The 144,179-nt window shown below is 38.2% G+C and overlaps 4 protein-coding genes across 4 annotated transcripts; 2 read left to right on the top strand and 2 right to left on the bottom strand.

Moving 5' to 3' along the window:
- Positions 1–6,588: 6,588 nt before the first annotated feature.
- LOC135648448 (uncharacterized) lies at positions 6,589–7,683 on the bottom strand. The gene has a single exon (XM_065166155.1). The coding sequence runs from the start codon at positions 7,571–7,573 to the stop codon at positions 6,794–6,796; it is 780 nt and encodes a 259-aa protein (XP_065022227.1). The 5' UTR covers positions 7,574–7,683; the 3' UTR covers positions 6,589–6,793.
- A 38,147-nt stretch (positions 7,684–45,830) lies between these two features.
- Positions 45,831–48,222, bottom strand: LOC135650188 (protein transport protein SEC13 homolog B-like). The gene is made up of 2 exons (XM_065169390.1): positions 48,037–48,222; positions 45,831–47,069 (listed from the first exon to the last, which is right to left on the bottom strand). Exon 2 carries the CDS (start codon positions 47,001–47,003, stop codon positions 46,095–46,097), a length of 909 nt encoding a protein of 302 aa, XP_065025462.1. The 5' UTR covers positions 47,004–47,069; positions 48,037–48,222; the 3' UTR covers positions 45,831–46,094.
- A 116-nt stretch (positions 48,223–48,338) lies between these two features.
- LOC135650187 (pentatricopeptide repeat-containing protein At2g01390-like) lies at positions 48,339–53,019 on the top strand. The gene is made up of 2 exons (XM_065169389.1): positions 48,339–49,083; positions 51,356–53,019. The coding sequence occupies exons 1-2, from the start codon at positions 48,414–48,416 to the stop codon at positions 52,345–52,347; spliced, it is 1,662 nt and encodes a 553-aa protein (XP_065025461.1). The 5' UTR covers positions 48,339–48,413; the 3' UTR covers positions 52,348–53,019.
- A 31,256-nt stretch (positions 53,020–84,275) lies between these two features.
- Positions 84,276–93,201, top strand: LOC135649871 (COP9 signalosome complex subunit 4-like). The gene is made up of 14 exons (XM_065168789.1): positions 84,276–84,564; positions 84,668–84,819; positions 87,118–87,221; positions 87,305–87,365; positions 87,459–87,551; positions 87,646–87,746; positions 89,042–89,150; positions 90,806–90,850; positions 91,015–91,083; positions 91,169–91,260; positions 91,341–91,383; positions 92,178–92,237; positions 92,553–92,612; positions 92,982–93,201. Exons 1-14 carry the CDS (start codon positions 84,429–84,431, stop codon positions 93,054–93,056), a joined length of 1,200 nt encoding a protein of 399 aa, XP_065024861.1. The 5' UTR covers positions 84,276–84,428; the 3' UTR covers positions 93,057–93,201.
- Positions 93,202–144,179: the final 50,978 nt, after the last annotated feature.

Genomic DNA, 144,179 nt, shown 5'->3' with positions numbered 1-144,179 from the left:
TGCATGTCAATCTATCGTTGCTTTGATAATAAAATCTTTCAAATCGATTACTCGCCTTATCTTCTAAAAAAACCCAAAAATAACATAAAAAAATCTTCCTTTATTGAAATTACAAAGATTCTTATTTGTTCTTAAATTGCAAATGCACAAAAAATAAATAAGGGGACACATTTAACGTTTTCGACTCGAGATGGAACAAGAAAGATAAATCCAGTCGTCATTTAACTGTTGTGTCTTCGATCAAAAGGCATCAGTGATGGTGTTGGGTGCCTTGGTCCCCAAAGAGAGCAACAGATGCATCATTAATTAACTTGAAATGTCCAGCAAGCACAACACGAAAATAATGCAATGCAACAGATGTAATGTTAACGGACATATTGTTCTTGGATTTATACAATAAAAGAAAGGATTTCAGTAAGCAAAATACATTATTCAGTAAAAGAGACGCAGCATTCATCATATATTGTTAAAAAGAGGGGGCAAAGCAATACCACAGGAAAAACAGGGAGGGGATAAAAGGCCTGCGAGCCAAGAAAATTCATCATATATTGTTAAAATTTGTCTCCATTGCATCTTTCAATGAACACCTTGGTGTATTAAAGGATTGCAGTACTTTTTATCCATGAAAACAACCATTTTATATCAATTTCCATAGTCCATCAGGGACTTGCAAATCTAAGGTTAAGGAATAAGGCAAGGGCGTGGATTATAGGCAGCCACCTTTCCTTATGAATGTGTCCTATAATCATGTATCTCAGAAGCATGCATGACATAGTTGTTCCGATCGAATCAATCAATTGCATGTGTGCCAGCATCTAGCAACCTACCGATTCAAGGCGTATGAACTATTGTAGCTCCACATGCATTTTCAATCCAATTCCCATTGTGTAATGACCGAACATTAGAATCCCTTAATCAATTCTCAGTATTCTTCTATCTACAAAATATCAGCAGATGCCAAGAAAACTATGCAAAACTAGACTGACCAATTTTTGGGTGGGTAAGCCAGGATTGAATTCTGTTGCTCAAGGGTTGCACCATTCATCTGTTTAAGATGATTGAACTTGAGCCTCCATGTCAATCCTAGTTCATCTAATTGCAAAATACGAACACAGCATCTTCATCATCAAATTACATCGCTAGGAACATCTCATTCTTTCAGTATCATGTTCTCTTTTTCCATTTTTATTTCACATTGACAAATTTCACTGGATCCTAATATTATCACAAGCAATACTTCACTCTGCTAATAAGAATATAAAGCAAACAATTACATTTTAATTGTTTCTTACACCTTTGTTGCTCTCTTTGTCAATGTTCAATGTAGGAATAGGAAAAGAAAACTGAATCATGATGCAGAGAAGTTCCGACAGAAATTCACAAGTGACTTCATCTGCATTTTCTTGTACAAACTCCATTCTGAGACTTGAAAGGTTATGAAATAGGAGAACAGGTTTCTTTATCTTAGTTCCTTATAATGGTCATAGAATAGATTGGCATGATAACCAACAGTTGACTTTTTAAAAACTTTCATGTGTGTAAATTTACTCTTCTATTGATATTCTTCCAAGAATTCCTTATATTAGAGATCATTCCCTCTCAAAACAGCACCAAGGATGCTCCATTATGGTGCCCCATAGATGAAACTTTATTATGATAACCTTATTCCTTGGTAGCTAATCTGATTTGCCCTTAACAAATAGGATGATTCCACTAGCATTGCAATAGATTCTAATAATAGATTATGAGATAAGGATAACCTTATTCCTTAGTAGCTAATCTGATTTGCCCTTAACAAATAGGATGATTCCACTAGCATTGCAATAGATTCTAATAATAGATTATGAGATAAGGATAACCTTATTCCTTGGTAGCTAATCTGAATTGCCCTTAACAAAGAGGATGAATCCACTAGCATTGCAATAGGTTCTAATAATAGATTATGAGATAAAGGATAGTACACATTAGAAAGATAATTAATCTACAAACATGCGGTTAATATTCTTTTTAAAAAAAGAGAAAAATCAATGCAGGTGGCACCTTGTGATCAGTGTTAATATAACTCAAGCTGGTATGATTTAGATAAATTGCAGCTTGCATGACTAACACTTTGATAATTAATACAAAATAAGAATAGAACTAGTGGTCTGAATTTAATACTTTTGATTGATGACAGGTAATTTTATGGACTTACCCTCTATGAGCTTATGGTCATCTCTATTACAAGCCCAAAATAACAATACAAATCCTAGCAGAAGTTCCAAGAGCAAAAAAAGGAAGGATAAGCCTGTTATGATAAGATCTAAAAACCTGAACTGGATTCATTTCAGACCTGACCAAAATATATATTCAATCACTTCTTTAAGGCAGACTCATCCGTAAGACCATAACACAATTTGATACCTTCAAAACTTGTCAGAATTACAGAACAACTGATGATTGAAACCCATTGCTTTCTCTTGATCAAAGCTTTAGAAGGACAGACTATAGAGGAGTTGCTATAAAGGATTGTCTAGAGGATTTCGACCATGAAAAGGTCCCCAAATAGATCTACTGCATCATCCCAAAATCAACTACATAAATAGAAATCTTGATGGATCTTCAATAAACGATTCTTTAGAACTGGGACATCTTCTACTTCAGAAAATGCTTCAATTGAATCTGATTATGTAAAATTGTCAATAGTATTGATTGCTGTTTATTAATTGCTGTTGGTTGCATTTATTTTACCATGGTCATGCCCCAATTCCTTTCTGGTTGCTTTGCCATATGGTCAATCCTACTCATCATAACCTTCATCAGTGCTACAAATATCAATAATAAGCTTCATCCTTTGATATATGTAATTATTCATTGTTTTCTCCAAAATTTAAAACATCAACAAGCACCAGTATTAACTGATGCATCTTCAGCAGCAAAACAGTTAGCATATCAGTTAAAGGGCCAGTAGGAATCTTCTGGTAGACAATAAGGGTAAGTCTATAGTTGGGCAAATTCAAAGGGATAAAATGAATGAAGACATCAGAAAGAATAAAAGAGAAAGTTTAGGGCCAAAAAACATAAAAAATCAACATCTCTTTAATTCTAAAAAATAATTAGCCTATCTCTGCCACTTGTGTACCACATAAATGAACCAGGCACTAGCATTTTAATAATTTTCTTTCGTCATGAGAATCTATGTACAAAGACACGTGATACTTACTAAAACAAAAACACTCTTATCTTATATTGACTCAAATCTGAGACTTATCAACCACAGAACATCATGCTAACCATCAGAATGCCTCAACATAGATAACGGAGCACGTGTTATAATAGTAAAGTTTTGAATGCTCATGTTTGTTTTCTAATGGGTTTGGTGTGCAAAGTTTCACTTTATACTGTTAGTTATTTTCACAACTTGCTCCAAATTCAACGCATACAATTGCATGTGTTCTTAAAACAAAAATAATAAGTTACAGAAGAAAGATAAAAGTTAAACAATATTGAATTGCTTAGCATTATTTTTTCTGTAGTTCATTATTTGGGTTTTTAAGGTTGGCGTTCAAAGTTTCATTTCCATATTGCTAGTTATTTTTGTTGAATCCGGATTTTGATGATAAAATCAATCAATGAGTTCATAGGATTAATATATTTTTGAAATAAGTGACGCAGAAAATATTTCGATCACGGACTTTGATCACCGAAGGGCCAACTATCAAACAAGAGAGTCGGACTTTATGCTGAAAAATTATCGTGACGAAAATTAGACGTCGAGCCGAAAGATTAGTCGACGTGCTAAAGATCGAACTTTGTGCTATAAATTCAAACATCGTACCGAAAGAATCAGATATTGCGTCAGAAGATTGGATGCCATGGGAAAGTCAACATGTCGATAGAATGGGCGATATACCTAAGAAAAGAGCGATGTGTCGGAGGTTCAAACAAATTACCGAAAAATCGAACAACATGCCGAAAGAGCGTACAACGTGCCAAAAGCTTCGTAAATGTTCTATATATGTGGTTGATTTGTTAAAATCTTGATCGAGGTCATTTTAGGTCAATTTGAGTTGGTATTGAGCCAAAACAATGCCAACTTGTCAAGAAAGCCATTGGTCTTAAAGTTGGGCCGAATTAGGCCTGTTAAAAGGCCAAACTGGTGGCCTAAAGCAGGCCTGAGTGGTGATACCGCCAGGCCTAACCGATAGTACCGCTTAAGTCAACTGACAAGCACAAGGCTTTCCAACGGTGGTACCACCTATGGCGACGGTAGCAGCGCTTGGGGGGCAATAGTACCACCAAAAATTCAAATTTTGTAGTGATAGTATAGCCAAAGACCAAAAGTTGCGAGTGTTAGTAGTAACACCGCCCGTACCTCAAAATTTTGGGGAATTGAACTTTTTATCTTTATTTTTAAAGCCTTTTGAAGCTTATAAATATCCTACTCAGGCTTGGTTGATGAAGCATCTATTCTTGAGTTTGTGAAATGTAATAGCTCTCTCTTTAAGCATTGTTTTGAGTCTCTTCCTCCCTCTTGAGTTTAGTTGTGATACTAAGTTGAAAGAGGTAAGAAATCTCTTGTAAAAGAGTGAGTGTGGAGGTTCTCTCCTAGGACTGTAAAGAGTAGAAAAGCTGTAACAAGGATAGTTGATCTTCGTCCATTAGAAAGAAGATCGGTAATAAAAATCGATAGCCTTGAGAGACAAGGAATCAGGAGCGGGCGTAGGTCGGGAAGACTGAACCACTATAAATCGGTTTGTATTCCTTCTTTTGCTCGTGACTTTTGTTTGTGATGGCTTATTATTATTCACTTTACTCGAAAACCTTCCTCGTATTCAGTATTTGGTTAATCGTGTTTTCGATACGGATTTTACAATCAAACTTTAAAGTCGATTAAAAAATTTCTATAACACTAATCACCCCCCTTCTTAGCGCCATTAAGATCCTAACAATTTTGACAACTTTGCTCTAAGCTTTATTCCTGCAATCACATGTGATTTTAAAACGAATAAAATAAATTAATAGAAAAATAAGAAAATTTAGACAGAATTTGATTGTTTGACATCATTCCTTATGTCATTCAATTAATTGGGTTTATAGGATGACAGTTAGCTAGTTCATATGGACATTATCAACTAACTAAATTGAATAACAAACATCGCAAGATATGTATCATAAACTTAACTATCAAAATAACAAACCCTATGAAACATATTCATATATCATGTTAATAATAGATAAGTCAATAAAAATTGCCTCAATCTTTTACATGAACCTACTACCACAATTGTTGCACCTTTAACATGCTAAGCAAACAAGCCTCGGCGCTACAGAAGGTTTTCTCTTTGCAAAAACAATATTGGTTGACCTGGTTCAAATTTTACCGATAGATGGCACTTCTCATGTTGGATCCCACCAAGAACTGATGAAGATTTAGTGGAAACCAATGGGACTCTGCCAATTAAAAGCTAAGATTGGGATCAAATAGAAGGATTCCAAATCAAATGAAACCAAACCAACAGATTTATTTGAGATTATCGATTCCCTCACCCATGACTTCCCTAATCCTACTTCTCGGTCATGTCTACTTTCAAGACAACACTCTTGTGGGAATAAAAGGGAGAATATCCATCCATTTACACATAAGTTATATGCCTACCGGCAAAGATGAAACCAACAGGCATGCGTCCACCTCTTTAGAATGGGTCCAGTGTTCATATTTTCAAACAGTGATAAACTGGCAAAAAACAAGCTTCAGTTCTTCGCAGATGCTTCTGCATAAGGTCTTTTCCTATATTCGTGTTATCATGGATTTGATCGCTTGTTATAGCATGAGACGCTTAAGTCATCTTGAAATCTGTTTTATTAGATAAAATTTCACAAATTGTTTTAAATTGTTATAATTGACTCAATCATATTAAACTCTGAATCATTCAATCAGGTCAGGGTGAGTGACATGAGGTTTTATCAATCCAAATATTGCTAGAGCAAGTTAAATCAAATTATTCTAGGTTTGGTTCAACAAACAAAATTGATAACTTCACCCAATAAAAAAGAGGTGAGGTATCAAAGTTCACCCAAGAAAACAGAGGATAAGGCATATTTGGTATTCTTCCCACAATAAAAAAAAGGCAAAGAAACAATATATGCCACTCCATCAAGGGGTTTTAAAATTTACCTAAAATGATTCATGTTGCTTTATCAGTTGAAGACTTCATTGCTCAAGGCCCAAAGTCTTACAATATACACCACACCAGATTTCAGAAAAATGCAATATTCATTCAGTTGAATAAGGTCAGCATGTTCTACCAACAATCAACTACACCTACATGTAATTATCATACACCCTAACCCAAATGAAACGTCCTTTGAGGAAGGTGAGATTGCATAAAATCCAACAGCAAAAAAGGTCAAAAAAAAAATCTATAAACAACAAATAAAAGAGCTATATTCTTCCAAACATAATTACTTTTCAATTAAGATGAAAAGGTCGAACTTTTAGCTACAAACTAAGCCCTCCTCTTCATATGATACTAAAGGGGGAATTACAAGAATCAAAGCTTCTCATCGCAACCATTGTCGGCTGGATTACATAATACAATGCCAAAATGATTTTAATTTGCATATTATTGATAAAGAGGTACCCAAACAGAAAATATTCATCATGTTCAAAATAAATAATTCCCTTACAGAGGTATCTATTATCCCCAATATTAAGCTCGAGATCAATTGTAATCAAAACATCCGGAAGCAGAAACAGTAGGACATACCTAAATCAGCCAGTGAGCAAAAGATTAAAGGCCAGTGTCAGAGATCATCCAGATCCTTCGCCCTTCCCTTTGTTCGAACCACTTCCATCACCATCACCACCTTTTTGTCCTTCGTCAGTGTTCCCAAGCTCAGCTACAGCATCGGCAACTAGGGCCAGAGGCCGGTGCACGATGACCTCATCGACCAGTCCGAACTCCTTGGCCTCCTCAGGGGACATGAACATATCACGCTCCATGCACTGCTCGATCCGCTGAATGGGCTGGCCCGTGTGGTGGGCGTAGATGGCGTTGAGGCGCTCACGGACTTTGAGAATCTCCTTGGCGTGGATGGCGATGTCGGTGGCCTGACCGGAGGCGCCGCCGGAGGGCTGGTGGATCATGACGCGGGAGTGCGGGAGGGCGCGGCGCTCACCAGGGGCTCCGGCAGCGAGGAGGAGGGATCCCATTGAGGCGGCCTGGCCGAGGCAGAGGGTGGAGACCGGGGAGCTGATGTACTGCATCGTGTCGTAGATGGCAAGGCCAGCGGTAACGGCGCCGCCGGGGGAGTTGATGTAGAGATGGACGGGCTTGGAGGGGTTCTCGGACTCGAGAAAGAGGAGCTGGGCGACTACGACGGAAGCGGTGTCGTCGGAGATGACGCCGTTGATACACACGATGCGCTCCTTCAGGAGACGGGAGAAGATGTCGTACGCGCGTTCGCCACGGGAGGAGTGCTCAATTACCATGGGAATAAGCCCGTATTTGCGGGTAGCGGGTTCGGGGACGGCAGCGAGGCGGGAGGAGGGGAGGAGGCCCCCGGAGAGGGCCAGGCGGCGCCACCACATATTCGAGCGGCGGAGAGGTGCTGACGATGAGCGTTTAGGGTTTTAGCGACAAAGAGCCTTCTAAATGACTGGAGTTGTTTACAAATCTATCCTTCCAAAGTTCGTTCCTCCTAAATTTTTGTACTTGCTTTACATAGAACGCGATATCTAAATCTTTCGTAATTGGTCTGCGTAAATCTGACTTGCATATATATCCCTCTAAATCTTTAAATCTTTTATATATAATTTTCATTTTTACGGATCTAATAAGCTAAGATTAAATAGATTATATTTTAATACATCCCATTATATATATATATATATATATATATATATATATATATATATATATATATATATATATATATATATATATATATATATATATTCTTCCCATTACAATAAATCCAAGAAAATACTTACTTTGATCATTATCAATCATACTTATCAATGGTTATTCATTTAAGATTTAAAATTATTAGAAATATAAAATAGCTAAAATTCTTTTAAAATCCTTACCATCATAACATATTTTAATAATATTAATTATCAATTTCAATTTGAACCATAGCTATTAGTTATTAGTTTGAATTTAAAAAAGATCAAAATATGAAATACCTAAAGAAAATGCTCTTAAATATCTTTCCATCACAAGATTTCTCTTAAAATATATTAATAATATTTTAAATTTAAGACCAATATTGATTGTAAACTCACATACATATTTTTTAAATTTCATAGAAATAACATATATATATATATATATATGTTTAAATTTAAATGTAAGAGAAAATAACAAAAGAATGATGAATTTTTGGAAAAAGTTGTTTATTAACTTACAGTATATAAATTAACTCTAAAGTTTATAGATAACTTAATAGAACTCCTACTCAAAACTCCTACTTCTAACCAACTCCTAATGTTTCTCTAAGAAACAACTTCTAAACTAATCATAACCTTAACCGACCTCTTCACCTCTTTAATAGAGGTCGGCTATGTAGGTTTTACGTGAATGCCTCTTTTAATGAAACTCAATTAGGACTCTCCTAGCTAGAGTCCTAACAGACCCACTTTTTTCAAATCAGCCTTGTCCTTGAGATTGATGATCCATGAATTATAAGAATTTGATCTTCAAGTCGTTATAGTTCTCCTAAGTGGCATCTTATGTTGGTAGGTTCACCCACCATATTAGCACTTCAGTAGTGTATCGTCGTCGTCGAGTCATGATCCGTCGATCAATAAAGGCACTCGGTTGGATCTGGAGTTCTCCTTGGGTAGTCATATTTGGTAGATGGCTTTGGGTTGTCTCGTTTTGTCCTAGCTTGAGCTTTAAACACAACACATGGAAGATTGGATAGATTCGGGAGATGGCGGGTAAGTCCAATCTGCATGTTGTCGCTCCGATGCACTCCAAAATTTGGTAGGGTCCATAGAACCGAGGTGAAATCTTCATAAATACTTTGGTCTAGATTGATGTTTGCTTGTATGGTTAGAGTCATAGGAAGACCCAATCTCCTGCTGAAAATTCTCTTTCGCCTTTGTGTTGATCATATTGTTGTTTCATCCTTGCTTGAGCTGTAGTGAGATTATCTTTTAGCAACTTCAGCATTTTGTCTTTGTCCTGTAGTTCCCTGTCTACTTGTTCTACTTTAGAGGTGCCCAATATATATTTTGGGATCATAGGGGGAGGTCGGCCATACATAGCCTCATAGGGAGTACATTTTGTGAATGAATGATAAGTTGTATTATACCACTACTTGGTTAGGGAAGCCACTTTGTCCACTCTTTTGGTCGGTACTAGTGAAGCATCTGAGGTATGTCTCCAAGCACCTGTTCACCACTTCAGTCTAGCCGTCGGTTTGTGGGTGATATATCGTACTCATTTTCAATTTAGTACCCTATATCTAGAATAACTCTATCCAAAATCTGCTCGTGAAGACCCTATCACGATCACTTATAATAGATCTCGGCATCCCATGAAATTTTACAATATTCTCCATAAAGATTCGAGCAATACTAGAAGTAGTGTAGGCACTAAATTGATGCTCGGGGGAAGATATCTTCTGGGTTGATATCCAAGAAGCTTTGTGATGAGGGAAGTAGTGTAGGCACTAAAGTGCTGCTCGGGGGAAGATATCCTATGTAATTTTCCATGTGATGAGGGAAGCCCTTCGATGAAGTCCATTGATATATCATTTCATAGTGAGTCCAGGATGGGTAGAGGTTGCAGCTTTCCAGGACTTGCCATTGTCTCGCCTTTATGTCGTTGGCATACATCACATTGTGCCATAAATTTAGCAATAATATTTTTCATCCTTACCCAATAAAATTTTTTCTTAATTATCTTATAGGTTCTAAGGAACTCGGAGTGCCCGGTCGCAGTGTGGAATGCATCTTTTGAAGGATAGTCTTTATGCAAGTAGAATTTGGCACAAGCACAATGAGTCCCTTATAGCGCAATTATTTTGAGTCCCAACTATAATGAGCCACAAAGCTTGGCACTTCCTCTAATTTTTTTATGATCTTACTAGTTTCTGGATCTTCTTGTCATTCCCTCTTAATATCCTTAAGGAAGTCGCTGGTCGGAAGTGAAATAGTTGAAAATTCAGCTTGCTTGGGTAGCCACGAAAGCGCATCTACAGCAACATTCTCTTTCATCTTTTTGTAAGTTATTTCATAATCATATCTAAGAAGCTTTGTTATCTATTTTTGCTGCTTGGGGAAAGATATCTTTTGCTCCAAGAAATATTTTAGGCTTTTATAGTAGATCTTGATTCGAAAGCGTCGTCCGATCAAGTACGGTCTCCATTTAGTCACCGCATGAACAATCATGAGCATCTCCTTATCGTAAATAGTGATCTTGAGATGGGAAGGGGATAATGCCTTATTGGTATAAGCGAGGGGGCAACCATCTTGAATAGGACAACACCAATTTTGACTCCGGAGGCATCGGCTTCAATAACAAAAGTCTTACTAAAGTCGGGTAGTGCTAGTACAAGCGTTACAGTCATTGGCATCTTTAAGTACGTCGAAGGCGGTGGTGGCTTTGTCTAGCCATTGGAAAGCATCTTTTTTCAGTAAGGAAGTAAGGGGTGCACTGATCTTTCCATAGTTTTTCACGAACTTGCGGTAGTAGCCTGTTAAATCGAGAAAGTCGCGTAGTAATTTTATGTTTCTTGGGGTCGGCCAGTTCTACATTGCTTCATTTTTGGAGGGGTCCACCGCCACACCTTCTTCTGATATGATATGCCCAAGATATTCCACCTTCTATTGAAGAAAGTTGCACTTCAGTTTTTTGACAAAAAGAAGATGTTCTCGCAAAATCGTCAAAACAAGTCGTAAGTGCTAAAAATGACTTTCAAGAGAAGGGCTGTAAATAAGGATATTGTCGAAGAAAACTAGCAGAAAGTTACTAAGATAATTCTAGAAAATATCATTCATAAGGCTCTAGAAGGTGGAGGAAGCATTGGTTTGACCAAAGGGCATTACCAAAAATTTGTAGTGGTCGTTGTGTGTTTGAAATGTAGTTTTCGGTATGTCTTCTTCGCACACTCATATTTGATGATACCTGGATCGAACGTCCAGCTTTATGAAGACTCGTGCTCCCTTTAATTCATCAAGTAATTCATCTACTACTTGAATAGGGTATTTGTCCTTGACGGTTATATTGTTGAGAGCTCGGTAATCAACGCACATTCATCATGTTCCATCCTTCTTTTGTACAAGGAGTACCGATGAAGAGTAGGGGTTGTAACTTGGCCGAATAACTCCTGTTTCAAGTATCTCTTTTATAATCATTTATATTTCATCCTTCTAGAGATGTAGATACTGATATGGCTGAGTATTTGCTAGAGGTTTGCCCGGAAGAATCGGTATACAATGATTATGCCGACGGGTAGGAGGTAGGTTGCGCGGTTTGTCAAATATATATAAAAATTCAGCAAGCAAATGAAGTGTTAAGAATAGAGTCGGCACTAAGAGGGGGGGTGAATTAGTGCAGCGGTAAAATAACGTCGGTTTAAAACTTCGTTTCGATTAAATCCGTTTCCTATAAAAAATCATTTTATAAAGATAATAACTTTGAAAGCGTACGTAAGATAGTAGTGGATGTAAAGAGCAAGTAAGGAGGTTTACAGTTAAAGTAAATTGTTCAAAGAAATGCAAACCAGATTTTAGAGTGGTTAGGTCGTTGTGACCTACATCCACTTAGTCGATTCCTCTTCCGTCGAGGCCACCGACATCCACTATCGATCTTCCTTTAATAGGCGAAGATCAACCTCCTTCTTACACCCCTCTTCTCCTTTTACCGAGTTTCGGAAATAACCCTTACAAGCACTCACTCCTCCTAAATAGAATTCTAAACTTAGACTTCGAGGAGGGGATTTCTCAAGTAATTGCAACAGCGTTTCTTCACTTTTAAACTCTAGTTGATTCAAACTTGGAACCTAAAAATATCTCATCTCGGGTTTCCTGGGTCCGAGCGGTACCACCACCTGTGCTGGGTGGTACCATCGCCAGTGTCAGTCTGGCGATACCACCGCTTGGCTCCCTGTCATTGGGCGGTACCACCACCTAGCACCCTGCTAAGGGCGGTTCCACTGCCCAGACTAGCGGTACCACCACCTGACACATTCTAAAAAATTACGCCACGACGGTGCTACTTCTTGGGTCACTGTTTTCATTGGGCTCAACACAGTCCTTACATGGGTCCAACTGGCCCATAATTGGGTTGGCCCAAATCCAATCCCAATTACATGCTAACTACGAAATCTAAGTAAGGCATACTTAAGTTAAACAAATCCCTAGGTCTTGGTTTCTTCCGGCGAGCTTCCGATGATCTTCCGACGAACTTCCGACGATCTCTCGATAATATTCTAGCGGACTCCCGACAAGCTCCTGGACTTCACGACGATCTTCTTGGCGAGTTCCGATGAGCTTCTCTGGCAAGCTCCGAGACTTCTCGGCTGGTTCCTATAGAACTTCCGACGAATGTCTGGACTTCCGACGAACTCTCAAACTCCCAACGAAATCGCGTCCTTGACTCCGGGACTTCATTTTGCTTCATGCCTTGCTATCATAGTTAATCCTGCACATGTAAAACACATTTCGATCTAGACAATTAATACTAAGCATGAATCATGTTGTCCGGCATGTCATTGGTCCCTCGACGCTTCGTCCAATTCTTCGGTGCATCGTCCTCTCTTGCCCAATCAGCCAGTTGACTCTGCAACTTTGATATCCTTGGTGTAATATCCGCTCTTCTTGGTCCGATTCCCAAATCCATGGCCCGAAGCCTTCTGTCGATATGTCGATCGATCCTCTGGCTCGACGTCCAATCATCTGACATGTTCCACCGGCCCAACATGATTCTTCCTGCTTTAATTGTTTCATCTTGATCGAAGAATCCTACATTACTCAAAACACAGATTAAATCATAAACGCTCATCAATTGGTTTCATTATCAAAATCCGAGATTCAACAATCTCTCCCTTTTTGATAATGACAACCAATTGATGACAGAGATAACTAAACTCCCGGAGTTTAAACAAACTCCCCCTATCAATATGCCATATTGATAGAAACTCTTGGATTCAAAAATCCAAGCAACGTATTATCATAAACTTATGCATAACATCATACTTCTCCTCCTTTGTTATCAATAAAAAGGAGAAGTACCACTATCAAGTGTTTAAACATACAAGTTCAAATTGTTGCATAATAAACATCATCTTCAGTTTTATCATCATGCAAGCTAGCAATAATTTTACAACATTTTAAAACATGCAAGCTAGCAATTTTGAAATGTTCAAGATAGCAAGTTCTACATCATGCAAGCTAGCAGTAATTAGAGATGTGCAAATTTAGCATGTTTGCTTTTCTTTTGTAATGTGCAAGTTGTAAGTTTTTTCCCTTACAATTTATGAGCTAGCAAATTTTACGCATATGAAAGTTGGCAAAGTTTTGCATCTTTCAAGATAAGCAAGCATTTTGCTTCTCTTTATAATGTGCAAACTAGCAATTGTTGCTTTTCTTTGCGATGCGTAAGTTAGCAAATTTTCAAATTTGCTTCATTCTTGAATTGTGCAAGCTAGCATCTTTCTTTTTGAGATGTGCACATTAGCAACTCTTTCTCCACCTTTGTCATTGGCAAAAAGAGGGGAAGAATACAATTGTGTAGTTCTTTTCCCTTTACATCAATTTTCATATTATGAGAACAATAAATTTGCATTATAAACATAATCTCATATTTATCATTCAAGCTAGCATATAATTTTTTGTTCTCTTTTGCAATGTGCAAGCCAACAATCTCTTTTTTCTTTTACAATAATGATTCAATCATATCATACGATATACAAATCATAAATATTTCAAATCATGATGGTATCAAAAAGTCAAATTACATTACATCCTACCATGATCATAACTTCACATTTGTATGCATCAAAATAATATCAAGAGTATTTCATGCATAATTTTATATCATCACATGAAAAATATCAAGAGAATTTTAGTGATGAGATGCATAAATAATGAAGATAAATTGTGAATATCAAGAGACATATTATGATTCTTTTTTAATAACTCAAATAGTGAAAAGAAAGAATCATAGTAGATAATCTTAATTTATAAAAAGAATTTTCAAGTTATAATTTTGAGAAATCAAGATAAAAATTATGGTTAGATGAAACTCATTCAAATCATCAAAATCACTTTCAAGAGATTCAAAATGACATAAACAACTTTATCAATCTCTTAGTGAAAAATTGATAAGATAGAGAAAAAAAAAATTTCAAGAAAAATATTTTTATCTTTTTAGTTGTTTCAATTCATGTGATTTATTTCATAGAAGCATGCCTTTGTCTCTTTTTTTTATACCAAATGAAAATATATATATCATTGTTTAAAACGAAAGTGTAAGATTTATTACGACAAAGATCAATAAGCCACTTTCATTATAGTAAAAAATCGATAATCCATAAATCGTAAGATTAATCATGCATAATTTCGAATTATAAAACCATTAAACATGACTTCAAATCAATATGCTCAAGTTTTTGTATGAAAACAATCCATCTTGTTTAAAACTGAAAAAGCAACATTTCATCATGAATAACTTCAACGTCTCATGCATAATTTAAATATAAAATTATCAAGCAAAATATTTACATTATTTCATTTAAGCATGTCTTTTTCATTTATGCCAAATCAAAACATGCATCATTTTTAAAATCGAAAAAGTAACTTTCATTACGGTAAAAATCACAAAGATCATCATGCATCATTTCTAAATATAAACTCAATAAGCATGATATCAAATCATCATTATATTATTTCATCAAGCATGATTTTATAAGGTATTTTTAATCAAAATCATTTTGTTTTTTTATCATAAAACATGTAATTTTTAAAATCACTAGAAAGGTAAGCATGATCTAATTTTATTTTTGCATTTTCATTAAACATGCAATTTTCAAGAAAAAGAATTAACCTAAATTAAAAATAACTCTTAAAAAGATATTATGTAATTTCAAAATAAATTAAGGGTATTTTGATTACCTCATCGTCGAAAATCGTTAAGGCGTAATTTGCCACCTCGCCTTTGTTGATTTTCTACCCGTCTTTAGAGGAGCTCGATTCATCCCAAAGTTCTTCCCTCTTCTTGCGTTCATAGCAAGTAGTTGCATTATTTTTGTTCTTTAATTTTTGTTTCATGAACTTTTTAAATTTCATAGTGATGAGTTCAAGTTCACCATCATTTGAGCTTATGCTCGAGTGGTTTTCTTTTGTTCGATGTATGAAATCCTTCCTATTCTTTGGAAAGTGGTTCTCAAGTTCTTCACGTGCATTACACGTCATTTTATAGGTCATTAGAGACCCGATAAGTTCTTCGATCAAAAAAGTATTTAAATTTTTTTATTCTTATATAGCCGTTATTTTCAAATCTCAATTCTTAGAAAACGATCGTAAAATTTTGTTAACAAGTTCAAAATTCGAAAAATATTTGCCAAGAGCTTTTAAACCATTGACAACATCCATAAAATGGGTGTACATGTCAATAATGGTTTTGCTAGGCTTCATTCGAAAAAGTTCAAAAATCATGCAATAAGAGATTGACTTTAGACTCTTTAACTCTATTCGTGCCTTCATGTGTGATTTTGAGAATGTGCCAAATATCGAAAGCCGTTTCGCACAAAGAAACCCGATTGAATTCGTTTTGTCTAAGGCACAAAATAGAACATTCATAGCTTTAGCATTTAGAGAAAACGTCTTCTTCTCCAAATCATTCAAATGGTTCATTGGAAGAGAAGACCTTTGAAAACCAAATTTGACTATGTGCCATAAATCGAGATTCAATGAAAGCAAGAAAACTCTCATTCAATTTTTTCAATAAGTATAGTCTGTCCCATTGAAAAAGGGAGGATGAATGAGATAGTGAGCCTCTTGAAAGCCGAAAAGAGTCATTTCTCTTTAGGTGTTAAACCAAATAAGAAAACAAGGCTCTGATACCAATTGTTAGGAACAGAGTCAACACTAAGAGGGGGTGAATTAGTGCAGTGGTAAAATAACATTGGTTTAAAACTTCGTTTCAATTAAATCTGTTTCCGACGAAAAATCGTTTCGTAAAAATAATAACTTTGAAAGCATACGTAAGAGAGTAGTCGATGTAAAGAGCAAGTAAGGAGGTTTACAGTTAAAGTAAATTGCTCAAAGAAATGCAAACCAGATTTTAGAGTAGTTCGGTCGTCGTGACCTACATCCACTTCACTGATTCCTCTTCCGTCGAGGCCACCAGCATCCACTATCAATCTTCTTTTAATAGGCGAAGATCAACCTCCTTCTTACACCCCTCTTCTCCTTTTACCGGGTTTAGGAGACAACCCTTACAAGCACTCACTCCTCCTAAATAGAATTCTAAACTTAGACTTAGAGGAGGAGATTTCTCAAGTGATTGCAACAGCATTTCTTCACTTTTAAATTCTCTATGCTTGTATATTTTAATCAGGGATGAGAGGAATATTTATAGGCCTCAAGTTAATTCAAACTTGGAGCCTAAATACATCTTATCCCAGGTTTCCTAGGTCCGGGCGGTACCACCACCTGTGCTGGGCAGTACCATCGCCAGTGTCAGTCTGACATTGACACTGCACTTAAGCGGTACCACCTGGCTCCCTGCCATTGAGCGGTACCACCGCCCAGACTAGCGGTACCACCACCTGACATAGTCTTGAAGATTGTGCCACGACGGTGCCACTTCTTGGGTCACTGTTTGAACCTTTCATTGGGCCCAACACAGTCCTTACATGGACCGAACTAGCCCATAATTGGGTTGGCCCAAATCCAATCCCAATTACATGCTAACTACGAAATCTAAGGCATACTTAAGCTAAACAAGTCCATAGGTCTTGGTTTCTTCCGACGAGCTTCCGGCGTTCTTCCGGCGAACTTCCGACGATCTCTCGGCAATGTTCTAGCGGACTCCCGATAAGCTCTTGGACTTCACGACGATCTTCTTGGTGAGTTCCAATGAGATTCTCTGGCAAGCTTCGAGACTTCTCGGCTGGTTCCTACAGAACTTCCGACGAACGTTTGGAATTCTAACGAACTCTCGAACTCCAAACGAAATCGCGTCCTTGACTCCGGGACTTCATTTTGCTTCATGCCTTGCTATCGTAGTTAATCCTACATGTGTAAAATACACTTTAACCTAGACAATTAATACTAAGCATGAATCATGTTATCCGGCATGTCATTGGTCCCTCGATGCTTCGTCCGATTCTTCGGCGCATCGTCCTCTCTTGCAGCCTAATTGCCCAATCGGCCAATTGTCTTCGTAACTCCGATATCCTTGGTGCAATATATGCTCTTCTTGATCCGATGCCCGAATCCATGGCTTGAAGCCTTCTATCGATACATCGACCGATCCGCTACATGCTTCTTCCTGCTTTAATTGTCTCATCCTAATCGAAGCATCCCGCGTCACTCAAAATGCAGATTAAATCATAAACACTCATCAATTGGTTTCATCATCAAAATCCAAGATTCAATAGGAAGTAGGTTTGGATCTTCAAATTCTATTGGCTCTCTCTTAGTTTGCTGCTCAAGTTGTACAAAAAAGCCACTACATGCTTTATGTAAAACCTTCTCCATTCGTTGTGTGCAAATTGTTGTTACGTCGCCCCCACATTTCCCGTGCAGTATTATTTGTTTCCTCTTACTGTAAAATTTCATAATTAGTTTCATAAAAATTCAAGAAATATCACCTAATGTCATCAGCCATTTGATGTTGAGCACAGCCTCATAATCATCAAGAGGGAGGAGGAAGAAATATGTAATTATCTCTTGGTCCTGTAGCAACAGTTTCACTTGCGGGCACCTATGATCACACTTCAAAATTCGTCCGTCGGTGACCTTAACATCAAACCTGCTAGAATTCTCACTAGATAAGGCCATCCAGACAGCAGCCTTGTTGTTCATAAAATTATTAGTGCTCCAAGTGTCAAAAAGAATAGTGATAGGTTGTTGCTTTAGAAGTCCTCCCACTTTCATCGTTTGCGGGTTCACGTAACCGGCAAGGGCATACATCGTAATATTAATCGGCTACTATTCTTCATCCGCAACCTCTTCCTCATACTCCTGGGCTTCCTCCTCCATGTCTTCTAGAGGTTCAATCAGTAGGAGGCGACCCCTTTTGCTGCAATGATCGCGGTTCCACGGCTCATCGCAATGCCAACAAAGACCCTTTGCTGATCGATCACGTAGTTCTTCTCTTGTCAATTTTTTTAGCAGCAAAGGATGGCTGGGAGCAGAAGGAGGTTTATATGTCATGGTCCTAGGAGAGGTTTTCATCCTCCGAGCATCTTGGTTGAGCCATTCTTCTTGTATTCAGGCGAAAGAAATCACAGCTGTCACAGTACGTGGCTGCCACACCTTAACCTCCCCTTTTATCTCTGGCTTGAGTCCTTCGATGAATGTTCCTAACAATTAACAGTTAGTCCAATCACAAGCAAGGTAGGATAGCTTCTCAAATTTGGTTTGGTACGCTTGAATCGTAGAGGTTTGTTGAATCTTTGCAAGTTGGCCATCGATATTTTCATACTCCGTAGGTCCGAAATGATTCAGCACTGTGTTCTTAAATTGATTCTATGTCGGAGCCCCATGATTATATTCTAGCTAATTGTACCATTGAATAGAATCTCCTTCAAGGTGGATGACAGCAATTTCCACCATAGCACCATCCGACATTTGGTAGTAGCTAAAGTAATGTTCGGCGCGTAAAATCCACCCCGTCGGGTGTCCTTCTTCCCATCGCGGGAAGTCCACCCTCATGCATGGCTAAAGCATGTCCGAGGGCTGTCCCTACTTCTCTAGAGGCCTCTTTGAACTCTCTCCTTACTGAAATTTGGTTGGACTCGACGGTTGTCCAATTCTGAATTCTGCAAGCAAAGCGCACAATTTGTCCTCCTAGCGTGATTCAAGCCACAATTCAATCCGAGATTCCAATGCTTCAAATTTGGCATCAATTGGATCTTTAGAAGCCATAGCATATGCCTGTAGATAAGAGATGTCCCTGTCTTTTTTTTATTGATGGGTTAATGGCATGGGGTGGTGGAAGGTTTGGAAAAATTAAGGATCACGGAAAGGTACTACAGTAGATTTTTACGTCTAAAGTGTAGCAGTTTGGATGTGAAAGGTCAGTAGTTTATATTGAGAATTTTTTAACGAAACTAAAGGAAAATCAATTGTTAGGAAGTGTCAAAGCTATCGTAAAAATTTTGTAGAGATTTGGACAGAAAAAATGCAGTAGCAAGATCAAACAATCTATGCTATGCAGTTGGAATTCTACAGTGCATCTTTCATCGTAGAGATAAAAACTTTACAACAAAAAGTTTATGCAGCAATATAGAAACATTTTTTTTGGATTTTTGATTAAGGATAACTAAATTACAGCAGTAGTAATGTAAACTAGAACCTATTGCAATTCACGGGGAGATCAAAGAATGATCCGCGCTGGTGGAGATGACGGCGGAATTCGGTGATGATCTTTTAAGCAATTGTGGGAACTACTTTAGGTAGCTATGGAGGGATGATGGATGGCTATAGAAGGGTAGTGAGACGCCAAGAATGCTGCTCTGATACCAAGTGATAGAACCCTAGCGAATTCTAAGCTTGGGATTGATATCTTTAGGGGATCGACCTCCTTAGAACTCTATAGGGGTTCCTTCCTCCAAGTTACTGCTCAAAGGCTGCTAAAAAGATTCATCTATTCCTTGAGAAAAAAGGATGAATCCATGACTATTTATAGGGCTTCTAAACCTCAACTCGTAATAGGACTCATCAACAAGGGTAAAATCATTGGCAAAGGAACCATAGGTAACAAATCCAACTTCTTTATTGAAGATGTTTTGTTAGTTGATGGTTTAAAACGTAACCTCTTGAGCATTAGTCAATTATGTGATAAAGAATATATTGTCAGATTTGAATCTAATGCTTGCATCATTGAAAAACCACACAAAAACATATCTATGATTACATTGAAACAAAATAACGTATACACTATTGACATCAATGATTTGTGTAATGAAATGTGTTTTTCTGTTTTGAATGAGGATGCTTGGATATGGCATAGAAGATTAGGTCATGCGAGCATGAAACTAATCACTCAAATATCATCTAAAGAACTTGTCAGAGGAATTTCTCATATCAAGTTCATCAAAGATAATGTATGCGATGCTTGCCAATTAGGTAAACAAATTAAGGGTAGTTTCAAATCTAAGAATCAAATAAGCACCTCTAGGCCCTTACAATTGATCCATATGGACTTGTTCGAACCAATCTCTACATCAAGCCTAGGAGGTAGCAAATACGCCTTCGTCATTGTGGATGACTATAGCAGATACAAATGGACTTACTTCTTAAAACAGAAAAGTGAATGCCTTAGATATTTTACCAAGTTTTGTAAACTTGTTTAGAATGAGAAAGGTTCTATGATTTCGTCAATTAGAAGTGATCATGGTGGTGAATTTCAAAACCATGATTTCTAGGAATTTTGTGAACTCAATAGATACAACCATAATTTCTCTACTCCTAGAAATCCTCAACAAAATGGAGTAGTAGAAAGAAAAAATCGAAATTTACAAGAAATGACAATAACCATGTTGAATGAACACAACCTACCCAAATATTTTTGGGCCGAAGCCGTAAATACTGCATGCTATATTTTGAATAGAGTTCTAGTAAGACCCCTACTCACCAAAACCCCCTATGAGTTATGAAACAATAAAAAACCCAATGTTTCATATTTTAAAGTCTTTGGGTGTAAGTGTTTTATCTTGAATGAAAAGGATAACTTAGGAAAATTTAATGCTAAATCCGATGAAGGAATCTTTCTTGGTTATTCTTCGGTTTCTAAAGCCTTTCGTATCTTCAATAAAAGAACTTTAATTATCGAAGAATCCATTCATGTTGTTTTCAATGAGATTTCCGAAATCAGGAAAAATGATTTTGATGATGATGTTAATTTTGATTCCTTGAATTTAAATGAAACCCCTTCTCCAACTAGCAACCTGGATGCATCCACTTCCGAAACATCCTTACCCAAGGATTGGAAGTATGTAGATGCTCATCCCAAGGAGCTAATCTTAGGAGACACATCAAAGGGGGTTCAAACATGATCTTCTCTTAAAAATTTTTGTTCGAACGCCGCCTTTCTCTCCCAAATTGAACCCAAATGTGTTGACGAAGCCATGAAAGATGATTCATGGATTATCGCAATGCAAGATGAATTGGATCAATTTGAGAGAAATGAGGTATGGAAGCTTATTCCTAGGCCAAATGACCATTTAGTTATTGGTACTAAATGGGTCTTTAGAAACAAGCAAGATGAAAATGGTATCGTGGTTAGAAACAAGACTAGATTAGTGGCCAAAGGTTTCAACCAAGAAGAAGGTATCGATTACGAAGAAACCTTCGCTCCTGTGGCTCGATTGGAAGCCATAAGGATGCTCCTTGCCTACGCTAGTAGTAATAATTTTAAGTTGTTTCAAATGGATGTTAAAAGCGCTTTTCTTAATGGCTTCATTTCCGAAGAAGTTTATATTGAATAATCTCTTGGATTTGAAAATAATAGTCTCCCTAATCATGTGTTTAGATTAACCAAAGCTCTCTATGGTTGAAAACAAGCCCCAAGGGCTTGGTATGAGAGACTTAGTTCTTTTCTTATCGAAAATAATTTCACAAAAGGCAAGGTTGATACTATATTGTTCATCAAGAATTTTGAAAATAATTTTCTCATTGTTCAGATTTATGTAGATGATATTATCTTTGGCTCTACGAATGAATCTCTTTGTGAATCTTTTGCTAAAACTATGAGTCTTGAATTCAAAATGAGCTTAATGGGAGAATTAACATTCTTCTTAGGCTTACAAATCAAACAACTAAGCAATGACATCTTTATTAGTCAATCTAAATATGCTATGAATTTATTAAAAAAATTTAATACGAATAACTCAAAGGCTATTAACACTCCTATGAGCACCTCCACTAAGTTAGAAATTGATGAAAGTGGAGAAAGCTTCGATAAAAAAACTTATAGGGGTATGATAGGAAGTTTACTTTACCTCACTACAACCAGACCAGACATCATGTTCAGTGTAGGACTTTGTGCTAGATTTCAATCAAACCGTAAGATATCTCATCTCAAAGCAGTTAAAAGAATACTTAGATATCTTAATGGTGCCACAAATCTAGGATTATGGTACCCAAAATCAGAGAATTTTGAGTTAATTACTTATGCTGATGCGGACTTTGCTGGCTGTAGACTAGATAGAAAAAGCACATCAGGATCATGTCAATTTTTAGGACATGCCCTTGTTTCCTGGTCATTTAAGAAACAAAACTCGGTTGCACTATCAACAACCGAAGCTGAATATATTGCAGAAAGTGCATGCTGTGCACAAGTTGTATGGATGAAAAACACCTTAGAAGATTACAAAGTTAATCTTAAAAATATTCCCATTAAATGTGATAACACAAGTGCAATATGCTTAACTAAGAATCCTATACAACACAAAAGAACAAAACATATTGAAGAACAATTTGTGCATTGATACTAAAAATCAACTAGCTGATATTTTTATAAAACCTCTAAGTGAAGAACAATTTGATTTCATAAGAAGAGAATTAGGAATGTTGATGTGTCCGAATAGATAAACTAGTTAAAATTATTTTTCGGACTTTATTGAATGATCAAATCACTTGATTGCCATTACATAACATGTGTTGAAATGTTTTGTCTTCATGATTGTATTTGAAAATCTGTAGCATAGTCTTGTCCGAATGCATGAAAGAGTTCATTTCATTTTCGGATTCGCTTAACAGTTGGAATGCTAAAAATCGGATTTTTTCATACACTCTTATGAAAAATATTTTTTTGAAATGGATTTGATGAAATGATTCCTGCTTATGAATTCCATCTTGAAATATGGATGATAGTATTTTTACTTGCAAAAAGCTGTTTCACACACATATCTTGACTCAAAGTAAACTCATAAATAGGATTATAAGAAAAAGAGGAAGAAGTATTCAACGCAATCTATGTATCATGCCTTCCTTTATATGCTTGATAATTTGTTGGTATCACAACTACCATGCTTTTTGTTGATGACAAAGGGAGAGAAATATATGAATTGATGCTATAAACGCTATGATTATGCCATGCTTACATCACCAAGAGTTGATATCTTACCATGTGAAGAAATGCAACACTTGCTAAAATATTTGAAATGTGTACATCATGTAATGATATCAAAATCTTACTTCACAGCTTTACATGTTGATATCTTACAATATGATGAATTGCTACAATTACCGTCATTCAAAATTGTTATGTAAAATTTGAAAATGAATATCAAGCCTTGACATCATTTTCAGAGAGATACATCATAATGGGAATCATGATGGGAGTATTGATAAGTTCAAATGATTTAACTTATCAATATGTTGCTTGAATTCTTAGGTTTTGAATTCAAGAATGACTTATCTCAAGTATGGCATATAGACAGGGGGAGTTAAGGTTAACTCCATTATCAATTGATTGTTATCATCAAAAAGGGAGAGATTGTTAAATCTCGGATTTTGATGATGAAGTCAATTGTCATTTGTTATCTAATCTATATGTTGAGATAAGTGTGCAGGATTAACTACGATGAAAGTGAGACATGCAGCAGGAGTTGCGCCGGAGTCAAGACAATGATCACGTTGGGAGTTCGAGAGTTTGACGGAAGTTCGGACAGTCGTCGAAGGTTCTACGGGAACAAATCCGAGAAGTCCATAAGCTTGCCAAAGAAGCTCGTCGGAACTCACCAAGTGAATCGTCGCAAGTCCAGGAGTTTGCCGGAAGTCCGCAGGAGCATCACCGAGGGTTCATCGGATGATCGACGGAAGTTTGCCGGAAGCTCGCCGGAAGAAGCGATTGACGCACCGGAGCAAGCTGCAGTAAATGTCTTAGGAAAAATCGTAGTTAGCACATTAATTAAGTTGGAAATGGGAGGTGATCCCATTAACTTAATCTTGGGGCAATTGAGCCCCTGAAAAACCCAAATTGGGCCGAATAGATCAACCCATTCGGACCCTGAATTCTGCCAAGCGGTTGAACCGCCCAAGGCAGGAGGTTGCACCGCTTGGTCTCGGTCTCCGAGCGAGACTTGGAGGTGCAACCGCTCCAGCCAGGCAGTGGCACCGCCTAGGGCTCAGTCTCCGAGCAAGACTGGGCGGTGCAACCTCCCCTGACAGGAGGTAGCACCGCTTGAGCTCAGTCTTCGAGCTCTGCCAGGCGGTGCAACCGCCTCAGTCAGGAGGTGCAACCACCTGAGCTTGGTCTTCAAGCTCTGTCAAGAGGTGCAACCGCCCCTGACAGGAGGTAGCACCGCCCAGAGGCTCAGTCTTCGAGCTCTGCCAGGCGGTGCAACCGCTCCAATCAGGAGGTGCAACCGCCTGATCCCGGAATTTCGGGAATTGACAGTTTTGAGCTCCAAATTTGAACTGGGTTGGGGCCTATAAATACCCCACCCATTCAGCACTGAAAGGTAGTGAACTAACACCGAAATCTTGATCCTTTTCTGTGATTCTTAGAGCTTAAAATTATTGTAAAGGCCAAAAGTTTTTCTCCCTCTGTTCTTCCAAGTTCTAAGTTGTAAAGAGAGGAGAGAAAATTTCTGTAAGGGTTGTCTCCTAAGCCCGTCAAAAGAAGTGAAACTGTAAAAGGGTGGTTGGCCTTCGCCTATTGAAGGAAGGCCTCTAGTTGACGTCGGTGACCTCGTCGGTGGAGGAAGCCAAAAGTGGAGTAGGTCAAGATTGACCGAACCACTCTAAATCTCGGTTTGTATTTACTTTGAGCATATTATCTTTATTGCAAACCTCCTCTGAAGCTTACTACTTTCTGCGCATATACGATCGGGTTTCAAGCTTTGCACTTTCCGAATCAACGTTTAGACGTAAATCTGCTTTTTCGTACGATCATCATATTTCAGATTATGTTTATGTCTTGATTTCTACCATAACTGCAAACTGCCTTTATACCCTTATTTAAACTGCATCTCGCCTAATCAAGTGATTTACGAATCAGCATTTAGACGTAAATCAGTTTCTTCGTACGAACGTCGTATTTCAGTTTGCGCTTATATTCTGGTTTTCATCATAACTGCAAACAGCCTTCATAGATTGACTTTAACATCATCTTGCTTGATCTTAAGTTAAAGTAATCTTAGAATCGGCTTTCAAACAGAAATCGTTTTTATCGTTCGAACGCAGTTTCGTTTTAATCGTAGAAAGTTTTCCGCTGCACTAATTCACCCCCCCCTCTTAGTGCTCTTGATCCTAACAATTGGTATCAGAGCGGGGTTAACTCTCTAACGGATTAAAACCCAAGAGAGATGGCATACGTCGGAAACCAAGAGGGCCATTCTATTACACGTCCACCCATGTTCAGTGGGATGGAATACACCTATTGGAAGACCCGAATGAGGATATTTCTTATTTCTATGGATTTTGAACTTTGGAATCTTGTCGAAAATAGATTTTCGAAGTCTTCTCTTCCAACGATCGATTGGAATGAATTGGAGAAGGCTTTTGCTCTTAATGCAAAGGCTATGAATGCCTTATTTTGTGCACTTGATAAAAACGAGTTTAACCGTGTTTCAACTTGTGAAATCGTATTTGATATTTGGCACACACTCGAAGTGACTCACGAAGGCACAAGTAGAGTGAAAGAGTAAAAAATCAATCTTCTGTTACATTCTTTTGAACTTTTCTTGATGAAACCGAGTGAAACCATTGGCGACATGTTTACCCGTTTCACGGATGTCGTCAACGGTCTAAAAGGACTCGGAAAAAGTTTATCGGATTTTGAGCTCGTAAATAAGATTCTAAGATCCCTTCCTAAGAGTTGGGATCCTAAAGTCACTGCTATTCAAGAGGCAAAAGATCTAAGTAACTTCCCTCTTAAAGAACTAATCGGGTCATTAATGACCTACGAGATGACTTGTAAAGCTCATGAAGAGTAAGAAGACATCCTTCCAAAGAACAGGAAGGATATGGCACTTAAAACTTCAGAAGGCCACTTGAGAGAAAACTCAAGTGATGAGGACTGTGATGATGACTTGGCACTTCTAACAAGAAAATTTTAAAAATTTATTAAAAGAAACAAGTTTAAGAATGACGCAAAAAATAAACTTGAACCCAAGAAGGACCAAGTTATTTGCTATGAATGCAAAAAGCCGGGACACTACAAGAGTGATTGTCCCCAAGCCAAAAAGAGAACATCAAAGAAGAAGGCGCTCAAAGCAACGTGGGATGACTCGAGCGCGTTCGAAGAAGAGGAGTCCAACACCAAGCAAGTTGTTCATTACGCCTTAATGGCCATTGGAGATGAGGTAACAAATTTAATAGATGCAGATTTATTATTTGATGAATTATTAAATACCTTCCATGACTTATTTGATGAATGCAAGATTATTAATAGAAAATATAAATTGCTAAAAAAGGAGCATGATAGTCTTACTTGTAATTTTGATAAGTTAAAAACTGAATATCATGATAGTTTAAGTTCATGCATCAAATGCCATGATCTAGAAACTCTCCAAAAGGAAAACTTGCTACTTAAGGACACCTTGAAGAAATTCGAGGTTGGTAGCAAGTCATTGAACATGATCCTTGCAAACAAAGGTCACGTTCCCAAAAGAAGTGGAATTAGATTTGTGAGAAGTCCTCACCAAAATCCAACCACCTTCATTAAAGGCCCTATCTTACATGTTCAACACCAAAACAAATGCAACTTTTGTTGCAAATTTGGACACAAGATGCATTATTGTCCATTCAAGAAAATTAATCCAAACAAATTGATCTGGGTTCCTAAAGGAACCATGATAAATTCTATACAACATGATAGACAATGTAGATCTATTTGTGAGGCACCCAAAAGCAAATGGGTACCTAAAAATCATCCTTTCTTATAGAAAACTAAATCATCGCAAGCTAGGAGCAAGAGATGGTACCTTGATAGTGGATGCTCAAGGCATATGACCGGAGATCCATCTCAATTCTCTAAGCTCACTAGCATAGATGAAGGCTATATCACCTTCGGAGACAACAACAAGGGTAAAATCATTGGCAAAGGAACCATAGGTAACAAATCCAACTTCTTTATTGAAGATGTTTTGTTAGTTGATGGTTTAAAACATAACCTCTTGAGCATTAGTCAATTATGTGATAAAGAATATATTGTCAGATTTGAATCTAATGCTTGCATCATTGAAAAACCACACAAAAACATATCTATGATTACATTGAAACAAAATAACGTATACACTATTGACATCAATGATTTGTGTAATGAAATGTGTTTTTCTGTTTTGAATGAGGATGCTTGGATATGGCATAGAAGATTAGGTCATGCTAGCATGAAACTAATCACTCAAATATCATCTAAAGAACTTGTCAAAGGAATTCCTCATATCAAGTTCATCAAAGATAATGTATGCGACGCTTGCCAATTAGGTAAACAAATTAAGCGTAGTTTCAAATCTAAGAATCAAATAAGCACCTCTAGGCCCTTACAATTGATCCATATGCGCTTATATTCTGGTTTTCATCATAACTGCAAACAGCCTTCATAGATTGACTTTAACATCATCTTGCTTGATCTTAAGTTAAAGTAATCTTAGAATCGGCTTTCAAACAGAAATCGTTTTTATCGTTCGAACGCAGTTTCGTTTTAATCGTAGAAAGTTTTCCGCTGCACTAATTCACCCCCCCCTCTTAGTGCTCTTGATCCTAACAATTGGTATCAGAGCAGGGTTAACTCTTTAACGGATTAAAACCCAAGAGAGATGGCATACGTCGGAAACCAAGAGGGCCATTCTATTACACGTCCACCCATGTTCAGTGGGACGGAATACACCTATTGGAAGACCCGAATGAGGATATTTCTTATTTCTATGGATTTTGAACTTTGGAATCTTGTCGAAAACAGATTTTCGAAGTCTTCTCTTCCAATGATCGATTGGAATGAATTGGAGAAGGCTTTCGCTCTTAATGCAAAGGCTATGAATGCCTTATTTTGTGCACTTGATAAAAACGAGTTTAACCGTGTTTCAACTTGTGAAATCGTATTTGATATTTGGCACACACTCGAAGTGACTCACGAAGGCACAAGTAGAGTGAAAGAGTCAAAAATCAATCTTCTGTTACATTCTTTTGAACTTTTCTGGATGAAACCGAGGGAAACCATTGGCGACATGTTTACCCGTTTCACGGATGTCGTCAACGGTCTAAAAGGACTCGGAAAAAGTTTTTCGGATTTTGAGCTCGTAAATAAGATTCTAAGATCCCTTCCTAAGAGTTGGGATCCTAAAGTCACTGCTATTCAAGAGGCAAAAGATCTAAGTAACTTCCCTCTTAAAGAACTAATCGGGTCATTAATGACCTACGAGATGACTTGTAAAGCTCATGAAGAGCAAGAAGACATCCTTCCAAAGAACAGGAAGGATATGACACTTAAAACTTCAGAAGGCCACTTGAGAGAAAACTCAAGTGATGAGGACTGTGATGATGACTTGGCACTTCTAACAAGAAAATTTAAAAATTTATTAAAAGAAACAAGTTTAAGAATGACGCAAAAAATAAACTTGAACCCAAGAAGGACCAAGTTATTTGCTATGAATGCAAAAAGCCGGGACACTACAAGAGTGATTGTCCCCAAGCCAAAAAGAGAACATCAAAGAAGAAGGCGCTCAAAGCAACGTGGGATGACTCGAGCGCGTCCGAAGAAGAGGAGTCCAACACCAAGCAAGTTGCTCATTACGCCTTAATGGCCATTGGAGATGAGGTAACAAATTTAATAGATGCAGATTTATTATTTGATGAATTATTAAATACCTTCCATGACTTATTTGATGAATGCAAGATTATTAATAGAAAATACAAATTGCTAAAAAAGGAGCATGATAGTCTTACTTGTAATTTTGATAAGTTAAAAACTGAATATCATGATAGTTTAAGTTCATGCATCAAATGTCATGATCTAGAAACTCTCCAAAAGGAAAACTTGCTCCTTAAGGACACCTTGAATAAATTCGAGGTTGGTAGCAAGTCATTGAACATGATCCTTGCAAACAAAGGTCACGTTCCCAAAAGAAGTGGAATTAGATTTGTGAGAAGTCCTCACCAAAATCCAACCACCTTCATTAAAGGCCCTATCTTACATGTTCAACACCAAAACAAATGCAACTTTTGTTGCAAATTTGGACAAAAGACGCATTATTGTCCATTCAAGAAAATTAATCCAAACAAATTGATCTGGGTTCCTAAAGGAACCATGATAAATTCTATACAACATGATAGACAATGTAGATCTATTTGTGAGGCACCCAAAAGCAAATGGGTACCTAAAAATCATCCTTTCTTATAGAAAACTAAACCATCGCAAGCTAGGAGCAAGAGATGGTACCTTGATAGTGGATGCTTAAGGCATATGACCGGAGATCCATCTCAATTCTCTAAGCTCACTAGCATAGACGAAGGCTATGTCACCTTCGGAGACAACAACAAGGGTAAAATCATTGGTAAAGGAACCATAGGTAACAAATCCAACTTCTTTATTGAAGATGTTTTGTTAGTTGATGGTTTAAAACATAACCTCTTGAGCATTAGTCAATTATGTGATAAAGAATATATTGTCAGATTTGAATCTAATGCTTGCATCATTGAAAAACCACACAAAAACATATCTATGATTACATTGAAACAAAATAACGTATACACTATTGACATCAATGATTTGTGTAATGAAATATGTTTTTCTGTTTTGAATGAGGATGCTTGGATATGGCATAGAAGATTAGGTCATGCTAACATGAAACTAATCACTCAAATATCATCTAAAGAACTTGTCAAAGGAATTCCTCATATCAAGTTCATCATAGATAATGTATACGATGCTTGCCAATTATGTAAACAAATTAAGGGTAGTTTCAAATCTAAGAATCAAATAAGCACCTCTAGGCCCTTACAATTGATCCATATGGACTTGTTCGGACCAATCTCTACATCAAGCCTAGGAGGTAGCAAATACGCCTTCGTCATTGTGGATGACTATAGCAGATACACATGAACTTACTTCTTAAAACAGAAAAGTGAATGCCTTAGATATTTTACCAAGTTTTGTAAACTTGTTCAGAATGCGAAAGGTTATATGATTTCGTCAATTAGAAGTGATCATGGTGGTGAATTTCAAAACCATGATTTCCAGGAATTTTATGAACTCAATGGATAAAACCATAATTTCTCTACTCCTAGAAATCCTCAACAAAATGGAGTAGTAGAAAGAAAAAATCGAAATTTACAAGAAATGGTAATAACCATGTTGAATGAACACAACCTACCCAAATATTTTTGGGCCGAAGCCGTAAATACTGCATGCTATATTTTGAATAGAGTTCTAGTAAGACCCCTACTCACCAAAACTCCCTATGAGTTATGGAACAACAAAAAACCCAATGTTTCATATTTTAAAGTCTTTGGGTGTAAGTGTTTTATCTTGAATGAAAAGGATAACTTAGGAAAATTTGATGCTAAATCCGATGAAGGAATCTTTCTTGGTTATTCTTCTGTTTCTAAAGCCTTTCGTATCTTCAATAAAAGAACTTTAATTATCAAAGAATCCATCCATGTTGTTTTCAATGAGATTTCCGAAATCAGGAAAAATGATTTTGATGATGATGTTAATTTTGATTCCTTGAATTTAAATGAAACCCCTTCTCCAACTAGCAACTTGGATGCATCCACTTCCGAAACATCCTTACCCAAGGATTGGAAGTATGTAGATGCTCATCCCAAGGAGCTAATCTTAGGAGACACGTCAAAGGGGGTTCAAACACGATCTTCTCTTAAAAATTTTTGTGCGAACGTCGCCTTTCTCTCCCAAATTGAACCCAAATGTGTTGACGAAGCCATGAAAGATGATTCATGGATTATCGCAATGCAAGATGAATTGAATCAATTTGAGAGAAAAGAGGTGTGGAAGCTTGTTCCTAGGCCAAATGACCATTTAGTTATTGGTACTAAATGGGTCTTTAGAAACAAGCAAGATGAAAATGGTATCGTGGTTAGAAACAAGGCTAGATTAGTGGCTAAAGGTTTCAACTAAGAAGAAGGTATCGATTACGAAGAAACCTTCGCTCCTGTGGCTCGATTGGAAGCCATAAGGATGCTCCTTGCCTACGCTAGTATTAATAATTTTAAGTTGTTTCAAATGGATGTTAAAAGTGCTTTTCTTAATGGCTTCATTTCCGAAGAAGTTTATATTGAACAACCTCTTGGATTTGAAAATAATAGCCTCCCTAATCATGTGTTTAGATTAACCAAAGCTCTCTATGGTTTAAAACAAGCCCCAAGGGCTTGGTATGAGAGACTTAGTTCTTTTCTTATCGAAAATAATTTCACAAAAGGCAAGGTTGATACTACATTGTTCATCAAGAATTTTGAAAATAATTTTCTCATTGTTCAGATTTATGTTGATGATATTATCTTTGGCTCTACGAATGAATCTCTTTGTGAATCTTTTGCTAAAACTATGAGTCTTGAATTCGAAATGAGCTTAATGGGAGAATTAACATTCTTCTTAGGCTTACAAATCAAACAACTAAACAATGACATCTTTATTAGTCAAACTAAATATGCTATGAATTTATTAAAAAAGTTTAATATGAACAACTCAAAGGCTATTAACACTCCTATGAGCACCTCCACTAAGTTAGAAATTGATGAAAGTGGAGAAAGCTTCGATCAAAAAACTTATAGGGGTATGATAGGAAGTTTACTTTACCACACTGCAACCAGACCAGATATCATGTTCAGTGTAGGACTTTGTGCTAGATTTCAATCAAACCCTAAGATATCTCATCTCAAAGCAGTTAAAAGAATACTTAGATATCTTAATGGTGTCACAAATCTAGGATTATGGTACCCAAAATCAGAGAATTTTGAGATAATTGCTTATGCTGATGCGGACTTTGCTGGCTGTAGACTAGATAGAAAAAGCACATCAGGATCATGTCAATTTTTAGGACATGCCCTTGTTTCCTTGTCATCTAAGAAACAAAACTCGGTTGCACTATCAACAACAGAAGCTGAATATATTGCAGCAAGTGCATGCTGTGCAAGTTGTATGGATGAAAAACACCTTAGAAGATTACAAAGTTAATCTTAAAAATATTCCCATTAAATGTGATAAAACAAGTGCAATATGCTTAACTAAGTTCTTATACAACACTCAAGAACAAAACATATTGATATTAGACATCGCTTTATACGAGATCATGTTACTAATCATGACGTAACCATAGAGTTCATTGATACTAAAAATCAACTAGCTGACATTTTTACAAAACCTCTAAGTGAAAAATAATTTGATTTCATAAGAAGAGAATTAGGAATTTTGATGTGTCCGAATAGATAAACTAGTTAAAATTATTTTTTGGACTTTATTGAATGATCAAATCACTTGATTGCCATTACATAACATGTGTTGAAATGTTTTGTCTTCATGATTGTATTTGAAAATCTGTAGCATAGTCTTGTCCGAATGCATGAAAGAGTTCATTTCATTTTCGGATTCGCTAAATAGTTGGAATGCTAAAAATCAAATTTTTTCATACACTCTTATGAAAAATATTTTTTTGAAATGGATTTGATGAAATGATTCCTGCTTATGAATTCCATCTTGAAATATGGATGATAGTATTTTTACTTGCAAAAAGCTGTTTCACACACATATCTTGACTCGAAGTAAACTCATAAATAAGATTATAAGAAAAAGAGGAAGAAGTATTCAACGCAATCTATGTATCATGCCTTCCTTTATATGCTTGATAATTTGCTGGTATCACAACTACCATGCTTTTTGTTGATGACAAAGGGGGAGAAATATATGAATTAATGCTCTAAACACTATGATTATGCCATGCTTGCATCACCAAGAGATATATGAACAGATGCCATAATTTGCATTATGCCTTGAGTTGATATCTTACCATGTGAAGAAATGCAACACTTGCTAAAATATTTGAAATGTGTACATCATGTAATGATATCGAAATCTTACTTCACAGCTTTACATGTTGATATCTTACAATATGATGAATTGCTACAATTACCATCATTCAAAATTGTTATGTAAAATTTAAAAATGAATGTCAAGCCTTGACATCATTTTCAGAGAGATACATCATGATGGGAATCATGATGGGAGTATTGATAAGTTCAAATGATTTAACTTATCAATATGTTGCTTGAATTCTTAGGTCTTGAATTCAAGAATGACTTATCTCAAGTATGACATATAGACAGGGGGAGTTAAGGTTAACTCCATTATCAATTGATTGTCATCATCAAAAAGGGGGAGATTGTTGAATCTCGGATTTTGATGATGAAGTCAATTGTCATTTGTTATCTAATCTATATGTTGAGATAAGTGTGCAGGATTAACTACGATGAAAGTGAGACATGCAGCAGGAGTTGCGCCGAAGTCAAGACAATGATCACGTTGGGAGTTCGAGAGTTCGACGGAAGTTCGGACAGTCGTCGGAGGTTCTACGGGAACAAATCCGAGAAGTCCATAAGCTTGCCAAAGAAGCTCGTCTCGGAACTCACCAAGTGAATCGTCGCAAGTCCAGGAGTTTGCCGGAAGTCCGCAGGAGCATCACCGAGGGTTCATCGGATGATCGACGGAAGTTCGCCGGAAGCTCGCCGGAAGAAGCGATTGACGCACCGGAGCCAACTGCAGTAAATGTCTTAGGAAAAATCGTAGTTAGCATATTGATTAAGTTAGAAATGGGAGGTGATCCCATTAACTTAATCTTGGGGCAATTGGGCCCCCGAAAAACCCAAATTGGGCCGAATGGATCAACCCATTCGGACCCTGATTTCTGCCAAGCGGTTGAACCGCCCAAGGCAGGAGTTTGCACCGCTTGGGCTCAGTCTCCGAGTGAGACTGGGAGGTGCAACCGCTCCAGCCAGGCGGTGGCACCGCTTGGGGCTCAGTCTCCAAGCGAGACTGGGCGGTGCAACCTCCCCTGACAGGAGGTAGCACCGCCTTAGCTCAGTCTTCGAGCTCTGCCAAGCGGTGCAACCGCCTGAGCTCGGTCTTCGAGCTCTGTCAAGAGGTGCAACCGCCCCTGACAGGAGGTAGCACCGCCCAGAGGCTTAGTCTTCGAGCTCTGCCAAGCGGTGCAACCGCTCCAGTCAGGAGGTGCAACCGCCTGATCCCGGAATTCCGGGAATTGACAGTTTTGAGCTCCAAATTTGAACTGGGTTGGGGCCTATAAATACCCCACCCATTCAGCACTAAAAGGTAGTGAACTAACACCGAAATCTTGATCCTTTTATGTGATTCTTATAGCTCAAAATTGTTGTAAAGGCCAAAAGTTCTTCTCCCTCTGTTCTTCCAAGTTCTAAGTTGTAAAGAGAGGAGAGAAAATTTCTTTAAGGGTTGTCTCCTAAGCCCGTCAAAAGGAGTGAAACTATAAAAGGGTGGTTGGCCTTCGCCTATTGAAGGAAGGCCTCTAGTTGACGTCGGTGACCTCGTTAGTGGAGGAAGCCAATAGTGGAGTAGGTCAAGATTGACCGAACCACTCTAAATCTCGATTTGCATTTACTTTGAGCATATTATCTTTACTGCAAACCTCCTCTGAAGCTTACTACTTTCTGCGCTTATACGATCGGGTTTCAAGCTTTGCACTTTCCGAATCAATGTTTAGACATAAATCTGCTTTTTCGTACGATCATCATATTTCAGATTACGTTTACGTCTTGATTTCTACCATAACTGCAAACTGCCTTTATACCCTTGCTTAAACTGCATCTCGCCTAATCAAGTGATTTATGAATCAGCATTTAGACATAAATCAGTTTCTTCGTACGAACGTCGTATTTCAGTTTGCGCTTATATTCTGGTTTTCATCATAACTGCAAACAGCCTTCATAGATTGACTTTAACATCATCTTGCTTGATCTTAAGTTAAAGTTATCTTAGAATCGGCTTTCAAACAGAAATCATTTTTATCGTTCGAATGCAGTTTCGTTTTAATCGCAGAAAGTTTTCCGCTGCACTAATTCACCCCCCCCCCCTCTTAGTGCTCTTGATCCTATCAGATTCAAGCTTTATAATAATTATTTAGATAGAAGTAGGTTTTAAGTTTGCAAGATTAACTATGATAGAGATCAAGGCATAAACCAAAATGAAGTCCTAGAGTCAAGAACGAGATTTCGTTGGGTGTTTGAGAGTTCGTCGGAAGTCCGGACGTTCGTCGGAAGTCCGGACTTTCATCGGATGTCCGGACTTTCATCGGAAGTCTGGACTTTCATCGGAAGTCCGGACATTCGTCGAAAGTTTTGTCAGAATTGACCGAGAAGGCTAGGAGCTTGCTAAAGAAGCTCATCGGAACTCGCCAAGAATATCGTTGTGAAGTTCAGGAGCTTACCGGGAGTCTACTAGAACATTGTTGAGAGATCGTCGAAAGTTCGTCAGAAGATCGCCGGAAGAAACCTAGACTTATCGAACTTATTTAGCTTAGTGTATGCCTTAAAATTCATAGTTAGCACATAATTGAGTTGGAGTTGGGCCAACTCAATTAGGGGCCAATTGGGCCCAAGTTTGGGTTGTGTTGGGCCAAGTGAAAAAGCCCAAAAAGTGACCCAATAGGTGAAACCATCGTGGCACAATCTCCGAGACTATGTCAAGCGGTGGTACTGCTAGTTTGAGCGGTGGTACCTCCCAGACTTAGTCTCTGAGACTATCATGTGGTGGTACCACCAGTCTAGACAGTGATACCACCCAAACACAATCTTCTAGGAGGTGGTACCGCCAGACTAGGTGATTGTACCGTCCAGTGTCAGTGCTACAGGTGGTGTTACCACCAAGACCTGAAAAACCCGAGATGAGACACTTTTATGCTCTAAGTTTGAATCTCCTTGAGGCATATAAATACCCCTCTCATCCTTGGTTAATTTACACAAGAATTGAGAGCAAAAAGAAACAAAAATACTATCGTAATCTTATAAGAACTCCTCTCTGTTGAATCTCAGATTTTGATGATGAAACCAATTGATAGTATTTATATTTTAATCTATGTTTTGAGTGACGCAGGATGCTCCGATTAGGATGAGACAATTAAAGTAGGAAAAATCATGTTGTGCCGGAAGAAAACATGTCAAAAAATTAGACGTCGGGCCGGAGGAACGGTTGACGCATCGACAGAAGGCTTCGGGCCATAGATTCGGGCATCAAACTAAGAAGAGCGGATATTGTGCCAAAGGATATCAGAGTTGCAGAGTCAACTGGTCGATTGGGCAATAGGCCACAAGAGAGAACGATACGCCGAAGAATCAGACGAAGCGTCGAGGGACCAATGACATGCCGAACAACTTGATTAATGCTTAGTATTAATTGTCTAGATCGAAGTGTGTTTTACATGTGCAGGATTAACTATGATAGCAAGGCATGAAGCAAAATGAAGTCTCGAAGTCAAGGACGCAACTTCGTTGGGAGTTCGAGAGTTCATCGGAAGTCCGGACGTTCGTCGGAAGTTTTGTCGGAACCAATCGAGAAGTCTCGGAGCTTGCCAGAGAAGCTTGTCGGAACTCGCCAAGAAGATTGTTGTGAAGTCTAGGAGTTTGCTGGGAGTCCGCTAGAACATTGCCGAGAGATCGTTGGAGGTTTGCCGGAAGCTCGCCGGAAGAATAGACTTACGGACTTGTTTAGCTCAGATTATGTCTTAGATTTCGTAGTTAACATGTAATTAGGTTTGGATTTGGGCCAACCCAATTAGGGGCCAGCTAGGCCCATATAAGGACTGTATTGGGCCTAATAAGAGGCCCAAATAGTACCCCAAGAAGTCTCACTATTATGGCATAGTCTTCGAGATTGTGTTAGGCGGTGGTACCGCCAGTCTAGGCGGTTGTACCACCCCTAGCAGGGTGCCAGGCGGTGGTACCACCAGTCTGGGTGGTGGTACCGCCCAGCACTACCACCTGGGTGATGGTACCGCCAGACCTGGGTGGTGGTACCACCCAAGATAGTGTTAGTGTCGACTGACACTAGGCGGTGGTACCGCCTAATGCAAGCGGTAGTACCGCCCGTGCCTGGGGAACTCGGGATGGGAAAGTTTTAGGCTCCACATTTGAATCAACTTGAAGCCTATAAATACCCCTCTCATCCCTGGTTAAAGCACACAAGCACAGAGAGATTAAAAGAGAGAAAACGCTGCTGTGATCATAAGTGTATTCCCTCCTCTAGCTTAAACTTAGATTTCTGTTTAGAGAGGAGAGTGAGTGCTTGTAAGGGTTATCTCTTAAACCCGGTAAAAGGAGAAGAGGGATGTAAAAGGTGATTGGCCTTCGCCTAATGAAGGAAGGCCTCTAGTGGACGCTAGTGACCTCGTCGGAGGAGGAAGCCGATAGTGGAGGTAGGTCACGTTGACCAAACCACTCTAAAACTACTGTGTTCTCTGGTTTGCATTTACTTCCTGCATTTTATCTTTACTGCAAACATCTTTAATAGCTTACTGCCTTCAATACATTTACATATGCTTTCAAGCTATCTTTACGAAATTGGTTTTATCGAAACAAAATATTTTTGAAGACGTGATTTTATCCGCTGCACTAATTCATCCTCCCTCTTAGTGTCGACCTCTTGATCCTAACACTCTCAAGCTCCAAGTGTTAGTCTTGTTTAAGAGAGGAGTGAAGGGGGTTATATAGGTTCTCTCCTGAACTTGTCGAAAGGAGAATCGAGTTGTAAGGGTAGTTGATCTTTGCCCATTGAAGGAAAATCATTAGTGGATGCCAGTGGCCTCAATGGAAGAGGAATCAACGGAGTGTATGTAGGTCACAACGACCGAATCACTATAAAACTTGGTTTGCATTTCCAATCTTGCAATTTATCTTTACTGCAAACTACCTTACCGGCTTATTGCTTTCACTTCGCTTACGAATGATATTTGAAGTTATCTCTCCGATATTGACTTAATCGAATGAAGAATTATTCAAATCGATGATTTTATCTACTATACTAATTCAACCCCCCTCTTAGTATCGCTCTTGATCCTAACATGATAATAATCATAACTTCTCCCCCTTTGTCATCAACAAAAAGAAGAAGTGCAACTAGCAAGTTTTCAAGCTTGTAGTTTAGCAAGATTTACATTACTTAAGAATATGCAAGCCAACAAGTGTTACTCCTCTTTGAAGCATGAAGGCTAGTAAGTTTTGCTTCTCTTGAGATGAGTAAACTAGTACTTCTCTTGAGATGTGTAAGATAGCAAGTTTCTATTTCTTTGAAATGTGTAACATAGCAATTTTGCTTTCTTTTGCAATGTGCAAGCTAGCAATTTTTTACTTCTTTTTGTAAGCTAGTAATTTTTCTTTCCTTAAAATGTGCAAGCTATCAATTTTTGTTTTCTTTACGATGTGCAAGCTAGCAAGACTTTCTCCCTTTTTGTTATTATCAAAAAGAAGAGAAGAATACAATAGTGTATTTTTTTCTTTTTTACATCAATGATTCAAGCATATAATGAGATGTACAAATCATAAATACAAAGCAATTATACATAATAAAATCAAAGTCATAACATCAAGAAGTCAAGTGACATATCATGGTTAATTTGAATATATCACTTCTTTAGAAAATATAAGGAAGAATTATAGGAGGACAATTAATGAAAAGTCTTTATTCATAATAAATCTCAATTCATAAATATCAGGTGAAAGAAGAAGATTCGTTTGGATGAATCTCTTCTTTAGTAAAAGGAAAAATCTTAATTCAAAGAAAACTTTCAAGTTATATTTAAAAGAACAATCATGATTCATTTGGATAATTTTCCTCTTTCGTAAATGACAAAAAGAAATATAAGAGAATAAAAGACCTTGATTCATTTAGAATAAATCTCAAGTATAATGTGAAAGATTTGGATAAATGTTATTCAAATTTAAATCATTAAAATCACTTTCATAGTTCAAGAAATTCATAAAATAACATAAATTCATCAATCTCTTATTGAAAAATCGATAAGATAGTGAGAGAGAAATCTTCTAGAAAAATGCATTACCTTTTTATGTATTTCGATTTATGTGATTTATTTTACACAAGCATGTCTTTGTCTTTTATATCAAATAAAAATATGTATTATTGTTTAAAACCGAAAAAAATAAATTTTATCATAAAAATCATCAAGATCAATAAATCATAAATCATAAAAATCATCATTACATCAAATCATTATATATAATTAAATTATTAAATTATCATGTATAATTAAATCATTAAATCATCAAGCATGATTTTATTAAACATAAACTATTTTCAATCAAAATCATTTTATTTCAGCTATTGAGCTTTGTGAAGTGTGTTGGATCTCCAACCATAAGCCTTGAGCATCCATTATCAAAATTTTATTTTTGCTCGTAGCTTTCAATTATAGAGATGTCTACAAGAAATGTGGATTTCCTTTAGGTACCCATTTGACTTCATGGTTGGATCTATCTATTTTAATTTTTGGTATTAAGACATTCATGGTTCCTTTAGGAACTTTCATATACTTTTTAAATAAATATTTAAAGCAAAATGACCACATTTACCATAAAAATTATATCTATTTTCATGGGAAACATATAATGTGGGTCCTTTAATGAAGATAGTTGGCTTTTATTGAATGTTACTCATAAAGCCAATTCATTCCTTTCTATGAACATGACTCTTATTGACAAGAACCATGTTTAAAGATTTACTATTAATTTTAAATTTATCTAACATTTGTTATAATAATAATTTTTTCTTTTTGCATGAATCTAATTCTTCACATTTAGTACAAAAGTTTAACATGCAATTATTATGCTCATTTTTTAATTTTTTAAATTCATTAGAAAAAGAAGCATGATCATTTTTTAGTAATTTATAATTTTTACCAACTAATTTAAATTTATCAGTTTGTAATATAAATAAAAAGCAGAAAGTAAATGCAAACCATATTTATAGTGGTTCGATCATCGTGACCTACATCTACTCCCGATTCCTCTTCACTCGAGACCATCAACTTCTACTATCGATATTCTTTTAACAGGTGAAGATTAACTATCCTTACAACTCTTTCTTCTTTTCACAGGCTTAGGAGATAACCTTTTACACCTCTCTTTTAGACCTTACTTCTCCCTTAGAAAACTTCTAACTTTAGGAGAAAGAGTTTATAGACCCTAAATGACTTCAAAAATAGAGCTAAAAAAGATCTCATCCCGGGTTTCTTGGGTCCTAGTGGTACCACCACCTATGCTGGGCGGTACCACCGCTTGCAGCACTTAGACTAGGTGGTATCACCACGTGACATGGTCTGGGAGACTATGTCTGGGTAATACCACTGCTTGACTTGATAGTACTACCACTTGATAGCCTAAAAAAGTGTGCTCTTGACTTTTCCAGGTCATGGGTAGTTCCACCTATCCTTGAGTCACTGAATGAATTTTTCACTAGGCCCAAAACAGTCCTAACTCAGGCCCAATGGGCCCCTAATTAAGTTAGTAGGGTTCCTTTCAAAACCAACTCAATTACAATCACAACTACTTCAATCTAGACTCAATTAGTTACAAACATAATATTATGTTGTGCGACATGTCATTGGTTTATCTAACGCTTCGTCTGATCCTTTTGGTGCATCGTCCTCTCTTGCAACGTATTGCCCAATCGACATGTTGACCTTCGCAACATCCGATCTCCTTGGCGCAATGTCCGATCCTTCTGGCCTGATGCTCGAACTCATAGCACAAAGTCTTATGCCGACACGTCGATCGATCGTTCGGCTCTACGTCCAATCTCTTGACATGTTCTGACTCAACATATGATTTCACTACTTTAATCGATTTATCTTTCTTTTGATTGAAGCTAATCCTACGTCACTCGAAGATCGTTAACTTCATCAATTGATTTCATCATCAAAATCTAAAATTCAATAAGTATGTCATTTTCACTATTATTTGATATTAAAGATGTGTCATTAACATTTACCTTCCAAGTACTCTACTATAAATTATATTGTTAAGCTTGATGGAGGGAGAGGGTGGAAAAGCTTGACATGTTGGAATATTTTTTTTAAGTCAAAAGTATAAAAAATAATGAAAAAATTATTTATCATGATAATACATTTGTTAAATTTTGTTGATGATAAAGGGTGCTCTTGACGATGTTCGTTAGATGCTTTTGTGCACAAAGAGGCCTTTGCTTACAAGGTGGAGTGGATTCTTCCTCCAAAATTATAAGAGTCGGTCTTCTTAATACGTGAAGGCTTGGAACATAGAGCTGAATATATATATGTATACCTCTAACTTCTATTTATGTTCTCCTTGTAAGTTGTGATAAGTTAATATTTGATCGTCATTGGTGTGATCCAGTAAGTTTACAAAAAATTATCTATTCTGGATGTGCCCGGACGACTTTATCCTTTTAAGACTCATGTTTATAAACTCTTGATTCTTTTACTCTTCAATCAATATGAGACTAAATGTCCTTATCAGTGCTCTCTTATGTTCATTTTGGGGCATGTCCGTACGATTTTACCATTTCAAAGTTTATAAACTTCAAAAAGTATTTTTGAAGATAAAGATGACTCAGAAGGTTTATAAGTCCTTAATTTCTTTATTTCTATGGGACTAAATGTCTTTATATAAAAAAAATTATCAAAATTTTTTTGACCTTTAGATCTGATTGATTATTATGGATACGTTCACTAGGTGGGCAGAGAAGCTCTTTGTTTCTTCGAACATACGGTGGAAGAAAGAATCTGTGTTTTATAAGGTTTAATTTTTTTATTATAAAAAATAACTTTTATTTTCATTTATTCCTTCCATGGTATCATGGTGACCAAGAAGAGGAGAACAACTATAGGCAAAACAGTTCTTTATGGACTATGTATACACTGTAACAAATGAGGTTAAAGGCATCATTGAATAAAAAAGAAAGAGTAGGATCATGTTGTGTCCTGACTAGACTTAATACAAGTAGCCTGTGATAGACTAGGCATGCTGCCAAGTTTCAAATCTTAGAAAAAGTATGTGAATTCATCTCTGAAGAGAGCTTCTCACGTGACATTCATGGTTTCTCTAAGTGCAAGAAAGGGTTTCTTCATGGATTTCTGTACCAAGTTAATATTGTAGTTGCTTAACCAAACTATCAAAGTAAACCTGAATAGGAACACCTTACAGATCTGATAGTATCACTTGAAATTAAACAGCTTTTGTAATTTATTGTATCGATGTTTTCTACAAGTCCGAGATGCAAACTTACAATTATATGTTAAACACTTTGGTTTCTCTATGCCCCGTGATCTGACACATTTATCTTATGTTAAAAGAGTTGATTGGAGATTTTTCTTCTTGACATGATGTGATAGGGCAGGAACACATCACAGTTGCCGCATTTTGTACAAGTAACATATTCCAGGTATCATTTTGTGATCTATCCGGAGTGTGTGTTCTCATTCTGAACTGATCTAGTGCTGTGGTTTTGCCCCCTCACCGTAGAGTTAGAGATATCAACAATAGTTGTTAGGCACAAGGGTTACGAGTCAATTATTCCAAATGGTAACAAGGGATTTGTAGATTATACTGATGCCTCAAGAAAAGGTATGAACTGAATTATCCAACTTATTATTTGAAATTAACAATAATTATTTTTACCCTAAAGATTTGAAGACATTACTTGTATGGACGAACATTTGAAATCTTTACTGATCATAAAAGTTTAAAATATATTTTTAGACGGACATTTGAAGTCTTTACTGATCATAAAAGTTTAAAATATATTTTTATTCAGAAAGAATTAAACATGAGACAACGAAGATAGATAGAACTTCTAAAGGATTCTAATTGTACCATTTGTTATCATCCGGGTAAAGCCAATATTGTAACTGATGCACTTAGTAGAAAATCTACAAGTTTTATTATTAGTCTGGTTGTGAAACAATGAAAGTTATTAGAAGAAAATTTTAATTTGAATGTTATGAGAAAAGAGTAAGACTCAATAATATTGATAGCCTTTATCCAGGTGCAATCTTGATTTCATCTTTTTGTCCAAGGAGATATAACAAATTTACTTCCCAGCTAAAACATTTCACTTAAATTTGAAGACCAACAGGATTGATAAAATGTGTATAAAAGCAGATATGAAGTATGGTGACATGAATTGCACAAGTTAAACTGTGAGAATTGCTTGCTGCATATCCAATGCATTCTTCGTACTAAAACATTTAGGCAATATATAACTTACTGGGCTCACAGTAGTGACAAACAAGATATCAAGGCATGTGTCGGTGTGCAACTGTACACAGAAGAAGCAAAATTAAAGCATTAGAAATGGACATTCTGCTGAGGACAAAAGGACATCTATATCTGGCTATGGAGTTGGAAACAATTAAATAAAACTGGCTTAGTGATTCTTAGTTTGATACGTGTATTTCACTCAACATGGCTCAATGATGAGAAAAGATCCATAAAAATTGTTGCATGGAATAAAGGTTGATCATACACCAAGAGGGTAACATGAATGCAATTCTCATGCTTAAAAGTACCTTGAAACAAACTCCTTCAAACTAACCCGAGAAAAAGAAAATAATCAAGCTCAATAGCCAAGGTTTTACGGATTTGGATATGTCACAATTGTTAGGATCAAGAGCACTAAGAGGAGAGGGTGAATTAGTGCAGCGGAAAACCTTCTACAAAAAATAAAAACTGCGTTCGTTCGTTAAAAGTGATTTTGATAAGAAAGCCGATTCGTAAATCACTTTAACTTTTGTTTAAGCGAGATGCAGCAAAGATATAAATGCAGTTTGCAGTTATGATTCTAATCAGATAGTAGGCGCAAACTGAAATATGATATTCGTACGAAAAAACTAATTTACGTCTAAATGCTGATTCGTAAATCACTTGATTAAGCGAGATGCAGTTTAAGCAAGGATATAAAGACAGTTTGCAGTTATGATAGAAATCAAAACGTAGACGCAAACAGAAATATGATGATCGTACGATGAAACTGTTTTACGTCTAAACGCCGATTCGGAAAGTGCAAAGCTTGAAACCCGATTGTATATGTGCAGAAAGCAGTAAGCTTTAGAGGATGTTTGCAGTAAAGATAATATGCTCAAAGTAAATGCAAACTGAGATTTAGAGTGGTTCGGTCAATCTTGACCTACTCCACTTTTGGCTTCCTCCACCGACAAGGTCACCGACGTCAACTAGAGGCCTTCCTTCAATAGGCGAAGGCCAACCATCCTTTTACAGTTTCACTCCTTTTGACGGGCTTAGGAGACAACCCTTGTAGAATTTTCTCTCCTCTCTTTAAAGCTCAGAACTTGGAAGAAAAGAGGGAGAAGAACTTTTGGCCTTTAAAATAATTTTGAGCTCTAAAAATCACAGAACAAGATCAGGATTTCGGTGTATATGTTGTTTTCTTTCAGTGCTAAATGGGTGGGGTATTTATAGGCCCCAACCCAGTTTGAATTTGGAGCTCAAAACTATCAATTCCCGGAATTCCGGGATCTAGCGGTTGCACCGCCTAGCAGAGCTCGAAGACTGAGCCTTTGGGCGGTGCCACCTCCTGTCAGGGGCGGTTGCACCTCCTGCCAGAGCTCGAAGACTGAGCTCAGGCGGTGCCACCGCCTGACTGAGGCGGTTGCACCTCCTGCCAGAGCTCGAAGACCGAGCTCAGGCGGTGCCACCTCTTGTCAGGGGAGGTTGCACCGCCCAGTCTCGCTCGGAGACTGAGCCCAAGCGGTGCCACCTCCTGCCTGGGGTGGTTGCACCGCCTAGTCTCGCTCGGAGACTTAGTCCAGGTGGTGCCACCTCCTGGCTTGGGCGGTTCAACCGCTTGGCAGAAATCAGGGTCCGAATGGGTTGATCCATTCGGCCCAATTTGGGTTTTTCAAGGGCCCAATTGCCCCAAGATTAAGTTAATGAGATCACCTCCCATTTCCAACTTAATCATTGTGCTAACTACGATATTTCCTAAGACATTTACTGCAACTTGCTCCGGTGCGTCAATCGCTTCTTCCGGCGAACTTCCGTCGATCATCCGATAAACTCTCGGTGATGCTCCTGCGGACTTCCGGAAAACTCCTGTACTTGCGACGATCCACTTGGCGAGTTCCGACGAGCTTCTTTGGCAAGCTCATGGACTTCTCGGATTTGTTCCCGCAGAACCTCCGACGACTGTCCGAACTTCCGTCGAACTCTCGAACTCCCAACGTGATCATTGTCTTGACTCCAGCGCAACTCCTACTGCATATCTTACTTTCATCGTAGTTAATCCTGCACACTTATCTCAACATATAGATTAGATAACAAATGACAATTGACTTCATCATCAAAATCCGAGATTCAACAACAATTACCACTCTAGTCGGCATCTCCTAGAATTAACATTTTGTAAAACCAATATATCAGTCCCAAGGACAGAATAACATGCATTAGCCCACAGAGTTGGGAACTTTCAAGGCTATTGAATCAGGTTTACCATTAATCAACCATTTCTACACATGACAGTCAAGCATCATGATATACGGAGTTCATAGACATTGTGACCAATACATGTCCATCAAAATCAGTTTTCACATGCTACCTGAAGCTGAAAGCAACAAAAATGCAGCTGCAGAAATGCAACATTGAAATAAGAACAAAAAACAGCACAAGATACACTACTAATGAATTCACTAATAATCTAATTAGTCAGGGATATAAGCAGAGAAGTATTTCTTTTGTTTCAGGCAAAGAAATGGAAATCACTGCATACTAACAATTCCAAAGAGGACCTTACCAAGAACCACATATTAAGAAAAACTACTGCTAATCTGAAGTTTTCAGCAAATAAAGCATGGAACAAGTAGATTTAGCTGACTGTTTATCACAGACCATGGCAGAGTCGCATGACAAGGAAATTCAAGCAGGAATCAGGATCTCATGGCTCTACTGTTGTCACCTGCTGCCACTCCCCATCCACAGCTTCTTTCCATAACGTGACAATATTATCACCATCAGCTACAGCTAGTATATTCCCAGTAAGCGACCATGATACTCTCCAAACAGGGGTGTGAAAGTTATGTAGAATTTTACCCTCCCACTGATCTCCTTCCTTTGCCACTGTCCATATGACAACTGTCCCATCCTGTGAAGAACTAGCAATAGTAGATTTTGGAAGCCCCAAATATGGTGCCCATGCGACATCTCTCACCCAGTCAGAATGCATCTGAAGAGCAGGAAAGCAGTCCATCTTCCAAATACCATTGTAAAGCTTCCACACTTTAACAGTGTTATCACAGCCACCAGAAGCAAGCTTCTGTACAGGGTCAAGCAGTCCTGAACCAACGAGGGTACCTGGGGCCAAAGCTGGAGCCCATGTGACAGAAGTCACACCCACCGGATGGGCTTGGTCAATCCTTGTAGTGTCCCAGCCACCATCAGTTCGTGCAGTAAAGACAGAGATGTTTCCATCTGAGGAACCACAAGCCAAGCAGAGGCCAAACTGATGAGGTGCCCATGCAATAGAGTTAACAGAGCTCTTGTGCTCGGTGAAAACTTGTGCCTGAATCCACTCATCAGGTTTGTTCCCTTCCTTCCAAATGATCACCTGGCCATCATAGCTGCACGATGAAATCACTGAACCAAACTTGGGATGGGCCCATGCAACCTGCCAGACTGGCCCTTGGTGGCCACTCAGTGTTGCAAGATGCTGGTGTGAAGAGCCATTCACACCAATAATCTTAATGGTCATATCAGACGATGCTGTGGCCAGGCACTTGCCGTAGTAGTCCATCGCCACATCATGAACCACATCCTGGTGACCTGTCTCTATCTTCTGAAAAGGCATTGCTTCAGGTTTTGTGTATCGCTTGCAAATTCTTCTACGAAAATATTCCTTGATAATTCAAAGGTCCTAAGGGGACAGGGACAAAATCATTGTTATGTAATTGTGCAAGCAAATCAAAATTGAAACACAATTTTGATATTAGACTACAATGTATTGTAACGTTTTCTTATTTATCCGATATTAGATTATACAATTTAAAAATAAGTACTTTTAACTTCCCAGCAGACTACTAAAGGAAAACAATATTGTCTAATACTCACTTGTCTAATATTGAACCATATATCCCATGTTTAACAGCAATTTGAGTTGCCCAGAACAAACAGGACAAGAGGAGAATACCAAGCATTGAATTAGTAGGCTAATTACAAGAAACAAATCAGCATTTAGCAATGGTTAATCGGCAATATCAAAAGTAAAAATGCAATTAAAGTTTATGATATTGGTTCCTTGTACATTCATTATTTTCAAGATGGATAAAGTAAAAGAGCAAAAAATACAATAATATATTAAGCTATAACGAACTTCACAACAAAAATAACACATAAACCTAATAAAACCCCAGTGGGTTTAGCCTTTACACATCTAAAAAGTCTTAGTCCAATTAGAACATGAGCACAGACAAGGATACAACTGAGTCCAAAGGCAAGAAAAAAATCAACGATTGTAAATTTAAGAGTCAGAAGGACAACAAACAACTAGGTAAAAGAAAATTCAAAAACAATTCCATCAACCAACATAACAACACAAACGAAATCATGAAACGACATCGTCTCAAACGGGGTTGGGCAATTCATCAAACATAAACCATCCTGAAAAGCGCAAGGACCCATCAGATTCAGATCCTTCGATCCTCCATTAAATCCACCGAAACCAAATCCAGATTTGCACAAGAAGGGGTACATCGCTCGAGATTGCTCGCCAAAAATCGAAAAAGCAAAACTTCGGAGGAAGCCTTCTTTGGCGATTTTGGTAGCAAGATCTATCGGATGGGTTCAAAACTAATCAGAATGATCGATCGAGAGATAAAGCTTACGATCTCGATCGGGAAGGGAAACGGGAAACTTCTTCAAATGATAGGAAGAAGAGATGTCGTCGTCGGCGTCGTCGTCGTCGTCGTCACTAGCCTCTCCTCAAAATATAGTCGGAGACTTCACTATTTTGACGAGGGTGGCAGATTGGGGCGATGCTCGGAGTTCCTAACGGCGTTCACAGAAACGTACTTCTGGTCAATCTAACTTGATCCGACTGGTCAAATGTTCTTAACCCGAACCCGATCCGCTGAGCCGGATCATCAAACTGTAACCCGAACTCGACTGATATATCCACGGTTCAAGTTCAATGATCCAAATCCGTCCCAATAGTTAATCCATCCCTCTCTTCTCAAGCCGCTGCTTTGTCTCTGTTGAGAGAATGCCATCGCCGGCTTCCCATCGCCGAGCCCTCTCCACGCTCCGCTTCCGCCGCCCCAAGAAGCGGTCTTCCCCTTTCCCCAAGAAGACCTTTACGAATCCCTCGCTGCCGGAGTATATGCGCGCCGCCATCCACAAGATCTCCACCACCCTCCGTTACTCGACGTGGGACACCGCCGCCACTGAGCTCCGTGCCCTTCCCCTCCGCTGGGACTCCTTCACAGTCAACCGCATCCTCAAGACCCACCCGCCTATGGAAAAGGCCTGGCTTTTCTTCCACTGGGCCGCCCGCCTCCCCGGCTTCAAGCACGACCGCTTCACCTACACCACTATGCTCGACATCTTCGGGGAGGCCGGCCGGATCCCCTCCATGTGGCGCGTTTTCCGGGAGATGGAGGACAAGGGGGTCACCCCCGACGCCGCCACCTACACTTCCGTCATGCACTGGCTGTCTGCGGCCGGCGACCTGGAGGGTGCTGTGCGTGCCTGGGAGGAGATGAAGGAGCGCGGTTGCGGACCGACCCTGGTGTCCTATACCGCCTACATGAAGATCTTATTCGATCATGGGAGGCCCAAGGAGGCTGCCGGAGTGTACACGGAGATGCTAGAGGTCGGCCTGTCACCGAATTGCCACACGTATACGGTGCTCATGGAATACCTTGCAGGAGCTGGTGAGTGAAAAAAAATGGCATTCTTAATCTGAATGTTAATTGTGCATGCTTTCAATTTGCTGGAATTATGTGACTGTAAGTTTGGAGGACCAGTAGGTGCTTTGAGGTTCCAGTCCATAGTTTTAGCTTAGTATCTGGCCACTGGTTGTCACCTTTGCATCAAGCTTCTGCCTTTGGAATACCAGCATCGGATTGACACAAGTGGTAGATGCCGTAATGGTGGGCTAATGGAGGCGTAGCTGTCATATGCAATTAATCATTATTTTGTGTGCTATATTCATGTACTACTAGGATACAAGAAAGCTAATATTAGAAGTGAACCTGAAGGTGGAGAGAAAGAACTGAATCAATCTTCTGGAGTTTCTTAGATGGGCTTGATGTTGGTGCATTAAGGATATAGTTTACCTCAATGAAATGAATGGTGTGTTAGAATTCATAAGTTATGATGTCAGTCACAAGGTATGTTCCTAAATCTTGACATAGGGAATGATTTACTGTTAGCGAATGAAGCTATTAGGCTATGTCCTTATAAGAAACACTCTTACCTTTTCTCCTCCTTTAAGTAGAAGTGGATGGTTAAATGAATGTTAGTCTCTGGTGGATAAGGTTCTTTCCATGAAATCAAGGAGGACAAGACTTATTTCTAGTGCAGAAGAAACTATCTGTTTTACTAGTTGAGTCATAGAGTGGTGCATTTTTGTAAGTTTTACATTCAGGAGTAGACAAATGTTCAACTAGCAGTAGACCATCAGAAACCATTTTCATAGGGTGGCACTAGCTTCATATATAGCTGTATTTCAAGACATATCATGGTATTTTTAGGATTTCAGCTTGTTTAGAGAAGTTATATTAGCATTAGGGTGAAGATACCTGATCATTCTCCTCTTTATTTGTGAACAATGGGAGCTCTTCTGAAACCAGGTAATATTTGCTGAAGTGTTTGAAGATACCTGTCATAGTGGAAAGATAAGAAGTTTTTGAAAAGATTTGTTTATGGGTTCTTTTGTGAATTCCTGAACTTCTTCTAAGATGGGCAAGGTGAATCAGCTATTACTATTTTTCCATCCAAGAATCCTAATAAAAGGAGGATAGGAACTGGAGTGTGAATAAGCTGGAGTAGTACTTCTACATTAGTAACCAAGAAGAAGAATACATACAATGTAGCTTGTCAAAAATATTCTTTCTTTTTAAAAAACAAAAAATTATCTTCTTAAATGTGTTATGTACTGAATCTGGTTGTGCAAATCATCTTGATGTACCATTTAAAGAGTTCCCTTTTGGCGTCTTTTCTTCTCCATGAAGCAAATTTATTCATGTAAGTATCTGTGCTTAGCTGTGTACATCTTTTGCTTGTTATTTTCTTCGTTCTTTTGGCTATCTATCATATTGTGCTTTGGGATAAAAGTTTTTCATGGTTCTTTGCACTACGGATATAAGTTGTTTATCACTGTTCTAAGATGCTTGTAGTCTGTGCAATAATCATGATATATTTGGTGTCTGTCAGCTGGATTTCCAAGTGATTGCTAATTTTCATAGGCCTCATTGCTATGATGCTATCTACCAGGTTTGTTCCAGACTTTTCGCAATTGAAGTTGGAATTTCATGTTTGGAGGTTTTTCTTATTACTAGATGGATATAGGTAAAAGCTGATACACAGTGAAAAATACAAGATGATAAAGATTTGGTAAGCAAGCAACCAGACCTTGTTTTACTTAAAAAAGAAAGAAACTGTTGTCATCATGTTTAAATATCTAATAGGCTAGGCATTATATAATGACAAAGGACTATATCGATAAGCTATCAATTCTGGAGAAGGATGGTTGGCCGGTTACATTATTTGCTTAGACTCCATCTAGCCTCTCACGTTAAGTGTCAAAATCATTATTAACTGTGATATTCCTTCAAGGTGTCTTATTTACTGGCTGGTTATCCCTCTCTTCAGTTGAGCATAACAAGGATTGTAATTTGTTTAAACACAGGAGTTTAATTGCATAATCAGCCTTATTATATGAAAGTTCACTAATAAACATGCATATGGGAATATTTTTGACAGCATAATCACTAATGTGATATGATGATATCTAGATATCTTTTCATTTCCAAGATATTCTCTACCAAAGCATTTTAATTATACAATGGTGAATTTTTTTTAGACCCGACATCTTTCAACCCCAAATTTTCTTCCATGATCTAGTTTTGGAATCGTTTGCTCTTCTTCTGATTTATGGAACCATCTATTACTGAGTTCAGTACTTCATGTGTCTGCTCTTAGGTAAATTTAAGGCTGCCCTTGAGATAATGAGTGAAATGCAAGAAGCAGGAATTGAACCTGATAAAGCTGCATGTAATATTCTCATTCAGAAGTGCTCCAAAGCTAGAGAGACATCAGCTATGAGACAAGTTCTCCTATACATGAAGGAGCACTCAATTGTTCTTCGCCGCACAGTATTCATGGAAGCACTAGAAGCTCTAAAACTGGTAAATGGAAGTGATCATCTGCTTCGAGAAGTAAACCCTCATCTTTCTTCTGATGGCATTGAAGATAATTCACACTTTGAACCAATTTTTTCTGATACTAGTTCATTTATTGATAGGGCTATTATCATTAATCTTATAGCGATGCAGAATTTTATTGCTGTAGAGCATATGTTGAGTGGGATGATTAACAGGCACATAGAATTAGATCCGGAGCTCATATCCATGGTCATCCAACTCAGTTGTGCAAATTATAAGCCATCTTGTGTGCTGATGGCATTTCGTTACTCCTTGCAAGTGGGGAAAGAACTTGATAGATCTGCATACATTTCTCTGCTTGGTTTCTTTATGAGGGAGAATGCGCTTGAAATGGTCCTAGAGATTGTTCATGAAATGACAAAAGCTGGAGTGAGCTTTGGAACATATCTTGTTTATCTCTTGATTTACAGGCTTGGCCGTGCAGGAATTCATACTTATGCTGAAAGTATATTTTACTCTCTGCCCATGGACCAGAATGTTGTTACTTGTACAGCCCTGACGGATGCTCTTTTTCAAGCTGGTGAAGTTGAGAAAGGTCTTGAGCTCTACGCAAAAATGAGAAAAGATTTTTCTCTCTCATCTGGCATGTATGAGGTGCTGATACTTGGTCTAGAAAGGTCTGGCAGAACAGATGATGCAGAATTTTGTAGGAAGGAGAAGAGGAAATTTACGGGGAACAAATATCCTCAAAAAGATGTTTCACCAGATGAGATTTTATGCAATTATCTTTTTGATGGGATTTTGAGTTAAGCAGCATGGAAATATTATGGTCCTTTCGATGACCTGCTAAACTTTCTTTACAGTAAGCACGAAGATAAAGCTACTGCTGCTGAAATTTGGCCAGACTATCTTCAGGAAAACTCAGAGGAGCTGCATTGTTGGGCATGGATAGTGTCCCAAATAATAAGTATCAAAAAGCCCAGTTTGTGTTTTCTCTGAGGATGGCCATTCACCAAATTGAACAGTATTAGTGCGAGGTTCTTGATATGTAGGGAACTATGTCAATATGCTTCCATCTAAAAGTCCACCAAAAAAGTTCCAAATGAAATAGTAGAAGAAAGGGGTGTGGTCTAGCGTTACAATGATCCAGAGGATTGGTGGAATCACACTTCCAGTATCACTGGGCACTAGCACCATTTTTGTCATAAGTGGTTTAAAGGTGGAGAATTTAGATGTGGTTTGCTAAGTTTAGCAAGAGAAGCATTTAGAGGAGCAAAATTTGGCCTCGCTGTATGATATTTAAAGATTATTTATTTATTATATACCCTATCACTGGCAATCTGTCATTGAGAAAAGTGTATGTAGAAGATTAACAGACATAATTAATTCTAAGATGAGACAATACAACAATGAATTATTGATGAATCAAATTGATACTCCTCAGGCAACTGATAATAAAGAGGTCCCTGAGCTTTTAGTTGATACAGGAGAGTAAGTCTATGATCAAATATGTAAATCAAACTTGTGCTGTAAGCGTTATTGTAGTTTCTTCTTCAACTGTTGCACAATGCTCAGCTGTTTAATCTCTCAGTGGGAAAGTTTTACAGTATTTTGATTAATGATTTTTTTCTTGTTTTGATTAATGATTTTCGAAGCTTCTCATAATATGTTGTGCTTACATTTCTTCCGTATCATGTGCCATATATGGGTGCGCTAAGATGAGTTTAGATAAATATTTAAGCTGCAGATAGGATAAAAGTGCATGAAAGTTGTAAGTTCTGGACGCAATGCATCCAGTAAGTTGACTCGGCCCATTTCATACGTTGTTTGCAACTTGTTAGTTGATCGATCAAGATTATTTGACGATTTACTTAATTTTCCATGGATTGAAGGAAATATTATTTTTTTAAGGATAAGTGGCAAAGATAGATTTTGATCTTAGGATTTTATAGTGATCTGATAAGTTAAAAAGTTGGGTAGTATTTTTTATGCATTATCTTAGTTATTTAGAAACAAGAGTAGTTTTTCATGTAACCAGTAAAAAGTTATATGATTGTTAACATAGTTTAATTAAAATATGTTTAAATATAAAAAGAATGAGAGTTTATGTACGAAGCAAATTAATGTTCTAAGATGAAAGCCTCTGTACAAAGTGTGTGTGTGTGTGTATATATATATATATTGACAAAGAGATAATTTATTATGTACTTCTTATGTGAATTACTACTAAGAGAGGTAATAAAAATATGACACCAAGGGTTAGAAATATAATTAGAATTGAGGGTAGTGTATTATAGCCCATGCACTAAAAAAAGAGAAAACCAATCAAGGGATCCCTCTCAAATAAATGGCTAATGATAGTATATGATAAAACAGTAACGATAGCACTAGCCCATGCACCAGCAGCTTCTCGATCTGATCACGTTTGAAATAATTGAGAGTTTACATCACAAGTTATCTCAACCATTGTAATTGGGGAAAAACATTTGGCTCCAAGCTTAATTCTGCCAATAAACCATATAAAAATATAATAAAAATCAGTAGACTTGTTAGTTTTCTGAAAGAAGAAAATAATCACACTTGTTGAAAATAACTACGGAGGCTTGTAATTTCAATTACTATGGTCCAACATTTTCATGACACTTTTACTTTCTTATTTTGTCTTTTTATTAGAACCTTAGAATCAGATCAAACATGAATAAGCATAAAAGATATATTCTTTTGTCTCCATAATACCATAATAAATAACCTATATAATTTATAATACAAGATAGATTCTCCTGTTACATCTCGAAGATGATATCCTAGAGGTATAAGCTTATCTTAAATCAAAAAATATTTTTTAACTATCCACTTATCCAAACCTAGGATGCATTCAATTTTTATTTACATATACTATAAAACCTAATTATACAACATATCACTTAATAACTCTATAATATCTAATTCCAAATCAAAATCATTAACAACCACTCGTAGACTCACCAGATCCAATGAAAATATTGTAATAATAAAAACTAACTATTTACTATAATCTAAACTTTCAAAACACTATAAGCTCCCAAAACATGTGGTCTTTTAACCATTATAATAACACACACCAACTCATAATTTTTTAAACAATATAAGCAAAGTATTCTTTACAATAACATATTATTAAATTATAAAATATGTTGCAATCTTCTAGTATTCCACTGTCCAACCCAAAACTAATATGAATGAGTGATAAACTAATTTGAAAATTTTATATAGCAACAATGTGATTTACAAAGCTCAACAAATGACCATCATATTCATGACATAGAAAAATTAAACATAGAGAAATTAAACTATGTGATATAAACATCAAGGTGCAAAGCATGGATTTTATTGGAGATAATTCATACTTAGTATTTCAGATAATTCATACTTAACAAAGAGCAAAGAGCAATGTATATGCAAATCAAGATCAAAAGACATAAGCTTAAGAGGCATATATGATATTTTATTGGATTCATTAATATCAAAAGAACATCTAGCAATATAGGAGTGAATTAGGATCTTAATATAAGACATGAGATCAGGAATAGAGTCAATATTTGACATGTTATTTGATTCATTGATATAGAAAAAACATATAACAACATAAGACCAAATCAAGATTATAATTTAAGGCATGCGCTTAAGAATAAAATCATATTTGACATATCATTCGATTCAACGATAGCAATGGAGCAAAGAGCATTAGATGGGCATATCAAGAACAAATGCAAGTCATGAGTTAGACATATTTGATATTTTATTTAATATATTTATATCTAGAAAGCATATAGCAACACATAAGCATGTCCCTTGGAAAATATGTTAAAGGAATATAAAGGGTAAAATGAGATTATAACATAGTACAATACTACTCATTCCTAGGTCTCTATTAGTCTTCCATAGGAGCTCAATCTCTAGTGTTTGGATAAAGTTATTGAGGTCGGTAAGAGTATCATGGGCTATACATATAACTTTCTTTATATTCTTAGCAAAGATTCATATTATCTCGTAAACACAAGAGTATAATAAGGACATCTTTATCAAGGTAGGATGTATCATAAACATATGTAAGATAATAATAATAATATACATATGCATGTAAGAAACAATATCAAGTTATGTAAAAATGATAAAGAAAATAGAAATGTATGGGAAGCAAATGTGAAAAAAAAAAACATGCATGTGCAAATATAAAGCAATATCAAACTTCAACATATGTATATCTCATTCAATTATAGTAAGAATTAATAATTAAGAGATAACTAAGTTTAAATCATCAATATGCATCTCATTTGAATAAAGGCTTTAGCTGAAATATGTTGAATTTCATATTTTAATGATGAAATTAATTGATAAATTATTTGATCAAATCTATATGTTAAGAAAAGTGTGTAGGATTAACTATGATAGCGATCAAGGCATAAAGCAAATCGAAGTAACAGAGTTAACATCGAGATGTCGTTGGGAGTTCGAGAGTTCGTCAAAAGTCCGGAGGTTCATCGGAAATGCTGCTGGAATTGATCGAGAAAAAGCTCATCGGTACTCACTAAGAAGATCATCGTGAAGTCCAGGAGCTTGCCGGAAGTCCATTAAAAGATTACCGAGAAATCGTCGGAAGTCCGTCGGAAGATCGTCAAAAGAAACCTAGACTTACCGAGCTTGTTTTGTTTAGTGTATGCCTTAAAAATTATAGTTAGCACATAATTAGGGTTAAGTTTAGGAGGTAATCCCATTAACCCTACTGAGGACCAATTGGGCTCGTAATTAAACTGGTTTAAGCTAGATTCAAGGCCCAACCAGTTTGCTTGACCTTATTTGGTGATGGCACCGCAAAACTAAGGCGATGGAACCGCCCAGGGAACGGTCTTCCAAGTGGTCTAGGCGGTGGTACCGCTGGTAGTTATTACTACCAGGCCTGTGGTTCCGCCCAGTGTTAAAGTGTCAGATGGTAGTACTACCCAGTACTGGCAATGGTACCGCTAGTACCCCAAAAATCCGACATGAGATACTTTTTAGCTCCAATTTTAAAGCCATTGAGGCCTATAAATACCTCATCCTTTTTTGCATAAAAGGGCAACAAAGTGATATCTAAGTGTGAAAAGTGTTGAATCTCATATTTTGATGATGAAACCACTTGATATGTATTTATGATTTAATCTGCGTTTTGAGTGATGTAGGATGCTTCAATCAGGATGAGACAATTAAAGCAGAAAAATCATGTTGTGCTGGAGGAACATGTTAGAAGATTGGATGTCGGGCCGGTGGATATGTCGACGTATCGGCAGAAGGCTTCAGGCTGTGGATTCGGGCATCGGGCCAAGAAGAGCATGTATTGCGCCAAGGATATTGGAGTTGCGGAGTCAATTGGCCGATTGGGCAATAGGCCGCAAGAGAGGACGATGCTCCAAAGAATCGGACAAAGCATCGATGGACCAATGATATGCCGGACAACTTGATTAATTACTTAGGATTAATTGTCTCGATCAAAGTTTTGTTTTACATGTGTAAGATTAACTACGATAGCTTAAAGACATAAAGCAAGTCTACCGGAGTCAAGTTTGATGGGTGTTCGAGAGTCCGAAGATTCATCGGAGATGCTGCCGAAACCAACCGAGAGGAAATCGGGGACTTGTCGGAGTTTTCGGAAGTCCGCCAAAGAGATCGTCAGAGGTTCGTGGAGATCACCGAGAAGGCTCGGCTACTCGCTGAACTCGCCACAAGATCGGGAGCCCATTGGGAGTCTGCCAAAAGAAATCCGAGGGTGTATCGGAAGTCCGCCGAAAGATCGCCGGAAAGCTCGCCGGAAGGAAACTCGATGTTGTCGATTATAAAGATCTGCTTAGGACTATGTCTTAACTTTGGAGTTTGTATGTAATTAGGGTTAGGATTAAGAAATAATCCTATATCCTGGTTAAGGGTCAAATGGGCTCGAATATGACTTGGTTTGGGTCAGATCTGAAGCCCAACCAATGACCCGTAAGGTCGGGCGGTGGCACCACCCAAAACCCAAAGGATCGGGCGGTGGTATCGTCGGACTGGGCGATGGCACCGCCCAGCACCCGAGAGGTCCGGTAGTGGCACCATCGGACTGGGCAGTGGCATCTCCAATATACTGTCAGTGTTAGACACTAACAGGCGGTGGCACCGCTAGCTCCAGGATTCTAAGAGGAATTCAAAATTTGGAGCCCAAATTTGAATCATCTTGGGGTCTATAAATACCTCTCAATTATCAGCAGAGAATACAACCTTTGAGAAGTTAGAGATTGAGATAAAGCCTTAGCAAAGTCTTTAGCAAATATTGTTTTCAATAGCTTAAGTGTTCACCTCCCTCTTTCTCTTTGAAAATCTGTAAGAGTGTGAACCACTTGTAAAAGGTTGTAAGAGGGGTATTTGTCCTTCCCCTTTAAAGTGATTTATTAGTGGAAGTTGGGAGCCTCATCGAAGAAGGCTTCGCAAGTGGATGTAGGTCATTTGACCGAACCACTTTAAATTAGTGTGTTCCTTGAATGTGTGTGTGTTTACCTTTCTGAAACTATTATTTACATAGTAGTAAGCTTTTGGTTTTCATCTCCTTACTTTACTCGATCTACTTTTACCAAGTCATTCCTTCGTCAAATCGAAATCTCTATACATTTACGAAATCGATTTCAAACTTACAAGTTTCAATCTGCTACACTAATTCACCCACCCCCCCCCCCCCCCCCTCCCTCTTAGTGCTGCTCTGATCCTAATAATTGGTATTAGAGCCACAGTTTTTTACTTTGGTTTAACATCCAAATAGAAATGACTCTTTTTGGCTTTCAAGAGGGTTACTCTCTCATTCGTCCTCCCTTTTTCAATGGGACGAACTACACTTATTGGAAAACTCGAATGAGAGTTTTCTTACTTTCTTTGGATTTGAATTTATGGCATATTGTTGAATCCGACTTTAAAAGGTCTTCTCTTCCAATGAAAGATTGGAATGATTTAGAGAAGAATACTTTTTCTTTAAATGATAGAGCTATGAATGCTCTCTTTTGTGCCTTAGATAAAACGGAGTTTAATCGGGTTTCTTTGTGCGAAACGGATTTCGATATTTGGCACTTTCTTGAAACCACAAAGGCACAAGTAGTGTTAAGGTTTCAAAGATCAATTTTTTAATGCACGATTTTGAGCTCTTTCGAATGAAACCAAGCAAAACCATTGTTGACATGTACACCCGTTTTACGGATGTCGTCAATGGTTTAAAAGCACTTGGTAGAAGTTTTTCAGATTTTGAACTTATAAACAAGATTTTGCGTTCTCTTTCTAAAAATTGGAATTTAAAAGTAACTACGATACAAGAAGCTAAAAACCTAAACAACTTACCACTTGAAGAACTAATTGGTTCGTTAATGATATATGAAATGGTGCACAATGCACATGATGAACATGATGAACAAAACAATCTTCCAAAGAACAGGAAAGATTTGGGACATAGAACACATGAAGACCACTTGAGCATAAGCTCAAGTGATGGTGAATTTGAACTTACAAAGAAATTTAAAAAGTTAATGAAACAAAAATTAAAGAATAAAAAGAACAGAACTACTTGCTTTGAACGCAAGAAGAAGAACACAAATTGGGATGAATCAAGCTCCTCCGAAGATGAGGAGAAAATCAACAAAGGCGAGGTGGCAAACTACGTCTTAACCGCCTTCAATGATGAGGTAATCAAAATCCCCCTAATTTACTTCGAAATTACATAATGCTTTTCATAATACACTTTTTTTAATTTTAGTTTTGAATCAATTTTCTTAAAAATTAAATGTTTAAAAATGAAAATGTAAAAATATGATCATGCTCGTAATTTTGAAAATGACAATAAAAATTGCATGTTCTATGTTAATGCAATAAAAAATTAGATATAAATCTAATGCTTGTACACCTAGTAAGATTAATCTTATATATGTGTTTGAGAAGCAAGAATGTGTATTTTGATTATTTCCATATTGATTTTAATTGACAATGCATGACTTTTGAATGGAAGGCTTGATGATTTTTTATGAACCTTGTCTTTGGTTTTCAAACATGATGTATGGTTTTGACATAAGAACAAAATTTGAGCATGCTAATATAAAGTCAATCATATAAATTAAAATTAAATAAGTTTTAGTTATCTATAAGAATCATTCAAAATTATGTTCAATGAAACTAATGCAATAAAGTTGTAATGAAAATATTGAAATTTTGATACCATGATTTGATGATTTTATGTATGAGATTTTAAAAGTTATACATGATGATTTTTGTGTTTTATTGATCTTGATGGTTTTTATGATGGAACTTATTTTTCTATCTTAAACGATTAATGATATATATATTTTTTGGTACAAAAAGACAAAGGCATGCTTATATGAAACAACCAAATAGATAAAAGTATTTTTCTTGAAAATTCTTGGTTTGATGAATCTATTTTATCATCTTTTTATGAAATCTCTTGAAAACAATTTTGATTTGATGATTTGAATTTGAATGAGCTTTATATTGATTTTTTGAGATTTATAACTTGAGATTTACTCTATAAAAATTGAGATCTTTTATCCTCAATGTTTCTTTTTAGCTTCTACTATCCAAATGAATCATGATTGGTATCATTGCTATATTTCTTCTTATCGTGCACTAAAGAGAAAATTTTCCTAAATGAATCGTGATTTTTCGGAATCACAATTCTTATTATGATTCATAATGAATTGAGAAATTTTATATGCTTGAATTAATATCTTGTTCTCCTACGAGATTGAATGAATTTTATCTATATCATGATCTCCTAAGATTTTCCTTTGATTATTTAAGAGAAGATTTTTCAAAAGAAAACGTGTCTTTTGGTATTATCTTTTCATGATATGATTTTTATGCAATTACTTGTATTCATGAAATATTTATTTCATCACCAAAATTCTCTTAATATTTTGAATGTGATGAAATGAAATAATGCATGAAATACAAATGAGAAGTTAATGATCATGCATGATAGGATGTAATGAATTTTGACATTTAGATACCATCATTTGAATAGCTATGATCATGTTGCCAAAATGATATATCATGAATGCTTGAATATCATGTATGATATGCCCATAGTGATGATTGATTTATTTGTATCATGCATGAAAAATGAAAGGTATAGTTTTAAAATTGTGCTTGTTCAAATTTGAAAATATGATGATGCATAATGATGAAATTATGTAATGAAAATATTAAACATTTTGAAACCATGTTTTAGTGTCATGCACAATGATCATGCTTAATAAATTTCGAAATTATGCATGATGAATCTTGTAATTTACAGATTATTGATTTTTACTATAATAAAAGTGCCTTATTGATCTTTGTTGTAATAAATCTCACACTTTCGGTTTTAATCATGACACATGTTTTTATTTGGCATACATGAAATAAAATCATATGAATTGAAACAACTAAAAAGAGGAAAATTTTTTTTTCTTGAAAAATTATTTTTCTCTATCTTATTAATCTTGATGATTATTATGATAAATCTATGTATACCATTTTGAATCTCTTGAAAGTAATATTGAGATTTTGATGAATTTGTATTCAAATTATGATCTTAATTTCTTGGATTTACTACTTGAGATTCTTTCTTAATCACAATCTCTTATTTGTACACCTATAATTTTTGTTATTTATAAAAAGAAGAGATTTGATAAAATGAATCATATCTTTTGTAATTCAAGAGGTCTTATCTTTCTATTCATGTTTACGGCTTCGGCCCAAAAATATTTGGATATGCTATGTTCATTCAACATGGTTCTTGTCATTTCTTGTAAGTTTCTATTCTTTCTTTCTACTACTCCATTTTGTTGAGGATTTATTGGAGTAGAGAAGTTGTGGTTGTATCTATTAGATTCACAAAATTCTTGAAAATCACAGTTTTGAAAGTCACCACCGTGATCACTTCGAATTGACGAAATCATAAAACTCTTTTCATTTTGAACAAGATTACAAAACTTAGAGAAATACCTAAAGCATTCACTTTTGTGTGCCAAAAAATAAGTTCATATATATCTACTATAATCATTCATGATGACAAATGCGTATTTGCTACCTCCTAGGTTTGATGTAGCAATTGGTCCGAACAAGTCCATATAGATCAATTGCAAAGGTCTAGAGGTGCTTATTTGGTTCTTAAGTTTGAAGCTACATTTTATTTGTTTTCCTAGTTGATATGCATCACACACATTATCTTTGACAAACTTGATATGAGGAATTCGTCTTATAAGTTCTTTAGATGAAATTTGAGTGATTAGTTTCATGCTAGTATGACCTAATCTCCTATGCCAAAGCCAAGCATCGTTATTCAAAACCAAAAAATATATTTCATTACAATGATCATTAATGTTAATAGTGTATACGTAATTTTATTTTAGTATAATCATAGATGTGTTTATGTGTGGTTTTTCAATAATGCAAGCATTAGATTTAAATTTAATGATATATCCTTTATCACACAATTGACTAATGCTCAAAAGGTTATACTTTAAGCCATCAACTAACAATACATCTTCAATAGAAAAGGTGGATTTGTTACCTATGGTTCATTTACCAATGATTTTACCTTTGTTGTTGTCTCTGAAAGTGACATATCCTTCGTCTATGCTAGTGAGCTTAGAGAATTGAGATGGATCTCCGGTCATATGCATTGAGCATCCACTATCAAGGTACCATCTCTTGCTCCTAGCTTGTGATGGTAAACATTTCTACAAAAAAGGATGATTTTTAGGTACCCATTTGACCTTGGGTGCCTAAAAAATCGATCTATATTGCTTATCATGTTGCATTAAGTCATTTGAGGTTCTTTTAGGAACCTAAATCAATTTATGTGGACTACATTTCTTAAATGGACAATGATAAGCTACATACCCAAATTTGTAACAAAAGTTACATTTCTTTCGGGGTGAAACATGCAAAGTAGGGTCTTTAACAAAGATGGTTGGATTCTGGTGAGAGCTACTCATAAATCCGATTCTGCCTTTTCTATGAACGTGACCCTTGTTGGCAAGGATCATATTCAAGAATTTGCTACCAACCTTAAACTTTTCTAAGATTTTCTTAAGTAGCAAGTTTTCTTTTTGAAGTAATTCTAGTTCATCACGTTTTTACAAGATGCTAAGCTATTTTCATACTCAATCTTTACTCTATCAAAGTTGTTAATAAGAGAAGCATGTTCCTATTTCAAAGAGTTGTACTTTTTACTTAAGATTCTATATTCATCAAACAATTTATGAAAAGCACTTGAAAGCTCATCGAAAGTTATTTGCATCTACTTAACTTGTTACCTCCTCTCCAATAGCCATTAGTGCATAGTGAGCAACTTATTCGGTGATGGTAGGCTCCTCTTCTTCGGAAGCACTTGAGTCGTCCTATGTAGCTTTGAGAGCCTTCTTCTTTGGTTGCTTCCTTTTTACTTGGGACATTCACTTTTGAAGTGTCCCCAGCTTCTTGCATTCATAACATATTACTTGATTTTTCTTGGGTTCAAATTTATTTTTAGTGTCATTTTTAAATTTATTCCTTTTTATGAATTTTTTAAATTTTCTTATTAAGAGTGTCAAATCATCATCAAAGTCCCAGGATTCTTTAAGTGCTCTTCTTATATTCTAAGTGTCATATCCTTCCTGTTCTTTGGAAGGATGTCTTCTTACTCTTCATGAACTTTATATGTCATTTCATAGGTCATTAGTGATCCAATTAGTTCTTCAAGAGGAAAATTATTTAGATCTTTGGTCTCTTGAATGACCGTGACTTTAGGGTCCCAACTCTTTAGAAGGGATCTTAAAATTTTATTAACAAGCTCAAAATCCGAGAAACTTTTACCAAGTCTTTTTAGACTATTGACGGTATCCGTAAATTGGGTGTATATATCTCCAATGTTCTCACTCAGTTTCATTCGAAACAACTCATAAGAATGCACTAAAAGATTAATTTTTGACTCCTTCATTCTACTAGTGCCTTCATGAGTCACTTCGAGTTTGTATCAAATGTCAAAAGCCATTTCACAAATCAATACCCGATTAAACTCATTTTTATGTAATGCACAAAACAAGGCATTCACAGCCTTTCCGTTTAAAGTGAAAGTCTTCTTCTCCAACTCATTCCAATCGTTCATTGGAAGAGAAGACTTTTGAAAGCCATTTTCTACAATATTTCATAGTTCGAAATCCATTGAAATTAGGAAGATCCTCATTCTAGTCTTCCAATATGTATAATCTATCCCATTAAACATGGGCGGACGTGTAATTGAATGACCCTCTAGGTTGCCGGTAAATGTCATCTCTCTTGGGTTTCAAACCAAATGAGAGTGGATCTTGCTCTGATACCAATTGTTAGGATCAAGAGCGGTACTAAGAGGGGGGATGAATTAGTGTAGTGGAAAACTTTTGCGATTTCAAATGACTTGTTTTGATTAAAACTGATTCTGACGAAAATGGTTTTGATTCAATCCATTTCGGAGAGAATTTAAACTTGAAAGCTTTCGAAAATTAAAGCCGATCTCGAAAGGTGTTTACTTGAAAGCATATGTAGGTGTAGTAAAAGTACAGTAAGGAGGAGAGGCAGTTTACTATAAAAGTAAATGTTTTAAAGTAAATGCAAACCGAGTTTTAGAGTGGTTTGGTCAACATGACCTACATCCACTTTCGGATTCCTCCTCCGACGAGGTCACTAGCATCCACTAAAGCCTTCCTTCAATAGGTGAAGACCGAACACTTCTTTAAAGCACTTTCTCCTTTTCCCGGGTTTAGGAGATGAACCCTTACAAGTCTCACTCCTCTTTTTTAGATGGTTATAAGGCTAAGAGATGAAGGAGGAGAACTCTAACTTTCACAACACTTTAAGACTCAAGAACTCAAGATTATGCCAATAGGTTTCATGCACTTTCATGTAGAAAAGTGTGAGATTTTTATAGGCCTCAATGGCTTCAAAATTGGAGCTAAAAAGTATCACATCCCCAGAATCCGGGGTACTAACGGTACCACCGCCATTATTGGGCGGTACCACCGTCGTTATTGGGCGGTTACCACCGTCATTACTGGGTGGTACTACCATCGTTGATTTGACTCTAGGTAGTACCACCGTCAAATAGGGGCGGTGCCACCGTTGGCAGTACTACTGCCGACGGTACCACCACCTAGTCTAGGTAGTGCCACCACCTAGAAAACTAGGGGCACTGCCTTCCAAGCGGTGCCACAGCCGACCATATTTTCAGGGGCTGAATTGGATACTCAATTCGGCCTAATTCAGCCTTGTTAAGGGCCCAATTGGCCCTTAATTAAGTTAGTAGGATTATCTCCTAATCCTAACTTAATTTACACTCTAACTATGATAATTAAGACACAGTTTACAGTGCTTTTTATTCCAGTGCATCAATTGCTCTTCCGACGAGCTTCCGGCGTACTTCCGACGAACATCCGACGAACTCTCAGCAATGTTCCGGAGGACTCCCGACAAGCTCCTGGACTTTACGATGATCTTTTTGGCAAGTTCTAATGAGTTTCTATGGCAAGCTCTTGGACTTCTCAGTTGGTTCCCACAGAACTTCTGATGAACGTCCGGACTTCCGTCGAACTCTCGAACTCCAAGTGATCTCGATCTTGACTCTGGCACAACACCTACTTTATGTCTTACTACCATCATAGTTAATCCTGCACACTTTTCTCAATATATAGATTAGATCAAACAAATTACAATTGACTTCATCATCAAAATCCGAGATTTAACATATTATCATTCCTATATTGTTAGCAATCAAAATATCATATATTTTAAAGAGATCAACTTAGTATAAATGTATGCATGGAGCCCGAAAGCATATTTCATCACCATAGTTTGATCATCAAGGGAGATTTTGAATACCACTATTTATCGTCAAAACTCGATAGTGTACTCTTGCACAAATTAATCTCTTGCTTAGCCTAAGTAGTGTCATTTCCTCATTCTTTATTTGAGAAACACCATAACATAGAATTCTTCTCATATAAATCTTTTAAATTATGTCCATGACATATCTTCATTATTATTGGTTTGAAAATATGCTTTTCACCATGCGAGTGCATGTCTTGTCAATTTTAGTCATGCAAGCAAAACCATATTTCTTACTATTGTATTCATATTGATCAAAGTGTTAAATTAATCTATCCATGAGTTTAATATCTTAATATTGATTGAGTCATTGTAAGACAGTGTGTCGATGCAAGCCTTGACTCATAAGTGTCGAGTTCTTACTGTAATGTTCTGCATGACAGCATTTTGTTTGTGATTGCTCATCTTAGACGGAGATAGTGCTCTCTCCTTTGCTATGATGTTCTTTGATTGATTATTAATTGTTGGAAGGTTAACTTGGGCTTGCATCCAACCCATCGTGATCGACCAAAGCTGTCGAGATGTTGGCTGCCATCCCATTAGTTGTTCTTCCTTTGGGTGAGCACGGTTAAAACTCTAACTCTTATAATTCTTCACCTAACTCTTTATATGCTTGTCTTGTGATCATCATCTACATGATCATTACTCTAATGTCATTTGATCTATATAGGATTTGGGTTTGATGATCTATCGATCTGTTACCATCTCTCGAATGAAAGTTTTGGTAGGAGAGAAAGATATCATTGTAAACAAGTATAAAACTGAAAGAAAATAACCTCTACTACTTGTAAGATTAAAGTTCCAACTACAAGGGCTAAGCAATAGGATAAAAACATGATAAACAATGAAACTAGATACATAAGATTGTAGGTTATCTTTGGATAATACTTTGGGTGCTCTTGGTATGTTAAGGATCATTGTCACCTAAGGTTTAGATAGTATGAAGCAAGATTTTGAGACTTCTCATAGTAGTTGGACAAAGTTTGGATGGACTTTGGTTGCTTGAAATCGATGAACAAGGGTTTGCAATTGAAGGTCTATAGAATCTTATAGAATTCATCTTCTCTTTTCTTCTTTCTTCTCTTGCTCTTGGTAGAAACTAGAAGGCTATAGCCAATTGAGGTTGCTTCTTGGTTACCTTTTGGTTCTTATTATTCTCATAAATGACATTTGTAGCGAGGTGACCATGGGCAAGAAGAAGGATTGTTGAACTGACAAGCTCCTTCCTCTCTTTCACTCATCTTTTCTTAGCTTAGGGCCAATTGGAAACTCAAGAGGGGGCTCGATTGGATGCCATCAGGGGGTTGTAACCCTTGCTTTTATAGCATTAGAGGGGTGGAGTCATAGTTAGGTTAGGACTTGGAGAGTTAATATGCTTTTAGGACTTTAAGAGTTCTAATACCTTTAGGACTTGAAGAGTCCAAATACCCTTAAGACTTACAACTAGACCTAATCTAGTTAGACTTGACGTCTTTTTATTTAATTGAGCTTAAGTTGAGTCCAGCTACATTGGATTTGAATCAAAGTTTGATTTGAAGTCAGGTTGAGCTAAATTGGACTTCGATTAAAACTTGATTTGAGCCAAATTTGAGTAAGGTTTGAGCTAACTTGAATCTAATCTTTAAGCTTGAGATTAGGCGATCTTGGTTTAGTTTAATCAAGATTGAATTGGAGTTGATTGAGACTCCAATTAGGCAGAATTAGAGTTTGGCTTGAACTTTGCTAAATTGTCCCTGTTCACTGATAGATGAATGGAATAATTTTGAAAAGAGAATCTTTTCTTTAAATGGTAAAGCTATGGATGTTTTATTTTATGTTCTAGAAAAAAATAAATTCAATCAAGTTTTTTACTTGTAACACCTACTTGAAGTCACACATAAAGAAACTAATAAGTAAATGAATCTAAAATTAATCTTTTAGTTCACAATTATGAATTATTCAAAATAAAACTAAATGAATCCATTAGTGACATGTATATTCACTTTACATATATTATCAATGGATTAAAAGCACTTGGTAAAAAGTATACCTTAATGATATCAAAAAGTATTATTCTTAAAGAAGAAGAAAGCATTCAAAGTGACAAGATGAATCAAGTGAGTTTAAGATAGAAAAGTAAATCAATAAAAAAGAAATGATAAATTATGACTTAATGACTTTCAATAAGAAGATATTTGGCTCTCTCAAAACCTTTTTTATCACATGAAGAATTACTTGAAATATTTTATAAATTATATGATGAACTCAAAAAAGGTAAAAAAATAATTCACTGAATAAAGAATCATGTTTTACTAATAAGTTTGATAAATTAAAAATATATAGAACAAATATATATTAACATCTTGTACTCCTTGCACTAGATCTTATACTAATTACACTGGATGTAAAAATTTATAATCATCACATCTTGAACTTAAAAGGGAACTATTTCAAAAATCACTAGAGTTAATGCTTTAAAAAATATAAAAGATGATCTAATTGTCATGAATGAAAAACTAGAATGTTACTTAAAAGGCTCAATTGATAGTGATCATGTAATAGAATTTCTTAAAAAGATAAATATATTTTTATGCTAAACTTTTAAAAAATTTAAAGTTGATATAAATGTATTTGGCCATTGCTAAACTTTAGAAAAGAAGGTATTGGATTCACAAATAGTAGCATTCATTATAAGACAACTAGGTTTATAAAAAGACCAACATTGCATGCTCACACATCTCATAAAATTAAATACAGCCTTTATGAAAAAATTGATTATTATGTTTACTCATGCTCTCTTAAGAAAAATAATTATCATAAATTAATTTGGGTTCTTATAGAACCATAAATAGTATAAAGTCAAAAGTCAAGAAAAGTAATTATAATTATGAAGGACTCTAAGTTATAGGTATGTCTCTATACAAAAGTTACGAGCTAAAAATAGTATCTTGATAATTAATACTCAAGATATATGACTAGCGGTTGTACATACTTTTCAAAGCTCACTAGCTAATATAGAGGATAATTGTCTTCAAATATAATAATAAAAAAAAATCTTTTTAATAATAAATTATTTTTTAATTAAATATGTGCTTTTGGTACATAGTTTGAAACATAACTTAATAAGTATTAGATAACTTTGTGACAAAGGATCAAAGTTAAATTTGAATCTTGTGCTTGTATAATAGATATGCCAAATAGGAACAAGTCCTTGATTGTTCTTAATGACTATCATAATACAATATATTTTTCGACTTTAAATGATGATGTATGGCTCTAACATAGAAGACTACAACATATTAGTATGAAATTGATTATTTAAATTAGAATTAAAGAACTTATAAGAGGAATGCTTAATAAAATTAAATTCAAAGGTAATTTTGGTGATGTATGCCAATTAGAAAAATATATTACAAGTAGTATTAAATTGAAAAACCAAGTACCTCGAGGCTACTATAACAAATTCACATGGACTTGTTTGAATATATTAATATTACAAGTCTAAGAGGTAACAAACATGCATGATAACTTATCAATATTACATAAAAATAATTATTTTAACTATTTTAGCAAATTTTATGAATGTCTAAAATGAAAAAGTTTTTATAAATTTATTTGTTTTATGTGATCATGGTTAAGAATTTCAACAATCACAATTTCAAAAGTTTTGTGATTCAAATGGATATGATCATAACTTCACTCCAAAAAATTCATAATAAAATTGAGTTATTAAGAGAAAGAATAGGAACTTATGAATTAATATATGCTCAATGAACATAGGTTACTCAAATATTTTAAGACCGAAGCCATTAATATCACTTGATATGTCATGAATAGGATTTTTATAATGTCTTATTTATCTAAAACTCCTTATGAGTTATGGAATAATAAAAAACTTAATATTTCATATTTTAAAGTTTTTGGTTGAAAATATCATATTTTAAATGACAAGAATATCTTAGAAATTTTTTGAAAGTATTTCTCTTGGATATTCTTCTACTTATAAATCTTATAGAGTTTTTAACAAAAAATATTTAGTTATTGAAGAATCTATACATATTATTTTTTATGAATTTTCTCAAACATAGAAAATTTTTGTAACTTAGAAAATTAAATTTGAATGATGATTCTATTCCTCAAAGCAACTTGGATACATCTATATTTGAAAAAACCCTACCTAAAGAATTGATGTATATAGATGCACATCTTATTAAGCTAATTATTAGAAATATATCAAAATATGTTCATACTTGTTCTTCTTTTAACATATTTGTATAAATGACACTTCTTTATCTCAAATTGAGTCTAAATGTATTAATTAAGCTCTAAAAAATGAATCATGTGTTTCGACAATGTATAAAGAGTAAAAATTAATATAAAAGAAATAAAGTTTGGATAAACAAACTTTAGGAATTAACACTAAACAGGTCTTTAGAAATAAGCAATATGAATAAGGTGTTGTGATTAAAAACACGATAAAATTAGAGTCCAAAGATTTCAACCAAGAAGAAGGCATAAATTATAGAGAAACCTTTGCTCGTATGGCTAGACTTTGAAGTCATAAAAATACTTCTTACCTGTGTTTATTTTAAATTTTTTTAATTATTTTAAATAGATATTAAAAGTATTTTTATTAATAATTTTATTTTAAAAGAAGTTTATGTTAAACAACCACATAGATTGAAAAATAATCTTTCTTGGAATCATGTTTACAAATTATCTAAAACTCTCTATAGGTTAAATAAGCCTCTAAGGCTTGCTACGAGAGATTTAGCTCTTTGTTTAGTCAAAATATTTTTTTCAAAAATAAGATCGACACTATATTATCTATTAAATATTTTAGTAATATAATCTCATTATCATTCAAATTTATATTAATAATATTATTTTTAATTATACTAGTAAAGCATTATGTGAATCATTTGCTAAGAATAAGTTGAGAATTTGAAATGAAACTAATGAGTGAATAATTTTTTTTAGATATATAGATTAAATAAAATAATAAAAATTTTATTAGTCAAACTAAATAAACTTAGGACTTACTTAAGAAATTTAATTAGAATAATTATAATGCCATCAATACACCAATAGTACCTCCACAAAATTTGACATGGATAATGATGAAGAACTCTTTGATTAAAATACTTATAGAGACATAATAAGAAGTTTATTGTATACTATGATACCCCAAATCTGATAAATTTTTATTTGATTGCTTATGTTAATGTTGGTTTTGTAAGATATAGAATAAATTAAAAAAGTGCCCATAGAACTTGTCAATTTTTAGGTGGTGTACTTATTAGTTGTTTATGAAGAAAAATTTTATTGCACTATCAATAGCTAAAGAAAAATGTGTTATGGTAGATGCATGCTGTGGATATGTGATATGGATGAATTACACTTTAGAAGATTATAAAATTTGTATGAAAAATATTTTCATAAAATGTGATAACACTAATGTAATTTGTTTGATAAAAAATCATATTCAACACTCGTAAACCAATCATATTAATATTATATATTATTTTATTATGAATTATATTAGTAGTCATAGCATATCATTAGACTTCATTTACACAAAACATCAATTGATAGGCATATTTACAAAACCCCATAGTGAAGAACAATTTGTACTGTTAGAAGGGAACTAGGCCTATTAAATTTCTTTGAATGATAATACATGGCCTTAATTAAGATACTAGGTCATCACATTCTAATTAGTGTTTTACTTCCTAAACAACATTATCTTGATGTAGTTAATACTTAAAAAATAAGCACTATGTTTTGGATCAAGGCATAATTGGTATATTAGATATTTTATTTGTCAATATTTTGACCTTTTTTTATGGATCTTTTCATATTTTGTTTAGGTATTTTGGACTACCACTATTCAAGTATCTTGAATTATTCTTATGTATGTATTTTTCCTTTTTAATGATAACAGAGGAGGAAAAAGTAACTCTTGCTTTTGCTTTAACTTATGTCATGCTTTTGTTTTAGTTTATGTGTGGATATAGAGAATAACTGATGCTTTAAATTATAATTTTTTTAGTGCTCACGTTTGACTTATTTTATGTGTTTAATATATGCAAATGATTAATTTGCACTTATCCTTTGTTTATGACTAATGGTTGACATTATATCTTGATAATAATTGAAAATTCAACTTTAAAATTTAAAACTTGTTTGTACTTTAATATTTGGGCTTAAAATGATCGAATCTTAATATTGAAGAGATCAAATATCTTTTAACTTAAATTCAAGATAAGTATTTAAAAGGATATATCCTCCTTTTATTTGAGTTTAAGCTATCATGACTTTTATTAAGATGACATAAACAGAGGAGTCTTTTTAAAATCTCATCATCAATTGATCATCATTATGAAAAAGGAAAAGATTCTTAAATTATAAATTTTGATGATAAATCAATTAATGAATTTTATAAACTAATGTATTGTTGAGATAAGTGACATATAAAATATTTTAACTAAAGACTCGAATAGCCAAAGAATAAACACTAAGCTACCGGATTAATCATCATGTTGGATGATCGTCGAGCAGAGGAATTCAATAACATACGAAAAGTTAGGATGATATGTTGAAAGCTTCAATAGTGTGTTGAATGAGTGGTTGATGAGATAAAATCTTAGTTGATATTATTTTGGACCAAATAGGTGACATAAAGTAGTCAAGGGTAATGGTACCACTAGGCCTAGGTGGTAGTACCTCTTAGTCATTTGACAAGCATTAGATGTACTTTATCATCAATTGTGATAGTGGTCCATTTATGATGGTGGTAGTATCAACTAGGGTGATAGTGGTATTGCTTCTAGTATTGGTAGTACCATTGCAAAAATTTTGGAGTCCAAAATTATGACTCTATTTCAAAAATTAGAATGGTAATATTACCTAAAATCAGTTATAATACCATTGGTACCTCGAAATTTCAGAAATTTAAATTTTTGACTATATTTTTGAAGTCTTTTGAGACTATAAATCCTTCACTCGGGCTTAACTAATGGAGCATCTAATCCTAAGTTTGTAAATTATCGTGGCTCTCTTTTTTAGCATTGTTTGAGTCTCTTCCTTTTTTTGAGTAACTAGATAGAAAAATAATATTTGCATAAATATTTTTAAGAAAAAATGAGTTTGAATACTTTTTATGTATCTCAAATAATTAGCTCCTTTGAATATGCACTTATATACTTGCATTCCTTAGATAAGATTTTTTAGAATAGAAGTATCCAAGTTATTTTGAGGAGTAGAATAATTATTTAAATTTAACTTTTAAGTTTAAAATAATCATAATCCAAGTTAGTTTTCTTAGTGTGAGGAGATTCATTAGAAACAAGATGAATAGATTCTTCAATAACCAAAGATCTTTTATTGAAAACTCTAGAAATAGAAAAATATATAAGAAAAATATTATCATCGGATTTAGCATCAAATTTTTCAAAAACATCTTTGCTATTCAAAAAAAAAAATTGTAACCAAAAACTTTGGAATTTAAAGTACTTATAAAGATCCTATTCATAATATAATAAGCTATGTTAATGGTTTCGACTCAAAAATATTTAGGTAAGTTATGTTTATTTAGCATGGCCTAGTCATCTTTTGTAAATTTCTATTCTTTATTTTAACAACTTTATTTTGTTATGGGTTTATTAAAGTGGAAAGTTATGATCATACTCATTTAAATCTTAAAACTTTTAAAAATCATAATTTTTAAATTCATCAACATGATCACTTTAATAGATGAAATCATAAAATTATTTTTATTTTATACTTATTTATAAAACCTGGTAAATAATTTAAAACACTCATTTTTTATGCTAAAAAGTGTATTTAAGTGTCTCTACCATAGTCATCAATAATCACAAATGCATATTTATTTCCTTTTAGACTTATGATATTAATAGGTCCAAATAAGTTTATATGAATTAGTTATAATGGTCCAGAGATACTTATTTGGTTCTTAGGTTTAAGGTTATTCTTAATATATATTTTCTTATTAATATGCATCAAAATCTTATCTTTAATGAATTTAATCTTGGTATTACTCTTATAAGCGTCCATCAACGATTTTTACTTTGAATCTTTCATAGTCTTCAATGTGGTGGACCAATCGGTTAACAGTCTCACTGTCCATAAAATTATTAGTGCTACATATATCAATCAAAATAGTGATAGGCTGATGCTTCAATGTTCCTCTGATTTTTATAGTTTGTGGGTTAGCATAGCCAGCCAATGCATGCACTGTATGTGTGATGGATTCAATATCTTCATTAGTTTCCACACCTTCATAATCGGAGTCCAACTCTTCTGCTTTTGGTTCCTCTCTAATTGGCTCAATCATCAGATGTTGCCCTTGTTTACATTGGTGCTCTATACTCCACTTTTCATCATAATACAAACCCATTACTGATCTTTCCTTGCTAATTTTTTTCTCATATAGATGTGCAAATGAGATCGCAGCTATCATAGTGCGAGGTTGACGAGCCTTAACTTCACACCGAATCTCCGGATTAAGCCCTTCAATAAATGTATGTAGAAGTTGTCGTTCCGACCAATCTCTAGCTTGATTTGATAATCTTTCAAATCGACTTTGATTTTCCAACATTGTAGAAGTTTGACAAATTTTGGAGAGCTGGCCATCAACATTCTCATATTCGGATGGGCCAAATCGAACAAGAAGCCCTCTTTTGAACTTCTCCCATGAAGGAACTCCATAAACAGTTTCATACCAATCGTACCACTGGAGTGCATCTCCATCGAGCTGGATTGAGGCTATTTCCATCTTGGATTCTTCTGGAGTTCTGTGAAAATGAAAAAAAATTTCTGCCCTAGAGATCCAACTGGTCAGATCTCCATCATTCCATCTCGAAAATTCCACCTTCATGTGTAAATAGTTTGTGTCACAATCTTGGGGCCTTTTTCCTGAATTTTCAGATCTGTGCAATGTAGAACTTGAGCTCCCATCTTGTTGAAACCCGCTAAAATGCTCCAACAAGCTCTTTTTGAAATCATGAAGAATTTCTTATAGCCGGTTCTCAATTCTGGTTTCCATCGCTTCCATTTGTGCCTTCACTGAGTTATCAGTGGCCATTGCGTAAGACTATAAATATGTAATCTCAACTCCTATTTTTGGTGTCGATCAAAGGCATCAACACTGTCGATGCGAAGTTGCCGAGGAGGTGGATGTCGAGGGCAGTGCTGCGGTCGTTGCGTTGGAGGAAGAGTTGCTGCCCTGTTTCTATCGCTGTGTGGGGTGAGAGCGCCGGGGTTAGAAGGCGACTCCATTGATGTGGTTGCAGTTGCTACGACTCAAGAGGCAATCGTCGGGCAGCAGGGTTGAGACTGCCATGATGGCAACCTGCGGTTGTGGTAGAATATGCTAAGCAAGGGGGAGGCGGCGTTGAAGCGACCAAGGTTGAGAAGAGGAATCGGTGTTGCATGCACTGCTAGGGTTGAGGCAGGGCAGCGTACATGCTGCGGTTGCTGTGTTCGCTATTGGAGGGCGGCTACTGCAGAACGAGGGGTTGGTCATTGGTCAGGAGCAGCGGTGGCAGTGGTTGCTGGCCGGGAACTACAGTGATTGGTGGCTGCGGCAAAAAAATGCAAAGTTACTCTATTGTGGTCGCTACGGCTGCGACGGTTGCGACCCAAGGGAAGGCAGCGACGGTGGTGCGGCTGGGGGCAACGCCGCCAAGGGCTCGCCACCGCGGTGGCTTCGACGGTGCAGATGGGAGGGAATGATGTTTGTCTCTATCGCACTGTGGAAGGAGGCACTGGTGACGCCAAGGAATCGCGTGCGGTTGAGGAGACGGCGGTGGCTATGACGGTCATAGTTGCCTTATTTTGATCGCCATGAAGAGGGATGGTCAAGCGACTGTAGCTGTGACCCAAGGGCCGGTAGCGATGGTGGCACAGTTGGGGGCAGTGGAGGCAGTGATGGTGGCGCGGTTGGGGGTAGCGTCGCCAACGGTAGAAGTGACGAGGGGGTTGGTCCTGTTAGGACCAGAGCGGCACTAAGAGGGGGGGGATGAATTAGTGCAACGGTAAAGTATGATAAACTTTCGACGATTTAAACACTTACGGAAACTTCGTACGATAAAAGCAATGTTTTGTTTGAAACTGTTTCGATTACGTTTTAACTTGAAGGCATATGCAAGAAGGAGACAAAGAAGTAGAGCATCAAAATGAAGATGGTTTGCAGTAATATAAATGACAATAAGATAAATGCAAACCAGAGAAGATAGTAGTTTATAGTGGTTTGGTCAATCGTGACCTACATCCACTCCTCTGATTCCTCTTCCGTCGAGGCCACCGACATCCACTAATGATCTTCCTTTACTAGGCAAAGATCAACCTCCTTCTTACACCCCTCTTACAACCTCTTACAAGTGGTTCACCCTTTTACAAAGATTTCAATGAAAAGAAAGGAGGTGAACACTCAAGCTATTGAAAACAAGACTTTTCCTAAAGCGTTTCTCAACTTCTAGCTTCTCAAAAAGGTTGTATTCTCTGTTGAGAAATGAGGGGTATTTATAGGCCTCAAGAGGATTCAAATTTGGGCTCCAAAATTTGAATTCTCTTTGGTTTCCGAGGCCGGCGGTGCCACCGCCTGTCAATGGTGGTGCCATCGCCTGTCAGTGTCTGACACTAACAGTGGACTGGCGGTGCCACCGCCCAGTCAAGCGGTGCCACCGCCTAGGCCAATTCAGCTCACTGGTTGGGCTCCAAACTTGGCCCAAACCAGTCCGAACTAGGGCCCAATTGGCCCCTACTTGGGTTATAGGATTAACACCTAATCCTAACCCTAATTAACCTGCTAACTACGAATTTAAAGACATTTTCTAAGCTATTACAAAGTCCGTAAGTCAAGACTTCTTCCGGCGAGCTTCCGGCGAACTTTCGACAGTCTTCCGATAAACTCTCGGAAACCATTCTGCGGACTCCCAACAAGCTCCTAGACTTCATGATTTGATCTTAGCGAGTTCCAACGAGCTTCTTCGGCCAGCTCCGATCTTTCTCGGCGAGCTCCGTGAACTTCCAATGAACCTTCCGGTGAGCTTCCGAAAAACCCTTCGGCAAGCTCCCTACTTATTCTTGGCTAGTTCCGGCAGCATTCCCGACGAACCTTTAGACTTCCGTCGAACTCTCGAACTTGCAACAAATCCTTCGTGCTTGACTCCGACACTTTGTTTTGCTTTATGTCTTCGTCGTTATCATAGTTAATCCTGCACACAAGCTAAAACTCTACTCCGATCTAGACAATTATTACAACGCGAATTGACATTCTGTTGCCCGGCACGTCATTGGTTGGCGCTTCGTCCGATTCTTCAGCGCATCGTCCTCTCTTGCAGCTTGTTGCCCAATCAACGGTTGACCTCCGCAACCCCGATATCCTTAGCGCAATTTCGCTCTCCTTGGCCCGATGCCCGACGTCTAAAGTCTTCTGCCATCCTAACGTGATCTCCTCCGGCGCAACGTCAATTCCTCCTGCGTTAATTGTCTAATCCTGATCGAGTAGACCTGCATCACTCAAAATGCAGTTTAAATTATAAACACATATCAAGTGGTTTCATCATCAAAATACGAGATTCAACAGGTCCCGGGGTTGAGAGGCAGTAGTGGCGGTGGTCGCCAACCAGGAAGCAGCGGCGACGGTGGTGGCAGTCGACGCTCGCAACGGCAGGGGAGACCGACGGCTGCGGCAACAGAGGATACTCTATTTCTGTCGCACCATAGGGGAAGCCGTTGGTGATGCCGACTGATCACAATCGGCGGTGGCTAGCAGTGGTGGTTTCTCAGTTGGGAGGCGGCAATAAGGGTGCGGCTAGGGCAACGTCGCCGACAGTTGGCGTTGAGGGGTGGTCCGCTGGCTGGGAAATAGCGGTCGCAGCCTTCTTGCTCAAGCGAGATGGGGAAGCAAGGAGAGAAGGTTGCTGGCCGGGGCGCAACGGCGACGGTGGGCGCTGGCCGGGGATCAGTGGCGGCGGTGGTTGCCGGCCAGAAAGCGAGCAATGGTAGTCGCTGGCCGGAGAGCAGCAGCGGCGGGTGAGCTAGCTGGAAGTAGGGGATGCGGGGGTGTGTGGCTGCGACTTTTCTTCCTCTCTTCGTTTCCTTTCTTTTTTTTCTTTTTTTTTTTATAACTACGACAGCGTTAACTACGACAACTTTGTAGTGAGAACGTCAAGGATCGCCACTCTGATACCAATTGATAAGACCTTGGGAGTCTTATCGTCGCTCTGATACCAAATGATAAGACCCTAAAGTCTTATTGTGGAAGAAAGAGGAGAAAAGGGAATGATAATGATCGCTTCGAGGGGATTGGCCCTCCTTGATCGCTTCGAGAGGATCGGCCTCCTAGGGTTTGTCAAAAGATAGAATAGTATTTTTCATAAATAACTGAAAAGAAGCAATTATATCCCTATTTATAGAGTTCCACCTAGAGTGGTATGATAAGACCCTAGGAGTCTTATCGTCGCTCTGATACCAAATGATAAGACCCTAAAGTTTTATCGTAAAAAAGAAGAAGAGAAAGGGGATGATCACTTCGAGGGAATCGGCCTCCTTGATCACTTCGAGGGGATCGGTCCTCCTTGATCGCTTCAAGAGGATCGACCTCCTAGGGTTTGTCAAAAGACAGAATAATATTTTTCATAGATAACTGAAAAGAAGCAGTTACATCCCTATTTATAGAGTTCCACCCAAAGTCCATCAGGACTTGAACTCTAATAATAAATAAATATTAAATAAACCTCTACTTGACTCTAACTGAACCAAACCGACTCAATAAACAACTGGATTAAACAGACTCAATAAATATTATTCAAAAGCTCAGAAAAAGGGTCCTAACATGGTGGTAGACCCAACAAAAATTGAAGCAATATAAGGTTGGCCCAAAACCTATAAACTTGAAATTACTACGTGGATTCCTTGGACTAACGGGCTACTACCAAAAATTTGTCAAGGACTATAGGAAGATCAGTGACCCCTCACTTCTCTACAAAAAAAAGATGTCTTCCAATGGTCGGACGAAGCCTTCGCAAAAATCAAGAAATCAAGATCATGATCCGAAAAATGTATAAGAAGAGTTTACCTATTTAGGAGATTTAACATTCAAACTAGTGCTTTTGTTTGCCTAAATTTAACATTCAAGCTAGTAATTTTCTTACTCCCCTTGGTCATTGTAAGAAAGAAGAAGGGAATATCATGGTACAATTGATTTCCTTCTAACATTAATGCTCAAAGCATCACATAAGGTATACAACCATAAATATAAATAATTTATATATAACAAAACTAAAGTCATAAATTATCAAGATGTCAAGTGGCATATCATGGTTTATTAGGACAAGTTTTCTCTTTAGTGAATAGCAAAAAGAATCATAGGAGAACAAAATATAAAAAATCTTGATTCATAATAAATCTCAATTTATAAATATCAAGTGAAAGAATCAAGATTCGTTTGGATGAATCTCTTCTTTAGCGAAAAGGAACATAGGAGAATAAAAGATCTTGTTCATGTATAAAAAATTTCAAGTTGTCAACATCATGATTCATATAAAAAAAATCACAAATTATAATTCTTAGAATTCACAAAAAAAATCATGATTAAAAAAAAATCCTCTTAACTAATATGAGAACACATAATAGAAGATCTTGATTCATAAAATATTTCAAGTTATAATTCTAATAAATCAAAATCATGATATAGGTAAAATCTAATTCAATTTCAAATAATCAAAATCATCAAAATCACTTTCAAGAGATTTAAAATAACATAAATAGATTTATCAATTTTTTTAAAAAAAATCGATAAGATAGCTAGAGAGAAATTTTCAAAATGCATTCCCTTTTTAGTTGTTTCAATTTGTGTGATTTATTTCATACAAGTATGCCTTAGTTTTATATGCTATAATCAACTCATGTATCATCATTTAAAACCGAAAGAGCAAATTTCATCATAGAAATCATCAAGATCAATAAACCATAAATCACAAAAATCATTATTACTTCAAATCATTATGCATAATTAAATCATTAAATCATCAAGCATGATTTAAGCATAAATTATTTTTAATTAAAATCATTTTGTTTGTTGTAGTAATGCATTTTCTTTCTTTAGTGAATCTAACTCATTGCATTTAGAGGAACGAGTTAACATGCAATTGTCATGCTCATTTTTTATTTTTCAAAATCACTAGAAAGAGAAGCATGAATTTTTTTGTATATATTTTTTATTACTAATTTAAAATCATCAAACAACTCAAGTAATTTCATTCTAAGGTAAAGAGGTTTCGGGTGAGTCATTTACCTCATCGTCGAAAGCCACCAAGGTATAGTTTGCCACCTCTTTTTTGTCAGTTTGCTCCTCGTTTTTGGATGTACTCGATTCGTCTTATGTCGCCTTGAATGCTTTTTTATTCTTTTGTGTGAGCACCTTCTTCTTCAGTTGCGGACATTCACTTTTGAAGTCTCCTTCAATAGGCAAAGATCAATTACTCTTTTACACTCTTTCTCCTTTTCATGGGTTTAAGAGATAACCCTTATAAGCCTCTCTTTCTTAGACCTCATTTCTCCCTTTAGATAAACTTCTAAATACTAGGAAGAGGTGATCCTAAATCCTAAGAGAGTTTTCCAATTTTTTCAAGTATTCGTTCCCTATTTTTTAACTCAATTTCATGCTTAATTATTGCTACTCCATGCAGGAATAGCTAGGGCATTTATAGACTCTAAATGGCTTCAAAATTGGAGCAAAAAAAGGTCTCATCCCAGGTTTCCCGAGTCCGGGTGGTACCATCGCTTGTGCTGGGCGGTACCATCGCCTACAGCACTAACACTAGGCGATACTATCGCCCAGTCTAGCGGCACCATAGCTTGGGAGACTATATCTAGGCGGTACCACCACCCAGACTAGCGGTACCACCACCTGACAGTCTCGGAGACTAAGTTTGGGCGGTACCATCACCCAAACTAGCAGTATCATTGCCTGACACAATCTCAGAGACTATGCCATTGATGGTTTTATCTGTTGGGTTACTATTTGGGCCTTTCACTTAGCCCAACACATCCTAAACTTGGGCCCAATTGGCCATTAATTGTGTTGGCCCAATTCCAACCTAATTACGCCTAAAACCTACTTCGATCTAGATAATTATTATGAAACTAATCAAATGTTATCCAGCATGTCATTGGTTCATCGACGCTTCGTCCGAATCTTCAGCGCATTATCCTCTCTTGCAACTTATTGCCCAATCGGCTAGTTGACCTCCGCAACTCCGATTTCCTTAGCACAATTTTCACTCTTCTTGGCCCGATGTTCGAACCGATGGCACGAAGCCTTCTACCGATATGTCGACCGATCCTCCGACTCGATGTCCAATCTTCTGACATGTTCCACTCTGGCCCAATATGATTCTTCCTGCTTTTAATTGTCTCTCCTTGATCGAAGCTTCCTACGTCACTCAAAACACAGATCAGATAAACACTATTAATTAGTTTCATCATCAAAATCCGAGATTCAAAAAAAACTTCCTACATTCCAGAAGTTCGTTGGTATTGGGAAGGTGAATCACACTAACTAACCCAATACAAGGAATACAAACACTTCAAGTGCATAAGAAGTATGAGCAAAGAGCAAGCGAAGGCTAATAACTGGCTTGATGCATGGAATACAACCCTCGAGGAGGTAGGCAAAATCAAAGTAGCATTTGTCTTCTCAACTCTTAACAGAATGGATGAAACTGAGTACCCCAATTCTCCTATATATATCCAGCAGAGGAGCTTTGCACATGTTCAAAGATCTTTCTAGAAGACAATAGTTGTCAAATCCTCACCAATGATAATCAGTGCTACTAAGAGTAGATTATCTGCTTCATTTCCCAATAAAATGTCAAACAAAAGCAAAAGTGATGCGAACCTACTTGGAAGTGACAACTAAGTGAAAGAAGAGTCAATAGGCAAATTTTATAAAGGGATGACCCAAAAAACTTCAAAAGTTTATGAGGTGATGCTCGTTATAACTCCAACAAACATCCACCCAGTTCAAACAGCATGAGACATTTGAGATACTAACGCATAGTAAGGATGGTCTTTTCCTTCATCTGAAGGATCAGTAAGAATCAACAGGGATCAACACAACTCAACCAATCCTACACTAAAGTCAGAGTCATTGGCAAGTTGAAGCAACATGGTGGATCAAAAGTTTGACTACTCAATAACAGTAGTGGAGAGCAATTGAGAATTAAGAGGCGCATTGTAGTTAGAGCAAAAGATTGAAGACTTGATAAAGGTGAGGAGTTGACACTAGCAAAGGCTTCGACAAGGACGTTGAAGGAATGAGTGGGGGAGAATATCATGGACAAAATTGTAAACAGGGTGTTTAATATAATACTCTTGTATGTCCATATCCTTTGGTTTGTTTATGCTTTCTACAACATATAAAAGGATGGTCGAAGGCTTAACAACCCCAATTTAGTTAGGTTTAGTGATTATTTTAGGCTTGTAAATAAAGGTTGTGTCATGTGGACACTTGTGAAAGATTTCGGTCTATAGTGGACTATTTTAGATTATTTGTTATGCGACCGTTTAGAGTTTATGAAGTCTGTTTGAATTTGTATTGGTTATGAAATGTTTCCTGAAATGATTATTTATGGATCTCGAGTGAGGTACTTTCTCTAACCCATTTTCTCTTTTGTAGGTCCAAGGGATCATAGGAGGTTTTAGGGAGGCTGACCTTTGCGAACGGGCACGAAAGGGTGACGTACAACTTAGGTAAAACCAGCTAAGTCTATGACATAATGGACTATAGGAGGTTTCAGGGAGGTTGACTTTTGCGGACGGACACGCAAAGTTATCGCACGACTTAGGCAGAACCAGCTAAGTCTGTGATAGTAGATCACAATGATCGAACCACTATAAAATTGGTGTGTCTTCTCTTGTTTGCTATTTACTTACTTTGCAACTACTTTATATCTTTATCACTCTCCTATGAGTATCTTTAAACTTAAATGTATTTCTGATACGATTTTATCGTATGAATTTTTACGATCGACGTAGTTCTCCAAAAGCACTAATTCACCCTCTACCCTTAGTGCCAACTTAATCCTAGTAGCCACTGCCTGACCCAATTGTAGGCCACTAAATAGGTCATCCAATAGGCCTAACTCAACCTTGATTAAGACCCAATGGGCTCCTAATCAAGTTGGCATGGTTACACCTAAAACTAACTCAATTAAAACCTAAACTATCAAGATACAACTGATTATAAACATGAATCTTATATTGTCCGACATATCATTGGTTCATCCAGTGCTTCGTCCGAACCTTCGGTGCATCGCCCTCTCCTTCAACATATTGCCTGATCTATTGACATATTGACCTTTTGCAATATCTGATCTTCTTGGCATAATATCTGATCCTTCTAGCCCAATGCTCGAACTCATGACATGAAGTCTATCTTCTGACATGTGATCAATCCTCTGATTCAACGTCCAATCTTATAACATGATGCTCTCCAGCCCAACGTATGATTCTCTTGCTTTAATCGATTTGTCTTGCCATAATTGAAGTTAGTCCCATGTTACTCAAATGCTTATTAAATCATTACATCATCAAAATATGAGATTCAATAAAGGATTAGCTATTTGTTGTCACCAAGGAGATGTCGTTGGACAGTGAGAAAGGAAGACAAATCTTTTTCTAAAACAATAGATACTCTGATACCATAATAAATTAAAATTTAATGATAAATTACACATGAATTAATTAAATATAATGTCTATTTATACATATTAGAAGAATTTTTTTTTCATAACTTCTCAATAAGATTTCTTCGTATAGTTAGAGAAATCTTATCTACTATCAATCACCCCGTTTCCTTTCATCCTTAGTCCGCATACCTACCTTTCGGACTAGCTGTATCAACCGTTTCTTTTTTGGGGTCAATATCAGCAATGCAGTTCATCCAACGATAAACCTAATTTGAATTATAGAGCTACGACACAATCAAACTCGAATGAATAAAATGTTGAGCTATGACACAATCCTTTTTTTTTTTAGGTTTATTACTCATTTTTGTACTTACTATTTTATTTTCTAATTTTTTAATTATTTTTTCAATTGAAAGAAGGAGAGAAAGAGAATAGTAGGAATTCTCTTATCCCATTCGGAAAGATACCATCCTCATAATTATCTATGACTGTTTTTGTAAGGCAGATGACATAAACGTTTCCTTTCATCCTTAGTCCGCATACCTTTCAAGACAGATGACATAATACAAAGGTTGGCCTGTAAGGTAGCTCAGGAGGTCCGCTTGTCCTACATCTAGGTCATAGGGGTATTCATCGATTCTAAGCCACATTAGAAGTAGATATATGTTTACTATACAAGACTTTCATCAAGGCCCCAACAGCCTCAAACGTCTCCTCGTTTAGAAGCACAAGGACCACCCTCTCTACCAAGTAAAAGGGACTACTGTAATATCAGATCCTGCCTCTAATCTTTCACCGGTAGCCATGGAGCAAATGGGGGTAGGCACCATCAAAATCCTAGAAGATAATATATATATATATATATATATATATATATATATATATATATATATAATATTTTGTTTATTTATCATAATAATAATAATAATAATAATAATAATAAATAATAATAATAATAATAAATAATAATAATAATAATAAAGGGACAGATATTTTTCGTTAAAGTGTTTTTGAATGAATTTAAGATGTTTCTTTGTTACATGCATTTAGCAAAAATATTGTAAGTCTTTTCTTAAATTTTAAAACACCCAAAAAGGGACAAAAAAGGGAGATTAAAATGAGAAGCGGCTGCTAGGACGGGGGACGGAGCGTGTAGGACCTAATAAGAAGCCACAGGAAATTGAAGGCAATAGAAGCGTGAAGACGCTCGAAAGCTAGGGTTCGGGCGAGGGCAGGGCAGGTGGCGGAGAAGAGGTTCGGCGACGATCAGCGATGGAGGGCGCCCTGGCCACCGCGGCCGCAATCACGGACCAGCGGCAGAAGATCGAACACTACAGGCTCATTCTCGCCTCCGTTCTCTCATCCTCCCCCGTCGACACCTCCCTTGCCAAGCGTTTCATCGATCACAGTGCTCGCTCCCTCCCTCTAATCCTTCGTAGATTAGGGCTTCTCCTTTCCGCCCTTGTCTGTAGTTCTTGATCGGTTTCTTGGCTGTTTTTGGTTGTGTTTAGTGGTGTCGGACGAGGTTCCACTGGTGGTCTCGAGGCAGTTGCTTCAGTCCTTCGCGCAGGATCTGGGAAGGCTGGAGGCGGACGTCCAGAAGGAGATCGCTCACTATGCTTTAACTCAGATCCAACCCAGAGTCGTGTCCTTTGAGGAACAAGTATGGCTTCTAAGTGGAAAGGGATGATCCTGTAGCAATTAGAACATCGACTTCGTTTTAATCCGACCCTTCTCTTATACTGAATATATGATTGTTGACTTGGGAGTTATCTAGTGATTCTAGGGCAGTGCTGCTTATCGATCTAGTTTCAATAGCTTCATTTTTACTTAATATGTATCAGAACAAGTAATTGTTGTTAGTTTAGTTGGTTCTTTGACATAAACACTGTCACTCACAAGTGAGCAATGGAATTGAGTGCTTAGATACGCTATCTGTTTTAGAATACTTCTCTGACCATATCTGTCGGCATAGTGCTGTTCAAATCCCAGGACTATAGTATTGAGTATAGAGCAAATGCATTGGAAACAAAACCTTGGTCTATGATGAACTAAAATGTCAACAAGGTATTGGATTTCTCCTTTATACTTCTCTTTTTCCCAGATAAGAGCTTGATCAGTAGCTGTGTTACAGGTTGATGGTTATGGTTTCTAGAGTCTCCATGATTTGGAACATTTCAATGAAATTACTGGACACCTTGTGACACATTTCAATGATTTGGAGCATTTTTTATATAATCTTTTCTAGTGTTACCTCTATCAATGTTGAATGATCTCTTCATTAATTAAATTGTTACTATGTTAATATTGGCTATGTTACTTCTTCAAATTCGTTTGGAAAGAGGATGAGAAGCAGTGATATCATGCTTAATCTGATGTATGGTAAGTGTAGATTTTTCCCTTTGAAGTGATAGATTCTCTAGGAGTTTTTAAGTCTTTTGTTTGTTATATTTAGTGGTGTTAGTCTGTTAGATGATCAGACATGAGAATATTTTATGAATGAGTATACAAACATCCAATTTCGTGAGGAGTCGATGGAGGTACGGAGACACTGCATTATGCAAGAAGTAAAATCGAGAAAAAATGATATTGTAATTGTGATATTGTATGAGAGGGAAATCCTAGAAGTTACAGTCATGATAACCCTTATAATGATTAAAAAGACCCAACATCTTATATTGTTAGAGTGTTTCATGATTGAATAGTATAATTCAAGGTATGCAATTTTGTATCGTACCGGAGTTTCGACGTTCGCTCGGTATGATACAAAATTGTATACCGAGCGGTATACCGTTCGGTATATATATATATATATATAAAGGCGACGTCGCCTTTTCCTTCTCCCACGCGGGGCGACGTCGTCGAGGCGACACGACGTTACCTCGTTTATATATATATATATATATATATATATATATATTTATATTTATAAAATATTTATATATAAAAATATTTTTATAAAAGGCGACGTTGCCTTTTCCTTCTCCCATGCGGGGCGACGTCGCCTCGTTTATATATTTATATATATATATATGATTATATATATTTATATGTAAATATTCTTTATATATAAGGTGACGTCGCCAAAAAAAGCGACGTTGCGTTGCCTGTTATAAAATATATATATATATTAATATATATATATATATATATATATAATTTTTTATATTTTTTCATTTCTCCCGGTAACGGCCGGTTTGTGTACCGGTAAGCCGACGGACCGGTATGTACCACCCATACCGGGCGGTATTATTCGAAATTGCATACCTTGGTATAATTAAGGAGTATAATAGGTGGCCAGACTCATGGAAGCACAATATGCATCAAACACTTATGGATATGGACATGAGAGTTCATGTGATGTTGTAATTGACTGCGTGATCCTTGTGATTGCTTTATTTAGTAATTCCATTGGTTCCATGCATAATTTTTAATCTCCCAGCTATGTTGGAGTTATTGTTCATTCTATTTGGGCACTATGCTTTAAGGTTTGTCTTGTACCTTGATAAATATTAAAATTGCCCTTTGAATGTTCTGTTGGCATGTGGCTTATAATTTTATACTTATCTTTTCTAATTAAATCAAATCATAAAGCCATTTAGATCATATCTTTGTCCAGATTTTTCCATCATATGCTTGTCTGTATCAAGAATAGTTTAGAAGATTCTCCTCTGTTCTCTTCACGATGTTGTAACCCATAAAATATGAAATTGTTTCCATACTAGCTTCAAATATCTCTTTTGCAATCTAATTGTTCAATATGTGTGCTCTATTGTCAATTAACTTTTGCATCATATCATTGCACATTTTTACGCCAGATGGACATCTTGATATGTATGTACTATAGTATTTCTTGTGATAATCCTTAATAGATTGCATTTTGAGATGTCTATATGTGTGTGAACATTTGCCATGGCCTCTCTGAAACCCTAAGTTTTTTCTCCCCTTTTAATACTATTAGGTGCTAATTATCAGAGAGAAACTGGCTGAACTCTATGAATCCGAGCAACAATGGTCAAAAGCAGCACAAATGCTGAGTGGGATCGATTTGGACTCTGGTGTTAGGTAAACTATCTTTGAAAGTGTGCTATTTGTCTGACAAGTCGACTCATGAAGCCTCATCTTTCTTTTTGTAATTTCCTTATCAGGATTCTTGATGATATGTATAAACTCTCTAAGTGTGTCCAAATTGCACGCCTCTATCTTGAGGTTTGTTAGTACCAATTCTTATAATGATTTTAACTGAATATTGTCACATTTTGCATCCTATGCTTTATGTGAATTTTTTTCTGCAATTTTTAGGATGATGATGCTGTTAATGCAGAGGCCTTTATCAATAAAGCTTCTTTCCTAGTCAGCAATAGTCAGCAAGAAGTGCTAAATTTGCAATACAAGGTAAAGATAATTTCCCAGAGGCAGTTAGGCTATATGTTGACCAATTGCCAGTTATATTGTACACCTTTCTAAGCCTTTTGATACTTTTTGGAAGGTTTGTTATGCTAGGATATTGGATTTGAAGCGTAAGTTCCTCGAAGCTGCACTTCGTTATTATGATATTTCTCAGATCGAGAAACGTCAAATTGGAGATGAGTAAGTTTAGTTTGTATCGTTTGTAGGTTTAAATTTGGGACTAAGAATCTATCTTATTGTCGAGATAGTGGTACAAGTTTTTCTCTGCACTGCTTCGAATATAATATTTTATATATTTCTCTAATTTGGGTTCTTGTTGTTATTGCTGTCTTGTTTAGATTGAGATTTCCATATTTCTCATTATATTATCTTTAGCAAGGACTGTCCTGCCATGCCAACCAGTGGTATTGATCCCTAGGTGGACCGGTATGTATCGACTATGTACCAGTTTTCGGAAAAGGCTGGAAATTAGAAAAAAATCATTTTTTTGGGATTTTTTTCCTAATCTATTGGTATATAAATTGTATTTAGATAAGAATAATGTGTATCTAAGGCATAAATGAATAGGTTATAAGGAGGAGAAGTTGAATTTATCTTTTTGGATCGGTCAAGAGGAAGTTGCTTCCATCTTGAATCAGCCGGTTAGGAACTTTAATCACACAAGTGTGAGAATGAGAGAGTGAGAGAGAGAACAAGAGAGAAGAAGGGGAGGAGAGGGGAGGGGGGGGGGTGTGTTGTTGTTGTTGGGTGAGGGGGGGATTTTAAAGCCCCAAAGAGGCACCAACGGTCAAACTAGACACGATTTGGGTCAGTATCAGTAAAATTCTGATTGGTTCCAACCTGTATCAATCAGTACATACTTCGTGTACCACCCGAAATGGGGTGGTTTGCATACCAGTCAATTGGTGGACTGGTGTGTATTGTCCGCTTCGTGCCGTTTCATATGGTAGGTCAAACCTTGATCTTTAGAATATGTAAATCTTACCTAAGCTTTTATTATGACTTTCTTTGTGATATATATATATATATATATATATATATATATATATATATATATATATATATATATATATATATATATATATATATATATATATATATTTGTGTGTGTGTGTGTGTGTGTGTTTCTATATTGAATATTTGATTGGGGCCCCTAGTGGAATGCTTGTTGCTCCCAGCATACTTGTGTTTGAATCATGGAGGTAGCCGTTTCTCATATGATGGTAGAGCTACATAAATTTGATTTTCCAGACTCTAAAATATGGAATCACATGTGCTTTGTTGCCATTTTTTGAAGAACTGAATAGTGTTGGTGTGAATATGGTCTGTGAGATATGTCTAAGGGGTTCACGAGGTATAATAAAAATTAGAATCAAGAATTGGATTCTCTTGTCATGTTTCTTCTGCGTTTTTTTATGCATTTCTTCATATCAGGTTCTCCAGTCCAATGTGAATTTGACAGTAACAAATCTCAGGGAGATTGATGAGGATGCACTGGAGCAAGCTCTTAGTGCTGCCGTGACATGCACAATATTGGCTGCTGCAGGACCTCAACGGTCTCGTGTTCTTGCTACTTTGTACAAGGTATCTGTGAATATTAGTTCACCATGAAAATGTCCTCCTTTTCCTGAGTAATTTGGTAGACTAATTTTTTTTTTTCTGACTGAATGATTTTTCAAACATGAAAATCAGCTCTACTAAATGATTGACTTGATTAATGTATCTAAGCTCAACTTTGGTTTGTTTTTGGCTAATTCATAAAAGCTTCCATGACCAAGTATGGTACTTTGTACTTTTTGCTGTCTTCTGTATTCAATTGAAGATGAGATTGATTAAATATAATGACCTTCTTAATGTTTCAAACAATGGTGAGTCTTCGTGATAAGGATAGGAGACATACTACAATTTATTTTGTCATGGTTTTGCCTAGAAGCCTACCCCATAGATGATTTTAGTAAGATCATTTGATCATGCTTTTAGAGCAAAAGGGCATTTGCTAAAGGGGGACTGGACCAAGTACATACTCAAATACATTGTTAATTTCTACGGTTGTTTGGTCATCACCAAATACAGGCCGATGTATCGATAGCAGATATGAGTTAGTACCACCTGGACCTGAGAGAAAGAGGGAGAGAAGAGGGGATGAGGAGGAGGTGAAGGAGAAGAGGACTAGCTGAGGAGGCAGCAAAACAGGAGGAAGAGGAGATGGAGGCTGGAGGAAAAGGAAAAGGCATACCAGTTGGAGGAAACCATGATCTGGTCAAGGAGAGAAGACGGGGGAGTGAGCATGTTGATGAGAGAATAAAATAGGAAAATGTATAATTGCCAATAGTGTTGTTGCAAAATTACTTAGAAGATTATATGTATGGATTGGTAAATACTGGTCTGTCATGATTGGTATGGGAGATATTTGATGTCTAACTTGAATGTACAGGAGATGGGAATAGCTTTGGGAGCTTAATTCGAGACTAGAAGATGTGGAATTTCTAGAATATGCCCTTTTATTTTTTTATGAAGTCTTTCTTTCTTCGATGACATCTGAAAAAATGTTTCCTGTTGGGTTAATTGCTTGTTCTTAAAGCTCTTGAAACTGCCAAGTTTCTATAGATATATTGTATTTGTCCTTGATATGAAAGCATACTAGAAAAGTTTCATTTTTCAAGATATGAAATTCATATTCTTCATGCTTGGGCTTGGAGTAGCTGTGTTGGTGAACTATTGTCAAGGATAGGATTTCACCTTCCACTTATTCAGGTTGATCTGTCCTTATGGTCTTTGTGTAATTATGACTTTAAGTCTTACATATTGAATCCCAACCTTTGTTTGATATATGAAAAATCTTATTTTGATTAAACATGCTGTATTAACCAAAATAAGATACAGGAAAAATCTAATTGCTTATTATTATGATGATAAATGTAATGGGCACAAAAGAAGATATTATATGGAAGGAAAATATAGTTTTAATATCACTGAAAGACTCTTTTTGGATGTGGATTATACTGATAAAAAACTGATAAAAAAATCACCTCATTTTTATGTGCTCTGTTTAGTTTATTCTAATAGACATAAAAGCCGATGTAAATTTTAAATGCTTTACAAAATGCTTATACCAATATCTTCTTTTGTGATGGTTGCTTCTGGGATAACCTGTATCTTAGAAGCCTGCATAATTTAAAGCTGAGACATACCAAATAACATGCTTCCTTATTGAAACTTGATTTCCCCTCCTTTTTCAGGATGAGAGATGCTCAAAGCTGAAAATTTATCCGATTTTGCAGAAGGTATTTTACCATGCCCACTTTTTTCAAGTCTCTCGGGTTTGGTTAGTTTATTTTCTTTTCCTTCTATTTATCGTAACTGCCTGTTTCAAGTCTCTTGGTTTGGTTAGGTTCTTTTCTTTTCCTCGAATTTGCTGAAGAATTTGGATCAATATGGCTAATTTTAGGTGAATCTTGAAAGAATCTTGAGGAAACCAGAAATTGATGCATTTGCTGAGGAACTGAAACCACACCAGGTAATCATATATTTCATAACTATTAGTTTTGTTTCTTATCTCTCATCTATCATGCTTATCATCTGCTATATTTGTTTTTAAACAGAAAGCACTTTTACCAGACAATTCAACGGTGCTTGATCGTGCGATGATTGAGCATAATCTTCTGAGTGCCAGCAAATTATATACAAACATAAGGTTGGGAAGAGAGAATTTTTCTGTAGTTCCTTATTTAACCTATGATCTACGTTAAACTGATTTTTCCTTCTATCAAACAGTTTTGAGGAACTAGGAACACTGTTGGGTATTCCTCCTCAAAAGGTACGTTTTCTGTAGATTTAATCGGGATCAGGATCGCCAGATGTTATGATGCAGATTTTTGTTATTTTATCACTTTTATCGTTTTATATTAAAGTTGTCAAAGTTGTATTCCATAATAATGTGATCAATTGTGAACTTTGTACTTGCTAATATGGGTTATACCCTTATCATGTCGAGTATATTTTGTTTACTTGCCATTTGATGTTCTCACTTTCTTGCTGCTACTTTCCTGTCATAACACACTGATGATCAGATGACTAAAAGAATAAATTGGATTACACTAAAAGAATAAATAAGTCCTGAACAACTAATTTAGTTGTGAAAAAGTGTTTTCCGTTGAGGCAAGAAATTGATTACACTGGACATGGAGATGAGATCTCATTGCTCAACAAATAAAAATGAATAATAAACTGTGCTGAAGCTATGATCTGGGTTTTGATCATTTCTCTTATTTGGTTATGTTTAAGTCAGCAAAATTAAACCTGGCTATGATTTTTTGTTATGCACAACCAAAATCTGTTTTTTGCCGATTAATCTGAAAACTCATATTCAGATTCTGTTGATGCTCCAATATCTGTGCTTATTTCTGGACTCTGATGCTAATTCTTGTTGCTTTATTTTAATGATTATTCCAGAGCAATTTATACCAGATTTATGTATACTAGAATCATCTTTGACTTGTAAACTGTTCTTCTGGGAAATTGTTCAAGTACCTTGTTCCATTGGACTATATTGTCACATTTGGAAAATGTTGAATATCTTATTTTGACACACTTCAGCCAATACTTTTGTAGGCTGAAAAGATTGCTGCAAGAATGATATATGAGGACCGAATGAGGGGATCAATCGACCAGGTAAGATACTCTTATATAAGGATAACAAGAACAATTTGCTCCACAGTTTTTTCAATCATACTTCTGGTCAACTGCTTTTTCGAGAAAAGAGACGTAATAAAACAATAGAAGGTCGGGTGCTTGAGACAATTTGCTAGGCAAAGATCCAAACTTTGTTTAGCTAAAGACTAGATATATAGCTACACATTCATTTTGTTCAGTCAAATGAAAAATAAGTAACCGTTTCTTGTGGGTTTGACACTATAAATTTCATTTTGGTAATGCTCTTGTGGATATTGCTACATGAATATTTAATTCTGCAGTATTTTCTTGCAGGTTGAAGCTGTCATACATTTTGAGGATGACACTGAGGAGTTGCAACAATGGGATCAACAGGTGAGTCTTGGTTGAACTTGCTTTTTCTGGCGTAACCATCTTCTCTGATACAGATGATGTGGTGTCATGTACACGTGCTGCTAATGAATTCAAAGCTAGTTCCAGTGGGATCGATTTTCATTGTTTACAACTGGTTTTGATTCTCAAATGCAAATTGAACATAGAACACATCCTGATCAGCATTGTCTAATTTGGTTGAGCTATATAGATATGCAGGCATGATTCTTTAACAGTATAAACTAGACTTTTGATATTTTCTGCTAAATGGTCACTGTCAACTTAATTTTATGATTTGTTCTGGACAACGATTGGTTTCAAGAGACTAACACGTGTTGTATGATTCTTACACTTATTTTCCATTTCATACAGATTGCAGGGCTCTGTCAAGCGCTTAATGACATACTTGATAGTATGACGAGCAAGGGCATGTCAGTTCCGGTCTGAAAAATGTCTCATTGCGAAGTCCACAAGTAGATATGAGTGGTGGTAATTTTAATTCTTCTGGTTGAGAACCTCTTGTACTCGAAGCTTTCTTGTATGAGTAGATGTCTCATTGCAAGTGAAAATATATAGCAGTTTTGTTCTTTAAGATGGTTTCCACCGTTATTTTTGGTTCTAGTGGCTTCAGCATACGGTGAATTCTGTAGTTTTTCCATGGTTTCTTCGTCTTTTTTGGAATGATCACTAGTTGACATCATCTTTTAATGTGATGAAATGCTGATTACATTTGTTCTAACAAGTATTGTTTTTCCTGTTTTTGATTATCTGTCAAAACCATGGGCTGGGTAACAAACGCGTGTCAATGCCAGGACGAGGAGGGTTCACCAATGCCCAAGATTGATGGATTCTTGTTACTCGTTAGACTAGTCTTTCTTTGGATCTGCATCCGAGCTGTTCAAACCATTCTTTGTTAGCCCGCTGACGCTCCAGTGTTGAAGCGCTCTTTCGGTAGTCTGATTCGTGGGCCATTAAAATGTGATTAAGAAATCTACATTAGTGACTTTTGACTAATGAGTTAGATATTTTAACTCTTTAGATCTGACCAGAGTGAATCGGCAAGAGTTGGTTTTAGAATCTTTGTTTCGAATCGATAAATTTTTAATATTTTTTTAATTATATCATTATTTTTTATCTAAAAAAATGATTATTTAAGTCAAATCTAGATAACTGAGCTTGAATTTGACTATTATTTTTATCCTTAATACGAGTGATATTTTTTATCATTGGCCATCGACTCATGTCTGCTAGCTCATTTCTTTTTTATTATCAATGTTATCGCAAAATGAAGAATATATCATTCAGAAAAGCATCATCTCCACAAACATATATATATATATATATATATATATATATATATATATATATATATATATATATATATATATATATATATATATATATATATATATATATATATATATATATATATATATATATATATATATATATATATATATATATATATAAAGAAAATATACAGGAAACAAATGATAAAATTATTTCTAGACATCATTTACATCCATGGATTCTAAAATAATTATTGAAAATATCTTTAAAGTGTTTTTATTTAGTGTTTACACTATTTTTGTTCAAATTTATAAGACATCATAAACGTTACATCGAAATACTATGGTATATTTCTAAAATTTTCTATTCATTATATATAGTACATACCATATACACAAGTGGACTAGAACACCATTTGCATCATAACTCTAAATAAGTGATTAAAGGATATCGTTATAGTGCTTTTATGAAGCGTTAATAATATTTTTTATTTATATTTTGAAAACACTATAAAGATAATATAAAAATATTATAAAGGCAATATTTTCATTTTTTATTTATTACATTATATACCATATACACAATTACATTAAGGCATCATTTGCTTCATGGAGTCCAAAAATATTAAAATGTGTTTCCAGTTTTTATATTTGTATTTATAAAATATTGTAAAGAAAATATTTTTTAAAAACACTATAAATGATCGATTTTCATAATTCCTCTACATTACATTCTATAAAGATAATTATATTATAAGGTTATTTGTAACATGAATTCTATAAAAGTGATTATAAGTGATGAGGGCAATAATGGCGATGGGACACGGGTTAACGTCAGTTGCGCCCGGATGATGCATCGCGCCTCGGTTGACCTGACAGCGCCTGGCCAAAACAGACCGGAACACCGATTGAGGCACATTAACATCCTTCGCGAGCCCGGTCATTCACGCCACGCCAACATCGGTGTCAGACATTACCAGGAGTACGATCCTACTCCCTACGAGCGGGCACATCAGGCAACGGTAACTTTCCCTATAAAAACCCTGGCGCTTAGAAAGAGGAGGAGGAGAAAAACAAAGGGAAAAAAACCCCCTAAAACTATCCACTGACTTGATCGTCGGAGGGGTCGGGTCGAGCCTCCCGACCCGACCTGTGTTCAGGGACGAAGACGGAGCGTCTCCCACCGCGTGCCCAGGCGAGGAGTTCCCTTCTAGAGGAAACCGCTGTCCCGTCGTGATCGGACCACCGTAATCAGCTACCTCAACAGTCTCAAGGGTCGCACAAGAAGATCCCCAATCATTCGGACCCGAACCCAGCCGTGTTGGCCTCGAGGCCACGGCTTAAAGTTGTTGACACCAATATTTTTGGCGCTAGAAGGAGGGCCTGAATGTCGAGGGATCGGCAGATCGACTCAAACGAACCTACAGTTGAGGGGTCATGCCTGATCGGGCCTATGAGGGATCACCCCCCGAATGACCAACCTCGAGAAGAGCACCCCGCCGCGACCTCAGAGTGCTATTGGCGGTTATTTAACGACCCGGGCTTGTCGCCACCTGAAGGTATACCAGCCGACCCGTCGGTCGTGTCGTCCGAGGCCTTCTAGGACCTCGCTCATCAAGTCCGAACTCTGATGGGGATGGTGCAAACCATTATCCCGCTCGTCTCTCACATGACGCACCCACCTACGATTCAACCACTGCGGTGGCAGGAGCCATTCGCTCGGGCTCAAACGCCACTTCCGGAGCTCCCTCCATCGCCTCGTGTCCGATCGGCCCCCCTCGAGGATCGGGCGATGGGAAACCCGAGCAGTCGCTCAGAACCCGAGGCGTTATCTTCGGACTCAATAGACTCCTTGCGAGCCCAGCTGTGCTCTGTTAGTCAATGGCTCGACAAAGTGCAGAAGGAGGTTCGCAGGTCAAAGGGAGAGCTCGGGGTGGACACACGCCAGGGGTCTCCGTTCATACCCGAGATACAAGATCAAATAGTTCCCACGAGCTTCCGGCTCCCCTCTCTTGATGCGTATGATGGCGCCACCGATCCGTCGGACCATGTAGTTGCTTTCCGTGCCCAAATGTCATTATATGGAACTTCAAACGCTTTGATGTGCAAGGCGTTTCCCATGACTCTAAAAGGCCCAGCCCGCGCATGGTATAGCGGCCTGAAGACCGGGACGATGGCCTCCTTTGATCAGCTCGTAAAAGACTTCGAGTTTAACTTCCTGGCCTATGCCCGGCCAAAGTCGTCCGTGGCACTGCTCCTCAGACTCAACCAAAGGGAGGACGAGCCCCTCTCCCACTTTGTGAATCGCTTTACTACGCAGATCCGGGGGTTGCCGGACGCTCGTCCCTCTATATTGATGCAGGCATTTATGATAGGCTTGCGACCTTCCATATTCTTCTGGTCATTGGTGGAACGACCCCCTACCGCGGTCTCGAAGATGCTCTAGCGGGCGAACCAGTTCATTGCGACAGAGGTCTGGATGGCCGGGAAGAGGGAAGAGCACAAAAGGGTTAGGGCAGAGCCATCCCGCGGGCAACAGTCTGCCGCACCGAGGCACAGATTGGACCGCCCCGACCCGCCGGCGTTGACATCTCAACTCCCCTCCTCGGGTGCGTCCCGAACAGATATATTTCTCCAGATAAGAGATAAAGGGTTGCTTAGAACCCCCAACCCGATGAGAAATCCACGGGAACTCACGGATCAGTCAAGTATTGCCGTTTCCATCGGCAAAGCGGGCACGACACTGAGGAGTATTGTCACGCCCCCTCAAAAAATTTTTTCACGATATTAAAACAATTTCATCACAAACCAATCCAGGATCCAAACTAACATTTGAGGACACTGAAAAACATTCTATCAAATTCACATCTATAAAATCTGTGCAGTTTATAATCATATATCACATCACTCGATAATTCACATTTATGGCAACCCAAGCCAACTTGACAAACATGAACAACATTTATAAATCCACAAGCTAAATAAATTATACAATCAGAACTCCAACTATTCACCACAAGTTCATATCATCATAAATTAGACTAAACATTCCGAAATTCCAAATAAGAGAGATCTTCTAACACTTTTACACAGTATATCCATTTCGATTCATCAACAACATTTCATTACATACAAAATATGCTTATACAATAATAACATAACAACCAACAAGACTTGCCCATAATTCTGTATAGCTATCCACTGCCTCAGTCCAAATCAAACATCTCAAAGGGTGACAAGCTGACCTGAAAGATTTATATAACAACGGAGTGAGCTAAAAACAGCTCAGCAAGTGACAAAGCATATTCAGAACAAAAGGAATGGTTTCAAACAAGTAAGGTATCATAATACAAGGCAGAATACAAGAATTCTCAAGGATACCATCTCATTAGATACAAAATCATATGTATCATGTCATTCAGAACATATTTGATTCATAACAAATGGAGCATAGAGTAATTGGAGCATATCAATAGCGTACGAGATGATCCGGAGCATATTAATGGCAAACAGGACATTTCAGAATATATCAATTCATAACGAATGGAGCACAGAGTAACTGGAGCATATCAATAGCGTATGAAATGTTCCGGAGCATATCAATGACATATGGAACATTTCGAAGCGTAACAATAACAAATAAAACATTTCGGAGCATATCAAAGGCGTATGAAATGTTTCGGAGCATATCAATAACAAATGAAACATTTCGGAGCTTGTCAATGGCGTATGAAATGTTCCGGAGCATATCAACGGCATATGGAACATTTCGAAGCATATCAACAGTGAATGAAACTTTTCAGAGCATATCAATAACAAATACCGTACAGAAGCTCAAACGTCGTCTTTGACGTTGCAATCATATCATTCTTATCCAAAGCATGTACAGAAACACATAACCAAAGCTCTGGATATCATATCAAACATACAGAAGGTGTAGTGGGATCTCAAACAGAATTATGATTCATCCATTTCTGAATGACCACCAGACAGAAGTCTCCCACGTCTGGGAGCTCCATCCACCCACGTCTAGGTGAAGTCAGAGGGGGCCGGCAGAGCATCGTAGGCTCTAAGCATATACCCTTTACCATTTCTGGCAAAGGTCCAGACAATCCCACAAACACCAGAGTACAAAGGGCAGTATGAACAATAAATAGCACATATCGGAAGCACACGCGGAACAACAAAACGTACATGTGCCTTTACGAGTCAATACGAAGCAAGCAATAATCTTTCACAAATGTTATCAAATTTGAAAGGAAATGAAAGCAAGATTACACATGGATTCCAAGCAATCATATATAGCTCAATTCAAATAAGAAGGTTAGATGAATTTAATATCCAAAAGAATGAAACTGGAATAGACACATATCGAAAGCAAATGCGGAACAATGGGATATACATGTGCCTATATGAGTCAATACAATATAGCATAAACGTTACATAACAGTTTTCAAGACTGCAATAATTTTAAGGACAAGAGCATACAAGAATTCAAAGCAGTAATATGAAGCTCAATTGAATAAGAAAGCTAAAGGATATCAATTTCGAAAGGAATGAAACCAGAATATGAGAAATCGACCAAAGCTCGATTTCTGGCAGAATAAAAGAGGCACATTGAACAAATGATTCAAACTATCAATCGTGCTCCAATTTACTCAGAAATATATCATTGGAAAGATATTTCAATTTATTTTCAGATAAAACAAGTCTCGTATGAATCGTAGTTTCCAACAAAGAGTTACAATAGATTTAGTAACCCAAGATCAAAGAACAAATCTCAATTTTACAGAATTTACAGGGTCGGTTTCAACAGAAAACTGGGCAGGCATTTGGACTCTAAATCATTCAATCCATATATCAAAGAAAGATCTACGAGTCTAGTTTCCAATGAAATAAGCTTTGAACAAATTGGAGTTTCCAACATCGACTTATAGGCAAATCAGTAACAAAAGGTCAGAAATTACGATCCCTGTTTTGTAGAATCTATAAGCTCATTTGAAACAGAAGTTTGGGCAGGCAAACTTACTCCGAATTCTTAATATAAGCTATCAAAAGAAAGGTTATGAGTCTATATTCTGATCAAATAAGTTTTGTCCAAATCAGAGGTCGATACATGAAGTTATAGCCATAACAAAGTAGAAGGGTCAGAATATCAAAAGTTGCATAGATTCGAATCGTTACGTCTAAACAGGAGATATATCAAATGAAAGGCTAGAACAATTCAAAGTTCCTCACATTCAAAACAAATGTAGCGGTAAAATTGCAGTACGGAAAGATCAGGACACTTGCAATAGGAAAGATTAGAAAGCTTGCAATAGGAAGGATAGGAACACTTGCAAGAGAAAAGATTAGAAAGCTTGCAATAGAAAGGATCAGAACACTTGCCTTTCAAAGATTTCGATACGAAGATCCAAAGAATGTGCCAGCCCAAATCCTTCTACTTTTCCTCCGTGTCCTCTCTCTCTGTTTCGTTTTCTACACATCTTTTCTTTTTCCTCCACAATTGCAGCTCATGCAGAACATAGAGACATAGCCACCTGCTCTCTCTCTTACTCTCATTCCTTCATTTTCTTTCCCAAACGCAGCTGCCAACAGCCACCACCGCTGTCGCTGCCACAATCACTGCCCCTTCCACTACACTACTTCCTTCCTCCTCTTCTTTCGCAGACACAGCTGCTGCATACGCAGTCGCTGCCGCTGTGGCCGCAATCCCTTCCGTAGCCCCTTTTTCCCCCTTTCTTTTCTTTCCCAGCTGCACTGCTGCAGTCGCAGCCTCAGCCACGGCCGCAGCCTCTTCTTCCTCCCCTGCTCATCTTCCTCTCCTTCTTCTCTTCCAACTGCAGCTGCCATCGCCGCAGCCGCAGCCGCAGCCCCTTCTCCTCTTCCTCTCTTCTTCCTCTCCTTCCCCTTCTCTTCTTCTTCCTTTCCTTTTTCTCTTTCCCTGGCACAGCTGCAGCTGCCACTGCCGCTGCCGCAGCTACTTCTTTCCCTTCTCCTCTTCCTTTTTCTTCCTTTCTTCTTCTTCTCTCCCCGCTGCAACTACTGCAGTCGTGGCCGCAGCCACGGCCGCAACCTCTTCTTCCTCCCCTGCTCATCTTCCTCTTCTTCTTCTCTTCCAGCTGCAGCTGCCATCGCCGCAGCTGCAGCCCCTTCTTCCCCGGCGTCACACACACCCTCTCCTCTGTTTCCTCTGTAGGAAACAGAGGTATCACAACCTCTTCTCCTGCTTCCTCTTCTTCTTCTCTTCCTCTTCTTCTTCTTCTCCTCTTCGAACGCCCCACTCCTCTCCTCTTTTTCCACCTGCAGGAAACAGAGGTGCTGCAGCCCTAGCTGCTGCCACCTCTCGCTCCTCTCCCTCGTCCCTCTCTTTTCCCTCTTCTTCTCCTTCTCTTCTTCTCCTCTTCCCTTTTCCTCCCCAACGCCACACACCTCCTCGCTGCAGCCTTGCCGCAGCTATCCTCCTCTCTTCTTCTTCTTCTTCTTCTTCTTCTTCTTCCCTTCTCCTCCCCAACGCCCCACACATCCTCTCCTCTGTTTCCACCTGCGGGAAACAGAGGTGCAGCAGCCCTAGCTGCTGCTGCTGCCTCTCCCTCTCCTCTCCATCTTCCCTCTCTTCTTCTTCTTCTTCGTTTCTTCTCTTCTCCCTCTTCCTCCTCTCTTCTTTTCCCTCTTCTTCTTCTTTCTTCTCTCCTCACGCCCCACCGCTCCTCTCTGTTTCTCGAGAGGAGGCGGTGGGAGGCGGTGGGATAAAACTAAAATTTTCGGTTTTCTTTATTTTCTTTTCATTTTGCAACTTAGCAGTTTAGTCCTTGAAGTTTTTATATTTACATATAGGTCCTCAAATTTTCATATAAATCCTTATTAATAATTTTCAAAAGTGAGGGATATTACAAGTGTCACGAATTGAAGCGACAGATTGAGGAGCTCATCCGCAAAGAGCACCTCGGTCGGTACCTCCAGCAAGGCAAGGAGCTTTCCCCCCACCCAGAGGGTCCCGTCGAGCATCAGATCAACGTGATCACTAGCAGCCCAGCGGTCGGGGGGAACAGTATGTCTGGACGGAAGGCATACGCCTGGGCCGCAGCGGCCGAGGCTACCAGACGTGGACCCGACCCCGAGGTCACATTTCCTGCCAAAGGGGCCGGGCGATCCGAACACGACGATGCACTTGTCATAATGGCTAGGATTGCCAACGCTCAAGTAAGGAGGATCATGATCGACACAGGGAGCTCGGCTGACGTACTTTATTTCGATGCCTTCCAGAAGCTTGGGTTAGCTAGAGAAGCTTTGGAGCCGATGACCTCGGCGCTCACCGAGTTCACCAGTGATTCGATTTCACCGTTGGGAGCGGTCACTTTGCCCCTAACCTTGGGAGCGCCACCAAGATCGAAGATAGTGATGTCCACATTCTTAGTGGTTGACCTCTCCACTGCGTACAACGCCATCCTTGGTCGCCCGACCCTCAACAAAGTCAGAGCTGTTGTCTCCACTTACCACCAAATGGTGAAGTTCCCGACCCATGCCGGGGTCGGCGAAGCCTGGGGAAGCCCCCAAGAGTCTAAGCGGTGCTACTTGATGGCGGTCTCACTACACAAAATGGCAAGGGATGAGCAACCCCTCGGGGATCCCCAGGAAACAAAGAGACCGACCCAGCATCCCGAGCCAACGGAGCCCACTTGTGACGTACCACTACTGAAAGGATGCCTAGACTGGAGGGTCAAAATCGGGTCTGAACTCTACAAGCGAGAACGGGATCAGCTTGTCGGCTTCCTACAGGAGAACGCCAATGTCTTCGCTTGGTCACCATCCGACATGACGGGCGTCGACTCAAAGACTGCCCAACATTACCTGAACATTTTGCCCGATGCCCGACCAGTGAAGCAGAAGCCCCGACGTCAAGCTCTCGACAAACAACTAGCTATCCATGAAGAGGTGGAGTGGCTTTTGGCAACAGGCTTCATAGAAGAAGTCAAATACCCGCAATGGCTGTCCAATGTAGTCCTTGTGAAGAAATCTAATGGGAGCCGGAGGATGTGTGTTGACTATACTAGTCTCAATCGTGCATGCCCGAAAGACTGCTACCCCCTCCTGAGGATCGACCAGTTGGTCGATGCGACTGCTGGGCATGCTCGCCTTTCATTTATGGATGCCTTCTCCAGCTACAACCATATCAGAATAGCACCCGAGGACCAAGAGCACACGGCCTTCCTCACTGACCAGGGGGTATATTTTTACAAGGTTATGCCGTTCGGGCTGAAGAATGCAGGCGCTACGTATCAGAGAACCATGAACAAGATGTTCGCCCAGCAGATCGGACGAAACATTGAGGTCTACATTGATGACATGATCATGAAGAGCCATACGACGGCGGACCACTTGACCGACTTGGCCGAAACTATTAGGATCGAGAGCACTAAGAGGGGGGGGGGGGGGGGGGTGAATTAGTGCAGTGGAAAACTTTCTGCGATTAAAACCGAAAGCTGCGTTTGAACGATAAAGACAACTCTGTATGAAAGTTGATACTAAGCAAGGTTACAGTCAATCTATGCAAGCAGTTTGCAGTTATGATGAAAACCAGAATATCGGCGTAAACTGAAATCCGACGTTCGTACGTAGAAACAGATTTACGTCTAAGTGCCGATTCGTAAATCACTTGATTAGATAAGACGTAGTTTAAGCAGAAGTATAAAGGCAGTGTGCTGCTATTGTACAGCTCAAAACGTAAATGCAATCTGCAATAAGATCATCATACGAAAAAGTAGATTTACGTCTAAACGCAGATTTACGTCTAAACGCAGATGTACGTCTAAACTCAGATTTACGTCTGAACCTTGAAACTCGTTTGTAAAATCGTAGAGGGCAGTAAGCTATTGAAAAGTTTGCAGTAAAGGTAAAATGCTCAAGGGAAATGCAAACCGAGATTTAGAGTGGTTCGGTCAATCTTGACCTACTCCACTTTTGGCTTCCTCCACCGACGAGGTCACCGACGTCAACTAGAGACCTTCCTTCAATAGGCGAAGGCCAACCACCCTCTTACAGATTCACTCCTTTTGGCGGGCTTAGGAGACAACCCTTACAGAAGTTTTCTCTCCTCTCTTTACAACTCAAACTTTAAAGAACAAAAGGAGGAGAACTAACAGTTTTGAGCTCTAAGAATCACAGAAAGACAGTAAGATTTCGAGTGTGTGTTCTATATTTTCAGTGCTGAATGGGTGGGGTATTTATAGGCCCCAACCCAGTTCAAATTTGGAGCTCAAATCTGTCAATTCTCGGAATTCCGGGATTAGGCGGTTGCACCTCCTGACTGGGGCGGTTGCACCGCCTGGCAGAGCTCGAAGACTGAGCCTCTGGGCGGTGCCACCTCTGTCAGGGGCGGTTGCACCTCTCTGCCAGAGCTCGAAGACCAAGCTCAGGCGGTTGCACCGCCTGATTGGAGAGGTTGCACCGCCTGGTAGAGCTCGAAACTTGAGCTCTGGCGGTGCTACCTCTTGACAGAAGAGGTTGCACCGCCCAGTCTCGCTCGGAGACTGAGCCCGGGGCGGTGCCACCTCTTGGCTGGGGTGGTTGCACCTCCCAGTCTCGCTGGGAGACATAGCCTGGGCGGTGCTACCTCCTTGCTTGGGCGGTTGCACCTCCCACAACAACCTGGGTCCGAATGGGTTGATCCATTCGGCCCAATTTGAGTTCTTCAGGGGCCCAATTGCCCCAAGATTAAGCTAATGGGATCACCTCTCATTTCTAACTTAATCAATGTGCTAACTATGATTATTTCCTAAGACAAATTCTGCAGCTTGCTCCGGTGCGTCAATCGCTTCTTCCGGCGAGTTTCCGGCGAACTTCTGTCGATCATCCGACGAACCCTCGGTGATGCTCCTGCGGACTTCCAGCAAACTCCTGGACTTGCGACGATCCACTTGGCAAGTTCCAATGAGCTCCTTTGGCAAGCTTCTGGACTTCTCGGATTTGTTCCCGCAGAACCTCCGACGACTGTCCGAACTTCCGTCGAGCTCTCGAACTCCCAACGTGATCATTGTCATGACTCCGGCGCAACTCCTGCTGCATGTCTTACTTTCATCATAGTCAATCCTGCACACTTATCTCAACACATACATTAGACAACAAATGACAATTGACTTCATCATCAAAATCCGAGATTCAACAATCTCCCCATTTTTGATGATGACAATCAATTGATAATGGAGTTAACCTTAACTCCCCCTGTTTATATGCCATACTTCTTGAATTTAAAAACTTTATAAATTCAAGAGACATATTCCCATCATGATTCCTATCATGATGTATTTCTTTGAAGATGATGTCAAGGCTTGACATACATTTTCAAATATAACAAGTTTGAATGATGGTAATTGTAGCAATTCATTATTTTGTAAGATATCGACATGTAAAGCTGTGAAGCAAGATTTTGATATCATTACATGATGTACACATTTCGAATATTTTAGCAAGTGTAGCATTGCATCACAAGGTAAGATACCAGCTCGTACGATGCTAATTTTTGTTTGATATCTTGATACAGGGCATATAGCAATGATAGCAATCCTATATTTCTTGGTGATGCAAGTATAGCCTAATCATAGCATCAGTGATAGCAATCAGTGATAGCAACCATATCATCATTAGTGATAGCAAACATATCAGCATCAGCGATAGCAACCATATCATCATTAGTAAACATATCAGCATCAACCATATCAACATTAGTGATAGTAAACATATCAATTCATATATTTCTCCCCCTTTGTCATCAACAAAAAGCATGGTAGATGTGATTCCAGGAGAACAATATAAGCAGGTTATCAAGCACATAAAGGAAGGCATGACACATATAATACTTTGAATACCTCTTCTCCTTGTATGTTATAATTCTTTGTGTATAAAGGAGGAAACTCATTTTTCAAAAAAAAATTTCATAAGAGTGTACAGGAAAATCCGATTTTTAGCATTCAAATTGTTAAGCAAATCCGAAAATAACCTCTTTCATGCATTCAGATATGAGTAAACTATTGATTTTCAAAAACATTTTTATATTTGACACATAATTTCCAACATGTTATTTGATCAAGTGATACCAAGGCATGTAATACTAATCAAGTGTTTTGATCATTCAATAAAGTCCGAAAAATAATTTTAACTAGTTTAAGTATTCGGACACATCAACATTCCTAATTCTCTTCTTATAAAATCAAATTGTTCTTCACTTAGAGGTTTTGTAAAAAATTGAAGTTTCGTATCAATGTCATATTACTGACTTATCAACTACATTGGTATGTCACTTTATATTTATCACGACACAAGGTTTTCAAAACATTTAGTTTCAATGTAAAATCCGAGATAAACAACAAGAGATGTCTGTAACTTTGCATATGCTTACAGATCAAGGTAAAGAGTAACATACGGAGTTTACAACATATCAGGTAACCATATCAAAGACAAAGTCCTTCATGGTGAGTAACATAAAGAGTTTACAACATGCCATATTAAAGACAAAGTCCATGAGGAGTTTATAACAACAACGGATGATTGTGTTCATACAAGCTTATTCATGAGGTGGAAGGTTAAAGTGCCTAAATAAAGAGTCAAATTGTCGATGAATTTGCTGCAGTTCAGTTAGGATTTGATCTTGTCGATGTTCAAGCCGTTCTTGTCTTTGTTCGAATCGGTCCATCCGAATCCCAATATCTTCGACAGATGATGTGTGAGTTTACTCAAACGGATGTGTTTCCTCAAAGGGACAGATCGGAGGAGATTGGGTACCCCTAAAGACTAGTGTTTCTGGTTTTGGTTCAGGTTGAGGGGGATTAGTTCTTCTTGGCATTCTAACCCAGTTACCGTTTCTATAAAAACATCTTAATCGGTGAAGTAGATTTTTATTAATTATGCTGAATCTATCTACTTTTATTACTTCTTCTTTCGGTGGTATTAGAATATCATAGGCTTTCATTATTTTAGTTATTATACCACCATATGGGAGCATCATGTCTTTCTTAGATAGTTCCAACATGTTTTGTTGGATAAGATAACCAAGACAGATGTCATGTCCTTTCATGATCATATACATAGTTCCCAATTCTAATTGGCTTACTTTATCATGATGATATTGTTTAGGAAGAATGATGCTAGTTAGGATGTGATGAAGTACCTTAGTGTTTAGAGGCAGTAAATGTTCACAACTTTTAGGAACAAATTCTAAGTTCGGATTGGCAAAAATTGTTTGTAGGGCTTCAACGTATGTTGTTCCAACATTTTCATCATCCCATGATCCTCTAAAGTAAAGTCCTCTACTTTTCATGGGAATGCCTATCATGTCGCAAATGAATCTATCCGTAATTGAAATGTGTTATCCTAAGAGATAGGTGGACATCCTTTCTTCTTCATCTACTAGTATGTTGTTGTAAAATAATCTTACTAGTCTTGGATAGATGGGTTCATTAATTTGTAAGATAGGGAGTAGATCTAAGTTTGCAAACCACTGGATTGTCTCTAAGTCTCTTAGCTCACTTAAATCTACGTATTTTCCCTTGTTGACACTCCTAAGTTCAAAAGAGGAAAATTTTTCAGCATGGTATTTTGAATCGAAAAGGGTGGAATCAAAGTCTTCTACTAATCTCCTCTTTCCTTTGTCTCTTGAGGATCTTCTTGATCCCATAACTACTGTTGTTTAGAATAACAGTGATGAGCAAAAGTAAATGAATCTAGAACAGAGTTTAAGGGCTTCTTAGAGAGTACCTTAATGAGATCTTCAAGAGAGGGAAGGAATGTTGATGCTTTGCTTCGAAATGAAGGGTATTTGGGATGCTTAGATGGGAGAAATGGGGATGGAGGAGGCTTAGGAGAGTAGAGGAGGGAAGGAAATGAGTTGGGGTCGGTTTCACCGCCGGCCCTAGCTTGAGTTATAAAGGGGCAGAGTTGCGGGCGGTTGCACCTCTGGCTGGAGCGGTGCAACTGCTTGCAACACGTGACAGCTGGAGGTGCTACCTCCAGCTGGGGCGGTGCCACCGCCTGGTGAGCACTTGTTCTGATCTGAGAACTTTTCTGTCTTGAGGAGAATTTTCATTCACAACAATCAACTTTACTTACGTAATTACGTAAGAATTTTCATTTTAAGACAGGGACTTTTGCACGATCAAGGTAGATTTTTATCGTGCACATTCTTAATGTCGTACACATGTTTGTGATAGTTTCTTCAAGTTGATAAGTCTTGCAAGTTCATAACAGAGTTAGTCATTTCATGATACAGGGTTAAATTCGAGGGTTATGAACGGATGAAATTGATGGGTTCGAAAATCCAGGGATATGTGAATTTGGGAATCATACGTTTCTAATTCTGAAAAGTTAAACAGGATTGTATCTAGGTTGCATTTGTGATTTTACCCTTGTTGTTGTCTCCGAAAGTGACATAGCCTTCATCTATGCTAGTGAGCTTAGAGAATTGAGATGGATCTCCGGTCATATGCCTTGAGCATCCACTATCAAGGTACCATCTCTTGCTCCTAGCTTGCGATGGTGTGGGTTTCTACAAGAAAGGATGATTTTTAGGTACCCATTTGCTTTTGGGTGCCTCAAAGATAGATCTACATTGTTTATCATGTTGCATAGAGTTTATCATGGTTCCTTTAGGAACCCAAGTCAGTTTGTTTGGACTTATTTTCTTGAATGGACAATAATGCGTCTTGTGTCCAAATTTGCAACAAAAGTTGCATTTGGTTTGGTGTTGAACATGTAAGATGGGGCCTTTTATGAAGGTGGTTGGATTTAGGTGAGGACTTCTCACAAATCCAATTCCACTTCTTTTTGGAACGTGACCCTTGTTTGCAAGGATCATGTTTAATGACTTGCTACCAACCTCGAATTTCTTCAAGGTGTCCTTAAGTAGCAGGTTTTCTTTTTGGAGAGTTTCTAGATCATGGCATTTGATACATGAATTTAAACTATCATGATATTCAGTTTTTAACTTATCAAAATCACAAGTAAGACTATCATGCTCCTTTTTTAGCAATTTGTATTTTCTATTGATAATCTTGCATTCATCAAATAAGTCATGGAAGACATTTAATAATTCATCGAAAGATAAATCAGCATCTAATAAATTCGTTACCTCATCTCCGATGGCCATTAAGGCGTAATGAGCAACTTGCTCGGTGTTGGACTCATCTTCTTCGGATGCGCTCGAATCATCCCATGTTGCTTTGAGCGCCTTCTTCTTTGTTGTTCTCTTTTTGGCTTGGGGACAATCACTCTTGTAGTGTCCCGGCTTTTTGCACTCATAGCAAATAACTTGGTCCTTCTTGGGTTCAAGTTTAGTTTTAGTGTCATTCTTAAACTTGTTTCTTTTAATGAATTTTTTAAATTTTCTTGTTAGAAGTGCCAAGTCATCGTCACGGTCCTCATCACTTGAGTTTTCTTTTAAGTGGTCTTCCAAAGTTCTAAGTGCCATATCCTTCCTGTTCTTTGGAAGGATGTCTTCTTGCTCTTCATGAGCTTTGCAAGTCATCTCATATGTCATTAATGACCCAATTAGTTCTTCAAGAGGGAAGTTGTTTAGATCTTTTGCCTCTTGAATAGCAGTGACTTTAGGATCCCAACTCTTAGGAAGGGATCTTAGAATCTTATTTACGAGCTCAAAATCCAAAAAACTTTTTTCGAGTCCTTTTAGACCGTTGACGACATCCGTGAAACGGGTAAACATGTCGCCAATAGTCTCACTCGGTTTCATTCGGAAAAGTTCAAAAGAGTGTAACAAAAGATTGATTTTTGACTCTTTCACTCTACTTGTGCCTTCATGAGTCACTTCGAGTGTGTGCCAAATATCGAATACAGTTTCACAAATCGAAACACGATTAAACTCGTTTTTATCAAGTGTGCAAAATAAGGCATTCATAGCCTTTGCATTGAGAGCGAAAGCCTTCTTCTCCAAATCATTCCAATCGATCATTGGAAGAGAAGACTTCGAAAAACCATTCTCGACAAGATTCCAAAGTTCAACGTCCATAGAAATAAGAAAAATCCTCATTCGGGTCTTCCAATAGGTGTAGTCCGTCCCATTAAACATGGGTGGACATGTAATAGAATGGCCCTCTTGGTTTTCGGCGTAAGCCATCTCTCTTGGGTTTTAATCCGTTTGAGAGTTAACCGGGCTCTGATACCAATTGTTAGGATCGAGAGCACTAAGAGGGGGGGGGGTGAATTAGTGCAGCGGAAAACTTTTTGCGATTAAAACCGAAAGCTGCGTTTGAACGATAAAGACAACTCTGTATGAAAGTTGATACTAAGCAAGGTTACAGTCAATCTATGTAGGCAGTTTGCAGTTATGATGAAAACCAGAATATCGGCGCAAACTAAAATCCGACGTTCGTACGAAGAAACATATTTACGTCTAAGTGCCGATTCGTAAATCACTTGATTAGATAAGACGCAGTTTAAGCAGAAGTAAAAAGGCAGTGTGCTGCTATTGTACAGCTCAAAACGTAAATGCAATCTGCAATAAGATCATCATACGAAAAAGCAGATTTACGTCTAAACGTAGATTTACGTCTAAACGCAGATTTACGTCTAAACTCAGATTTATGTCTGAACCTTGAAACTCGTTCATAAAATCACAGAGGGCAGTAAGCTATTGAAAAGTTTGCAGTAAAGGTAAAATGCTCAAGGGAAATGCAAACCGAGATTTAGAGTGGTTCGGTCAATCTTGACCTACTCCACTTTTGGCTTCCTCCACCGACGAGGTCACCGACATCAACTAGAGACCTTCCTTCAATAGGCGAAGGCCAACCACCCTCTTACAGATTCACTCCTTTTGGTGGGCTTAGGAGACAACCCTTACAGAAGTTTTCTCTCCTCTCTTTACAACTCAAACTTTGAAGAACAGAAGGAGGAGAACTAACAGTTTTGAGCTCTAAGAATCACAGAAAGACAACAAGATTTCGAGTGTGTGTTCTATATTTTCAGTGCTGAATGGGTGGGGTATTTATAGGCCCCAACCCAGTTCAAATTTGGAGCTCAAATCTGTCAATTCCCGGAATTCCGGGATCAGGCGGTTGCACCTCCTGACTGGGGCGGTTGCATCGCCTGGCAGAGCTCGAAGACTGAGCCTTTGGGCGGTGCCACCTCTGTCAGGGGCGGTTGCACCTCTCTGCCAGAGCTCGAAGACCGAGCTCAGGCGGTTGCACCGCCTGACTAGAGAGGTTGCACCGCCTGGCAGAGCTCGAAACTTGAGCTCTGACGGTGCTACCTCTTGACAGAAGAGGTTGCACCGCCCAGTCTCGCTCGGAGACTGAGCCCGGGGCGGTGCCACCTCTTGGCTGGGGCGGTTGCACCTCCCAGTCTCACTGGGAGACATAGCCTAGGCGGTGCTACCTCCCTGCCTGGGCGGTTGCACCTCCCACAACAACCTGGGTCCGAATGGGTTGATCCATTCGGCCCAATTTGAGTTCTTCAGGGGCCCAATTGCCCCAAGATTAAGCTAATGGGATCACCTCCCATTTCTAACTTAATCAATGTGCTAACTACGATTATTTCCTAAGACAAATTCTGCAGCTTGCTCCGGTGCGTCAATCGCTTCTTCCGACGAGTTTCCGGCGAACTTCCGTCGATCATCCGACGAACCCTCGGTGATGCTCCTGCGGACTTCCGACAAACTCCTGGACTTGCGACGATCCACTTGGCAAGTTCCGATGAGCTCCTTTGGCAAGCTTCTGGACTTCTCGGATTTGTTCCCGTAGAACCTCCGACGACTGTCCGAACTTCCGTCGAGCTCTCGAACTCCCAACGTGATCATTGTCATGACTCCGGCGCAACTCCTGCTGCATGTCTTACTTTCATCGTAGTCAATCCTGCACACTTATCTCAACACATACATTAGACAACAAATGACAATTGACTTCATCATCAAAATCCGAGATTCAACAGAAACGTTTGCCACGTTGCGAAGATATGGCCTGCGACTCAACCCGGCAAAATGTGCTTTTGGCGTCAGCTCGGGAAGATTCCTCGGGTTCATCATCCACGAGAGGGGAATCGACGCCAACCCGGAAAAGGTCCAGGTGATCATCAGTATGCAAACCCCTCGGACAATCAAGGACTTGCAGCGGCTTAACGGGAGGCTTGCCGCCCTATCTCGATTTCTTTCCCGATCGGGTGATCGCTGCCTTCCCTTCTTCCGGGCCCTAAAGAACCCAAAGAACTTCTAATGGACGGCGGAATGCAATGAAGCCTTCGAACGAGTAAAACAACATCTGGCTAGCCTCCCCCGCCTTGCTTCGGTCTCTCCTAGGGAGAAGCTCAGTATCTACCTGACTGCCTCCCGGCACGCAGTTAGCCTCATCCTGACCAAAGAAGCCTCCGGTGAGCAGCAACCTGTCTACTACATCAGCTATGTCCTAAATGGGCCTAAGGAGCGATGCCCGCCAATCGAAAAGCTGGCTCTGGCACTCATATTTGTTAGGATCGGAGCGGCACTAAGAGGGGGGGTGAATTAGTGCAGCGGTGAAGTGCGATAAACTTTTCACGATTTAAACACTTTTCGGAAACTTCGTACGATAAAAGCAACGTTTTCGTTTAAAACCGTTTTGATTGCGTTTTAACTTAAAGAGATAAGTAAGATGGAGACAAAGCAGTATAGCATTAAAGTGCAAATGGTTTGCAGTAATATAAATGACAATAAGTAAATGCAAACTAGAGATTACGCCGATTTTACAGTGGTTCGGTCAAATGACCTACATCCACTTGCGAGGCCCCTCTTCGATGAGGCTCCCACCTTCCACTAGCAAATCTCTTGAAAGGGAAGGGTAAATACCCCTCTTACAACTTTTACAAGCGGTTCACTCTCTTACAGATTTTCAGCAAGAAAGAAGGAGGTGAACACTAGCAAATTGAAAACAAGAAAGGTAAAGACTCTTCTAAGACTTTTCTCTCAATCACTTGCTGCTCAAAAAGTTGTATTCTCAGCTGAGACTTGAGGGGTATTTATAGGCCTCAAGAGGATTCAAATTTGGGCTCCAAAAATTTGAATTCTCTTATGTTCCCGATGCTGGCGGTGCCACCGCCCAGCCAAGCGGTGCCACTGCCCAGCGCTCGGGTGCTGGGCGGTGCAACCGCCCAGCCCAGGAGGTGTCACCGCCCAGCTCTTGGGTGCTGGGCGGTGCCACCGCCTAGGCCAATTCAGCTCACTGGTTGGGCTCCAAACTTGGCCCAAACCAGTCCGAACTCGGGCCCAATTGGCCCCTACTTGGGTTATAAGATTAACACCTAATCCTAACCCTAATTAACATGCTAACTACGAATTTAAAGACATTTTCTAAGCTATTACAAAGTCCGTAAGTCAAGACTTTTTTCGACGAGCTTCCAGCGAACTTCCGACGGTTTTCCGATAAACTCTCGGAAACCATTCTACGGACTCCCGGCAAGCTCCTAGACTTCACGATTTGATCTTGACGAGTTCCAACGAGCTTCTTCGGCAAGCTCCGATCTTTCTCGGCGAGCTCCGCGAACTTCCAACGAACCTTCCGGCGAGCTTCCGAAAAACCCTTCGGCAAGCTCACTACTCATTCTCGGCTAGTTCCGGCAGCATTTCCGATGAAACTTCGGACTTCCGTCAAACTCTTGAACTCGCAATGAATCCTTCGTGCTTGACTCCGACACTTTGTTTTGCTTTATGTCTTCGTCGTTATCGTAGTTAATCCTGCACACACAAGCTAAAACTCTACTCCGATCTAGACAATTATTACAACGTGAATTGACATTCTGTTGCCTAGCACGTCATTGGTTGGCGCTTCGTCCGATTCTTCGGTGCATCGTCCTCTCTTGCAGCTTGTTGCCCAATCGGTGGTTGACCTCCGCAACGCCGATATCCTTGGCGCAATTCCGCTCTTGGCCCGATGCCCGACGTTCGAAGCCTTCTGCCATCCAATATCCTAACGTGATCTCCTCCGGCGCAACGTCAATTCCTCCTGCGTTAACTGTCTAATCCTGATCGAGTAGACCTGTATCACTCAAAATGCAGTTAAACATAAACATAATTATCAATTGGTTTCATCATCAAAATACGAGATTCAACAATCTCCCCCTTTTTGATGATGACAATCAATTGATGACGGAGTTAAACTTGACTCCCGGAGTTTAAACAAACTCCCCCTATCAATATGCCATATTGATAGAACCTTGAATTCAAACTGAATTCAAGTCATTGCAATATTCATCATGAATACTTGCAACACGTCATTATGAACTCATGCATAGACTTATGCATATCATGTCATCAACATACTTCTCCCCCTTTGTCATCAACAAAAAGGAGAAGTACAACTATTCTTTGTGTTTGTAATATAAGTTCAACTCATTGCATGAAAAACATAGTATTAAGTTTTATCATCATGCAGTTTTGAAGCTAGAAAATTTAGCAAGTAATGCATCATGCTTAGGACATTCAAGCTATCAAGTTTTAGATATGCAAGTTTTACAACATACAAGATAGCACTTTTGGTAATGTTCAAGATAGTAAGTTCTACATCATGCAAGCTAGCAATATTGAGATGTTCAAGAAAGCAACTCTTGCTTCTTGAAATATGCAAATTTGTCAAGTTTTGCTAGATGTGCAAGTTAGCATTTTTGCCTCTTAAGATAGGAAAGATAGCACATTTGCTTCTTTTGAGATAGCAACTTTTTGCTTCTCTTTAGACTACAAGCTAGTAATTTTTACGATATATAAGTTTCACAATATACAAGCTAGCAAAAGTTTCGAAAGCAAATGCAAGATAGCTTTCTTGTGTAAGCTCATAATTCTTGCTTCCTATTGCAATGTGCAATTTGCAAGTTTTGCTTCTTGAGATAGGCAAGATAGCACTTTTGTAATTTTTGTTTCTTAAGATAGGCAAGCTTGTGATGTTCAAAATAATAAGCTCTTTCTTCTAGAAGTGTCATTTTTGCTTTCTTTGCAAAGTGTAAGCTAGCAAAATGTTTGAAAAAAGTGATCAAGTTTTGCAACATACAAGCTAGCAAAAATTCTAAACTAGCAAGAGATAATGTTTTACATGAGGCACGCAAACAATTTGGCAAATGTTACATTTGCATCTTCTCTTTTGAGAAGTGCAATTTTTGCTTTCATCTTGAATTGTGCAAGCTAGTTAGTTTGCCTCTTTTCATGATGTCCACGTTAGAAATTCTTGCTCCCCCTTTGTCATTGTCAAAAAGAAGGGAAGACCCTTATATCAATTTTCATATTATGACAAAGGTAAGTATCATTCTTATTTGTGCATCATTATATATTCAAATTAAAACATACACAATTTCAATAACCTTATTTTTCATGCACGATACCGAAAAATAAATCAATCATCATTAATAAGCATATCATACATGATACTCAAACATTAAAATTTTCAAGCATTTATCAACATGTTGATCATGATACCAAACATTCATTATTTAAAGCATTCATGATACACATCATATGCAATAAATACACCATGTACATCATTATCATAAGTATTGCATACATCATTTTAACTTTATGAATATTTCATCATTGCATGCATCATACCAAAACATTTCAAGCCATACAAGCCATAAATACAAAGAAATCATGTCATGAAGGATAAAATCATTTGAATACCAAAAGACATGATTTATATAGTAAATATCTTCTTTAAATAAAATATCAAGAAAAATCATAGGAGTACAAAGAAGAGATCTTGTTTTAAAAGAAAAATCAAGTAATAACTCCAAGAACTCACAAGGAAAAATCATGATTCATTTAGAAAATCTCCTCTCAAGAGAATATCAAGTAAAATCGTAGAAGATAGATTAATGAGAAATTTTGATTTATAAAAAAATCTCATGTATCGAATGTCGAGAAATCAAAATGATGATTTATGTAAAAAATATCACAAGTTATATTCAAGAGAAAAATCATCATTCATTTTTAACTTATTCAATTTGTCACATCAATATTTCTTAGATATGCATGATACCAAAACATGGTTTTAAATCTTTAACATATAACATGCATAAATTGAAAGGAGAAGGGAAGAATTCAAATGTACAAAGATTTCAACCATCTCATAAACAAATGTAAGACCAAGTCATGAATCCAAAATTCCATGAATCAAAATGATCATCAAAGGTAATCTCATGTTATTCCAAGAAATCAATATCATGATTTTGATAAAACTCATTTCAAATTTAAATCATCAAAATCATCAAAATATCAACATTACTTTCAAGAGATTCAAAATGGTATACATAGATTTATCATAATAAACATCAAGATCAATAGGATAGAGAAAAAATAATTTTTCAAGGAAAAAATATTTTCCTCTTTTTAGTTGTTTCAATTCATATGATTTTATTTCACTTATACCAAATAAAAACATGTATACTGTTTAAAACTGAAAGTGTAAGATTTATTACAACAAAGATTAATAAGCCACTTTCATTATGATAAAAATCAATAATCCATAAATCACAAGATTCATATGCATAATTTTGAAATTTATTAAGCATGATCATTATTCATGACACTAAAACATGGTTTCAATATGTTTAATATTTTCATTACATCATTATGCAATGGTTTCATTGAACATAATTTTGAATGATTCTTATAGATAACTAAAACTTCTTTAGTTTTAATTTATGTGATTGACTTTATATTAGCATGCTCAAGTTTTGTTCTTATGTCAAAAACATACATCATGTTTGAAAACCTAAGACAAGGTTTAAAAAAAATATCATCAAGCCTTCCATATAAAAACCATGCATCATCATTGAAAGTTAATATGGAAATCATCAAAATACACATTCTTGCTTCTCAAGCACATATATATGATTATTTAAATCTAACATTTTATTCTATTAACATAAAACATACAATTTTCAAAAAAAATAATTATTCAAAAGAAAAGAGAAAATGCATCATGGAAAACATCAAGTAATTTCAAAATAATTCAAGAGAGTTGAGTTACTTACCTTGTAGTCGAAGCCCGTCAAAGCCCAATTCGCCGTTTCACCTTTGGAAGTTCTTGATTCATCCTTGGTTGCCTTCCTCTTCTTTGGCCTCTTCCTCCGTTCAAGTTCATTATTTATTTTAGATTTTTGTTTAATAAACTTATTAAGATTTAGTGTTCGAAGTTTAAGTTCATCATTGTCCTCATCACTTGAGTCATCACTCAAGTGGTATTCATTTGTCCGGGGTTCCAAATCCTTCCTATTCTTTGGAAGGTGGTTCAAGTGTTCATTGTGTTCATCATGTGCATTGTGCACCATTTCATATGTTATCAACGAACCAACTAGTTCTTCAAGTGAAAAAATATTTAAATCTTTTGTTTCTTGTATTGCGGTTATTTTAGGATCCCACCTTTTTGGAAGGGATCTTAAGATCTTGCTTACGAGATCAAAATTCGAAAAAGATTTACCAAGAACTCTTAGATTATTGACGACATCCGTGAAACGGGTGTACATGTCGCCTATAGTCTCGCTTGGTTGCATTCGAAAAAGCTCAAAATCATGCAATAAAATGTTAACTTTCGAGTCTTTGACTCTACTAGTTCCCTCGTGCGTGATTTTAAGTGTTCGTCAAATATCAAAAGCCGTTTCGCACGTTGAAATCCGATTGAACTCAGTTTTGTCCAAAGCGCAAAATAAGGCATTCATAGCCTTTGCGTTTAAAGAAAAATACTTCTTCTCCAAATCCGACCATTCGTTCATCGGTTTAGAGGGAAGTTGAAAACTGTTTTCAACGATATTCCATAAATCCAAATTCATAGAAATCAAGAAAACTCTCATTCGAGTTTTCCAATGAGTGTAGTCCAATCCGTTAAACAACGGTGGACGAAAAACCGATAAGCCCTCTTGAAAGCCATGAAGAGCCATTTCTCTCGGGTGTAAATCCGAAATGAGAAATACCGGGCTCTGATACCAATTGTTAGGATCGGAGCGGCACTAAGAGGGGGGGTGAATTAGTGCAGCGGTGAAGTGCGATAAACTTTTCACGATTTAAACACTTTTCGGAAACTTCGTACGATAAAAGCAACGTTTTCGTTTAAAACCGTTTCGATTGCGTTTTAACTTGAAGAGATAAGTAAGATGGAGACAAAGCAGTATAGTATTAAAGTGCAAATGGTTTGCAGTAATATAAATGACAATAAGTAAATGCAAACCAGAGATTACGCCGATTTTACAGTGGTTCGGTCAAATGACCTACATCCACTTGCGAGGCCCCTCTTCGATGAGGCTCCCACCTTCCACTAGCAAATCTCTTGAAAGGGAAGGGTAAATACCCCTCTTACAACTTTTACAAGTGGTTCACTCTTTTATATATTTTCAGCAAGAAAGAAGGAGGTGAACACTAGCAAATTGAAAACAAGAAAGGTAAAGACTCTTCTAAGACTTTTCTCTCAATCACTTGCTGCTCAAAAAGTTATATTCTCAGTTGAGACTTGAGGGGTATTTATAGGCCTCAAGAGGATTCAAATTTGGGCTCCAAAAATTTGAATTCTCTTATGTTCCCGATGCTGGCGGTGCCACCGCCCAGCCAAGCGGTGCAACCGCCCAGCCCAGGAGGTGTCACCGCCCAGCTCTTGGGTGCTGGGCGGTGCCACCGCCTAGGCCAATTCAGCTCACTGGTTGGGCTCCAAACTTGGCCCAAACCAGTCCGAACTCGGGCCCAATTGGCCCCTACTTGGGTTATAAGATTAACACCTAATCTAACCCTAATTAACATGCTAACTACGAATTTAAAGACATTTTCTAAGCTATTACAAAGTCCGTAAGTCAAGACTTTTTTCGACGAGCTTCCAGCGAACTTCCGACGGTTTTCCGATAAACTCTCGGAAACCATTCTACGGACTCCCGGCAAGCTCCTAGACTTCACGATTTGATCTTGACGAGTTCCAACGAGCTTCTTCGGCAAGCTCCGATCTTTCTCGGCGAGCTCCGCGAACTTCCAACGAACCTTTCGGCGAGCTTCCGAAAAACCCTTCGGCAAGCTCACTACTCATTCTCGGCTAGTTCCGGCAGCATTTCCGATGAAACTTCGGACTTCCGTCAAACTCTTGAACTCGCAATGAATCCTTTGTGCTTGACTCCGACACTTTGTTTTGCTTTATGTCTTCGTCGTTATCGTAGTTAATCCTGCACACACAAGCTAAAACTCTACTCCGATCTAGACAATTATTACAATGTGAATTGACATTCTGTTGCCTGGCACGTCATTGGTTGGCGCTTCATCCGATTCTTCGGTGCATCGTCCTCTCTTGCAGCTTGTTGCCCAATCGGTGGTTGACCTCCGCAACGCCGATATCCTTGGCGCAATTCCGCTCTTGGCCCGATGCCCGACGTCCGAAGCCTTCTGCCATCCAATATCCTAACGTGATCTCCTCCGGCGCAACATCAATTCCTCCTGCGTTAACTGTCTAATCCTGATCGAGTAGACCTACGTCACTCAAAATGCAGTTAAATATAAACATAATTATCAATTGTTTTCATCATCAAAATACGAGATTCAACAATATTGACAGCTCGAAAACTGCACCCCTACTTCCAAGCTCATTCGATCGAGGTAATCACAGACCAACCGCTCCGACAGGTTTTATCTAAGTTCGATGTGGCAGGCCGCCTCCTCAAATGGTCGATAGAGCTCGGCGAGTTCGACATACGATACGTACCGAGGACCTCCATCAAATCTCAATCGGTGGCCGACTTCATCTCAGAACTGACCCAGGTCGAAGACAAGGATCTTGAGCAGTTCAAAGAAGGATGGGTCCTACACGTGGACGGATCAGCCGACTCGAAGGGTGCGGGTGTGGGACTGGTGTTGGTAGCCCCTAACGGATGCTCCTTCGAATGTTCCCTCTGCTTCGGGTTTCAAGCCACCAACAACGAGGCCGAATATAAGACACTCCTAGCAGGACTCAGGCTGGCCCTCGAGATGCAGGTGATCGCCATCCACGTCCTCACTGATTCGCAGCTAGTGGCCGAGCAACTCAGCGGCGGATACGAGGCCAAGGAACCAACCATGGCAAAGTACCTGGCGGAGGTAAAAAAACCTAGCCTCCGACTTCTCTCGCTTTACGATATCTAGGGTGCCGAGGAGTCAAAATGAGCGAGCCGATGAGCTGGCTAAACTAGCCTCAAGGTCGGACCCCGAAGCCCAGCCCGAGATCGAAGAGCTCCCTTTTCGCGCTATCTCGATCTCGGCTGTGTCTTCGACTAGCACACAAACTACATGGGTATAGGAGATGCTGCGCTTCAAGCGTGATGGGATCCTTCCCGCTGACGAGGCCGTGGCTCGGTGCATGCGCTGTATGCAGGCGTGGTACTCCGAGGTGAACGGATGACTCTATAAGCGGTCTTTCTCACATCCTCTCCCGCGGTGCCTCGAACCCGAAGAAGCTCGGACGGTCCTGGCCGAGGTCCACGAAGGGATTTGCGGAGAACACATCGCCGGGCGGACCTTAGCATACAAGATCCTTCGCCAAGGGTACTATTGTCCCACCATGTCCCGAGACGCGCGAGCTTACGTACAACGGTGCGGCCCATGCCAAAGGCACGCCCAAACCCCCCGACAGCCCGCGGTTTCACTCGCCCCCATTGACTGTGCATGGCCATTCGCACAATGGGGATTGGACCTCCTCAGACCTTTTCCGTCAGCCTTGGGGCAGCGGAGATACATCGTCATTGGAGTGGACTACTTCACGAAGTGGGTTGAAGCCTAGCTGCTAGCGACAATCACGGAACATCAGGTAGAAAAATTCGTATGGAAAAATATAGTGACTCGGTTTGGCCTGCCCAGGACTATCATCATGGACAACGGGGCCCAGTTCACCAGCGCGCGATTCCAACAGTTCTGAATGAACTACAGGATTCAGCTGAGGTTTAGCTCGGTGGCACATCCCCAGACGAACAGCTTGGCGGAGGTGACCAACCGGTCCATTCTGGATGGGCTTAGAAGAAGAGTGTCTGTGGCCCGATCGGCTTGAGTGGACGATCTCCCGAGCATCCTGTGGTCCCTGTGGACCACCCCCAAAACCGCGACTGGGGAATCCCCCTATAGCCTCGTATTCGGAGCCGAGGCCGTCTTGCCACCCGAAGTGGTTTTCCCCACAATTCGGACAGAAAACTATGATGAAAGGACATCGACCCAAGGACTACAAGTCGGTCTCGACCTGCTCGAAGAGCGGCGTGCTGACACACACTTGAAAGACCTCTCCTATAAGAGAGCTGTCGCTAGAATCTACAACCGCAAGGTATGGCCTCGACCAATTAAATTAGGCGACCTGGTGTTGCGCAAGGCCGAAGTCAATGACCCGACCCGAGCGCGCGGCAAGCTTGCCCCCAATTGGGAAGGACCTTATCGGGTTGTCGACATCGTCAGGATCGGCACGTATCAGCTCGCAACCATGCAAGGCCACCCCCTACCGAGGACGTGGAACGTACAAAATCTTAAAAAGTTTTTCATGTAGTAAAAAGCGAAAGGGATAAAGCAGAAGTCTGAGCAAAAATTTTTCCATTCAGATAAAAATTTGGTTACAGGACCAGACAAACTACATCATCGACCGACACCAAGCCAACCCCCTAAGTTATTACAAAGGCCTACTCTATTTTTCGGGGACTTCGGCGCTATCATCAAAAGGGACCTCGTCCGGTATATTGATGCTCAGGTCTTCGGAGCAGGAGGCAAAGGGGTCTTCCTCAACCCCTAGACCAGGATGACGCACTTTGAAGTGGGTCAGGGCAATCCGGTACCCATATTCATAGGTAACCTGCCCCGACTGGATCAGGTCGAGCTGAAAGCCCGAGGACTTTTTGTAGTCCTCGATCAGCTCCTTGTCCTTCTCCGACCGCTGATCCTTCTTGGCAGCCAGGGCCTCAGAAGCCCCCTTCACCTCGGCGAGCGCCTCCTCCAGCTTCTGAGTGAGGGCAACTGCCTCATTTCTTGCCAGACGCACCTTGGCCCGAGTCATCTTTAGGAACGCTTGGAGCTCTCTATTTTGCTCCTCGGCCACCTTTACCTCGGATTTAAGGCGCGTCGACTCCACCTCCAGCTCCGAGGTACGCTGCTCGGCCGCCCTCACCACGGATGTGAGGCACGTCGCCTCTGCCTCTAGCTCCGAGGTACGCTGCTCGGCCACCCTCACCACGGATGTAAGGTGCGTCGCCTCCGCCTCCAGATCTGAGGCACGCTGCTCGGCCGCTGCGACCGCCTTCGGAGCCGCTCCCGTGCGGACCTCCTCGATCTGCCTACGTAGCTCCGTGTTGCGGTCGCTCAAAATGCCAAGGGCTTGACCCACGTCGTGAACGCTGTCTATCAATGCCATGGCATAGTGCTGACCCTGCAGAAGAAGGAGTCAGAACAGTACCGTTCGGGTATAGGCAGGGAGCCGATGACGAGATACTTACCCATAGCAGCGACTTGGCAGACTTGCCAAGCAGAACCTCGGAGGGCAAGGTATACAGATCCCGAGCCATGTCGGGATGAAGCCCACCACGGATGAACGAGGCCGCCAAATTACCGTCGGCCCATACTCGGTCCCCGCGGGTCAAGCCCGCCTAGCGAGACACCAGCGGGTCAGAGGGTTGGCCCTCCGGGAGTTCGCCCATCGCCCGAGCCTAGTAAGGCTCATCCTGCGTTCCTGCTCAAAGGCACATATCGCGAATGGAAGGCTCCCGAGGTGCCTTCCCTGCCCCCTCCCTGCTCGGGTCGGCCTCGTCCTGACCGAGGCTCCCTCTCTGTTCTTGTCCTGCCGGAACAGCAACGACTCTCCCCGGCTGAGCCGCCGGTGCGTTCAACTTCTTTTTGACACTGGTCTTCGCCTTCTTTCGAGGCTGATCGGCCTCGAGTTCCACCGACGCTTCTTTCGAGACGATCCTCGGCTCGACTGGCTGACATGACGATGCGGCCGAAGAAGCACTTCCCCCACGCACGGCAATGAGATTCACCATCTCTGCACGAGAACAACGACATTGGTCAAAAACACCCAAAAAAAAAAATTTAGAAAACCCTAACACTACCCCCTACGGGCCTACCTCGAGGCATCAGGCTAAGACCCGCCTCGACCAGCCACTGCTCGGTCATATTCCGGATGGCTCAGGAAGCTGGAAGAATCTCCTTGAGCCTCTGAAGGTCTTTGCACTCCCCGTCGTTCAGAGCTGGGGCGGAATTGTCGATCATGCACGCCGCCCATCAGAGCCCGAAGCTCTAGCCCTCCGCACAGCAAACATAAAAGAAGCGCCCCTTCCACCCCTTGTTACTGGAAGGAGCCTCACTAACCCAGAAGCCCGACCGGGCGGACAGATAGTAACCCCCCGACCCCTTAGAAAGGCAGAAACAAGAATGAAAAAGAGATCGGGTCAGGGTAATGTTGGCGTAGTGGCACTCCCCTAGGAACGCCACCAGATAGCGCCAGGTGTTCGGCGCCATCTGTGATGGAGAAATACGCCACCACGAGATACAAGAAATGATGACAGGATGCAGAGGGAGGCGTAACCCGACCTCAAGGGCATCTAGGGTTAAGGCAAAACCTTTCGGGATTGGGTCGTACGCCCGTTGCCCTAGCTCGGGGGCAAGAAGGATGAATTCCTCCGGGATGCCGTAGCGACCCCGGAGGTTGTCGAGCAACGACTCACTCACAATAGAGTCAAGGTCGTGTGGTCACATTAGCATTTCGAGGGCCCGAGCCACCTTCTCGTCGGTTGACGAGTTGGGGCTTGGTGGTAGCATTCTTTCTCTGACATTACCGGAGGTGGAAGGCGAAGAAGGCAAGGACGAAGAGGAAGGGGACGCCATCCTTACTGACCTTTGGAAGGGGAAGTAGGACGACCGACGGAACAAAGCGATGGGGTCTGGAGAAGCGACTGAACAAATGCAAGTAAGGAGACGTGCAGGGAATCAACTGCACCCTACTTATAGGCAAAATCCCGCCAACAGCGACCTTTCCTCTCCTGAAGCACGTTGCGTCAGGCAAACCAAACGTCACTTCGCCATAAATATGGCTTGACATGGTAGCCAATGGGCGCGCGGTGCGGATGCTAGAGCACTGGTCTTCTCGATCTCGAAAACCGGCGCCTCTCGAAAGTGACCGTCCCTTGGGCTCCCACATAGACGGAGAATGGCATGGCCACCCGCGTTCGCGCATCACTACATAACAGATTGATGATCCAAGCCAAGTAGCTCCTCGGTTGCATTTTGCCCGAGACCATCTCTATGCGGCCTGCCCGTTTGAGTCGTGCTCCTCGGCTACATGTTGCCCGAGACTACCTCTGCGCGGCCTGCCCGCCCGAGCCGTGCTCCTCGGCTGCATGTTGCCCAAGATCACCTCTACGCGGCCTGCCCGCCTGAGTCGTGCTCCTCGGTTGCATGCTGCTTGAGACCACCTTGTTGAATCTCAGATTTTGATGATGAATTCAATTGTCATTTGTTATCTAATCTATATGTTGAGATAAGTGTGTAGGATTAACTACGATGAAAGTAAGATATGCAGCAGGAGTTGCGTCGGAATTAAGACAATGATCACGTTGGGAGTTCGAGAGTTCGATGGAAGTTCGGACAGTCGTCGGAGGTTCTGCGGGAACAAATCCGAGAAGTCCATGATCTTGCCAAAGAAGCTCATCGGAACTCGCCAAGTGGATCGTCGCAAGTCCAGGAGTTTGCCGGAAGTCCGCAGGAGCATCACCGAGGGTTCATCGGATGATCGACGGAAGTTCGTCGGAAGCTCGCCGGAAGAAGCGATTGACGCACTGGAGCAAGTTGTAGTAAATGTCTTAGAAAATATCGTAGTTAGCACAATGATTAAGTTGAAAATGGGAGGTGATCCCATTAACTTAATCTTGGGGCAATTGGGCCCCTGAAAAACCCAAATTGGGCCGAATGGATCAACCTATTCGGACCCTGATTACTGCCAGGCGGTTGAACCGCCTCAGTCAGGCGGTGGCACCGCCTGAGCTCGGTCTTCGAGCTCTAGTAGGAGGTGCAACCGCCTCAGTCAGGATGTGCAACCGCCAGATTCCGAAATTCTGGGAATTGACAGTTTTGAGCTCAAAATTCAAACTGGGTTGGGGCCTATAAATACCCCACCCTTTCAGCACTGAAAGAGCACCAAAAACACACCGAAATCCTGATCTTATTCTGTGATTTTTAGAGCTCAAAATTGTTGTAAAGGCCAAAAGTTCTTCTCCCTCTTTTCTTCCAAGTTCCGATCTTTAAAGAGAGGAGAGAAAATTCTGTAAGTGTTGTCTCCTAAGCCTGTCAAAAGGAGTGAAACTGTAAAAGGGTGGTTGGCCTTCGCCTATTGAAGGAAGGCCTCTAGTAGACATCGGTGACCTCGTCGGTGGAGGAAGCCAAAAGTGGATGTAGGTCAAGATTGACCGAACCACTCTAAATCTCGGTTTGCATTTACTTTGAGCATCTTATCCTTACTGCAAACATCCTCAATAGCTTATTGCCTTTTGCACATTTACGATCGTGTTTTAAAGTTCAGTATTTTCTGAATCGGCGTTTAGACGTAAATCCGTTTTATCGTACGAACATCATATGTCAGTTTGCGCTTACATTTTAACTTTGATCATAACTACAAACTGCCTTCATAGATTTCCTTTAACTACATCTCACTTGATTACAAGTTAAAGAGATTTACGAATCGGCTTTTCTACCGAAATCGCTTTTATCGTACGAACACCTTTTTAATCGTCGAAAGTTTTCCGCTGCACTAATTCATCCCCCCCCTCTTAGTGCTCTTGATCCTAACAATTGGTATCAGAGCGGGGTTAACTCTCAAATGGATGAAAACCCAAGAGAGATGGCATACGCCGGAAACCAAGAGGGCCATTCTATTACACGTCCACCCATGTTCAATGGGACGGACTACACCTATTGGAAGACCCGAATAAGGATCTTTCTTATTTATATTGATTTTGAACTTTGGAATCTTGTCGAAAATGGATATTCGAAGTCTTCTCTTCCAATGATCAATTGGAATGAATTGGAGAAGAAGGCTTTTGCTCTTAATGCAAAGGCTATGAATGCCTTATTTTGTGCGCTTGATAAAAACGAGTTCAACCGTGTTTCGGTTTGTGAAACCACATTTGATATTTGGCACATACTCGAAGTGACTCATGAAGGCACAAGTAGAGTGAAAGAGTCAAAAAACAATCTTTTGATACATTCTTTTGAACTTTTCCGGATGAAACCGAGTGAGACTATTGGCGACATGTTTACCCGTTTCACGGATATTGTCAACGATCTAAAAGGACTCGGAAAAAGTTTTTCGGATTTTGAGCTCATAAATAAGATTCTAAGATCCTTTCCTAAGAGTTGGGATCCTAAAGTCACTGCTATTCAAGAGGCGAAAGATCTAAACAACTTCTCTCTTGAAGAACTAATCGGATCGTTAATGACCTACGAGATGACTTGCAAAGCTCATGAAGAGCAAGAAGACATCCTTCCAAAGAACAGGAAGGATATGACACTTAGAACTTCAGAAGACCACTTGAGAGAAAACTCAAGTGATGAGGACTGTGACGATGACTTGGCACTTCTAACAAGAAAATTTTAAAAATTCATTAAAAGAAACAAGTTTAAGAATGAAACAAAAAATAAATTTGAACCCAAGAAGGACCAAGTTATTTGCTATGAGTGCAAAAAGCCGGGACACTACAAGAGTGATTGTCCTCAAGTCAAAAATAGAACATCAAAGAAGAAGGCGCTCAAAGCAACGTGGGATGACTTGAGCGCGTCCGAAGAAGAGGAGTCCAACACCGAGCAAGTTGCTCATTACGCCTTAATGGCCATCGGGGAGGAGGTAACGAATTTAATAGATGCATATTTATCATTTGACGAATTATTAAATATCTTCCATGACTTATTTGATGAATGCAAGATTATTAGTAGAAAATACAAATTGCTAAAAAAGGAGCATGATAATCTTACTTGTAATTTTGATAAGTTCAAAACTGAATATCATGATAGTTTAGGTTCATGTATAAAATGCCATGATCTAGAAACTCTCCAAAAGGAAAACTTGCTACTTAAATACACCTTGAAGAAATTCGAGGTTGGTAGCAAGTCTTTGAACATAATCCTTGTAAACAAGAGTCATGTTCCCAAAAGAAGTGGAATCGGATTTGTGAGAAGTCCTCACCAAAATCCAACCACCTTCATAAAAGGCCCCATCTTATATGTTCGACACCAAAGCAAATGCAACTTTTGTTGCAAACTTGGACACAAAACGCATTATTGTCCATTCAAGAAAATTAGTCCGAACAAATTAATTTGGGTTCATAAAGGAACTATGATAAATTCTATGCAACATGATAAACAATGTAGATCTATTTTTGAGGCACCCAAAAGCAAATGGGTACCTAAAAATCATCCTTTCTTGTAAAGACGTAAAACATCATAAGCTAGGAGCAAGAAATAATATCTTGCTCTTTGGATTCTCGATATTCATGACCCGAGATCCAAAAAGAACACGTGATGCTCTCTAGCCTAAATAATAAAAAGAGGATTAGAAAATTAAAATTACAAATGCGATATGGATACAATCCCATTTGATCCCTCAGAATTGGAAACCCATGATTCTCCCTTCACATATCCTTTGGATTTTCGAACCCATCGATTTCATCCGTTCATAACTTTCGAATCCAACTATATCATGAACTAACTAAGTTTGTCATGAACTTGCAAGGCTTACCAACTTGAACAATCTGTCATAAACATATGTACGACATTAAGAGTATATACGTCAAAAGATCTATCTTGATCGTGCAAAAGTTCTTATCTTAAAATGAAAATTCTTACGTAATTACGTAAGTTGATTGATCCACAAATAAAAATTCATCTCAAAGTCAAAAACATTCAAATCAGACCACACAGCAGTCAGAACCATGCTCACTGCCTGCAGCGGTTGCACCACCCCAGCTGGAGGTAGTACCTCCTGCTATCACGTATTGCAAGTAGTTGCACCGCCCCAGCCAGCGGTGCAACCGCCCGCAATCCTGCCCCCTTTTAACCCGAGCTAGGGCCGGTGGTGGAACCGACCCCAACTCACTCCCTTCCCCTCTTTACTCTTCCAAAGCTTCTCCACCTCCATTTCTCCCCTCATAGCATCCCAAATACTCCTCATTTCGAAGCAAAAGATCAACAATCTCTCCTTCTCTTGAAGATCTCACTAAGGTATTCTCTAAGAAGCCCTTAAATTCTGTTTTTGATTCATTTACTCTTGCTCATTACTATCCTCCTAAACAACAGTAGTTATGAGGTCTAGAAGATCATCAAGGGACAAAGGGAAGAGGAGATTAGTGGAAGACTTTGATCTTACCCTTTTCGATTCAAAATATCATGCTGAAAAGTTTTCCTCTTTCGAATTTAGAAGTGTCAATAAGGGAAAACATGTAGATTTAGATGAACTAAGAGACTTAGAGACAATCCAATGGTTTGCAAACCTAGATCTACTCCCTATTTTATAAATTAATGAACCCATCTATCCAAGACTTGTTAGATTGTTTTACAACAATGTACAAGTAGATAAAGAAGAAAGAATGTCTACCTATCTCTTAGGACAACACATCTCCATTACGGATAAACTCATTTGCGACATGATAGGCATTCCCATAAAAAATAGAGGACTTTACTTTAGAGGATTATGGGATGATGAAACTGTTGGGACAACATATGTTGAAGCCTTAGGAACAATTTTCGCCAATCCCAATTTAGCGATTGTTCCTAAAAGTTATGAACATCTATTACCACTAAATACTAAGGTACTTCATCATATCCTAACTAGCACCATTCTCCCTAAACAATACCATCATGATGAAGTAAGCCAAATAGAATTAGGAACTATGTATTGGATCATGAAAGGACATGACATCTGTCTTGGTTATCTTATCCAACAAAACATGTTAGAACTATCTAAGAAAGACATGATGCTTCCATATGGTGGTATAATAACTAGAATACTGAAAGCCTACGATATTCCAATACCATCCAACGAAGAAGTAATAAAAGTAGATAGGTTTAGCATAATAAATAAAAATCTACTTCACCAATTGAGATGTGTTTATAGAAACGATAACTGGGTGAGAATGCCTAGAAGAACCGATCCCCCTCAACCTGAACCAGAACCGGAAACACCAGTCTTTAGGGGTACTCAATCTCCTCCGATCTGTCCCTTTGAGGAAACACATTCATTTGAGCAAGCTCCTGCATCATCTGTCGAAGATATTGGGATTCGGATGGACCGATTTGAACAAAGACAAGAACGACTTGAACATCGATAAGATCAAATCCTATCTGAGCTACAGCAAATTCATTGACAATTTGACTCTTTATTTAGGCATTTTAATTTTCCACCTCCTGAATGAGCTTATATGTGTATTGTAAACTCTTTATGTTACTCACCATGATCACAATGCCCTGTGCCTTGATCTTTGATATGGTTACCTAATGTATTTATTTGTGAGCAGAGTTACAAACATCACTCATTGTTTAATCTCGTTACTCACTGTCGGATTTTACATTGAAACTAAATGTTTTTATAACCACCTTGAAAACCTTGTGCCTTGGTTTCCATGATAAATATGATTTGAGAAAATGATATACCAATGCAGTTGATGCATCATGTTATTATATTGTCATAATATTAAACATCAACTAGCTGATATTTTTATAAAACCTCTAAGTGAAGAACAATTTGATTTCATAAGAAGAGAATTAGGAATGATGATGTATCCGAATACATAAACTAGTTAAAATTATTTTTCAGACTTTATTGAATGATCAAATCACTTGATTGCCATTACATGCCTAAATAACATATTGAAAATTATGTGTTGAATATAAAAATTTTCATAACAATAAGCATGTTTTGTCTTCATGATTGTATTTGAAAATCTATAGCATAGTCTTTGTCGACTGCATGAAAGTGTTAATTTCATTTTCGGATTCGCTTAATAATTGGTATCCTAACAATCGGATTTTCTCATACACTTATTATATGAAAAATATTTTTCTGAAATAGATTTGATGAAATGATTCCTGCTTATAAATTCCATCTTGAAATATGGATGATAGTGTTTTTACTTGCAAAGATTTGTTTCACATACATATCTTGATCCTTGTAAAAATGAAGCATGATTTAATCTCTCATCCATTTTAACTTCACTCAAAATAAACTCACAAATAGCCTTCCTCCTTCATGCAAAAAGATTATAACAAATAAAAAGGAAGAAGTACTCAAAGCGATCTACATATCATGCTTTCCTTTATATGCTTGTATAATTGATTTCCTATCACTCACTATTGAAAAATAACATGAACCTAGTAAAGGCATGAATAATTATCACACTTATGCTCAAAATTTGCTTATATTATTCTCCTGGTATCACAATTACCACACTTTTTGTTGATGACAAAGGGGGAGAAATATATGAGTATTAATGCTATGCTATGCCTTGTTTGTATCATGTCAAGATATCAAACAAAAAACTTGCATCGTAATTTTACGTATTGATATCTTACCATGTGATGAAATGCAATAATTGCTAAAACATTTGAAATGTGTGCATCATGTAATGATATCAAAATCTTACTTCGCAGTTTTACATGTTGACATCTTACAATATGATGAATTGCTACTATTACCATCATTCAAACTTGTAATGTAAAATTTGAAAATGAATGTCAAGTCTTGACATCATCTTCAGAGAGAAACATCATGATGGGAATCATGATGGGAGTATTGATAAGTTTAAATGATTTTAACTTATCAATATGTCTCTTGAATTCAAAGGTTTTGAATTCAAGAATGACTTATCTCAAGAAAGGGGGAGTTAAGGTTAACTCCATTATCAATTGATTATCATCATCAAAAAGGGAGAGATTGTTGAATCTCGGATTTTGATGATGAAGTCAATTGTCATTTGTTATCTAATCTATTGTTAGGATCGGAGCGGCACTAAAAGGGGGGGGTGAATTAGTGCAGCGGATTAAAACTTCGATTTTAACAAAATCTTTCGTACATTAAGAACGAAACTTGAGAAATTTAACTTGAAGGCGTATTCTTGAAGTTGCACAGCAAGAGTAATAAGGAACTAAAGCAGTAAGAAGATTTGCAGTAATGTAAATGACAATAATAAAAAGCAAACCAGAGATTACGCCGATTTTTAGAGTGGTTCGGTCAAATGACCTACTCCACTTGCGAGGCCCCTCTTCGATGAGGCTCCCACCTTCCACTAGCAAGTCTCTTGAAATGGAAGGGTAAACACCCCTCTTGCAACCTTTTACAAGCAGCTCAACCTCTTACAAATTTTCAATAAGAAAGGAGGAGGAGAACTCTCTAGCAAATTGAAAACAAGACTTGCTAAGACTTTCTAAGACTTTTCTCTCAATCAAAATGCTTCTCAAAAGTTGTAACCTCAGTTGAGATTTGAGGGGTATTTATAGGCCTCAAGAGGATTCAAATTTTGGGCTCCAAAATTTGAATTCTCTTAGGGTTCCCTATGCTGGAGGTTCCACCGCCCAGCCAGGCGGTGCCACCGCCCAGCGCTCGGGTGCTGGACGGTGCAACCGCCCAGCCAAGGAGGTGTCACCGCCCAGCCAGGCGGTGCCACCGCCTGGCTTTCCGATTCATTGGTTTGGCTTAATTTTAGCCCAAACCAAAATTTGACTTTGGGCCCAGTTGGCCCCTAACCAGGATATAGGATTATCTCTTAATCCTAATCCTAATTACAGGTGAACTACATAACACAAAAAAAACATCCTAAGCAAGTTTTTTAACCGCGAATGTCGAGTCTTGTTCCGGCGAGCTTTTCGACGAACTTCTTCCGACGGACTCCCTACAAGCTCCCAATCTTTGTGATGACTTTAACAAGTAGCCGAGCCTTCTCGGTGATCTCCGCGAGCCTCCAACGATTTCTTCGGCGAACTTCTGACACGTTCCCGATTTCTTCTCGGTTGGTTCCGGCAGCATCTCCGATGATTCTTCGGTCTCTTAAACGTCCATCGAGCTCGACTCCGATATCCTTGCTTTATGTTTTCTGGTTATCGTAGTTAATCCTGCACACTTAACTCAATAATATGGATTAGATCAATTAACCCACCAATTGATTATATCATCAAAATCCGAGATTCAACAATCTCCCCCTTTTTGATGATGACAATCAATTGATGACGGAGTTAAACATAACTCCCCCTATCTATATGCCATATTATGAGAAGATAAAAAACACTTGAATTCTATCCCATTGGATTCAAGCATAACCCTATAAGTTCTAATTGTAGAACTTTATCGTTATCCTCATTAAACAATAGTAAGTACGAAACTTCGATGAAAATCATAAGTTAAATGATACGGGACGAATTTTGCTACGACAGAAGATAAAGATTTTCAATATAAATTTCATGATATCAATCTTGTGATATTTTCAAGGATTTGCAAGTCATATAAGACATTCATATCACATAGAAGATAAACATTTTCAATATAAATTTCATGATATCAATCTTGTGATATTTTCAAGGATTTGCAAGTCATATAAGACATTCATATCACACAAGTTTTTGTAATTCATATTAGTCATGCTATCGTTCTGGTGTAAGTCATCACTTCTCCCCCTTTGTCATCAACAAAAAGGGACAAGCCAGCTAATTGATGATCATAGAAAAAGGTTTAGCATTTATCAAAGTTCATCATTCAAATTTGCCAGAAATAGTTTATCCAAAAGACATCATCATCTATGCAGATTAAGACAGTAGTTATCTAAAGGAAAGATCAATTATCGTACAATCAATGACAAACATGAACTTGTTTTTAAAAGCAAACAGAACAGAATAAAAAGATACATCAATTTAATCCTTAGGAGGTAATCCACAGTGCTGATACATGATATCTATTTTTTCATTCATCTGTCGTAGTGTCTTCAAAATTTCAACTTGTTGATTCTGAATTTGTTCTTGCTGTGATTTGATCTGAGATAGCTCCGCCATAATGATATCTTCAGTGGAGGAAACAGGAGCTGAAGGTGCTGCACCAAAGGGACTAGGAGGAGGAGATTCATTTCCCATAAGAATTGGTGTTTCGGGTTGTTCTATTGGTGTAGGAATTGGATCCGTCCTTCTAGGCTGCCTAACCCATATGCCATTGCTAAAAGTGCACCTAAGTTTTTTCAGCAGGTTTTTGTTTATTATGTTATATCGATAATTTTGAATAGATTCTTCATCGGGTGGAATGCAAATGTCATAGGCATGAAGAATTCTAGTGATTAACCTCCCATATAACAATGTAGTATCTTTAGTCATAATTTCCTGCATGTGTTGGCGAATCAAGTACCCAAAATAATTATGCTGACCGGTCATAATCCAATACATGGTTCCTATCTCTATTTGACTTACTTCGTCAAGATAAAATTGTTTGGGGAATATGATGCTTGTGATAATGTGATGAAGAATTTTAGAGTTGAAAGGCATTAAGTGTTCATAGCTCTTGGGTAGGAAGTCAAGGTTTGGATTTGCAAAAATTGTTTTCACGGCTTCGGAATAGGTTGCTCCTATTTTTTTGACGTCCCATTTACCTTTAAAATAGCATCCCCTATCTTTTTCAGTTATGCCAATTAGCTCACAAATGGTGCTGTCAAATATTCTAATGGGTGTTCCTAGAATGTAAGTGCTTAGGCTATCATTGTCTTCATATAGGTTGGCATAGAACAATCTCACTAACCGTGGATAGATTGGTTCATCTATTTGTAGTAGAGGTAGAGCTTTTAGGTATGCAAACCACCTAATGGGTTCTAAGTCCTCTAGTTCATCCAAATCAACGTATTTTCCCTTATGGACACATCGTGTTTCAAATTTTAGAAAGCTAAGGGCTACCTCTTTTGATCTAAAAAGGTCATGGTTATATGAATCTCCTTCAATCCTTATTCCTTTTGATCTCTTAGGAGCCATTTTCTAGACAACATGATGATGAAATTGTGAAAAATAAGCAAGAGAAAGAGAAAAGAAAAGAGGGATTTCAAGTGTTACCTCATGGAGATTATGTTGAGAGATGGAAAGCTTGGACCACCAAGAATCCTTCTCCAATGTTTCTAAGAATTAGAATGAGGGTTAGAGGGAATGGGAGAGGGTTTTGAGAGGTCTTTCTTCGGGTTGGGGGCGGTGTCACCGCCGGCCCTAACCCCTCGGGTTAAAAGGGTGACTCGGTCGGTGTCACCGCCAAACTGGTCGGTGTCACCGCCTGGCGCCCGAGCGTCAGTCAGTGCAACCGTCGGATTTGGCGGTGCCACCGCTGGCATCACGCGGAGGAAAGAAAGAAAGAAAAAAAATTTTCTTCCTTCCTTTTGTTTAGCTTCTTCCCTCAAGATCATAATTTATACTTTAATGGATCATTTTGAATTGAAGAAGAAGGAAGAATTCAAATTCATAAACGAAGGGAAAAGAACGAGTCCTTTTTGTGAAGTTCATTTTAGGGATAATTTAGCATGCCTAATTCCCTTCGTATGAATTCAAATTGGTCTTCATTCAAGGCTTTTGTAAATATATCTGCTAATTGATGCTTTGTGTCAATGAATTCTAGAACAACATCATTGTTAAGAACATGATTACGTATGAAATGATGCCTAACGTCGATGTGCTTAGTTCTAGAGTGCTGAATTGGATTTTTAGTAAGGCATATGGCACTAGTATTATCGCATTTTATGGGAATATTTTCAAGGTGAATTCCATAGTCTTCTAATGTATTTTTCATCCAAATTACTTGTGCACAACATGCACTTGCAGCAATGTATTCGGCTTCCGCCGTAGATAGTGCGACTGAATTTTGTTTCTTGGAAGTCCAAGAAACAAGTGCATGTCCTAAAAATTGGCATGTTCCGGATGTACTTTTTCTATCTATCCTGCATCCGCCAAAATCGGCATCTGCATAAGCTATTAGATCGAATTTTTCAGATTTTGGATACCACAATCCTAAATTTGGAGTTCCTTTAAGATATCTAAATATTCTTTTAACACTCTTAAGATGAGATAATTTAGGATTAGATTGAAACCTAGCGCAAAGTCCTACACTAAACATAATATCCGGTCTAGTCGTAGTGAGGTAGAGTAGACTACCTATCATTCCCCTATATGTTTTTTGATCGAAACTTTCACCATTTTCATCCATATCTAACTTAGTCGTAGTACTCATAGGGGTGTTTATTGCTTTTGAATTATCCATGTTAAATCGTTTTAACAATTCTAATGTATATTTGGATTGGTTAAGAAATATACCATCACTAAGTTGTTTGATTTGTAATCCCAAAAAGAAAGTTAATTCACCCATTAAACTCATTTCAAATTCAAGACTCATACATTTGGCAAATGATTCACATAGTGATTCATCCGAAGAGCCAAACACAATATCGTCAACATAAATTTGCACAATAAGAAAATTATTTTCAAAATGTTTAATAAACAATGTAGTATCAACCTTGCCTTTGGTAAAATTATTTAAAATAAGAAAGGAACTAAGCCTTTCATACCAAGCTTTAGGAGCTTGTTTTAAGCCATAGAGAGCTTTAGTCAATTTGAATACATGATTAGGAAGAAGAGAATTTTCAAATCTGGGAGGTTGTTCGACAAATACTTCTTCGGAAATAAAACCATTCAAGAAAGCACTTTTAACATCCATTTGAAATAGTTTAAAATTATTACTACTAGCATAGGCAAGGAGCATCCTTATGGCTTCTAATCGAGCCACGGGAGCGAAGGTTTCTTCGTAATCGATACCTTCTTCTTGGTTGAAACCTTTGGCCACTAATCTAGCCTTGTTTCTAACCACAATACCATTTTCGTCTTGCTTGTTTCTAAAGACCCACTTAGTACCTATGACTAAGTGGTCACTTAGTCTAGGAACAAGCTTCCATACCTCATTCCTCTCAAATTGGTTCAATTCTTCTTGCATTGCAATGATCCAAAAATCATCTTTTAAGGCTTCGTCAATGCATTTAGGTTCAATTTGAGAAAGGAAAGCGGCGTTAGCACAGAAATTTTTGAAAGAAGAACGAGTTTGAACCCCTTTTGATGTATCTCCTATAATTTGCTCTTTTGGATGAGCATCTACATACTTCCATTCTTTTGGTAAAGAAATTTCGGAAGAAGATGCATTCAAATGGCTATTTTGAGGAGAGGGTTCATTTAAATTTAAATTATCAAAACCAAGATCATCATCAAAATCATTTTTCTTTAAATCGGAAATTTCATTAAAAACTACATGAATAGACTCTTCAATTACTAAAGTTCTTTTATTAAAAACCCGAAAAGCTTTAGAAACGGAAGAGTAACCAAGAAAGATACCTTCATCGGATTTAGCATCAAATTTTCCTAAAGCATCCCTTTCATTTAAAATAAAGCATTTACAACCAAAAACTTTAAAATAGGAGATGTTTGGTTTTTTGTTATTCCATAATTCATAGGGAGTTTTGGATAAGGATGGTCTTATTAGGACTCTATTCATGATGTAGCAAGCCGTATTTACGGCTTCGGCCCAAAAGTACTTAGGTAAACTATATTCATTCAACATAGTTCTTGCCATTTCTTGTAGGTTTCTATTTTTCCTTTCAACTACTCCATTTTGTTGAGGATTTCTTGGAGTTGAGAAGTTGTGATTGTACCCATTACTTTCACAAAAATTTTGAAAGTCACGGTTTTAGAATTCACCACCGTGATCACTCCGAATTGATGAAATCATGAAGCCTTTTTCGTTTTGAGTGAGTTTACAAAATTTAGAGAAACACTTGAAGCAATCACTTTTGTGAGCTAAGAAATAGGTCCAAGTGTATCTAGAGTAGTCATCCACAATCACAAAAGCATATTTGCTTCCACCTAGACTTGTTGTATCAATTGGTCCAAATAAGTCCAAATGGATCAATTGTAATGGTCTAGTAGTGCTAATTTGATTTTTTGGTTTGAAGCTTGTTTTTATTTGTTTGCCTAGTTGACATGCATCGCATACTTTGTCCTTAATAAACTTTATATTTGGAATTCCTCGTACTAATTCTTGAGATGAGATCTTAGATATTGTTTTCATGCTTGCATGGCCTAATCTCCTATGCCAAAGCCAAGCATCATCATTTACGGCGGAGAAGCACATTTCATTACTTAGTTCATCAAGATTGATGGTATAGACATTATTTTGTTTTAAAGCAATCATAGTCATGTTATGATTTGGTTTTTCAATAATGCACATATTTGATTCAAATCTAACGATGTAACCTTTATCGCATAGTTGACTAATACTCAAGAGATTATGTTTCAATCCATCAACTAGTAAGACATCATCAATGGAAAAATTAAATTTGTTACCAATAGTTCCTTTGCCAATGATTTTGCCCTTGTTGTTGTCTCCGAAGGTAACGTACCCTTCTTCTTTGCTAGTGAGCATAAAGAAATGAGATGGATCTCCAGTCATATGTCTTGAGCATCCACTATCGAGATACCATCTCTTGCTCCTAGCTTGTGGGTTTGTCTACAAAAGAGGATGATTTTTAGGTACCCATTTGATTTTGGGTGCCTCAAAAATTGACCCACTAACTTTGTTATTTATGATTGAATTCTTTATAGTTCCTTTAGGAACCCATATTAATTTTTGTGAACTAATTTTCCTAAATGGGCATTTGTAGGCAATATGTCCGGATTTGCAACAAAAGTTGCATTTCATATAAGAGGAAACATGTAATGTAGGTCCTTTTATGAAAGTGGTAGGATTTTGATGTAATCCTTTTACAAATCCAATTCCATTTCTATTTGTGATGTGACCCTTGTGTGCAAGGATCATATCTAATCCTTTGCTACCAACCTTAAACTTGTTTAAGGTTTCCTTAAGAAGCAAATTTTCATTTTTTATTGCTTCTAAGTGCTCACACTTAGAGCATGGAGGAGTTTGAAGACTATCAAACTTATCTTGTAGCAAAGCATGCTCTTTCTTTAAGATACTTAACTTCTTGCTAACAGTTCTACATTCATCAAATAATTCATGAAAAGCGATAGATAGTTCTTCAAAAGATAAGTCTTCATTAAATAAATCACATACCTCTTCTCCTAACGCCATTAGCGCGTAATGAGCAACTTGCTCGGTGTTGGACTCCTCTTCTTCGGATGCGCTTGAATCATCCCACGTTGCCTTGAATGCCTTCTTCTTTGATGTTCTCTTTTTGGCTTGAGGACAATCGTTCTTATAGTGTCCCGGTTTTTTGCATTCATAGCAAATCACTTGGTCCTTCTTTTGTTCAAATTTATTTTTTGTATTATTTTTAAATATGTTCTTTCTTAAATATTTTTTAAATTTTTGAGTCAAAAGTGCAATGTCATTGTCACTGTCCTCATCACTTGATGTTCCTTTCAAGTGGTCTTCTTGTGATTTGAGTGCCATATCCTTCCTGTTCTTTGGAAGGGGGTTCTCGAGCTCATCATGAGCTTGACATGTCATTTCGTAGGTCATTAGAGACCCAATGAGTTCTTCAAGAGGGAATGCTTTAAGGTCTTTGGCCTCTTGAATGGCCGTAACTTTTGGATCCCAACTTTTAGGGAGGGATCTTAAGATTTTAGTTACTAGTTCAAAGTTAGTAAAATCTTTACCAAGAGCTTTGAGTCCATTGATGACATCCGTAAACCGGGTGTACATGTCTCCGATGGACTCACTTGGTTTCATTCGGAAAAGTTCGTAAGAGTGCACAAGGATGTTGATTTTGGACTCTTTCACTCGGCTAGTGCTTTCATGAGTGACCTCAAGAGTTCTCCAAATATCAAAAGCCGAATCACACATTGAAACACGATTAAATTCGTTTTTGTCTAGTGCACAAAACAAGGCATTCATAGCCTTTGCATTTAAAGCAAAAACCTTCTTCTCCGATTCATCCCATTAGCTCATCGGAAGAGAAGATTTTTGAAATCCATTCTCGACAATAAACCAAAGCTCAAAGTCCATAGAAATGAGGAAGATTCTCATGCGAGTCTTCCAATATGTGTAATCCGACCCATTAAACAAAGGTGGTCGTGCAATAGAATGGCCCTCTTGCATGCCGGAGTAAGCCATCTCTCTTGGGTATTAAACCAAATATGAGAGATAACCTTGCTCTGATACCACTTGTTAGGATCGGAGCGGCACTAAAAGGGGAGGGGTGAATTAGTGCAGCGGATTAAAACTTCGATTTTAACAAAATCTTTCGTACGTTAAGAACGAAACTTGAGAAATTTAACTTGAAGGCGTATTCTTGAAGTTGCGCAGCAAGAGTAATAAGGAACTAAAGCAGTAAGAAGATTTGCAGTAATGTAAATGACAATAATAAAAAGCAAACCAGAGATTACGCCGATTTTTAGAGTGGTTAGGTCAAATGACCTACTCCACTTGCGAGGCCCCTCTTCGATGAGGCTCCCACCTTCCACTAGCAAGTCTCTTGAAATGGAAGGGTAAACACCCCTCTTACAACCTTTTACAAGCAGCTCAACCTCTTACAAATTTTCAATAAGAAAGGAGGAGGAGAACTCTCTAGCAAATTGAAAACAAGACTTGCTAAGACTTTCTAAGACTTTTCTCTCAATCAAAATGCTTCTCAAAAGTTGTAACCTCAGTTGAGATTTGAGGGGTATTTATAGGCCTCAAGAGGATTCAAATTTTGGGCTCCAAAATTTGAATTCTCTTAGGGTTCCCTGTGCTGGAGGTTCCACCGCCCAGCCAGGCGGTGCCACCGCCCAGCGCTCGGGTGCTGGACGGTGCAACCGCCCAGCCAAGGAGGTGTCACCGCCCAGCCAGGCGGTGCCACCGCCTGGCTTTCCGATTCATTGGTTTGGCTTAATTTTAGCCCAAACCAAAATTTGACTTTGGGCCCAGTTGGCCCATAACCAGGATATAGGATTATCTCTTAATCCTAATCCTAATTACAGGTGAACTACATAACACAAAAAAAACATCCTAAGCAAGTTTTTTAACTGCGAACGTCGAGTCTTGTTCCGGCGAGCTTTCCGACGAACTTCTTCCGACGGACTCCCTGCAAGCTCCCAATCTTTATGATGACTTTAACGAGTAGCCGAGCCTTCTCGGTGATCTCCGCAAGCCTCCGACGATTTCTTCGGCGAACTTCTGACACGTTCCCGATTTCTTCTCGGTTGGTTCCGGCAGCATCTTCGATGATTCTTCGGTCTCTTAAACGTCCATCGAGCTCGACTCCGATATCCTTGCTTTATGTTTTCTGGTTATCGTAGTTAATCTTGCACACTTAACTTAATAATATCGATTAGATCAATTAACCCACCAATTGATTATATCATCAAAATCCGAGATTCAACATCTATATGTTGAGATAAGTGTGCAGGATTAACTACGATGAAAGTAAGATATACAGTAGGAGTTGCGCCGGAATCAAGACAATGATCACGTTGGGAGTTTGAGAGTTCGACGGAAGTTCGGACAGTCGTCGGAGGTTCTACGGGAACAAATCCGAGAAGTCCATGAGCTTGCTAAAGAAGCTCGTCGAAACTCGCCAAGTGGATCATCGCAAGTCCAGGAGTTTGCCGGAAGTCCGTAGGAGCATCACCGAGGGTTCATCGGATGATCGACGGAAGTTCGCCGAAAGCTCGCCGGAAGAAGCGATTGACGCACCGGAGCAAGTTGCAGTAAATGTCTTAGGAAATATCATAGTTAGCATAATGATTAAGTTGGAAATGGGAGGTGATCCCATTAACTTAATCTTGGGGCAATTGGGCCCCTGAAAAACCCAAATTGGGTCGAATGGATCAACCCATTCAGACCCTGATTTCTGCCAGGCGGTTGAATCGCCTCAGTCAGGCGGTAGCACCGCCTGAGCTCGGTCTTCAAGCTCTAGCAGGAGGTGCAACCGCCTCAGTCAGGCGGTGGCACCGCCTGAGCTCGGTCTTCGAGCTCTGGCAGGAGGTGCAACCGCCTTAGTCAGGAGGTGCAACCGCCAGATCTCGAAAATCCGGGAATTGACAGTTTTGAGCTCGAAATTCAAACTGGGTTGGGGCCTATAAATACCCCACCCTTTCAGCACTGAAAGAGCACCAAAAACACACCGAAATCCTGATCTTATTCTGTGATTTTTAGAGCTCAAAATTGTTGTAAAGGCCAAAAGTTCTTCTCCCTCTTTTCTTCCAAGTTCTGATCTTTAAAGAGAGAGAGAAAATTCTGTAAGGGTTGTCTCCTAAGCCTGTCAAAAGGAGTGAAACTGTAAAAGGGTGGTTGGCCTTCGCCTATTGAAGGAAGGCCTCTAGTAGACGTCGGTGACCTCATCGGTGGAGGAAGCCAAAAGTGGATGTAGGTCAAGATTGACCGAACCACTCTAAATCTCGGTTTGCATTTACTTTGAGCATCTTATCCTTATTGCAAACCTCCTCAATACGATCGTGTTTTAAAGTTCAGTATTTTCCGAATCGACGTTTAGACGTAAATCAGTTTTATCGTACGAACATCATATTTCAGTTTGCGCTTACATTTTAACTTTCATCATAACTGCAAACTGCCTTCATAGATTTCCTTTAACTACATCTCGCTTGATTACAAGTTAAAGAGATTTACGAATCGGCTTTTCTATCGAAATCGCTTTTATCGTACGAACACCTTTTTAATCGTCGAAAGTTTTCCGCTGCACTAATTCAACCCCCCCCCCCCCTCTTAGTGCTCTTGATCCTAACACACCTCTGCGCGGCCTGCTTGCTTGAGTCCTGCTCCTCGGCTGCATGTTGCCCGAGACCACCTCTGCACGGCCTGCTCGCCTGAGTCCTGCTCCTCGGTTGCATGCTGCCCGAGACCACCTCTGCGTGGCCTGCCTGCCTGAGTGGTGCTCCTCGATTGAACGCTGCTCGAGATCACCTCTGCGTAGCCTGCCCGCCTAAGTCGTGCTCCTCGGCTGCATGTTGCCCGAGACCACCTCTGCGCGGCTTGCCCGCTTGAGTAGTGCTCCTCGGGTGCAAGTTGTCCGAGACCACCTCTGCTCGGCCTGCCCGACTAAGTCGTGCTCCTCGGTTGCATGTTGCCTGAGACCACCGCTGCACAACCGGCCCCCCTCTATTGCTAAACTCCACGATTCCTACACCCCTGGTAACAGATCAACTACCGACCAGTAGGGACAATTTCTTAAAGCTGAAGCCATGCCTCAGATCCCTCTTACAACAACCGATGCATAGCTTCCTGGGGGGGGGGGAGAATATGATGAGGGCAATAATGGCGATGGGACGCGGGTTAACGTCAGTTGCACCTGGATGACGCCTCGCGCCTCGGTTGACCTGATAGCGCCTAGCCAAAACAGACCGAAACGCCGACCGAGGCACATTAACATCCTACGTGAGCCCGGTCCTTCACGCCACGCCAACACCAGTGTCAGACGTTACCAGGAGTACGATCTTGCTCCCTACGAGCGGGCACATCAGGCAACGGTAACCTTCCCTATAAAAACCCTCGCGCTTAGAAAGAGGAGGAGAAAAACAAATGGTAAAACCCCCCTAAAACTATCCACTGACTTGATCGTCCGAGGGGTCGGGTCGAGCCTCTCGACCCGACCTGTGTGCAGGGACGAAGACAGAGCGCCTCCCACCGCGTGCCTAGGCGAGGAGTTCCCTTCCAGAGGAAACGGTTATCCCGTGGCGATCGGACCACCGCAGTCGACCACCTTAACAGTCTCAAGGGTCGCTCAGGAAGATCTCCAATCATTCGGACCCGAACCCAGCCGTGTTGGCCCCGAGGTCACGACTTAAAGTTGTTGACAATAAAATAACGTCACAGTGTTTTTATGAAGTAGAATGTTTTGGTTTGTATTTCTAAAACACTATAAAGAAAATATTTTGATAATTCTTCTTGTAATTACAGTATATATAATTATACTTGGACATCATTTGTATTATTGATTCCATTAAAGCGATAAAAAGATAATGTTATAGTGTTTTTGTGACGTGCTTACAGTATTTTTATTTGTATTTTTAAAACACTGTAAACTAATATAAAAACATTATAAATGAAATATTTTCGTAATTCTTCTACTAATTACAATACCTAGCATATATCCAATTGTACTAGGATATTATTTGCATTATGGATTCCGTAATGGCGATTAAAAGATAACGTTATAGTGTTTTTATGATGTGTTTACTGTATTTTCGTTCATATTTTTAAAGCATTATAAAAATAAAATAAAAACACTATAAAGATAATATTTTTGTTAAGCTTCAAGTAATTATAGTACCTAATATATATACAATTGCACTAGGATACAATTTACATTATGGAGTCCAAAAAATTGGAACAAAAGATATTATTTTTATGAAGTGTTTCTAGTGTTTTCATTCGTATATATAAAACACTATAAAGATATCATAAAAATATTTCTATAATTTGTCCATTTATTACACTATATTCCATACACACAATTATACTAGAATATCATTTGCATCATGGATTCCATAAAAGCGATTAAAAAAAAAATCATTACACAGTTTTATGAAGTGTTTACAGTGTTTTGGTTTGTATTAAATCACTAAAAGAAAACATTATAGTGTTTTTAATGTTTACAGTGTTTTCGTTGGTATTTTTAAAACTTTGAAAGATAACATAAAATACTATAAAGATAATATTTCCATAATGCTGAGTAATTAAAGTACCGTTTGTATATATATATATATATATATATATATATATATATATATATATATATATATATATATATATATATATATATATATATATATATAATTGCACTAGACCATCATTTGAATCATAGATTCCAAAAAATGGATTCAACTATATCGTTATAGTGTTTTGATTTGTTATTATTGAACACCATAACACCAACATAAAAACACTATAAATGTTTCATTTATGTGATTCTTCAGTTCATCACTGTACATAACATCTAAACAATTACAAAAGGATATTATTTACATCAAAGTATTTTTATGAAGAACATATTGTGTTTTTATGAAGAATATATTGTGTTTTGAATGTTAATCTAAAAACACTATAAAATTAACATTAAAACATAATGAAGCATTCATTTTTCTTCATAAATAAAATCCAAAAAATTACACTAGGATATTCATAAAATCCATATATATATATATATATATATATATATATAATTTCTAAGAGATCTTTAAAGTATTTTAAAGAAGTGTTTACAGTATTTTCATTGATATTCATAAAAACACTGTAACTATACTTACATTCATTCTGGTTTATACATTAAAAGCTATGAAATAAATGACGATAAGTATGCCTTACTATTGTTATTATATAAAAATACTTACAAAATAAATGAATGAATGATTTATCTCTTATAGTATTTTTTAATTTACAGTGTTCTTATTTCAGAAATCACTGTAAACTAAACAGAAAAACACTGTAAAGGCTAAATTATTCAACATATACATCTTCTCAACAATCTTTAAACAAATATAACTTGATGAAATTAATGACATATCTTGATTATACTTACATCTCTAATAATGTAATGGATTGGATGGGGTAAAAACCCATAACACTATATGTGAGAAAATACAATATATGAAAGATCGGAAAGCACCGCGATTTCTTCGAGGGAAGATACCCTATTAGAGCTCGGAACTAGAGAGCAAAGAGAGGAGAGTTTGATAGGTGTTTTTGTAACAAAAGAGATAAATTAGAGAAGCTAAATCCTAAACAGTGTTTTTCACTGAACCACTCCCATTACACCAAACTGACTGGTCTATCCATATGGACTGATCCATACTATGGACTGGTCACTAATATGCTTATAAAAAAAAGAAAAATCAGATGACAACTTTTGGAGGGATATTTTTAAAATATGAGTGACTATTTTGGAATAATGAAAAAGGGTGTTACCATATGAAAATATCCAAAAATATATATATTTTCTAGGATAATCTCCTTTTTAATTTTACAGCCATTATTGTCATACTTAAATCATTATAATTTTCATATTCTTCTATGCACCAATAATATTAATACAAACAACTAAAAAAAATGTTTAGTAGGATAATTGATACAGTATATGTTGCATTATTAAAATTTTTTAAAATTTTTAAGTTCTTTCACACGCATTCCAATGTTATGGACATAAACTAACTTGCCTAATATTATTTATAATAAAAGTGTATGATAATTTTTACATCTAAAAGAATATTTAAGTAATTCATGTGTAAACTTTTATAAGGTAGGAACATCTTTAGAAAATCTTTTGAATATTTTGTTATTTAACTTTCTATTCTTTCATTACTTGTGGATGGTCCCAAAACATG

The sequence above is a fragment of the Musa acuminata genome, chromosome BXJ3-9 (assembly GCF_036884655.1).
Source record: "Musa acuminata AAA Group cultivar baxijiao chromosome BXJ3-9, Cavendish_Baxijiao_AAA, whole genome shotgun sequence".
NCBI lineage: Eukaryota > Viridiplantae > Streptophyta > Magnoliopsida > Zingiberales > Musaceae > Musa > Musa acuminata.
This window is presented reverse-complemented; position numbering and strand designations above follow the sequence as displayed.

Coding starts and splice junctions, on each gene's coding strand:
- LOC135648448 (XM_065166155.1), bottom strand. CDS start 7,573: ATGTGGTGGCGCCGCCTGGCCCTCTCCGGGGGCCTCCTCCCCTCCTCC.
- LOC135650188 (XM_065169390.1), bottom strand. CDS start 47,003: ATGCCTTTTCAGAAGATAGAGACAGGTCACCAGGATGTGGTTCATGAT.
- LOC135650187 (XM_065169389.1), top strand. CDS start 48,414: ATGCCATCGCCGGCTTCCCATCGCCGAGCCCTCTCCACGCTCCGCTTC. Junction 49,084..51,355: donor GGAATACCTTGCAGGAGCTG/GTGAGTGAAAAA, acceptor GTCTGCTCTTAG/GTAAATTTAAGGCTGCCCTT.
- LOC135649871 (XM_065168789.1), top strand. CDS start 84,429: ATGGAGGGCGCCCTGGCCACCGCGGCCGCAATCACGGACCAGCGGCAG. Junction 87,222..87,304: donor GATTTGGACTCTGGTGTTAG/GTAAACTATCTT, acceptor TTTCCTTATCAG/GATTCTTGATGATATGTATA. Junction 87,747..89,041: donor AAACGTCAAATTGGAGATGA/GTAAGTTTAGTT, acceptor AACAAATCTCAG/GGAGATTGATGAGGATGCAC.